The sequence below is a fragment of the Ranitomeya imitator genome, chromosome 6 (assembly GCF_032444005.1).
Source record: "Ranitomeya imitator isolate aRanImi1 chromosome 6, aRanImi1.pri, whole genome shotgun sequence".
NCBI classification, from domain to species: Eukaryota; Metazoa; Chordata; class Amphibia; order Anura; family Dendrobatidae; genus Ranitomeya; species Ranitomeya imitator.
Genome location: NC_091287.1, coordinates 22,621,680 through 22,765,858, shown reverse-complemented (window position 1 = coordinate 22,765,858; position 144,179 = coordinate 22,621,680). Strand labels below are relative to the sequence as shown.

The 144,179-nt window shown below is 43.5% G+C and overlaps 1 protein-coding gene across 2 annotated transcripts; it reads right to left on the bottom strand.

Moving 5' to 3' along the window:
• Window positions 1-68,899: 68,899 nt before the first annotated feature.
• LOC138641708 (ETS translocation variant 1) lies at window positions 68,900-131,564 on the bottom strand. 2 transcript variants are annotated; one of them, XM_069729315.1, is made up of 13 exons: window positions 131,432-131,564; window positions 130,807-130,938; window positions 129,233-129,320; window positions 128,749-128,796; window positions 118,821-118,874; window positions 94,173-94,302; window positions 88,915-89,103; window positions 85,027-85,274; window positions 73,534-73,602; window positions 73,352-73,420; window positions 71,196-71,365; window positions 70,567-70,668; window positions 68,900-69,251 (listed from the first exon to the last, which is right to left on the bottom strand). In XM_069729315.1, exons 2-13 carry the CDS (start codon window positions 130,849-130,851, stop codon window positions 69,030-69,032), a joined length of 1,434 nt encoding a protein of 477 aa, XP_069585416.1. In that variant the 5' UTR covers window positions 130,852-130,938; window positions 131,432-131,564; the 3' UTR covers window positions 68,900-69,029. The 2 variants fall into 2 exon arrangements, with proteins under 2 accessions (XP_069585416.1, XP_069585417.1); XM_069729316.1 differs by lacking the exons at window positions 128,749-128,796; window positions 129,233-129,320; window positions 130,807-130,938; window positions 131,432-131,564 and adding an exon at window positions 128,160-128,544.
• Window positions 131,565-144,179: the final 12,615 nt, after the last annotated feature.

Genomic DNA, 144,179 nt, shown 5'->3' with positions numbered 1-144,179 from the left:
ATGAAATAGACAGAACTGGAACATCACCATGTACCCCCTGACAACCCCAGCTGGACACAGACATAGATTTCCAATCCAATACTGGGTTATGGACTTGTAGCCATGGCAACCCCAACACGACCACATCATGCAGATTATGCAACACCAAAAAGCGAATATCCTCCTGATGCGCAGGAGCCATGCACATGGTCAGTTGGGTCCAGTACTGAGGCTTATTCTTGGCCAAAGGCGTAGCATCAATTCCTCTCAATGGAATAGGATACTGCAAGGGCTCCAAGAAAAACCCACAGCGCTTAGCAAAGTCCAAGTCCATCAAATTCAGGGCAGCGCCTGAATCCACAAATGCCATGACAGAATAGGATGACAAAGAGCAGATCAAAGTAACGGACAAAAGAAATTTCGACTGTACCGTACCAATGGTGGCAGACCTAGCGAACCGCTTAGTGCGCTTAGGACAATCGGAGATAGCATGAGTGGAATCACCACAATAAAAACACAGCCCATTCCGACGTCTGTGTTCTTGCCGTTCAGCTCTGGTCAAAGTCCTATCACATTGCATAGGCTCAGGTTTATGCTCAGATAATACCGCCAAATGGTGCACATTTTTACGCTCACGTAAGCGTCGATCGATCTGAATGGCCAAAGACATAACTCATTCAGACCAGCAGGCATAGGAAATCCCACCATGACATCCTTAAGGGCTTCAGAGAGACCCTTTCTGAAAATTGCTGCCAGCGCACATTCATTCCATTGAGTGAGCACAGACCACTTCCTATACTTCTGACAATATATCTCTACCTCATCCTGACCCTGACACAGAGCCAGCAAATTTTTCTCTACCTGATCCACTGAATTAGGTTCATCATACAGCAATCCGAGCGCCAGAAAAAACGCATCAATATCGCATAATGCAGGATCTCCTGGCGCAAGGGAAAATGCCCAGTCTTGAGGGTCGCCACGTAATAAAGAAATAATGATCTTAACTTGTTGAACTGGGTCACCAGAGGAGCGGGGTTTCAAAGCCAGAAACAGTTTACAATTATTTTTGAAATTCAGAACTTAGCTCTATCTCCAGAAAATAAGTCAGGAATAGGAATTCTAGGTTCTAACATAGATTTCTGAACCACAATGTCTTGAATATTTTGTACTCTTGCAGCGAGATGATCCACACAAGAAAACAGACCTTTAATGTCCATCACTACACCTGTGTCCTGAACCACCCAAATGTCTAGGGGAAAAGAAAGACAAAACACAGTGCAGAGAAAAAAAAATAGTCTCAGAACTTCTCTTTTCCCTCTATTGAGAAGCATTAGTACTTTGGGCCTCCAGTACTGTTATGAACTGGTGGTTCAGAAACACATTGGACCTGGTGGTTAAGAGCACACAAAGTGACCTGATAGTTACTAATAACATAGGACGAGCTCTGAGACGTGGGAACTCTGCTGACCGCAATCCCTAACCCTATCACACCACACTAGAGGTAGCCGTGGAGTGCTCCTGACCAGACCTAGGCGCCTCGGGCACAGCCTGAGAAACTAGCTAGCCCTGAAGATAGAAAAATAAGCCTACCTTGCCTCAGAGAAATTCCCCAAAGGAAAAGGCAGCCCCCCACATATAATGACTGTGAGTAAAGATGAAAATACAAACACAGAGATTAAATAGATTTTAGCAAAGTGAGGCCCGACTTACTGAATAGACCGAGGATAGGAAAGATAGCTTTGCGGTCAGAACAAAAACCTACAAACAACCACGCAGAGGGCGCAAAAAGACCCTCAGCACCGACTAACGGTACGGAGGTGCTCCCTCTGCGTCCCAGAGCTTCCAGCAAGCAAGACAAACCAATATAGCAAGCTGGACAGAAAAATTAGCAAACAAAAAGAAACACAAGCAGAACTTAGCTTATGCAGGGCAGACAGGCCACAAGACGATCCAGGAGAGAGAGCAAGACCAATACTGGAACATTGACTGGAGGCAAGGAACAAAGAACTAGGTGGAGTTAAATAGAGCAGCACCTAACGAGTTAACCCCGCACCTGAGGAAGGAAACTCAGAAGCCGCAGCCCCACTCACATCCACCAGAGGAAGCTCATTGAAAGAACCAGCCGAAGTACCACTCATGACCACAGGAGGGAGCTCGACCACAGAATTCACAACAGCATTGCAGACATACAACTGCTGCTGGACACAGCAAGAGCTGTGGCTGAGGATGCAGTGCTTGTTGTGGTTGCATCACTCCATGTCTGTGTGGCAAGCCTTAACGTAACCTCCTTTGCCTTCCTCCTCTTCCACCTCCTCTGCTGAGCTACTCATCTGCGTGCCTCTGGGTTCACATCAAGTTGGATCTACAACCGTATCGTCATCCTCTCTGTTTTACCACTCCTTGCCCTGAGAGTGACCCTCCTTCTCTTCCTGCCCTGACAGCACAGAACAATCCACATGTGCCTCAGTTATCTTAGTCTCATCAAGATCACCTCCACCACCAGGGCTAAATGTCTGGTGAAGAGGGTCTGGATACTGGCTGGACCCAACTTCGTCCAGCCCTAGATCCAACAGGAAAAATGTTGGGGCATCAGTGCAGATGCTTTCCTCCTCTGGATTCTGTGAATCTTTGGAGCAGACCTCTAATGCCCATGGAATAGAATGTGAGAACAGCTCTGCAGAATGGCCCATCTGTGGTTCCCTACAGTCATTGGCTGGTTGGAGAGTTGTGAAGTGGGGGAAAAAAAGAGTAATTGGGGGTGCCACCTCTAAAGTTTGTACTGTGTGTGATATTAAGGCCGACGGAGAGGAGGAGAGACGACTAGATGCCATTCACTGGAGCACATGCTCCTTCTCGCCCTCATCTACATGCCGTACCGCTGTGTGGCTGCCCAAGAAAGGGAGTCAAGTAGCCCATCCAGTAACACAATTTGTCAGTTGTCTTTTGATAGGACGAGACTATGTTTGTTCATTTGAACTTACAGTGACATTACCATCTACTCCACGTACACGTTAAACACCACGCCTATTCCCCCTTCCACCACGACCTCACTTTTTCCCACTCATGTTGAATGTGCCCTTCCCCTCTTGTAACCTGCTGTTTCACAACCCTAGGCCCTGGCCTGTCAGTCACCTGTCACTAAATTAACAATCAGCATTTATTTTCTGAGATAGTGTGCCTGCACACCAATATTAGCCCAAACGATTTTGATTAGGAAATGTAACCTACTGAGTCCTGACTGCAACAAACGATTTGGATAAGGAAATGTGGACTTCTGCCTGCACACCACTGCTAGCACAAACTAGTTAGATGCTGGAAGGTTAATTTCACACAGAACAGGATCCTGTCTAACTATATGACAACTTGGAGAAGCAGCAGTATCTCTGCACTGTTACACTGGCAAAATGGCGCCAGCAAAATAACATGTCTGCTTTTTATATGGAGAGGGACATGTGACTTTGGCAGTCAATGACAAAAGCCCTTGTGTCTGGATTTGGTGGATGGTTTCTGCGCCCTGATTGGCTGACGGAATCTACACATATTAAGTTATTTTTATTTTTTTAATTAACAGGGCACCGCCGCTCTAACCTCTCCCCTTCCCCTCCCCTCATAAAATGGTCTTCTATTGCATTTAATGGACACGGAATACTTGAGCTGGATCTGTCTAGCCATGATGGTAGTCATCCAGTGGTGATATACAATATATACAATAACACATGGGTGAGACATCCCCCTTACGTGTACATGGTATCAACTGGATGACACTGCTTTGTCATCCAGTTAAACCCTCACATCTATGGCCTGCTGTTAAAAAACCAAACATAACATGGTCAAAAATCACTTCTTTCCGACAACCTGCAGGTGTTTTGCATGAACAGAGTTGCTATCTCGGTCACTAGGCCCTTACATATCACTGCTGCCCCCTGCAGGTTCATGACTATACTGCTGTGATGCACTGCGGACTGCACTGTGGCCAATCGACTATTGACAATTACATGTTGTTAGGGCTAGCGGAACGCACCAAATAATAAGACTGATAGTGTACGGTGCGTTCGTAGCCCGGGGTCCACCGTGCAGAGATGGAACCTGCTGCTGAGTAATGACGGACTATATGGCGGTACTCATAAGTATACTCGCGTGGGTTAAACTTCACCCAACGTGAAGGAAGCGATCCTGTTGCGTCACAGGATCACGGTACCGCACATAGAAGGCGAGCAAGCAGTCAGCGAACTTAACCCCAACTAGGATCGAAGTCCGATTAGACCACTTGCTGACACAACACCGCAACAGGGTGTGTTAGGCAACTCTTATAATTAGAGCACCGAAGTGCGAACTGTGCCGTGCTGGCAGGCACCACTAAGCACCCAGACATGGGTCAGGAAGCGCACTACTGGCGCGTGGCGCCGCACTGGCGGTCACAGCAATAGACGCTGATACGTGTGTGACACATTGAGTGATTTGTCGGGCGCTAGATAGCAGCCATACTCCATACGCGAACAGTCATACAATAGGGTAGGGGTATTTAATGAACGACTTGCACTCACAACAAACACACGTATTCAATTGTACACTAGCGCATGGCCGTGCGGTCATGCGCAGTTTATATAGTTGCAGCACAGGAAGTGGCCACAGAAACTTTGCCCTTCCAAGACCTGCCAAGAGGTCCAATGGAATGTGCAGCAGAGCCTGAGCACATGACCCTCGATCTCCAACAGGAGATCTTGCCCTGGGCATGCTCAGTGTGCGCAAACAAGGACTTAGTCCCAGGGAAGTCCGCTCGCCGCTGACCAGCACTGACTTTAATGGCAGGAGCTGAAGAAGCAGCAGTAACTCTCTGTACAGAGTGAGAGCGAGCAAGACACTGGGAGCGACGTCCCTGCTGAGCAGACTCCACTGCGGCCGGAGGAGAATGGGAGACCGCAGCGGAGACGGATCGAGATTCCCCCTGTGCAGCAGAGGAGACTCGACCCCTAACATTACCCCTCTTCCTAGGACCCCCCCCCCTTGGGCCTCGCTACGCTCGAAGGCAGCAATGAGCTGTGGGGCCCGAATGTTTTTTCAGCAGGCTCCCAAGACCTGTCCTCTGGACCATAACCCTTCCAATCCACCAAATAAAACTTTTTGCCGCGTACCACCTTGCACCCCAAAATAGCGTTCACCTCGTAATCGTCCGTAGACGAACCCGATGTCCCGGCAGATGACTCGGAAAACCGGGACATGTATACGGGTTTCAAGAGGGACACATGAAAGGTGTCGTGATACCCAAGCGTGGAGGAAGAGCCAGGCGGTAGACCACAGGATTAACCTGTTCGAGAACCTTGAAGGGACCCAAGTAGCGAGGAGCAAACTTAGTGGACTCAACTCGCAGCCTGATGTTACGGGCGGAGAGCCACATCAAGTCGCCAGGGGTAAAAGTCGGAGCGGGGCGCCGATGAACATCGGCGGAGGACGTCATTCTCTCCTTGGAGGCCCGAATGGCATCCTGCGTGCGATCCCAAATGTCCCGTGCCTCCACAGCCCAGTCTGCCACCCTGGGATCAGCGGAAGACACAGGCATGGGCACAGGAACACGCGGATGCTGGCCGTAATTTAAGAGGAATGGAGTCTGACCGGTGGAGTCGGCTACGGCATTATTAAGTGCAAACTCTGCCCACGGTAGCAAGGATGCCCAGTCATCCTGTCTGGCAGAAACAAAATGTCGCAGATATGTGACCAAGGTCTGGTTGGCCCTTTCTACCAACCCATTCGTCTCGGGATGATATGCCGAAGAGAGATTTAACTCAATACTGAGTAGACGACATAGCTCCCTCCAGAATCGAGACGCAAACTGGGGACCCTGGTCACTAACAATTTTGTCTGGCATACCGTGTAAGCGAAAGATATGCTTGATAAACAAGACAGCCAACGCCCGTGCAGATGGTAGCCGTGGAAGAGGCACCAAATGCACCATTTTGGAAAAATGATCGGTGATCACCCAGATAATGGTGCAATTACGAGACTTGGGTAAGCCAACCACAAAGTCCATCCCAACCATCTCCCAGGGCCTGTCAGCCACGGGCAGAGGATAAAGCAAACCAGCTGGCCGTTGCCGAGGAGTCTTGTTCCTGGCGCAAGAGACACACGCCCGAACGTACTCCGCGACATCACGAGCCATATGCGGCCACCAGTATGTCCTCGCCAGTAACTTTGATGTCCCTTTAGTACCAAAATGTCCACCCACCCTGGACGAGTGCGCCCAAGAGAGAACCTCCGGTCGCAAACTAGATGGAACAAAAGTCTTGCCCGGGGGCACAGACTCCAGCGAAACCGGGGCCACGGTTCTCAAACTCTCGGTGGGGACAATAAGCCGAGGCTCCTCCTCCTCCTCCGCAGATGACACAACGGAGCGAGAGAGAGCGTCGGCCCGAATGTTCTTCTCCCCAGAAAGGAAATGGAGGGTGAAATGAAACCGGGAGAAGAACAAGGACCATCTGGCCTGGCGAGAATTCAACCGCTGAGCTGTCTGCAGATACACCACATTTTTGTGATCTGTAAAGACTTGGAAGGGAAAACGTGCTCCCTCCAAGAGATGTCTCCACTCTGAGAAAGCCAACTTCATGGCTAGCAACTCCCTGTTCCCGATGGAATAATTCCTCTCTGCTGGTGCGAAGGTCTTGGAGAAAAAGAAGCAAGGATGCTTCCGACCTTGAGCATCCTTTTGGAAGAGGACTGCTCCAGCACCAACAGAAGAGGCATCCACCTCCATGATAAATGGCTTATCAACATCGGGGCGATGAAGAATGGGAGCGCTAGCGAAGTGTGACTTTATAGAGATAAAGGCCTTGGAGACCTCCTCAGACCACAATTTGGGATTCGCCCCCTTCTTGGTGAGGGCAACCAAGGGAGAGACCAAAGTTGAGAAATGCGGGATGAACTGGCGATAATAATTGATGAACCCCATAAAGCGCTGCACCGCTTTAAGAGAATGGGGTTCCTGCCAGTCCATCACAGCCTGTAGTTTGGCAGGATCCATAGCCAATCCCTGGGCTGAGATGATGTAGCCTAGGAAAGGTAAGGACTCCTGCTCAAACATACACTTCTCCAACTTGGCATAGAGGGAGTTTGCCCGTAGGAGGTCGAAGACTTTGCAAACATCTCTCCGGTGGGAGTCAATATCTGGAGAGTAGATGAGAATATCATCCAGATAGACTACGACCGAGGTGGAAAGCATATCCCGGAAGATATCGTTCACAAAGTCTTGGAAAACGGCTGGGGCATTAAAGAGCCCAAAGGGCATCACCAGATATTCATAGTGCCCATCCCTGGTGTTAAAAGCCGTCTTCCATTCGTCCCCCTCACGGATGCGAATCAGGTTGTAAGCACCCCGCAGATCTAATTTAGTAAATACCCTTGCTCCCCGATCTGCGGGTACCTCTGTAGTAGCAACCTGAACGCACTCCCTCTGACACCTACCCCCACAAGATTCGCCCCATCCCAGAATTCTGCCTGAGGACCACTTGATATGAGGAGAGTGGTACCGTAGCCAAGGTATTCCCAACAGGACCTCATCAATTCCCTCAGGAATGACGAGCAGAGATATAATCTCCTGATGAGATGGCGACATGGACAGAGTAAAAGGGATGGTCTGGTGTGTTATCTGTGAGGGCAGTGTCGACCCATTCACCACTCGTATCGTTACTGGTTGAGCTAGCATAACCAGAGGTATTGCGTGGCGTTGGGCGAAGGCAGAAGACATAAAATTGCCCTCCGCCCCAGAATCCACGCAGAGCTCTACCGAGTGGGAGAATGAGCCTATAGTAATTGTCCCCTTAAAGGACAATTTAGAGGCAAACGTCGCCGTGTCTAGTGTACCTCCACCTACGACCACTAGACGCTGACGTTTCCTCGACCGCTGAGGACATCTGGTGGCTAAATGTCCAGACTGCTGGCAAACATGACAGACCCTGAGTGCACAAGCGGTCCGGGACATAGGTCCCGCTTGTGACACTTCCCTGGCCTCATGTGACTCAGGAACCAGGACCGGAGATTCCAGAGGTTTGGCGAAAGTAGGAGCCAGCCGAAACCTCTGCCTACACTGGGCTCGCTCTAACCTCCGCTCGTTAAAATGGAGGTCAATTCGAGTGGAGACTGTTATTAACTCCTCCAGTGTGGCAGGAATCTCCCTAGTGGCCAGAGCGTCCTTTACATGGTCAGCCAAGCCCCTCCAAAATATGGGGATAAGAACTTTATCCGACCATTCTAGCTCAGATGCTAAAGTGCGGAATTGGACGGCAAAATGACTGACCAAGGACTCACCCTGAGTTAATGCCAGCAGTTGGAGCGCAGTGTCATGGGTGACTTGAGGTCCTAAAAAGACCTGTTTTAAAGTGCTCAAAAACAGAGGAGCACTCTGCACCACATGATCGCCACGCTCCCACAGCGGCGTAGCCCATTCCAACGCCCTGTCCGACAATAGAGACACAATAAATCCCACCTTAGCCCGCTCTGTGGGGAAACGTGCAGCCAGAAGCTCGAGATGAATAGAGCACTGACTCACGAATCCCCTACAAAATTTGCTATTACCAGAAAATTTTTCTGGCAGCGGGAGGCGAGAAAATGTCGGAACAGGGGTGGCAATGGACAAAGATGCTGCAGCCACGCTGGCAGCCTGTACAGCAACTGCGGTAACATCCACAGCTAAGGTTGCGTTCTCGAGAGCCGCCAACCTACCCTCCAGCTGCTGTATATACCGCAGGGATTGCTGTTTGTCCGTCATCACTAGCCAGACCCTGGCGCTAGTGTAATGTTAGGGCTAGCGGAACGCACCAAATAATAAGACTGATAGTGTACGGTGCGTTCGTAGCCCGGGGTCCACCGTGCAGAGATGGAACCTGCTGCTGAGTAATGACGGACTATATGGCGGTACTCATAAGTATACTCGCGTGGGTTAAACTTCACCCAACGTGAAGGAAGCGCTCCTGTTGCGTCACAGGATCGCGGTACCGCACATAGAAGGCGAGCAAGCAGTCAGCGAACTTAACCCCAACTAGGATTGAAGTCCGATTAGACCCTTGCTGGCACAACACCGCAACAGGGTGTGTTAGGCAACTCTTATAATTAGAGCACCGAAGTGCGAACTGTGCCGTGCTGGCAGGCACCACTAAGCACCCAGACGTGGGTCAGGAAGCGCACTACTGGCGCGTGGCGCCGCACTGGCGGTCACAGCAATAGACGCTGATACGTGTGTGACACGTTGAGTGATTTGTCGGGCGCTAGATAGCAGCCATACTCCATACGCGAACAGTCATACAATAGGGTAGGGGTATTTAGTGAACGACTTGCACTCACAACAAACACACGTATTCAATTGTACACTAGCGCATGGCCGTGCGGTCATGCGCAGTTTATATAGTTGCAGCACAGGAAGTGGCTACAGCACTTTTGCCCTTCCAAGACCTGCCAAGAGGTCCAATGGAATGTGCAGCAGAGCCTGAGCACATGACCCTCGATCTCCAACGGGAGATCTTGCCCTGGGCATGCTCAGTGTGCGCAAACAAGGACTTCGTCCCAGGGAAGTCCGCTCGCCGCTGACCAGCACTGACTTTAATGGCAGAAGCTGAAGAAGCAGCAGTAACTCTCAGAGCAGAGTGAGACTGAGCAAGACGCTGGGACCGACGTCCCCGCTGAGCAGACTCCACTGCGGCCGGAGGAGAATGGGAGACCGCAGCGGAGACGGATCGAGATTCCCCCTGTGCAGCAGAGGAAACTCGACTCCTAACACATGTCTTTTCCAGTTTTGGAAACCTCCTGTCCCCTGGCTGCAATTTGTTTAAAAAAAATCAGACCATGGTCAAAAATCACTTCTTTCCTAAAACCTGCAGATATTTTGCATAAACATCTTTGCTATCTCGGCCTCTAGGCCCTTTCATCTCCCTGCTGCCCCCTGCAGGTTCATGACTATTCTGCTGTGATGCACTGCCGACTGCACTGTGGCCAATCGGCTAATGATAATGGTTTTTCAGTTTCGCAAACCCCCTGTCCCCTGGCTGCAGTTTGGTAAAAAAAAAAAATAAATAACTGCGCTTTACTAATCCTTCCCAGGTCCAGCGCTGAGTCTCCGCCACTGCTTCCGGTGTCTGTTATAGACGGCAGCACTGATATCGCGGCATCAAAGCTGCAGCCAATCAGTGAGCTCAATGGCTCAGAGCTGCTCATGCCATCAACTCAGGCAACTGGCACAGCAGCAGACACTAGGTGCTGGACCTGGGGAAGGTGAATAAGGCACTTATTATATTATCACACTCGAATTCAGTGCATGACTAAGTCCAACGTGCACCTTGTAGCAGTTATATCTGTTACAATTCAACTTAAAAAGAAAATAATATTTCGAGCATATAAATGTAATGGGGGTCCCAGTCCTTTATTGAACACCCACTATATGCCAGACCTAGGAGAAAAGTGGCTGTTGCTTTAGAAGACTTGGTCAGATCTTATTTTACTCATTAGTCATGGGAATAATTGCTATATATAATGTAATACCACATTTCTCCTGCAGTGGCAGCTGTAGAAGTATTGATTGCATTACAATCAGTCAGGGCCCCCATTTCCATATACCTTATAAGGGCATAAGGAGTTCATTCTGGGGGAACCCCACTTAAGACCCCCTTTATGACCAGAACAGACAAGCACGTACTGATTGTATATTACATGGCCACATGGAATATTACATTTTTCCTATAGTGTCCGCTGCAGAGAAAATGAGAAGTCATCTATCTTTCAAAATCCATCTCATGGACTCTGAGATTTGGAATCGATGAGCAGTGGGAACTCCTGGACCTGGCATTCTCCATTCCCCCTGTATTATCTCCATCCAACCTTGAAAACAGGAACATAGCTATACCATTTAAATGGTTATTACCAAAGCAAGTTAGGATAGTATGGTGATAACTTGCTGATTGCTGGGGGTCCCAACACTGGGACCTAAAGTGATCCAGAGAATGGGGCTCTGCAACTCTGAGAATGGGGTTCTGCAATCCTGAGAACGGTGCTCGAGAACCATGAGAATGGGGCTCTGGAACCCTGAAAATGGGGCTCTGGAACCTTGAGAACAGGTCACTGAAACTCTGAGGAAGGGGCTCTGGAATCCTAAGGACAGGACTTTGGAACCCTGAGGATGGGACACTGGAACTCTGAGAATGGATCTCTGCAACCCTGAGAACGGGCTTCTGGAACCCTGAAAATGGGGCTCTGGAACCTTGGGAGCCGGGCTCTTAAACTTTGAGGAAGGGGCTCTGGAACCCTGAGGAAGGGGCTCTGGAACCCTGAGGATGGGACTCTGGAATCCCTAAGAACAGGGCTTTGGGACCCTAAGGACTGGACACCGGAACTCTGAGGATGGGGCTATGGAACTCTGAGGACGGGGCTCTGGAACCCTAAGGAAGGGGCTCTGGAACCCTGAGGATGGGACACTGGAACTCTGAGAATTGAGCTCTGCAACCCTGAGAACGGGCTTCTAGGACCCTGAAAATGGAGCTCTGGAACCTTGAGAGCTGGGCTCTTAAACTCTGAGGAAGGGGCTCTGGAACCCTGAGAAAGGGGCTCTGGAACCCTGAGGATGGGACTCTGGAATCCCTAAGAACAGGGCTTTGGAACCCTAAGGACGGGACACCGGAACTCTGAGGACGGGGCTATGGAACTCTGAGGACGGGGCTCTGGGACCCTGAGGACGGGGCTATGGAACCCTGAGGATGGGGCTCTGGAACTCTGAGGATGGGGCTCTGCGACCATGAGGATGGAGCACTGGGACCCTGAGGATGGGTCTCTGGAACCCTGAGGTTGGGGCACTGAAACTCTGATGACAGGGCTCTGGAACCCTGAGGATGGGGCTCTGGGACCCTGAGGATGGGGCTCTGGAACTCTGAGGAAGGAGCTCTAGAACTGGGACCATGAGGATAGATCACTGGGACCCTGATGATGGGGCTCTGGAACTCTGAGGATGGGTCTCTGGGACCGTGAGGATGGAGCACTGGGACCCTGAGGATGAGGCTCTGGAACTCTGAGGATGGGTCTCTGGAACTCTGATGATGGGACGCTGGAACCCTTAGGACGGGGCTCTGAAACTCTGATGACAGGGCTCTTGAACCCTGAGGACGGCGCTCTGGAATTCTGAGGAAGGAGCTCTTGGACCCACACCCCCATACTTAGGAGAGTATCTATGATTGGTTCATGGGTTGCTCTCACACCTGGGTCCTGGAGCTTAGTGGGCTCAAAAGATCTCTTTGTCCCATATGAATAGACTAATATTATAAAATTGGGGGCCCTGTAGGAGATTTTGCATCGGAGCCCACAAGCTTCAAATTACACCACTGTCCACAGTGAATGGAGCACAGATTCTTATACTCAACGCCATTTCATTCATTGTCCGTAGAACTGCTGGAAATAGCCGAGCATGGTCCCATAGATAGTTAATGTAGCGGAGGCCGAGTAGGGCTGTTTTCAGTGTTTCAGGACTCCAACAGTGGGACCCCAGCGATCGGCAAGTTCTAACTTGCCTCTTTTTTTTTTTTAATCTAACCCATTTATTCCCTAAAAAGTAGCAAATCCTTCTGCAGAAATAATACTAGGAATCTACAACAATTAAATCATAATATTTGCTTCGAAGAAAAAAAAAAGAAAACCGTGGCTCGGGGCGTAGAAAATCGTTATTACGCGTGACGCAAATCTCGTAAAAAAAAAAAAGAAAGAATCTGAATTAAATCCTTGGCCCTGAAAGGTTGTAAAGTGTTTTCTCAAATGTAATTATAATATAAGGAAAATTGTTGCATTGGGAGCGCTTATCGCTGGAGGTCAATGGAGCTAATAACTCAGCCAGGTGATTTTCATTTCATCGTCGCGCCATTTATTGCGATGCTTTGGAGATGCTCCGTACAAATAATTCAGCTTAAGTAAACACCATTTGCTGCTAATGACGGAGTAAAGCAAACGTGCCGCGCGCTCGTGAGCAGCAACTCCCTTCTTGCTGGAGACACATTTGCCATTCTCTTAACAATTGCGCAGCGGTCTCTGTTGTTTGCAAATGAATCAACGGCGGCTTCGGGAATAATCAGCAGCCATCTGTTCAGGGCAACAAAAAAAAATAAAGATGGAAACCTAAGTGTTTAAAGACACCGGTCCTATAGAAGAAGAGGAGAAAGAACGCCGGGGATATTGTTAAACATGTAACAACTGGACGTCTGGGGGTCGAGCGTGCTTCAAACGCCACGTAAATCCGTGGAGATGCAGACACAGCGGTATCATCTTTTATGGGGCTTGTGGGGGTCGACACCGAATCCTGCGGTTCACTTATGATGAAAACTGTCAGCTAAGATTCCGTTTAAAAATCTTAAAGGAGACTCACCCCTTTTTCATGCTTTTGTAAAAATTCCATTTTTTCAGGATAGTTTTTTTTTTTTCATGTGATAATTCCATTTCTGAATTCTGCCCAGACAAAGCTCACGCTTTTCCCCAGGTTTATAGCCACGTCTGTTCTCCAACCTAAAACTCTTATCAGCTATCAGGGCATGCTGGGAATTGTAGTTCTGCATCAGTCGTAACTTAGGGGAACACTACCGAAAACATTGATACAAGATTATAACTATATTTTGCCATCACTCCGTCTGTACTGAATAGGAGGATACTAGAGAAGAAGCTGCATATGTGCAACCCTTTGAGATTACAACTGTCGTTTGTCATTATTCTGTCTGTACTGTACAGGAGGATACTAGAGAAGAAGCTGCTTGTTTGCAAATTTTGACATTTTTCTGTATGCAGAAGGAGGGTAGTAGAGAAGAAGCTATAAAAGTACAACTTTTGAGATTATGAGTATCGTTTAGTCATATTCTGTATGTACTGTACAGGGGGATACTAGAGAAGAAGCTGCTTGTTAGCAAATTTTGACATTTTCCTGTTTTGAGATGGAGGGTAGTAGAGAAGGAGCAATAAATGTACAAGTTTTGAGATTACGACTATCAATTATCATTCTTCTGTCTCTACTGTACAGGAGGATAGTAGAGAAGAAGCTGCATATGTGCAACCCTTTGAGATTACAACTATCGTTTGTCATTATTCTGTCTGTACTGTACAGGAGGATACTAGAGAAGAATCTGCCTGTTTGCAAATTTTGACATTTGTCTGTACTCAGAAGGAGGGTAGTAGAGAAGAAGCTATAAATGTACAAATTTTGAGATTATGAGTATCGTTTAGCATTATTCTGTCTGTTCTGTACAGGGGGATACTGGAGAAGAAGCTGCTTGTTAGCAAATTTTGACATTTTCCTATTTTGAGAAGGAGGGTAGTAGAGGAGGAGCTATAAATGTACAAATGTTGAGATTACGACTATCAATTATCATTCTTCTGTCTGTACTGTACAGGAGGATACTAGAGAAGAAGCAGCTGTTTTGCAAATTTGGGCATTTTTCTGTACTGAGAAGGAGGGTAGTAGAGAAGAAGCTATAAATGTACAAATTTTGAGATTATGAGTATCGTTTAGCATTATTCTGTATGTACTGTACAGGGGGATACTAGAGAAGAAGCTGCTTGTTAGCAAATTTTGACATTTTCCTGTTTTGAGAAGGAGGGTACTAGAGAAGAAGCTATAAATGTACAAATTTTGAGATTATGAGTATCGTTTAGCATTATTCTGTATGTACTGTACAGGGGGATACTAGAGAAGAAGCTGCTTTTTTGCAAATTTGAGCATTTTTCTGTACTGAGAAGGATGATCGTAAAGAAGAAGCTATAAATGTCCACATTTGTTAGATTACGCCTATCATTTGTCATTATTTTCTCTGCGCTGAACAACCAGCGAGTCAGCAGGATACCGAAGCAAGGACGGAAACCTGAGCCTGATAACCCGAATGTGCAGTTCACCTCATCGCTTCCCATCATACTTCCGTTCTGCTCATTCCAGGACAGTATGAAGTTACCACCGTGACATGTCGGTCATAGCGCAGACGTAAGATCAGGCTCTCCATGTATTGCTGTGATGCCTCGCTCGCCCCTAGAATAGTATCCGCACCTGTCCCATGTATTAACATTCCATGTATCCCTCTATGAAGCTGTAAACACGGAAGAACATGTGTACACAGCCCCGAGATCGGCACGGAGGGAGGTGCGGCGCTCACCATTGATAAAAACAAGATATAAATAGGCGCCACTCTCACCTCCAAACCGGGCTGAGATGGCGGCGAGTCAAGGTCGTCTTTCTTCACACTCATCAGTTCTCCTGGTCCATTTACACGCAGGGAAGGTCCGGTCATGAGCTGCCCCCTCCAATCATGCAGTTCTCCAATTTACTAACTCAACTGTATCAGTTATTCCAGGAGCTCTGCTTGTAAATTTGTGCATTTTGGGTGCAATTGTGTTTTGTTCCTCACCAGTGGCAGAACGAATGAATAAATTAACTAGGAATCCATCGGTGAGTTCCTCCATCCGGTCAAGGAGCTTGTAACTATCTTTTTCTGAACACTGTGCAGATTTTGGACCGCATTAAGGTTTAGTTAAATTTTTTATGTGGTCAAATATCAACATAGAGTTCAGAAAAAGAACTTACCCCCCCCCCCCCCCCGACACAAAGAATGAGACGAGCTCACTGACAGATTTACAGTAAAAGAGACCCTGTCGGCAGAGCTCTGCTAAGTAAAGTCCACACATGGCCATATTGGCACCGTGATACTCATTAGAATGATACCTGTGGTGAAGAAATCCAATGTGGGGATTTTATGTAACCAGGGTTTGAAGTTTTCTTATAATCATAGCTTCATGTGTCGGAGCGGGATCGTGGGACGGGACTGTGAGGCGGGACTGTGCGGTGGGACTGTGAGGCGGGACTGTGCGGTGGGACTGTGAGGCGGGGCTGTGGGGTGAAATTATTGGTTCAAGACTGTGGGGCAGGATTGTGGGATGAGACTGTGGAGCGAGATTGTGAGGAAAGATTGTGGGGTGGGTTTGTGGGGCTGGACTGTGAGGAGGGGCTGTGGGGTGGGACTGTGGGGTGAAATTGTTGGTTCAAGACTGTGGGGCAGGATTGTGGGATGAGACTGTGGAGCGGGATTGTGAGGCAAGATTGTGGGCTGGGTTTGTAGGGCAGGACTGTGGGGTGGGACTGTGAGGCGGGACTGTGGGGTGAAGTTGTTGGTTCAAGACTGTGGGGCAGGATTGTGGGATGAGACTGTGGAGCGGGATTGTGAGGCAAGATTGTGGGGTTGGTTTGTGGAGCAGGACTGTGGGGCAGGATTGTGAGGTGGGACTGTGAGGCGGGACTGTTGGGGCGGGACTGTTGGGGTGGGATTGTGGGGCGGGACTGTTGGGTGGGACTGTAGGGCAGAACTGTGGGTAGGGTATTTGGCTCTGCCACGGCCCCCCCCCCCCAATGCTCCCGTTGTCTTTATCGTCCCCCTGGCTTATACTTTGCACCGGGGTCAATCTAGCCCCAGGCGGCATTTGCACACATTGATCTCCTGGCAGTCTTCAGGAAAATGGCACTGTGGCGGCACATGCACAAATTGACTTCCCAGCAGTCTTTACTAAAATAGCGCCAATAGCGGTGCATGCAGCTTGTCATTGGGCGTGAGCACCACCCTTGGCTAGGACAGCACCAGCACAAAGTTTATTCCAGGAGGACAATAAAGACAACAACAGGAGCAGCAGAGGGGCCATGGCAGAGTTGAAGACGCTACACAGAGTCCCGCTCCCCAGTCCTGCCCTGATGCAAAACGTCAAACCCTGATTACACAAAATTCATCCACAAAAATGGATTTCTTCTTCTTACAAGAAAGAGCACTGCTGTTGTGAATTCTGTGGTCAAGCTCCCTCCTGTGGTCATGAGTGGTACTTCGGCTGGTTCTGTCTATGAGCTTCCTCTGGTGGATGTGAGTGGGGCTGCGGCTTCTGAGTTTCCTTCCTCAGGTGACGAGGTTAAGTGCTGCTCTATTTAACTCCACCTAGTTCTTTGTTCCTGGCCTCCAGTCAATGTTCTAGTATTGGTCTTGCTTTCTCCTGGATCGTTCCTGTGGCCTGTCTTCCTTGCATAAGCTAAGTTTTGCTTATGTTACTTTTGTTTGCTATATTTTCTGTCCAGCTTGCTATATTGGTTTTTCTTGCTTGCTGGAAGCTCTGAGACGCAGAGGGAGCACCTCCGTACCGTTAGTCGGTGCGGAGGGTCTTTTTGTCCCCTCTGTGTGGTTGTTTGTAGTTTTTTGTGCTGACCGCAAAGCTATCTTTCCTATCCTCGGTCTATTCAGTAAGTCGGGCCTCACTTTGCTAAAATCTATTTAATCTCTGTGTTTGTATTTTCATCTTACTCACAGTCATTATATGTGGGGGGCTGCCTTTTCCTTTGGGGAATTTCTCTGAGGCAAGGTAGGCTTATTTTTCTATCTTCAGGGCTAGCTAGTTTCTCAGGCTGTGCCGAGGCGCCTAGGTTTTGTCAGGAGCGCTCCACGGCTACCTCTAGTGTGGTATGATAGGATTAGGGATTGCGGTCAGCAGAGTTCCCACGTCTCAGAGCTCATCCTATGTTAGTAACTAAACAGGTCACTTGTGTGCTCTTAACCACTAGGTCCATTGTGGTTCTGAATCACCTGTTCATAACACACTGCTAACTACAGGAGATATTTGAGAAGATAACACTGGTCAATGCAATTTTTCTGTCAAAAGGTTTTAAAACAGATTTTAAGTCAATTTTGGCTGCTGATTACGAATATGAACTCCGTTTTTGGCTTTCACATCAGGATTTCAAGATATTTTTGATGAAAATTACTCCTAATGTTTTATGATAAAAACATATGATTTTCGGTACTACATTTTGTATATTTTTCTTTCAAATAATTTTTACTGGGAATTATAACTTTTTAACCGGGCAGGAAAGGCCAGGAAGGGACGGAGGGGAAGGGTGGGATATGGATGTAGGGGAAAAAAAGCTTAATATGATGAATGTAGTAAGCTATAAAATAGCATAAGTAGTGCATTGTGAAAATTCGCTAAATCAGTAAGTAGTAATGCTTTGTACCGATTCGCTAAATAAACATTTAAAGTACCGTATGTACTCGAGTATAAGCCGACCCGAGTATAAGCCGACCCCCCTAATTTTGCCACAAAAAACTGGGAAAACTTATTGACTCGAGTATAAGCCTAGGGTGGAAATGCAGCATTTACCGGTGAATTTCAAAAATAAAAATAGATCATTATTTCCCCATAGCTGTGCCATATAGTGCTCTACACCGTTCATTATTTCCCCATAGCTGTGCCCCATATAGTGCTCTGCACCGTTCATTGTGCCCCATTGCTGTGCCATATACAGTGCTCTGCACCGTTCATTGTGCCCCATAGCTGTGCCCCATATAGTGCTCTGCCCCATACAGTGCTCTGCACCGTTCATTGTGCCCCATAGCTGTGCCATATATGGTGCTCTGCACCGTTCATTGTGCCCCATTGCTGTGCCCCATATAGTGCTCTACACCGTTCATTGTGCCCCATAGCTGTGCCCCATATAGTGCTCTGCCCCATACAGTGCTCTGCACCGTTCATTGTGCCCCATAGCTGTGCCATATATGGTGCTCTGCACCGTTCATTGTGCCCCATTGCTGTGCCATATACAGTGCTCTGCACCGTTCATTGTGCCCCATTGCTGTGCCATATACAGTGCTCTGCACCGTTCATTGTGCCCCATTGCTGTGCCATATACGGTGCTCTGCACCGTTCATTGTGCCCCATTGCTGTGCCATATACGGTGCTCTGCACCGTTCATTGTGCCCCATTGCTGTGCCATATACGGTGCTCTGCACCGTTCATTGTGCCCCATTGCTGTGCCATATACAGTGCTCTGCACCGTTCATTGTGCCCCATTGCTGTGCCATATACAGTGCTCTGCACCGTTCATTGTGCCCCATTGCTGTGCCATATACGGTGCTCTGCACCGTTCATTGTGCCCCATATCTGTGCCCATATACGGTGCTCTGCACCGTTCATTGTGCCCCATTGCTGTGCCATATACGGTGCTCTGCACCGTTCATTGTGCCCCATTGCTGTGCCATATACGGTGCTCTGCACCGTTCATTGTGCCCCATTGCTGTGCCATATACAGTGCTCTGCACCGTTCATTGTGCCCCATTGCTGTGCCATATACAGTGCTTTGCACCGTTCATTGTGCCCCATTGCTGTGCCATATACAGTGCTCTGCACCGTTCATTGTGCCCCATTGCTGTGCCATATACAGTGCTCTGCACCGTTCATTGTGCCCCATTGCTGTGCCATATACGGTGCTTTGCACCGTTCATTGTGCCCCATTGCTGTGCCATATACAGTGCTCTGCACCGTTCATTGTGCCCCATTGCTGTGCCATATACGGTGCTCTGCACCGTTCATTGTGCCCCATTGCTGTGCCATATACGGTGCTCTGCACCGTTCATTGTGCCCCATTGCTGTGCCATATACAGTGCTCTGCACCGTTCATTGTGCCCCATTGCTGTGCCATATACGGTGCTCTGCACCGTTCATTGTGCCCCATTGCTGTGCCATATACGGTGCTCTGCACCGTTCATTGTGCCCCATTGCTGTGCCATATACAGTGCTCTGCACCGTTCATTGTGCCCCATATCTGTGCCCATATACGGTGCTCTGCTCCGTTCATTGTGCCCCATTGCTGTGCCATATACGGTGCTCTGCACCGTTCATTGTGCCCCATATCTGTGCCCATATACGGTGCTCTGCACCGTTCATTGTGCCCCATTGCTGTGCCATATACGGTGCTCTGCTCCGTTCATTGTGCCCCATTGCTGTGCCATATACGGTGCTCTGCACCGTTCATTGTGCCCCATTGCTGTGCCATATACGGTGCTCTGCACCGTTCATTGTGCCCCATTGCTGTGCCATATACGGTGCTCTGCACCGTTCATTGTGCCCCATTGCTGTGCCATATACAGTGCTCTGCACCGTTCATTGTGCCCCATTGCTGTGCCATATACGGTGCTCTGCACCGTTCATTGTGCCCCATTGCTGTGCCATATACGGTGCTCTGCACCGTTCATTGTGCCCCATTGCTGTGCCATATACAGTGCTCTGCACCGTTCATTGTGCCCCATTGCTGTGCCATATACAGTGCTCTGCACCGTTCATTGTGCCCCATTGCTGTGCCATATACGGTGCTTTGCACCGTTCATTGTGCCCCATTGCTGTGCCATATACAGTGCTCTGCACCGTTCATTGTGCCCCATTGCTGTGCCATATACAGTGCTCTGCACCGTTCATTGTGCCCCATTGCTGTGCCATATACGGTGCTTTGCACCGTTCATTGTGCCCCATTGCTGTGCCATATACAGTGCTCTGCACCGTTCATTGTGCCCCATAGCTGTGCCATATACGGTGCTCTGCTCCGTTCATTGTGCCCCATTGCTGTGCCATATACGGTGCTCTGCACCGTTCATTGTGCCCCATATCTGTGCCCATATACGGTGCTCTGCACCGTTCATTGTGCCCCATTGCTGTGCCATATACGGTGCTCTGCACCGTTCATTGTGCCCCATATCTGTGCCCATATACGGTGCTCTGCACCGTTCATTGTGCCCCATTGCTGTGCCATATACGGTGCTCTGCACCGTTCATTGTGCCCCATTGCTGTGCCATATGCAGTGCTCTGCACCGTTCATTGTGCCCCATTGCTGTGCCATATACGGTGCTCTGCACCGTTCATTGTGCCCCATTGCTGTGCCATATACGGTGCTCTGCACCGTTCATTGTGCCCCATTGCTGTGCCATATACAGTGCTCTGCACCGTTCATTGTGCCCCATTGCTGTGCCATATACGGTGCTCTGCACCGTTCATTGTGCCCCATTGCTGTGCCATATACGGTGCTCTGCACCGTTCATTGTGCCCCATTGCTGTGCCATATACAGTGCTCTGCACCGTTCATTGTGCCCCATATCTGTGCCCATATACGGTGCTCTGCTCCGTTCATTGTGCCCCATTGCTGTGCCATATACGGTGCTCTGCACCGTTCATTGTGCCCCATATCTGTGCCCATATACGGTGCTCTGCACCGTTCATTGTGCCCCATTGCTGTGCCATATACGGTGCTCTGCTCTGTTCATTGTGCCCCATTGCTGTGCCATATACGGTGCTCTGCACCGTTCATTGTGCCCCATTGCTGTGCCATATACGGTGCTCTGCTCCGTTCATTGTGCCCCATTGCTGTGCCATATACGGTGCTCTGCACCGTTCATTGTGCCCCATTGCTGTGCCATATACGGTGCTCTGCACCGTTCATTGTGCCCCATTGCTGTGCCATATACAGTGCTCTGCACCGTTCATTGTGCCCCATATCTGTGCCCATATACGGTGCTCTGCACCGTTCATTGTGCCCCATTGCTGTGCCATATACGGTGCTCTGCACCGTTCATTGTGCCCCATATCTGTGCCATATACAGTGCTCTGCACCGTTCATTGTGCCCCATTGCTGTGCCATATACGGTGCTTTGCACCGTTCATTGTGCCCCATTGCTGTGCCATATACGGTGCTCTGCACCGTTCACTGTGCCCCATAGATGTGCCATATACAGTGCTCTGCACCGTTCATTGTGCCCCATATCTGTGCCATATACGGTGGTCTGCACCGTTCATTGTGCCCCATTGCTGTGCCATATACGGTGCTCTGCTCCGTTCATTGTGCCCCATTGCTGTGCCATATACGGTGCTCTGCACCGTTCATTGTGCCCCATTGCTGTGCCATATACGGTGCTCTGCACCGTTCATTGTGCCCCATATCTGTGCCCATATACGGTGCTCTGCACCGTTCACTGTGCCCCATAGCTGTGCCATATACGGTGCTCTGCACCGTTCATTGTGCCCCATTGCTGTGCCATATACGGTGCTCTGCACCGTTCATTGTGCCCCATTGCTGTGCCATATACAGTGCTCTGCACCGTTCATTGTGCCCCATATCTGTGCCCATATACGGTGCTCTGCACCGTTCATTGTGCCCCATTGCTGTGCCATATACGGTGCTCTGCACCGTTCATTGTGCCCCATATCTGTGCCCATATACGGTGCTCTGCACCGTTCATTGTGCCCCATATCTGTGCCATATACAGTGCTCTGCACCGTTCATTGTGCCCCATTGCTGTGCCATATACAGTGCTCTGCACCGTTCATTGTGCCCCATTGCTGTGCCATATACGGTGCCCTGCACCGTTCACTGTGCCCCATAGATGTGCCATATACGGTGCTCTGCACCGTTCACTGTGCCCCATTGCTGTGCCATATACGGTGCTTTGCACCGTTCATTGTGCCCCATTGCTGTGCCATATACGGTGCTCTGCACCGTTCATTGTGCCCCATAGAAATCTCTGCCGCCGCTGCTGCAATAAAAAAAAAACACATACTCACCTCCCTTGATTGCAGCTCCCGGCGTCTCGTTCCGGCGCCTCCATCTTCCCGGCGTCTCTGCTCTGACTGATCAGGCAGAGGGCGCCGCGCACACTATATGCGTCATCGCGCCCTCTGCCTGAACAGTCAGAGCGCAGACGCCGGGAAGATGGAGGCGCCGGCGCCCGGCGGCTGGAACGAGGACAGGTGAATATGCTATACTTACCTAGTCCTGGCGATCCTCGCGCTATCCCTCTGCCTGGTCTTCGGTGCCGCAGCTCTTCCTGTCAGCGGTCACCGGCACCGCTGATTAGAGGAATGAATATTCATATCTCTAATGAGCGGTCCCACGTGACCGCTGAAGAGGGGAAGAAGCTGCAGCACAGAAGCCCGTGGGACGGCAGGGACAGCGCGAGGATCGCTGGGACTAGGTAAGTATACCTCAGCGCCCTCACCCCCTCACCCGCCGACCCTGCCACCCACATTGACTCGAGTATAAGCCGAGAGGGGCACTTTCAGCCCAAAAATTTGGGCTGAAAATCTCGGCTTATACTCGAGTATATACGGTAGGTTATAAAAATGGCATAAGTAATGCTTTGTGTATATTCATTACGTAAACATCTAGTAACCAGTAAACATAAGAATATGAATGCCCGTCATGAACTTTAAGCTTGATGTATGATAAATAGTAGTTTGTCGTGCACGGGAACACCCTTGGGTGATCCTGCGACTATGTGGGCAGCAAAAAAGTCTGGCTCAATATCAAGGCTAATTATTGGGATAAGATATAATTGTCACTTATGAGCGAAATGAGGATTTGTGTTTTTATGTATAGGACAGGACTACAAGTCAAGTAAAGCCATTGGCAGTTCTAGGAGGATTCAGACCATGTCGCCGCAGAAAGGTCATACCCTCCTCCGGTGTTGCAATGTGTACGACCCCAGGCGAGAGCTTCACCAAAAGAGTGGAGGAAGGCGACCATGAATAAGCAAAATGGGACCTCCGGAGCTCCCGTGTGACGGATGAAAAATCTCGTCGCTTTTTCAAAGTGTCCTTAGACAAGTCCCTGAAGAATGTCAGGTGGCCATATGAGGAGCGCAGAAAGCTTTTTTCGGAGGAGAGTTCAAATAGTTTACCCCTAACCCAGACTGGGAAAAAGGAGACAATAATGTCTCTTGGCACATCAGATGGGAGAGACACAGGCCTTTTAATACGGTAGACTCTTTTCAGAGAAATTATAAGATCAGATTTGAATTCAGCACCCTCAAATTGAAAAAAATAGCTTGCCCCTTTCAGGGAGCTACCTTTTTGTGACACACAAGCCTTGGATTCAGGATTTTTGTTTAGCTTCAACGTTAGGACACAGGGTATTAAACGGCCTTCCTTGTTTGCAGTGTTTAAAGAATTTTAAAAATGCTGTTATTAAAGTCCTGTTACCGCGGTATGTCACAGATCACTGACTATGCAGGCCCAGCACCTTCCTTAATAGTCTCTCCAGACCTCTCCGTCAACAGTCTGACCATCGGCGCATCTTCTGATCCCCGCTGCCTGTGCCGAAGTCCCCGGGCCTCTCATGCTAACCTAGAACTTCCAGCTTTGATGAGACCAAGGAAGGTTCTGCTCAAGCATGCGAAAAGTCACAGTATCATGGTCGAGAATTTCAGTGCGAGCGGTGGGGATCAAAAGACGCAAGGAGGACTGGATGGGTAATGATGATGAACAGCGGAGGGGCTGGAGAGGTGACCGATAAGTTGAGTATAATGATTTTTTAAAAACTTTTGATGGAACTTTACAATTCGAAAATATTGCGTCCAGAAAATTTGCAGATTTGATATTGCAGCGCCCCAGAGTTCTGGTCGTTGCAGTAATGTCACTCTGCAACCAAGGGGAGCGATGTTATGTCTGATTGCACTAAAGGAGTTCCTCTGACCAGGTATCACAAACACACATTACACTTCACACTCCGGCCACCAGGGCGAGTGGTTCTATCTACTAGACCACTCCTCACACTCTGGTAAAACTGGGGGTTGGACGGGAAGTTAGGAGAAAGAGCCCAGGAGAGTTCGGGAGAGGACCTGTCAGGGGTGGGATCCTGACAGCGGCCTAGAAAGAGGACAGATCGTTACGGAGCCGCGCCTGCACTACCTTGCGGCGGCATCTTAAGAAAGGACACAAAGTGAAGTATAGTGTGGGGAAGTGAGGAGCGTGATCACAGCACAAAGGAGATAGAACCAGAAGGAGTCGTGCCCCTGAAATCGAGGCAACATCCTTCTGAGGCGCGTAGCCGGTGGCCGGAGCACCGAGAAAGTAAGAGACTCTACGCATTACTTTGAACCACAGCAGGACAGTTAACTCTAGGTTGGCTGTCTCACCTAAATCCCCTAAGCAGACAAAGGAGGCAAGTGTGGGAGAGGGGTGACTCTAGGGTCCCGGAAGAACTCCAGGCCTACCCCGTCATACGGGTGCGTCCTAGCCATATCATGTGGGGGACGGAGAGAGGAAAGGACATCAGAAACAGACATGACAGTTGTGAGGACTATCCCGTGGTGCTCAGCAGGGAAGGACTACAACACACAGGCGCTAGTTGGTAGGCACTGATTTCCACCTGCAAAGGGAACTCTGGATGTGCCTTCGGACCGGCCGGTCTCAGCCAGCCTTGTTAGCAGTGCTCTGGATTGCAGATCCCTAAGTCTCCAGTAAAAAGGTAAAGAGACTGCAACCCTGTGTCCTCGTTATTTATTGCACCTTGCACCACGCAGCAAACCACCACCTTTCATTGGACGCCCCTTAGCAGGGTCACGGACCGGGTCTAGCCACCGTGACATCCTCAGAACAGAAGAAGAAGAGGCCCGGTACCAAGTACCCCGTGGCCCTGTGTCTGGGGGCGCTCCAATATAAAATGCAGATTTTTGCCAAATTTGCTTGGAATTTAATCCTACTTGACATTATTCGCTCATCTCTACTAAAGGGCATTATGGGGAAGCTCAAGCCACAATCCCTGACATTTTTATTCCCCTCTCGGAGTCTTTTTTTTTCATGATCCTCACAAATTGAGGTTCAAATTCACGGAGACCTGCAAATTTGAGAAAAGTCAACTTGAATTTCTACCTGCTAGTAATTTGTGATCAGGCAGACTGCTCTGTGCAGAACACAAACTGTGCCAGTGTCGCTGTCAGAGGTAACATACCGTAACTCTGCCTGACTGAGATGATAGATGTGCCGTATGTTCCATACTGCCATACTGTTTATAGCAAGTTTATTCCATACATGCTAAAACCACTGAACAAAGGTCAGCATTTTTTTATTTTGCACTTCCCCGTCCATTGCCACTCTGACTTTTTTTTTACCTTACATTTTATACAACACTATAATTGACATTTCACAATCTTTTCAACCTGAATTATTCAATTCTTGCCAACAAGGACATTAAAAAAATGCTAGATAGGCAGGCACATATACAAAAAGCAAAATGTGACGGCATCCTGCAGTATAGGTGCGACATGTCCGAATGTTAAATTGGACTAGTGAACCTGGGCTACAAAAACAGACTAGTAAAACAGATGTGCAAAACAAGTGGTTGGCACATGCACACTTTGTGAGTTGGACAGTTACAGTTAAATGTCTGGATTTTTGAAAGTTCTCCTTTGTATGTTAAAAAAACAATCATTCCTCTCTTAACGAGAAGGATTGCACAAGAAAAGTGAAAACTCAGTACAGTTGCTTGTAACAAGGAGGCACACTGTCTCTGGCTGACACGGATATCAGATTTTTATTATTTTAACTTGCTTCTGCTTTCTAATGCATTAAGGGCTCATACTCACCTGCGAGATGAGCCGCACATGTTAATACCCGGTGCTGCTGCCGGCACTCGGAGTGGAGTGTGCGGCCACGTAGCAATACATGCAGCTGCACGCTCCGCTCTTGAGTGCCAGGTGCAGTGTCGGGCATTGACGTGCGAGACTCATCCGAGTTTCCCGCAGGTGAGTATGAGCCCTAAGAAGGAAGAAATAATACGTAATTGTAATTCAAATGTAGCAGGACAGATAAAGCTCCACCACATCACTGATCAATCACACTGATTCTGGCACTGCTGCTGACATCTCTCCTGTCTCTCTTTCCCCCAATCAATTGAATCTCTGTATTAAGCCGGAGTCACACTTGTGAGTGCAATGCGAGAAACTCTCGCGAGTCTCTCGCACCAATACCCGGTACTGCCGCCAGCACTCGAGACCGGAGCGTTCAGCTGCATAGAAATACATGCAGCCGCACATTCCGGTCCTGAATGCTGGCGGCAGTACCGGGTATTAGTGCGAGAGACATGCCAGAGTTTCTTGCATTGCACTCGCAAGTGTGACCCCGGCCTTACCTGCAGGCTACTACATTCAATTTCTTCACTGCTGCTGTTGTACAACACATTGCTGCGTGGAATATTTGTTCAATGCTTTACAGTTTTCACGTGCTATCTTTCTTGCTAAGCTGTGAGCTTTAACATTCTCTCACAAGTCTAAAACTACCATCGACTGGCTGCTGCCTCACCTACTTCGGCTTTTAAACAAATTACAATAGTCCCATATGATTGGTTACATTATACCATGTGATGTAATGGCTCCATAGCATTAGAAGGAAACTCATGTTGTTCTGCCTGAGGACTTGTCCGTCGTATGAGGCTGATGCAATCTTCGACAACGTTTAAAACGCGGCAGGTCGTGGTTTTCTTGGTACTTCACAACAACTTCCAAATTGTTTGGATTCACCAGGAACTTCAAATTTAATGAAATTCAACACAGTCTAATCAATTTGTCATCTTCAGTTAAAAGGGTTGTCCAACCAGTATGCAGAGGTGAGCTGTGAAATCACCTATCATGAATGGTGGATCCTGTGTTATCCACGGTATACAGAGGTGTTATCAGTCATTGTACAGGAGGAGGAGGAGGTGAGCTGTGACATCACCTATTGTGAATGGTGGATCCTGTGTTATCTACTGTAAATAGAGGTGTTATCAGTCATTGTACAGGAGGAGGTGAGCTGTGAAATCACCTATCATGAATGGTGGATCCTGTGTTATCCACGGTATACAGAGGTGTTAACAGTCATTGTACAGGAGGAGGAGGAGGTGAGCTGTGACATCACCTATTGTGAATGGTGGATCCTGTGTTATCTACTGTAAATAGAGGTGTTATCAGTCATTGTACAGGAGGAGGAGGTGAGCTGTGATATCACCTATTCTGAATGGTGGATTCTGTGTTATCTACTGTATATAGAGATGTTATCAGTCATTGTACAGGAGGAGGTGAGCTGTGACATCACCTATTGTGAATGGTGGATCCTGTGTTATCCACGGTATACAGAGGTGTTAACAGTCATTGTACAGGAGGAGGAGGAGGAGAGCTGTGACATCACCTATTGTGAATGGTGGATCCTGTGTTATCTACTGTATATAGAGGTGTTATCAGTCATTGTACAGGAGGAGGAGGTGAGCTGTGATATCACTTATTGTGAATGGTGGATTCTGTGTTATCTACTGTATATAGAGATGTTATCAGTCATTGTACAGGAGGAGGTGAGCTGTGACATCACCTATTGTGAATGGTGGAACCTGTGTTATCTACTGTATATAGAGGTGTCATCAGTCATTGTACAGGAGGAGGAGGTGAGCTGTGACATCACCTATTGTGAATGGTGGATCCTGTGTTATCTACTGTATATAGAGGTGTTATGAGTCATTGTACAGAAGGAGGAGATGAGCTGTGACATCACCTATTGTGAATGGTGGATCCTGTGTTATCTGCTGTATATAGAGGTGTTATCAGTCATTGTACAGGAGGAGGAGGAGGTGAGCTGTGACATCACCTATTGTGAATGGTGGAACCTGTGTTATCTACTGTATATAGAGGTGTCATCAGTCATTGTACAGGAGGAGGAGGTGAGCTGTGACATCACCTATTGTGAATGGTGGATCATGTGTTATCTACTGTATATAGAGGTGTTATGAGTCATTGTACAGAAGGAGGAGATGAGCTGTGACATCACCTATTGGGAATGGTGGATCCTGTGTTATCTGCTGTATATAGAGGTGTTATCAGTCATTGTACAGGAGGAGGAGGAGGTGAGCTGTGACATCGCCTATTGTGAATGGTGGAACCTGTGTTATCTACTGTATATAGAGGTGTTATCAGTCATTGTACAGGAGGAGGTGGTGAGCTGTAACATCACCTATTGGGAATGGTGGATTATGTGTTATCTACTGTATATATAGGTGTTATCAGTCATTGTACAGGAGGAGGTGAGCTGTGACATCACCTATTGTGAATGGTGGATCCTGTGTTATCTGCTGTATATAGAGTTGTTATCAGTTATTGTACATGAGGAGGAGGTGAGCTGTGACATCACCTATTGTGAATGGTGGATCCTGTGTTATCTACTGTATATATAGGTGTTATCAGTCATTGTACAGGAGGAGGTGAGCTGTGACATCACCTATTGTGAATGGTGGATCCTGTGTTATCTGCTGTATATAGAGGTGTTATCAGTTATTGTACAGGAGGAGGAGGTGAGCTGTGACATCATCTATTGTGAATGGTGGATCCTGTGTTATCTACTGTATATAGAGTTGTTATCAGTCATTGTACAGGAGGAGGCGGTGAGCTGTGACATTACCTATTGTGAATGGTGAATACTGTGTTATCTACTGTATATAGAGGTGTTATCAGTCATTGTACAGGAGGAGATGAGCTGTGACATCACCTATTGTGAATGGTGTATCCTGTGTTATCTACTGTATATAGAGGTGTTATCAGTCATTGTACAGGAGGAGGAGGTGAGCTGTGACATCTCCTACTGTGAATGGTGGATCCTGTATTATCTACTGTATATAGAGGTGTTATCAGTCATTGTACAGGAGGAGGAGGTGAGCTGTGACATCACCTATGGTGAATGGTGAATACTGTGTTATCTACTGTATATAGAGGTGTTATCAGTCATTGTACAGGAGGAGGAGGTGAGCTGGGACAGCGCCTATTGTGAATGGTGGATCCTGTGTTATCTACTGTGTATAGAGGTGTTATCAGTCATTGTACAGGAGGAGGAGGTGAGCTGTGACATCACCTATTGGGAATGGTGGATCCTGGGTTATGTACTGTATATAGTGGTGTTATCAGTCATAGAACAGGAGGAGGAGGTGAGCTGGGACATCGCCTATTGTGAATGGTGGATCCTGTGTTATCTGCTATATATAGAGGTGTTATCAGTCATTGTACAGGAGGAGGAGGTGAGCTATGATATCACCTATTGTGAATGGTGGATTCTGGGTTATCTACTGTATATAGAGGTGTTATCAGTCATTGTACAGGAGGAGGAGGTGAGCTGTGACATCACCTATTGTGAATGGTGGATCCTGTGTTATCTACTGTATATAGAGGTGTTATCAGTCATTGTACAGGAGGAGGAGGTGAGCTGTGACATCACCTATTGTGAATGGTGGATCCTGTGTTATCTACTGTATATAGAGGTGTTATCAGTCATTGTACAGGAGGAGGAGGTGAGCTGTGACATCACCTATTGTGAATGGTGGATCCTGCATTATCTACTGTATATAGAGGTGTTATCAGTCATTGAACAGGAGGAGGAGGTGAGCTGTGATATCACCTATTGTGAATGGTGGATCCTGGGTTATCAGTAGGGTTGAGCGACTTTAAGTTTTTTAGGGTCGAGTCGGGTTTCGCGAAACGAGACTATCTCAAAAGTCGAGTTGAGTGGAATCGGCCGATTATCGCGAAAAGTCGGGGATCGACCGAAACACGAAACCCAATGCAAGTCAATGGGGAAGCATAGTCAGCAGTGAGTGGAGGCCAGGAAAACACCTACAGTGCCAATTTTAATGGCAAAAACATCCATTCTTGTTACTGAAGCTTGTCAATCTTAATTTACCTTATAATAATAGTTAGGCATTGGAAATTGGGGGTCATTTGGCTAAAGTTGTGGGGGGTAACATAGTAACATAGTAACATAGTTAGTAAGGCCAAAAAAAGACATTTGTCCATCCAGTTCAGCCTATATTCCATCATAATAAATCCCCAGATCTACGTCCTTCTACAGAACCTAATAATTGTATGATACAATATTGTTCTGCTCCAGGAAGACATCCAGGCCTCTCTTGAACCCCTCGACTGAGTTCGCCATCACCACCTCCTCAGGCAAGCAATTCCAGATTCTCACTGCCCTAACAGTAAAGAATCCTCTTCTATGTTGGTGGAAAAACCTTCTCTCCTCCAGACGCAAAGAATGCCCCCTTGTGCCCGTCACCTTCCTTGGTATAAACAGATCCTCAGCGAGATATTTGTATTGTCCCCTTATATACTTATACATGGTTATTAGATCGCCCCTCAGTCGTCTTTTTTCTAGACTAAATAATCCTAATTTCGCTAATCTATCTGGGTATTGTAGTTCTCCCATCCCCTTTATTAATTTTGTTGCCCTCCTTTGTACTCTCTCTAGTTCCATTATATCCTTCCTGAGCACCGGTGCCCAAAACTGGACACAGTACTCCATGTGCGGTCTAACTAGGGATTTGTACAGAGGCAGTATAATGCTCTCATCATGTGTATCCAGACCTCTTTTAATGCACCCCATGATCCTGTTTGCCTTGGCAGCTGCTGCCTGGGTAGGGCTGGTTCAAATATTTAGTGGGCCCAGGTAATCTGGACCACCTCAGGGCAGTGGAGCAGGGAGAGGTAAGTATTTTTTGCAAGTGCTGTGATCCTGAGCAAGCAGGGGGGGCCCACTCGTTGGCATTGGCACTGGCACAGGGCCCCTCAAAGTACAGCGGTGTGTTAGCACGGTGGGGGCGCCTCCCACCGGCAGCAACACTTTTTGCGTACTATGAGGGGCCCTGTGCCAGTGACGTCGCCAACGAGTATTCCCCCCCCACCTGATGAAGGAACCTGCACTTTCATCTGCACATTCCTCTTTGTCCCCGTGTAAGGTGGTATGGTATGCGGGAAGGGGAACCTGACTTTCAGCAGGGTCACATTCTGGCTGTGTAGCGTGCACGGGGAATGTAGCGTTCTGGGTCAATGTACCAGCAGACTCATCTATCACTGGCTGGGCAATGGGCAGGATGAGGAGGAAACAAACATATAGGCCCAAAGAATAAAGTGGGTTAAATGCAGTTCAAAATAGGTAACAGGACTAACCAGGGGGCATTGCTTTGTTCAGTGGAGTACAACTGTAATGAGAAGCTGACACAGTGAGTAGGCCCAAATCAGTAAGTAGGCTAAATGCAGTTCAAAATTGGTAACAGTAGTTAACAGTTGGCACTGGTTTGTTCAGTGTAGGAGAACATCAAGAAGCGGCAGACACCGTTGGTAGGGCCAACAAAACAAGTAGGCCAAATGCAGTGTTATATTAAAAACAATTTAACGAGAGCCTGAAGATAGAAGCTAGGGAGAGGCAACCTGGAGAACACCTTGGAGCGGAAGACACCATTTGTAGAACCCTGACCCAACTTGTAGGCCTAATGCAGTGTTGTTTCAACAACTATTTAACAAGAGCCTTAAGATTGAAGCTCAGGAAAGGCAACCAGGAGAACACCTTGGAGCGGCAGACACTGGTAGTAGGCCCCAACCCAACTAGTAGGCCAAATGCAGTTGTTCCATTTAAGAACTAGTTAACAAGAGCCTGAAGATTGAAGCTCAGGAAAGGCAACCAGGAGAACACCTTGGAGCGGAAGAATCAGTTTGTAGACAACAACGAAACTTGTGGCCCCAATGCAGTTTTATAATTCTGACAGGCTGAAAACCAGCCTTTTTTTTTTTTTTTTTTTTTTTTTAGAGGAGAACAGTTGTATTAAGTGGCGCAGACAGACACTGCTAGTAGGCCTTACACCACAAAGTTGGCTCACTGCAGGCTGAAAAAAAGGTACATGGGTACACGGTCGGTATTGGTGTGCTCAGCGGAGGACAAATGGAAGGATGGACCGCAGACAGACTTAGTAGGCCTACAATAAATAAAGTAGGCTCTATGCACTTTTAAATAGGTTCCAGGGGTACACAGGCAGCATTGGTGTGGTCAGCGGAGGACTATTGGAAGGAGGGACCGCAGACAGACTTAGTAGTCCTAAAATAAAAAAAATTAGGCTCAATGCAGTTCGAATTATCTTGCAGGGGTACACAGGCAGCATTGGTGTGGTCAGCGGAGGACGATTGGAAGGAGTGTCTGACACAGTTAGTAGTCCCCAAAAATAAATAGATGTTAATGTCTCTCAAAACAACTAAACCAAAAAAAAAAGGGTGGCATACTTAGGTACAGGGGTGGGCTCCTCTGCTGAGTTTCAGACATAGTAATTTGGCGCTAAGTATTTACTGGTGTCAATATAGGACACTGACCCTGACTATTTTAACTAGCATCATACATGTCAGCACATTGGTATTGTCAGTGCCAGGCATTGAAGGATGTCAGCGCCTAGACTAAACATTGGTGGAGCTGTGAGAGATAATTTTGCAAGTGGTAGAGCAGTGTTTGAGCTGGGGGGGGACTCTCTTGTGGCCGGCGATTCAGGCCCAGGGCCCCTCATGTTACAATGGTGTGTCTGACGTTGGTTGCGCGCCACCACCGCCAGAGACACTTTATTGTACTATGAGGGACCCAGTGGCAGTGCCGTCGGCCAAAAGCGGGCACACCCACCTCTTCAGACAAACGGCACTCTCACGGTTGCTTGCGCCAAGTGGCGAGACCACGGCCCCGTGGGGGGAGTTAGCCCATTTAGGGAGGTGTAAACATGTCGTATGCTGGACAAACAGCTGCTGCAGATTAAGAGATTGGAACAGTCAGTAAGACCAGTCCACAAGCAAGACCTTTTTATAGGGAAATGTGGGGCAAAATAATTCGAAATCCATGAGTGGTTCATTTTAATGAAGGTTAGATCATCAACATTTTGGGTAGCCAGACGAGTCCTTTTTTCGGTCAATATTGAACCAGCAGCACTGAATACTCTTTCTGATAGGACACTAGCTGCCGGGCAAGCAAGCTCCTGCAATGCATATTCTGCCAATTCTGGCCAGGTGTCTAATTTTGATGCCCAGTAATCAAATGGGAATGACGGTTGAGGGAGAACATCGATAAGGGATGAAAAATAGTTAGTAACCATACTGGACAAATGTTGTCTCCTGTCACTTTGAATTGATGCTGCAGTACCTGTCCTGTCTGCGGTCATAGCAAAATCACTCCACAACCTGGTCAGAAAACCCCTCTGTCCAACGCCACTTCTGATTTGTGCACCTCTAACACCTCTGCCCTGTTGCCCCCTGCAGCTCCTGTGAGAACCATCACCGGCGCTGTGTGCTGGGAATGCCTGAATCAAACGGTCTACAAGACTTGCTTGTTTGGTTGCTAATATTTGTTCGAGGTTCTCATGTGGCATGATATTTTGCAATTTGCCTTTATAGCGAGGATCAAGGAGGCAGGCCAACCAGTAATCGTCATCGGTCATCATTTTAATAATGCGTGGGTCCCTTTTGAGGATACGTAAGGCATAATCCGCCATGTGGGCCAAACTTCCAGTTGTCAAATCTGCGGTTGTGCTGGGTTGAGGGGCAGTTTCAGGAAAATCTACGTCACTTGTCTCCCTCAAAAAATCTGAACCCGGCCTTGCAACGCCACCAGTTTCTATTGGTCCCCGGAGAAGCTTCCTCATTCAAAAAATACTCATCCCCATCATCCCCCTCGTCCTCCTCCTCTTCGCCCGCTACCTCGTCCTGTAGATTGCCCTGACCAGACAATGGCTGACTGTCATCAAGGCTTTCCTCTTCCTCGGCTGCAGACGCCTGCTCCTTTATGTGCGTCAAACTTTGCATCAGCAGACGCATTAGGGGGATGCTCATGCTTATTATGGCGTTGTCTGCACTAACCAGCCGTGTGCATTCCTCAAAACACTGAAGGACTTGACACAGGTCTTGTACCTTCGACCACTGCACACCTGACAACTCCATGTCTGCCATCCAACTGCTTGCCCGTGTATGTGTATCCTCCCACAAATACATAACAGCACACCTCTGTTCGCACAGTCTCTGAAGCATGTGCAGTGTTGAGTTCCACCTTGTTGCAACGTCGATGATTAGGCGATGCTGGGGAAGGTTCAAAGACCGCTGATGGTTCTGCATACGGCTGGAGTGTACGGGCAAACGGCGGATATGCGTGCAAAGTCTGCGCACTTTGAGGAACAGGTCGGGTAACCCCGGATAACTTTTCAAGAAGCACTGCACCACCAGGTTTAAGGTGTGAGCCAGGCAAGGAATGTGTTTCAGTTGGGAAAGGGCTATGGCAGCCATAAAATTCCTTCCGTTATTACTCACTACCTTGCCTGCCTCAAGATGTACACTGCCCAGCCATGACTGAGTTTCTTGCTGCAAGAACTCGGACAGAACTGCCGCGGTGTGTCTGTTGTCGCCCAAACACTTCATTGCCAATACAGCCTGCTGACGCTTGCCAGTAGCTGTCCCATAATGGGAGACCTGGTGTGCAACAGTGGCAGCTGCGGATGGAGTGCTCGTGCGACTGCGGTCTGTGGACGAGCTCTCGCTTCTGGAGGAGGACGAGGAGGAGGAGGAGGGGGGACGAACGCCTACAGCCAACTGTTTCCTAGACCGTGGGCTAGGCAGAACTGTCCCAATATTGCTGTCCCCTGTGGACCCTGCATCCACCACATTAACCCAGTGTGCCGTGATGGACACGTAACGTCCCTGGCCATGCCTACTGGTCCATGCATCTGTTGTCAGGTGCACCTTTGTACTCACAGATTGCTTGAGTGCATGGTCGATGCGGTGTTTTTCATGCTGGTGGAGGGCTGGGATGGCTTTTCTCGAAAAGAAGTGTCGACTGGGTAGCTCGTAGCGTGGTTCAGCATAGTCCATCAGGGCTTTGAAAGCTTCGCTTTCAACTAACCGGTAGGGCATCATCTCTAATGAGATTAGTCTAGCAATGTGGGCGTTCAAACCCTGTGTACGCGGATGCGAGGATGAGTACTTCCTTTTCCTAACGAGAGTCTCATGTAGTGTGAGCTGGACTGGAGAGCTGCAGATGGTAGAACTAGCGGGGGTGCCGGTGGACATGGCAGACTGAGAGAGGGTTAGAGATGGTATTCTTGCTGGTGCCCTACATGCAGTGTTTCCTAATACGAAACTGGTGATTCCCTGACTGCTTTGGCCTGGCGACGAAATCTGCACATTTACTGCAGGTGGTGCGGGAAATGGTGGGCTTACAGTGAGGGAAGGGATGTAGCGTTGCTGACTAGCTTCATTGGCCGAGGGTGCTACAACCTTAAGGGACGTTTGGTAGTGAGTCCAGGCTTGCAAATGCCTGGTAGTTAAATGTCTACGCATGCAACTTGTATATAGACTTTTAAGATTCTGACCTCTGCTTAAGGTAGTTGAACATTTTTGACAGATGACTTTGCGCTGATCATTTGGATGTTGTTTAAAAAAATGCCAGACTGCACTCTTTCTACTATCGGATACCTTTTCAGGCATTGCAGACTGAGCTTCTTTAACCGGATGTCCAAGCTGTCCTAAAACTGGTTTTGGTTTTGCCACGCGTTTTTGGACAGATACGGGCCTGGCAGATGGAACCTGTTGCGATGTTGATGCCTTCTGTGGCTCCTCCTCCTCCGCTTCAGAGCTACTGCCGCCTGCACCCTGTTCCCCCAATGGCTGCCAATCGGGGTCAACAACTGGGTCATCTATGACCTCCTTTTCTATCTCGTGTGCAACTTCGTCTGTGTCACCGTGTAAGCCAGTGGTATAGCGTTTGTGACGGGGCACCATAGTCTCATCAGGGTCTGATTCTGGATCAGTACACTGCGAGGGCAATGTTCTGGTCTGAGTCAAAGGAACAGCATAGTAATCTGGCTGTGGCTGTGCATCTGTGCACTCCATGTCCGATTCAACTTGTAATGGGCATGGCCTGTTAACTGTTTCACTTTCTAACCCAGGAACGGTATGTGTAAAGAGCTCCATGGAGTAACCCGTTGTGTCGCCTGCTGCATCCTTCTCTGTTGTTCTTGGTGAAGAAGACAAGGAAGTGACTTGTCCCTGACCGTGAACATCCACTAACGATGCGCTGCTTTTACATTTAGCAGTTTCAGAAGAGGAGGCGAAAGAGCTAGAGGCTGAGTCAGCAAGGAAAGCCAAAACTTGTTCTTGCTGCTCCGGCTTTAAAAGCGGTTCTCCTACTCCCAGAAAAGGGAGCGTTCGGGGCCTTGTGTAGCCAGAAGACGAAGCTGGCTCAACAACTCGAGACTTAGGTGCTATATTGCTTTTCCCACGACCACCTGATGCTCCATCACCACTACCATCATTACCAGTTGGCAATGACCGCCCACGGCCACGACCTCTTCCACCAGACTTCCTCATTGTTTGAAAAACGTAACCAAACTAACGGTATTTGTTACTGTAAAACCAGTTACAAGGTGAACTCAAACTTCTGTTGGATTTATATATCCCTTTATAGGTGGGTGAGACTGCAGGGAAAATCAGGCCCAATGTATAACAGTACACAGCTTCAGTGGCAGACAGATATGCCACTAACAGGACTGACGCTGATGCAGACACTACCAATAAAAATCTCCCCCTTTTTATTTTTTCTGGGAGAATATTGAAGAAATGTGGCCCACTCTTATACAGTATATGTTCTGTGGCACAAAATTAGAGACAGATGCCACACACAGCACTGGCACTGAGGCAGAATTGCCAATCTTAATCTCCCACTATTTATTTTTTTTCCGGGAGAATTTAAAAGAAATCTGGCACAGTGTTACACACTAGGTTTAATGTGGCGCACAATTTGAGACAGGTGGCACACACAGCACTGGCACTGAAGCAGAAATGCCAATCTTAATCTCCCACTATTTTGTTTTTATTTATGGGAGAATTGGCAAGAAATCAGGCCCACTGTTAGGCCGGCTTCACACTCAGCGTATGAAAATACGGTCCGTATATTACGGCCGTAATACGCTGAAAAGTCCCGAAAATAGTGGTCCGTAGCTCCTCCGTAGGCAGGGTGTTTCAGCGTTTTTTGCGCATGGCATCCTCCGTATGTAATCCGTATGTCATCCGTACTGCGTGTTATTATCGCAGGCTTGCAAAACCGACATACGGCTATACAAGGGATCCATGTGTCAAAAAAAAAAAAAAACATATATAATGTCTATATATATATATATGTCAGTAGACACATACAGTGGGGCAAAAGAGTATTTAGTCAGTCAGCAATAGTGCAAGTTCCACCACTTAAAAAGATGAGAGGCGTCTGTAATTTACATCATAGGTAGACCTCAACTATGGGAGACAAACTGAGAAAAAAAAATCCAGAAAATCACATTGTCTGTTTTTTTATCATTTTTTTTGCATATTATGGTGGAAAATAAGTATTTGGTCAGAAACAAACAATCAAGATTTCTGGCTCTCACAGACCTGTAACTTCTTCTTTAAGAGTCTCCTCTTTCCTCCACTCATTACCTGTAGTAATGGCACCTGTTTAAACTTGTTATCAGTATAAAAAGACACCTGTGCACACCCTCAAACAGTCTGACTCCAAACTCCACTATGGTGAAGACCAAAGAGCTGTCAAAGGACACCAGAAACAAAATTGTAGCCCTGCACCAGGCTGGGAAGACTGAATCTGCAATAGCCAACCAGCTTGGAGTGAAGAAATCAACAGTGGGAGCAATAATTAGAAAATGGAAGACATACAAGACCACTGATAATCTCCCTCGATCTGGGGCTCCACGCAAAATCCCACCCCGTGGGGTCAGAATGATCACAAGAACGGTGAGCAAAAATCCCAGAACCACGCAGGGGAACCTAGTGAATGAACTGCAGAGAGCTGGGACCAATGTAACAAGGCCTACCATAAGTAACACACTACACCACCATGGACGCAGATCCTGCAGTGCCAGACGTGTCCCACTGCTTAAGCCAGTACATGTCCGGGCCCGTCTGAAGTTTGCTAGAGAGCATTTGGATGATCCAGAGGAGTTTTGGGAGAATGTCCTATGGTCTGATGAAACCAAACTGGAACTGTTTGGTAGAAACACAACTTGTCGTGTTTGGAGGAAAAAGAATACTGAGTTGCATCCATCAAACACCATACCTACTGTAAAGCATGGTGGTGGAAACATCATGCTTTGGGGCTGTTTCTCTGCAAAGGGGCCAGGACGACTGATCCGGGTACATGAAAGAATGAATGGGGCCATGTATCGTGAGATTTTGAGTGCAAACCTCCTTCCATCAGCAAGAGCATTGAAGATGAAACGTGGCTGGGTCTTTCAACCTGACAATGATCCAAAGCACACCGCCAGGGCAACGAAGGAGTGGCTTCATAAGAAGCATTTCAAGGTCCTGGAATGGCCTAGCCAGTCTCCAGATCTCAACCCTATAGAAAACCTTTGGAGGGAGTTGAAAGTCCGTGTTGCCAAGCGAAAAGCCAAAAACATCACTGCTCTAGAGGAGATCTGCATGGAGGAATGGGCCAACATACCAACAACAGTGTGTGGCAACCTTGTGAAGACTTACAGAAAACGTTTGACCTCTGTCATTGCCAACAAAGGATATATTACAAAGTATTGAGATGAAATTTTGTTTCTGACCAAATACTTATTTTCCACCATAATATGCAAATAAAATGTTAAAAAAAACAGACAATGTGATTTTCTGGATTTTTTTTTCTCAGTTTGTCCCCCATAGTTGAGGTCTACCTATGATGTAAATTACAGACGCCTCTCATCTTTTTAAGTGGTGGAACTTGCACTATTGCTGACTGACTAAATACTTTTTTGCCCCACTGTATATGTATATATATTAATATTTCATCTAGCGCGATATAGCAGAAAGCCGGTAATTCAATTATCGGCTTTTGCTTTCTCCTTCCTAAACCCGACATGATATGAGACCTGGTTTACATACAGTAAACCATCTCATATCACCATTTTTTTTGCATATTCCACACTACTAATGTTAGTAGTGTGTCTATGTAAAATTTGGCCATTCTAGCTAGTAAATTAAAGGGTTAAATGGCGGAAAAAATTGGCGTGGGCTCCCGCACAATTTTCTCCGCCAGAGTAGTAAAGCCAGTGACTGAGGGCAGATATTAATAGCGTGTAGAGGGTCCACGGTTATTGGCCCCCCCTGGCTAAAAACACCTGCCCCCAGCCACCCCAGAAAAGGCACATCTGGAAGATGCGCCTATTCTGGCACTTGGCCACTCTCTTCCCATTCCCGTGTAGCGGTGGGATATGGGGTAATGAAGGGTTAATGTCACCTTGCTATTGTAAGGTGACATTAAGCCAAATTAATAATCGAGAGGCGTCAATTATGACACCTATCCATTATTAATCCAATTGTAGTAAAGGGTTAAAAAACAAACAAACACATTATTAAAAATTATTTTAATGAAATAAAAACAATGGTTGCTGGAGTATTTTATTCTACGCCCAATCCAGTCACTGAAGACCCTCGTTCTGTAACAAAAAAAACATAATAAACCAACAATATCCTTACCCTCCGCAGATCTGTAACGTCCAACGATGTAAATCCATCTGAAGGGGCTAAAATAATTTGCAGCCACGAGCTTTGCTAATGCAATGATGCTCATGGCTGCAAAAACCCCGGAAAATGAAGGTAAAGTAGGTCAATGACCTATATTTACCTTCATTTGCGGTGAGGCTCCCTCTGCTGGATGTTTCTAGATCGTGGGAACTTTCCTAGAAAGCTCCCAGGCTCGAGTTCATAAGAGGCGCCCTCTGCTGGTTGTCCAGGGATCGGGTCGGGTTTCATGAAACCCGACTTTGCCAAAAGTCGGCGACTTATGAAAATGAACGATCCGTTTCGCTCAACCCTAGGTATCAGTCTTTGTAGTCCTCTCTGTGATGATAAAGTAACTGCTGGAAAGTCTTCAATACCAAAGGAAGTGCGATTGTAGTTGCAGGCCTGGATACAAGTGTGAGAATTGGAAGATTTATGAATTGTTTATTGACGATAATGATATTGAAAATTAAATAAATAAAATTGAATTTAAAATAAAAATACTTAAACATAAAAACAGTTTTAACCCCTTAATCCCATATGACGTACTATCCCGTCCAGGTGACCTGGGACTTAATTCCCATGGACGGGATAGTACGTCATATGCGATCGGCCGCGCTCACGGGGGGAGCGCGGCCGATCGCGGCCGGGTGTCAGCTGCCTATCGCAGCTGACATCCGGCACTATGTGCCAGGAGCGGTCACGGACCGCTCCCGGCACATTAACCCCCGGCACACCGCGATCAAAGATGATCGCGGTGTGCCGGCGGTGCAGGGAAGCATCGCGCAGGGAGGGGGCTCCCTGCGGGCTTCCCTGAGACGATCGGTACACGGTGATGTGCTCACCGTGTACCGAGCGTCTTCTCCCTGCAGTCCCCGGATCCAAAATGGCCGCCGGGCTGCATCCGGGTCCTGCAGGGAGCACTTCCGGGTCAGGATCAGGCTGCAGCTGCAGCTCTAATCCTGCCCGGCTGTATGTCAGATCACCGATCTGATAGAGTGCTGTGCACACTGTCAGATCGGTGATCTGTGATGTCCCCCCCTGGGACAAAGTGAAAAAGTAAAAAAAAAAATTTCCACACTTGTAAAAAAAAAAATAAAAAAAAAATTCCTAAATAAAGCAGAAAAAAAAAAATATTATTCCCATAAATACATTTCTTTACATAAAAAAAAAACAAAAAAACAATAAAAGTACACATATTTAGTATCGCCGCGTCCGTAACGACCCGACCTATAAAACTGGCCCACTAGTTAACCCCTTCAGTGAACACCGTAAGAAAAAAAAAAAAAAAACGAGCCAAAAAACAACGCTTTATTATCATAACGCTGAACAAAGAGTGGAATAACACGCGATCAAAAAGACGGATATAAATAACCATGTTACCTCTGAAAACGTCATCTTGTCCCGCAAAAAATGAGCCGCCATATAGCATCATAACCAAAAAAATAAAAAAGTTATAGTCCTCTGAATAAAGCGATGCCAAAATAATTATTTTTTCTATAAAATAGCTTTTATCGTATAAAAGCGCCAAAACATAAAAAAAATGATATAAATGAGGTGTCGCTGTAATCGTACTGACCCGAAGAATAAAACTGCTTCATCAATTTTACCAAACGCGGAACGGTATAAACGCCTCCCCCAAAAGAAATTCATGAATAGCTGGTTTTTGGTCATTCTGCCTCACAAAAAAATCGGAATAAAAAGCGATCAAAAACTGTCACGTGTCCGAAAATGTAACCGATAAAAACGTCAACTCGTCCCGCAAAAATCAAGACCTCACATGACTCTGTGGACCAAAATATGGAAAAATTATAGGTCTCAAAATGTGGAGACGCAAATCTTTTTTGCTATAAAAAGCGTCTTTTAGTGTGTGACGGCTGCCAATCATAAAAATCCGCTAAAAAACTCGCTATAAAAGTAAATCAAACCCCCCTTCATCACCCCCTTAGTTAGGCTAGGTTCACATTGCGTTAATGGGTTAACGCTAACGGACAGCGTTGCACGGCGAAAATGTCACAATTAACGCCGTGCAACGGGTCCGTTAGCACAACCATTGACAGCAATGTGATTTTCAGGTGTAGCGCATCGCTAGAGCGTGCCATTTTCGGCTCGCGCTAGCAAGGTGCCATTCTTTTGTGGCGCCCCTCAGACGCTGCTTGCAGCGTCCGCGGCGCGCCCGAGGTCCGATCCCCGATCTTCCAGAGCGGGGACGTTAACGCGACCACTAAACACGACACCTAAAAAGACATTGTGTTAGCGCAATCCGCTAGTGCTAAACGGATTTCCCTAACGCAATGTGAACCTAGCCTTAGGGAAAAATAATAAAATTAAAAAAAATGTATTTATTTCCATTTTCCGGTTAGGGTTAGGGTTAGGGCTAGGGTTGGGGCTAGGGTTAGGGTTTGGATTACATTTACGGTTGGGATTAGGGTTGGGATTAGAATTAGGGGTGTGTCTGGGTTAGGTGTGTGGTTAGGGTTACAGTTGGGATTAGGGTTAGTGGTGCGTTTGGATTAGGGTTTCATTTATAATTGGGGGGTTTCCACTGTTTAGACACATCAGGGGCTCTCCAAACGCGACATGGCGTCCGATCTCAATTCCAGCCAATTCTGCATTGAAAAAGTAAAACAGTGCTCCTTCACTTCCGAGCTCTCCCGTGCGCCCAAACAGGGGTTTACCCCAACATATGGGGTATCAGCGTACTCGAGACAAATTGGACAACAACTTTTTGGGTCCAAGTTCTCTTGTTATCCTTGGGAAAATAAAAATTTGGGGGGCTAAAAATCATTTTTGTGGGAAAAAAAAGGATTTTTATTTTCACGGCTCTGCGTTGTAAACTGTAGTGAAACACTTGGGGGTTCAAAGTTTTCACAACACATCTAGATAAGTTCCATGGGAGGTCTAGTTTCCAATATGGGGTCACTTGTGGGTGGTTTCTACTGTTTGGGTACATCAGGGGCTCTGCAAATGCAACGTGACGCCTGCAGACCAATCCATCTAAGTCTGCATTCCAAATGGCGCTCCTTCCCTTCCGAGCTCTGCCATGAGCCCAAACAGTGGTTCCCCCCCACATATGGGGTATCAGCGTACTCAGGACAAATTGAACAACAACTTTTGGGGTCCAATTTATTCTGTTACCCTTGTAAAAATACAAAGCTGGGGGCTAAAAAATCATTTTTGTGAAAAAAAAAAGAATTTTTATTTTCACGGGTCTGCGTTATAAACTGTAGTGAAACACTTAGGGGTTCAAAGTTCTCACAACACATCTAGATAAGTTCCATGGGAGGTCTAGTTTCTAATATGGGGTCACTTGTGGGGGGTTTGTACTGTTTGGGTACATCAGGGGCTCTGCAAATGCAACGTGACTCCTGCAGACCAATCCATCTAAGTCTGCATTCCAAATGGCGCTCCTTCCCTTCCGAGCTCTGCCATGCGCCCAAACAGTGGTTCCCCCCCACATATGGGGTATCAGCGTACTCAGGACAAATTGGACAACAACTTTTGGGGTCCAATTTATTATGTTACCCTTGTGAAAATACAAAACTGGGGGCTAAAAAATTTTTGCGAAAAAAAAAAAAATGTATTTTAACGGCTCTGCGTTATAAACTGTAGTGAAACACTTGGGGGTTCAAAGCTCTCAAAACACATCTAGATAAGTTCCTTAGAGGGTCTAGTTTCCAAAATGGTGTCACTTGTGGGGGTTTTTAATGTTTAGGCACATCAGGGGCTCTCCAAACCAACATGGCGTCCCATCTTAATTCCAGTCAATTTTGCATTGAAAAGTCAAATGGCGCTCCTTCCCTTCCGAGCTCTGCTATGCACCCAAAAAGTGGTTTACCCCCACATATGGGGTATCGTCGCACTCAGGACAAATTGCACAACAACTTTTGTGGTCTAATTTCTTCTCTTACCCTTGGGAAAATAAAAAATTGGGGGCGAAAAGATCATTTTTGTGAAAAAATAAGATTTTTTATTTTTACGGCTCTGCATTATAAACTTCTGTAAAGCACTTGTTGGGTCAAAGTGCTCACCACACATCTAGATAAGTTCCTTAAGGGGTCTACTTTTCAAAATGGTGTCACTTGTGAGGGGTTCCAATGTTTAGGCACATCAGGGGCTCTCCAAACGCAACATGGCGTCCCATCTCAATTCCAGTCAATTTTGCATTGAAAAGTCAAATGGCGCTCCTTTCCTTCCGAGCTCTGCCATGCGCCCAAACAGTGGTTTACCCCCACATATGGGGTATCGTCGCACTCAGGACAAATTGCACAACAACTTTTGTGGTCTAATTTCTTCTCTTACCCTTGGGAAAATAAAAAATTGGTGGCGAAAAGATTATTTTTGTGAAAAAATATGATTTTTTATTTTTACGGCTCTGCATTATAAACTTCTGTGAAGCACTTGTTGGGTCAAAGTGCTCACCACACCTCTAGATAAGTTCCTTAAGGGGTCTACTTTCCAAAATGGTGTCACTTGTGGGGATTTCAATGTTTAGGCACATCAGGGGCTCTCCAAACGCAACATGGCATCCCATCTCAATTCCAGTCAATTTTGCATTGAAAAGTAAAATGGCGCTCCTTCCCTTCCGAGCTCTGCCATACGCCCAAACAATGGTTTACACCCATATACGGGGTATCAGCGTACTCAGGACAAATTGGCCAACAATTTTTGAGGTTCAATTTCTTCTCTTACTCTTGGGAAAATAAAAAATTGGGGGCGAAAAGATCATTTTTGTGAAAAAATATGATTTTTTATTTTTACGGCTCTGCATTATAAACTTCTGTGAAGCAATTGGTGGGTCAAAGTGGTCACCACACATCTAGATAAGTTCCTTAGGGTGTCTACTTTCCAAAATGGTGTCACTTGTGGGGGGTTTCAATGTTTAGGCACATCAGTGGCTCTCCAAACGCAACATGGTGTCCCATCTCAATTCCTGTCAATTTTGCATTTAAAAGTCAAATGGCGCTCCTTCCCTTCCGAGCTCTGCCATGCGCCCAAACAGTGGTTTACCCCCACATATGGGGTATCAGCGTACTCAGTACAGATGGTACAACAATGTTTGGCATCCATTTTATCCTGTTACCCTTGGTAAAATAAAACAAATTGGAGCTGAAATAAATTTTGTGTGAAAAAAAGTTAAATATTCATTTTTATTTAAACATTCCAAAAATTCCTGTGAAACCCCTGAAGGGTTAATAAACTTCTTGAATGTGGTTTTGAGCACCTTGAGGGGTGCAGTTTTTAGAATGGTGTCACACTTGGGTATTTTCTATCATATAGACCCCTCAAAATGACATCAAATGAGATGTGGTCCCTAAAAAAAAATGGTGTTGTAAAAATGAGAAATTGCTGGTCAACTTTGAACCCTTATAACTCCCTAACAAAAAAAAATTTTGGTTCCAAAATTGTGCTGATGTAAAGGAGACATGTGGGAAATGTTACTTATTAAGTATTTTGCGTGACATATCTCTGTGATTTAAGGGCATAAAAATTTAAAGTTGGAAAATTGCGAAATTTTCAAAATTTTCGCCAAATTTCCGTTTTTTTCACAAATAAACGCAAGTTATATCGAATAAATGTTACTACTAAAATGAAGTACAATATGTCACGAGAAAACAATGTCAGAATCGCCAAGATCCGTTGAAGCGTTCCAGAGTTATAACCTCATAAAGGGACAGTGGTCAGAATTGTAAAAATTGGCCCGGTCATTAACGTGCAAACCACCCTCGGGGTTAAGGGGTTAAACAAATGGTAATCTAATGACAATACAAAGTGTCACATAGCCTTGAGTATGGTGGCTCAGTGGTTAGCTCTGCTGCTTTGCAGTGTTGGGGTCCATGGAAAGCATCTAGAAGGAGTGTGTATACTTTGTATAGGGCATCTATGGGTTTCTATACAACCCTATGGTACCAGAATAGGCTTTACACTTGCATACTTCATCAGACGTTGTATTTAGGAGGATTTCTCGTGTACCATTTTTTGCACCATGTGGCGGCACACAGAGCATCAATGGTGCAATAAACCAGCAGACAGCAGTGTCACGTATAGAAGGCCGTGTGTGCACGAGACCGTACAGTCCTGTCTGCTCCAAAGTCTCCGATTCTCTATTATGATCTGATTCTTGTTTTTAAGAGCGACCTAATAAATAGTGGTGGAGCCGGAGACAGAGACAGAGATGTTCACAGCCTCTCAGACACGAGTGATTAGCTACAAACAAGTCGCGTTAGGTTGTCGTTAAGCGTGTCAATTAAGTGGAGGGCTAATTGACGTATCGGTGGAGGGAATTTATCAAATTGCTCAATTACTAATGCAAGGTGAGATCTAGGTGAGGACAGCAGGTGATAGATGTATAGAGAGCAGCGATCAGCTAGTGAGAGAGCGCTAAAGAACAGTGTGGAAGATTAAAGAAGTTATCAGACTTAAAGGGGTTGTCCACTGCTTAGGATTGGCCATTAATGTTGGATCAGTGGCGGTCCAACACCCGGCACCACCACCGATCACCTGTCTTCCGCTCAGATATGCAGCACAGCGCCATCCACTGTGTAGTGGTTGTACTGGGTACTGCAGCTGGGATCACATTCACCTCAATAGGAGCTGAGCTGCAGTCCCGAGACCGACCAGGTCTGTGCACTGTACACCTTCCGCCTCTGCAGGGGCTACAAACAGCTGATCAGTGCCGGAGGCAGGCGTTGGACCCCCACAAATCTGATATTGACTAAGGATAGGTCAGTATATAAGTCTTGGCTAAGGAGGAGAAAATTGATTTTAAACTAATTAAAAATTCCCCAAAATGTGGAGATTCTAATTCAAATTTTTGGGGAACTGAAATTTGGGCAAATCCAGCAAAATCATTGGCAACCGACTGCCTATTTGGGCCAGGAAGGGTCTAAAAAATGCTAAAATATCAAGTTCTCCTCCCATCTCGCTGGTCCAACTGCTCACCAGTCCTCTGCTCGCTTTCGAAGGCACCAACTCCGACTTCCTTTTTCGGCGGCCATTCCAACGCTAGCCAGGACCTGGTGCATGTCATGGCGCCATAACTAGTCAGCGAGGAGTGAAGAAGAGACTGGAGTCGGAGCCTGAGCTTTGCGAAGCCGGCGGAGGATCGGTGGGGAGCTCCTGCGGCAGGGACAGGAAAGGGGCAAAGCGAGTAGGATATTTTATTGGTTTTTATTCTTTCCCCTTCCATCCATTTATTATTATACATTGCGTTCTAGAATCCACACAAATTACTTTTTTACTTGCAGTTGAGAGACATTCGTTTAGTATTCGTTTAGAATTCCAAATAGTATTGGATTCTGTCAAGGTTTAATGTTCGGCAGATTTTCTCACCTCTAGTCCTGGGCAACCTCTTAAAAAAAATGTGACCTATTTTATTTTGTTCTCTTGAAATGATGCCACCCTTGCTCAGTGGTCACGTAAGGTATTGCAGCTTGTCCTCTTCAATTGACCAACAAGACTTAATAATACAATTCCTTTCATCTGGTCTCTCATATTCCTGGAAAGCTGATTCCGAAAACTGTAAGAATGTAAAAAGCTGAAGACTGGGAAGAAAGTGAAGATTAATTTCTGAATAGTTTTCAAATTTTTGAGAACTTAGGTCACTTTTTAAAATTTTAGGAATTCTGCCGCAAACATCAGGATTATTATAAAATGTCTATGGAAGAGTGTTGTAGAATTGGGCACAAAATTTACAGCCTGATGCCGAAAGTTGTAGAGGAGCCAGCAGAGGGTAGCAAAGACTGGTCTAGCTAAAAGTTAGGAGATTCTCGCGTAAAAGCTGCGAAACTTTTAGGAAAACACGATGGCCTTTTAAAGAGGAATTTTCCAGTTTTCCCAAACTTTCACTTTTAAAATGTCATATTAATTTCTTCTAAAAACTGGGAGAAGATTTCTCGAAATCATTTTTTTTAATCTCATCGTCCATAGCTCATCCAATAAAAGCAAAGATTTAGAATTCTTTTGACTTTGGAAGAACATTTTTCATTTGCTTCCTTTCGACTTTTCACAGGTAGAGGTGAGAAAATCGTTTCAATGCAAAATGGAATTGTGTCAAATTTTCTGACGTTCGCAGATCTTGGCCAAGGTCAAATAATTTGCTGTTCGATTTGCACGAATCTCCGTCCAGAAAATGCCCACCACCTTTTTACACATTGTAGAAGATTGCATAAAGTACAAAAGGCTGACATGATCTCAGACGCTTACCTATATGCATTGTAGCTATCACATCACATGGTATAGTCAGGAGGAGCTATCGCAGCCTGTATAAAAGCCGAGGCAGGAAATGCAGCAGACATTTTAGGGTTATTTAGACTAGTGACTGAGAGAACGTCGGATCTCTCAGCTCAATAATATATATAGGAATAGGAAGCCCTAAAGCATTGGAGAAATACTCCAGACAGTTAGGGGCACGCATAGAAATCATGGAACCTCATAACAGAAGTGCTATATACCCTAAAATATTCAGCCAATTATGTGGGGTCATGGCACATAGGCAAAGTCGCAGAAGGGGCGTATCTACTAATTATTAAAGAACATTTATGGTGGCACTTATAAAGTAATATTGCCCCTACTGAAGTCCTTAAGTGTTCTCACCCACTATGATAACCCTATCATGGCCCCTTTAAAGTATGATACCAACAAAAATGCCCCTCCGGATGTACAGTATGAGGCCTCTACAATGCCCCCATCAAAGTATGATGCTCTCATAGTGCTGCCAACACAGTAATGACCCCATAGCACACATTATGATGCCCTCAGTGACTCCAACACAAAATAATGGTCCCTGCAGCCCTCCACATAGTATAATTGCCCCTCAGTCCTTCACACAGTATAATGGCCTCCGTACAGCCCCACACACAGTTTGATCACTCCCACATGCAAATATTGGCCTTCAAAACTCCTGGCATCCCCTAAACACAAAATGACAGCCCCATAATTAATAATTGAAAAACTACTCATCTCTCCCCTTTCCCCACTGCTCCGGTCTCTGTAGCGTGTGGTCTGGAGACCCTCAGAGCGAACGTGATGTATTGTTGCTATTGCGTCCGCTGCTCTGAGACTCAGACGCACACAGTGTAAGATGGAAGTGGGAGCTGACGGTGCATTGATCCATCACTGGGGGTCCGTGGCTGACATTGGTCTCCCCCCTACTCACAGGCCCCACAGCGGATGCGAGGTCTGTCGCTAATAGCAATATGTAATTTAGGCAATAATGTGTTATACAACCGCAGCAGTGAAGAAGATGAGAGTAGTAGTCTGTGAATAATAAAAGCAACTCCTTTTATTCCTGGAGAAGACAAGTATCTAGCAGCTTTTGGCAATTAGAAAACTCTACAAAACGCCAAAGTTCCCTTTCCTTACCCAACATCACTCCCATGGGATTCAGCGAATTACGGTTTCTATCTCTGAGTTTGTTATATATTTTGTGGACATTTTTGTGAATATAACTATTTTATTACCTTGGCATTAGGCCTAAACCAAACCCCAACTGTCTGTAAGCCAATCTCTAATTATATCCCAAGCTTAGTCCTAACTCCAACGCAAATCCAAACCCTAACTTTAGTCCTAATCGTAATCCTAGTCCTAACCCTATAAAGCAGTAAAAAAAAGTTTGCAAAAACTTAAAGTTTATAATAACATCAGTGTTTTGTTGTTTTTTTTGCAACAGCTCCCCCCCACAAGGGAGTGAGAGGAAGAGAGTTGGGAGAGAGCAACGTGCAGACTTTGTCATCTCTAGTTACGCGGTTATGCCTATGCAGAGAGCAGCAGTTGACAAATTAATCTTGATTGCTGCACTCTGCGTAGGAACCTGAGACGTCAAAGCAGCTTTATTCCTCTAGATTGCTTGTTGGCTGAGTGGTCAATCACGGCACAAAGAAGAAGTGGCGAAAAGGAGTGAACTTTTGCTCCATCATAGGATATGGCGCCAGAGGTAACCTCCCCTGTGGCCCTCCCCATGCTGCGCCACTAAACTTTTTAGTACTTTGCAGAGCATGAAGCTTTAAAGATGAGATTAACTCTTCAGGGTGGACCACTCTCTATCAATTGAAGTTGTTTCCCGTTGCATTTGCCGCAAGAAAAAACATCTACAACTAACTACCGTGTGTTGAATTTAGGCTATCGATTCCAGGAGACATTAATGGACTTGAACAATAGTGCCACCTATTGGAAGTGGAAATCCTAAAAGTCAATATCGACCCTTTAACGAGCCTTGCCACATGACTTAGGATAAAAGCCAAAGCAGAATCTCAATTTTCAGATACGTGTTTCAAGAAGTTGCCCCTCATCAGTGAGGGCAAAGCATTCAATTTGATTCGGCTGTATGAGAGGGCACTGACTGGGGTTTAAGGGGTAACATTTTTCCCTGTGGAGCGTGACATGCCTGACATGCCAGGATAAGGAGACTTAAAGGCCATGCAATGATCCTCTGGGAAATTAAATATGCAAATTGCCTCTTAAGAGAGGAACAGGACTTGAACTCTAGTGTCCTCTCATACACACAAATCAGATCTCATGTTTTGCACTGATGAGGGGCAACACCCCGAAACATGTGTCTGAAAATTGAGATTCTGGTTGGGCTTGTATCCTAAGTCAAGACATGTGAAAAGGTCGATATCGACTTTTAGGATTGCTACTTCCAATAGGTGACACTAGAGTCTAGGTCCTCTTCTTCTCTGAAAAGGCAATTTACATATTTCACTTCTCAGAGAAGTATTGCTTGGCTTATAAGTCTCCTCATCCTGGATTATCAGTCTCCACAAGAAGAAACGTTAACCCTTAGACCACACTTGCATTAATGATGAACCCACCATGGGGTCAAGGCCAAGCCAAAGTTATACGGAACTAGTAGAAAGGGCTTCTACTAAAGAAAGAAAAGTTTCCTGGAAGACTATGAGGCATGATAAGACGTTCTAATTTACAAAATGTCTAAAGTTTACCGTAACTTGTAAATGAGACCTTGATGATTATGTAAAGTGCCATTTCGGAGCATGATTGCTTTTAAAGTTGTGTTTTTGTAACAATGTATACCATTAGGAATGCAGAAGAGGTAAATTAAAATAATAACAATTTCGCGTTAAGAAGTCGCAAATTTCTTTAAAAGCAAGTTGTAATATTATATTTACAGTATAATCTAGGCAGATGAAGTGAATCAGGCAGTAAGTGAGTGCAGAGGAGGAGAGGGCACAGCCTGCCGTCTCCTCCGATCACCCCGGAGCGGTGAATCCCTCTCCTCGCTGTCTCTCAGTTATTAATTATCAAGCCATTACCTTTACACCCTTTTAGTAATTAATTCCGAAGAATGAGTCAAGTCATTTGTCAGATGAAATCACTTATAACTCCTAGTCATTTTAGTGGATTTTCTATATGGGGTCACAAATAGGATCATTATCGTGCTAGATCTTGCAACCTAAGACTAATGACCTTGGGGTTTGCCCTTGAACAAATTCCCTTAACCTGTACTAATAATGTAGTTACTGTACTGGTTTTTGCCACCCAATAACATAAAGGGATGGAACCAACCAGAGTTGGGCCACTCTCTACAGTGGCCCCATAGCAGCCGCATGGTCGGCCTTTATGATAGGTATGACCTTGGAGCAGGTTGTCCAGTTTTGGTGGATTCATATAATGTAAGTTTGTCCCCCACCTCCCTACAAGAAGCTCATAAGCTCATTGATGCTCGGAGCTTCTTCATAAATGGAACAACAATGTCTAACCATGATAGAGGACATATTGGTCCATTAAGAACCCGCAGTCCATTTTACCTTCTCATTTCCATTTTTCTTAGGACCAACCAAGTTATAAAGGAACATTGTATCTGTATGAAGTTATGACATAGTTCTAGTAAGTGCAACACCTTTATCATTACGGAGGGTCTAGATATTGGGTAATGCTTGTTGCCCCTTCTGCCAAAAAGCCTTCTCTACTTTATTAGTTCTTCGGCCACTTTCCTTGGAGGATGTCCTCCAACAATTACAAAGTTAAAGAACATCCTAATCATTTTCTATAACTTCCAATAGCTGGTAAGCGCTGTTAAAGGGTTTGTCTTACAAAAGGCTTTTCTAGGACCTTCACTTATCTCTAGACTGAGGAATCCCGATTCTGGAAATAGGTGCAGGTAACTGATTGGAAAATCACTTCTATCAAACATTTATTGCATATCCTATGGATATAGTAAATATAATCGCTGAAAATTAATTATTCTCTTTATATTGAGTTAACTTTGGATTCCGGAACCTTAGTCGGGTTTTGACCATATGAATATTTAGTGTGTATTTTAATAAGTCTATTAAGATATACAAGCAAAATTCCTGTAGTCTCAGGAGGAATAAAAGTACAGAATGAGCACAAGAACCTGTCTTTCCCACCTTAAGGGGTTATTCTCTTCTGCAGGAGAGCACTTGTCCCCTGCCTCCCAGGGAACGGTGCACTCCTGATGATTTTCAGTTTAGAACAGCAGCGCAGCTGTCAGGACTTGAACCCAGCAGCTCTTATGCCCCAGGCGGTGGCTCTTTCCTCTGAGCTATTTAGCTTTCTAGACAGTTCCATCTAACCCACATACTTGCACCTGTGTAGTTTCTGATTGTCTCCACCCTGAGTTCCTGATTGTCTCCACCCTGATTGAACACCCTATTTAAACCTGGCATAGCACTCCTTCCTTGCGATATTATTGAGCTACCAGCCTCTAGTCTAGGAGTTCAGGGGCGCTAACATTGGCCAGATTGAGTAATCTGGAGCAGAGATTGTAATCTGTATTGAAAAGAGTTATCAAGCGTGCGCTCTTTGCCTACAAATCTGGCCACATCTCATAGACTGCAGAGGAGGCTGGTAACCTAAGCAACGAGCAACATACAATTAAAAATCTCTTCATTCTTCCGGACGGAATAGATTTTTTATGAGAGGTAAATTGCAAAGTTACTTGTTTTTATAAACACTTTGTAATTTTACTCATTAAAGAAGTTAACAAAACTCCTTCAAGGACCTAGGAAGCCAAGCAGACTCTGACCATGGTACCTTCTGAATACAGATGCTTCTCAAAAAATTAGCATATCATCAAAAAGTTAATTTATTTCATTTCTTCAATATAAAAAGTGAAACTCACATATTATAAAGAGTCATTACACAGAGTGTTTATTTCTGTTAATGTTGATGATTATGGCTTACAGCCAATGAAAACCCAAAAGTCATCATCTCTCTCTTGTAGAGTGTAAGATCCTATGGTCAGCGGGGTCCTCTCTGTCCGGTAGCGTGTAAGCTGTTATGGTTAGTGGGGTCCTCTCTCTCCTGTAGAGTGTAAGCTCTTATGGTCAGCGGCGTCCTCTCTCCTGTAGAGTGTAAACTCTTATGGTCAGCGGCGTCCTCTCTCCTGTAGAGTGTAAGCTCTTGTGGTCAGTGATGTCCTCTCTCTCCTGTAGAGTGTAAGCTCTTAGGGTCAGCGGGGTCCTCTCTCTCCTGTAGAGTGTAAGCTCTTATGGTCAGCGGGGTCCTCTCTCTCTCTCTCTCTCTCCTGTAGAGTGTAAGCTCTTATGGTCAGTGGGGTCCTCTCTCTCCTGTAGAGTGTAAGCTCTTATGGTCAGTGGGGTCCTCTCTCTCCTGTAGAGTGTAAGCTCTTATGGTCAGTGGGGTCCTCTCTCTCCTGTAGAGTGTAAGCTCTTAGGGTCAGCGGGGTCCTCTCTCTCCTGTAGAGTGTAAGCTCTTATGGTCAGCGGGGTCCTCTCTCTCTCTCTCTCTCTCTCCTGTAGAGTGTAAGCTCTTATGGTCAGTGGGGTCCTCTCTCTCCTGTAGAGTGTAAGCTCTTATGGTCAGTGAGGTCCTCTCTCTCCTGTAGAGTGTAAGCTCTTATGGTCAGTGGGATCCTCTCTCTCCTGTAGAGTGTAAGCTCTTATAGTCAGTCGGATCCTCTCTCTCCTGTAGAGTGTAAGCTCTTATCGTCAGTAGGGTCCTCTCTCTCTCCTGTAGAGTTTAAGCTCTTATGGTCAGTGGGATCCTCTCTCTCTCCTGTAGAGTGTAAGCTCTTATAGTAAGTGGGGTCCTCTCTCCTGTAGAGTGTAAGCTCTTATGCTCAGTAGGGTCCTCTCTCTCTCTCCTGTAGAGTGTAAGCTCTTATGGTCAGTGGGATCCTCTCTCTCTCCTGTAGAGTGTAAGCTCTTATGGTCAGTGGAGTCCTCTCTCTCTCTCCTGTAGAGTGTAAGCTCTTATGGTCAGTGGGATCCTCTCTCTCTCCTGTAGAGTGTAAGCTCTTATGGTCAGTGGGGTCCTCTCTCTCTCCTGTAGAGTGTAAGCTCTTATGGTCAGTGGGGTCATCTCTCTCTCCTGTAGAGTGTAAGATCTTATGGTCAGTGGGGTCCTCTCTCTCCTGTAGAGAGTAAGCTCTTATGGTCAGTGGGATCCTCTCTCTCTCCTGTAGAGTGTAAGATCTTATGGTCAGTGGGGTCCTCTCTCTCCTGTAGAGTGTAAGCTCTTATGGTCAGTGGGATCCTCTCTCTCCTGCAGAGTGTAAGCTCTTATGGTCAGTGGGGTCCTCTCTCTCCTGTAGAGTGTAAGCTCTTATGGTCAGTGGGGTCCTCTCTCTCTCCTGTAGAGTGTAAGCTCTTATGGTCAGTGGGGTCCTCTCTCTCCTGTAGAGTGTAAGCTCTTATGGTCAGTGGGGTCCTCTCTCTCTCCTGTAGAGTGTAAGCTCTTATGGTCAGTGAGGTCCTCTCTCTCCTGTAGAGTGTAAGCTCTTATGGTCAGTGGGGTCCTCTCTCTCCTGTAGAGTGTAAGATCTTATGGTCAGTGGGGTCCTCTCTCTCTCCTGTAGAGTGTAAGATCTTATGGTCAGTGGGGTCCTCTCTCTCATGTAGAGTGTAAGCTCTTATAGTCAGTCGGATCCTCTCTCTCCTGTAGAGTGTTAGCTCTTATGGTCAGTGGGGTCCTCTCTCTCCTGTAGAGTGTAAGCTGTTATGGTCAGCGGGGTCCTCTCTCTCCTGTAGAGTGTAAGATCTTATGGTCAGTGGGGTCCTCTCTCTCTCCTGTAGAGTGTAAGATCTTATGGTCAGTGGGGTCCTCTCTCTCATGTAGAGTGTAAGCTCTTATAGTCAGTCGGATCCTCTCTCTCCTGTAGAGTGTAAGCTCTTATGGTCAGTGGGGTCCTCTCTCCTGTAGAGTGTAAGCTCTTATGGTCAGTAGGGTCCTCTCTCTCCTGTAGAGTGTAAGCTCTTATGGTCAGTAGGGTCCTCTCTCTCCTGTAGAGTGTAAGCTCTTATAGTCGGTGGGGTCCTTTCTCTACTGTAGAGTCTAAGCTCTTATGGTCAGCCGGGTCCTCTGTCTCCGGTAGAGTGTAAGCTCTTATGGTCAGTGGGGTCCTCTCTCTCTCCTGTAGAGTGTAAGCTCTTATGGTCAGTGGGGTCCTCTCTCTCTCCTGTAGAGTGTAAGCTCTTATGATCAGCGGGGTCCTCTCTCTCCTGTAGAGTGTAAGCTCTTATGGTCAGTGGGGTCCTCTCTCTCTCCTGTAGAGTGCAAGCTCTTAGTCAGTGGGGTTCTCTCTCCTGTAGAGTGTAAGCTCTTATGGTCAGCGGGGTCCTCTCTCTCCTGTACAGTGTAAGCTCTTATGGTCAGCGGGGTCCTCTCTCTCCTGTACAGTGTAAGCTCTTATGGTCAGTTAGGACCTCTCTCTCCTGTAGAGTGTAAGCTCTTATGGTCAGCGGGGTCCTCTCTCTCCTGTACAGTGTAAGCTGTTATGGTCAGCGGGGTCCTCTCTCTCCTGTAGAGTGTAATATCTTATGGTCAGTGGGGTCCTCTCTCTCTCCTGTAGAGTGTAAGCTCTTATGATCAGCGGGGTCCTCTCTCTCCTGTAGAGTGTAATCTCTTATGGTCAGCGGGGTCCTCTCTCTCTCCTGTAGAGTGTAAGCTCTTATGGTCAGTGGGGTCCTCTCTCTCCTGTAGAGTGTAAGCTCTTATTTTCAGTGGGGTCCTCTCTCTTTGTAGAGTGTAAGCTCTTATGGTCAGCGGGGTCCTCTCTCCTGTAGAGTGTAAGCTCTTATGGTCAGCGGGGTCCTCTCTCTCCTGTACAGTGTAAGCTCTTATGGTCAGTGGGGTCCTCTCTCTCCTGTAAAGTGTAAGCTCTTATGGTCAGTGGGGTACTCGGTCTCTCCTGTAGAGTGTAAGCTCTTATGGTCAGTGGGGTCCTCTCTCTCTCCTGTAGAGTGTAAGCTCTTATGGTCAGCCGGGTCCTCTGTCTCCTGTAGAGTGCAAGCTCTTAGTCAGTGGGGTTCTCTCTCGTCAACCCCATGTGCATTTTATGAGCAATTACAAGCTTTCCAGTATTGAAATTCGTGCAAATTTATTCACTACAAATCACATTTTGGGGGAAAATTCAAAGAAGACGGCAAATTCAAATTTCAAATGATCCACTTCTCTCTAATACTCACCTCTCCTCAGTTCATCCTTCACTTATTCGGCTGCTATATCTCCCCACCTGGTCCTTTCCCTGCTCCTCTTGATAGTTTTTTCAGTTTTTCAGTCTTTGCATTGCCACTGATCTGCCCCGAAATCAATGATCTGCGTCTTGCTCCATGTGACCGCTGGATGAAGAAGGCTGAGGACGAGAAAGCTAAGGATTAAACAGAGAACTGTGGTGGAGGGACTGGTGAGGTTAAGGCCGAGGAGGGTTGAATGCAAATTTGATAGGTTGATTTTTAACTCTCCCAGTAGATTCTATTTGCATTACATTTTTTTTATGCAAAAAGAATCTGCCAAAACGAAGATTTGTTTAACTCTAGTCGTGTGTGGGAATAACCATTCAATCCAGCTCTGGTTAGTCCAAAAAGCATAATTTAAGGGTGCAAAATAAATTGGAGCAGGAAAACAACCTAAAACTTGATTGTATTACGTGCGTAAAACACAAGACTTGACTTCTATATCCAGGGTGGTCTATGACAGTCAGTAAGTCCGACGATACCAAAAAAGTAAAGATATGGATATGCCATCAATGACTTTGGAGTTAAAACTTGTCTAATGATAATGAAGACTGTCCCAAATTCAGAAGTTGGAGTGGTGATCAGCTATCTTCCCATTGATAGCAGAATTCTTGGATATACCAGTGTCAGACTGGCCAGCGTCTTCTGTAACTATCGGCTTTCTTCTGAGGCTGCAACATCTGCCGATTATTGGCAAAGTCTAAGCATGTGGCAACTTGAAAACTGCAAATGAACTTAGTGATCCTTCCGATTAATGGGGTTTACATAGATCGGATATCAATGACGAATCCTATTAATAAGTCATCATCAACGTCTCTTCTGTGATTGTGTCCTCAACCAAACAATGGCAACATTGGGAACACCTTGAGTAGCGCCATGAAAGGACTTGCACGTCTTACAGAATTCACATTAGCAGAGCAAAGGAAAACATAACGGAAGAATTTCAGACTAAGAGGTCACTAAAAGATTTGTGATGTCCCCGGAGACCTCATTCATATTCACAAAATTAGTTTTCAGCCAATTGGTATTCAAGAGCTATATCGAGATCAAGGTGCGAGACTGAACTTCATCGTAAGTTACTGACAAAGATCTCACCTCATCCAGACTCGTGAATTCATGGATTTTCCACAGCGAACTGGCAGGGGAGGTTTTTTTTTTTTCTTGCTTTCTGCATTGTTCTGGAAGTCAAAGTTCTTAAAACTCAAGTTAATAGCATTACAAGGTGAAGTTCCTTGGCAGCGGATGCCTTGGCTATGGGATATCCTTGGTTATGGACAGTGGATGTCTTATAAAAGGTGCAAAATTACTTCCATGATACATTTGGTGTCTTTTTGTAATTGAAAAAAAATGTAGCAACCTTGAAATTAGTCATTAGTTCTATTGTTTTGTGTATGCGGATTTGCGTGTGTCCATGGTTACTGACTCGTTACATTGTTTAGCATACTCCTACAAGTATTATTCTTGCCATTTTGCTTCAAGCTTTTGATGTCTCTCGGAGAGTACAAGCAAAGTCAAAAAGAGGAAAGTTACTCACAAGCGCAAAATCAGAAAGTTTGTTTGCATACTTACAAACTTTTGGCAACCTGCCTCTGGGAGATTCTTGAGGACTGAATAATGTTTAATTTGACCCCTGAACAGTTATCACCCACTCCATGCCCTTCCACACCCCATTTCCAACCCCCTAAACTTGCATTTGAGCAGAGTCTGCACAATAAATGCTGAGGAACAGCGGATTTCAAGAGAATCTGGAGAGTTTTAGCAGGTGCAACGGTTGATTTGTCAACTTTTCAGGATGTTTATCTTTTCAGGAGAGATGGAAAGAAAGTTTTATTTGTCTGCAACCATGATCACATATAGGGCAGTAGTAGAGTTTAATTCTTTAAGATTTAGATTATTGTGCACATGACAGTTTCTTCAGGCAGATACTGCTCCAAAAAAACCCTGAAAAAGTGTGAAACATTCAAAAGAATGAATGTAAAAACTACTTGCTGTTCATATGTTAAGTCTTCGGAGCTTCTTTTCAGCTTTCCAAAGATACAAAATGGTTAAAAGAAGTGACCTTACCATTCTTCATGTGTTTTCTGCTTTAAAGATGCTCTATCCTTTCCATTACAAGTCAATGGTAAGGCTGAAAAGCCTCCCAATATTTCCATGAGGGTTCTGCCAGCTTCGAAAACTGATAGCGTTGTTTCACTGTTGAAAGGTGTGGGGGAAAAAAGCTAAAAAGATTTGCACAAAAAAACGAAGGAAAAACATGAAAAGAAACCCAAATGGTGCTCAAAAATATTGAAAGTGCTCATGAAACAGTCAAAAAATGTTAAAAGACAAAAGGGAAAAAAAGCCTCAGTTGGCTGAAGCGTCTACTTTTTGAAAAATTTTGAGTGTTCATGTGGCGCCCCAGGGTCCTGGTCGTCACAGTGGTATTGCTTTCCTCTCGGGGAGAGTGATGCTACATTTGGAGGCAAAGAAGGATAACTGCATCCAGGTATCACCAACATGCAACACATTTCACACTCCAGACCACTAGGGGGAGCTTCTGCTCCTATTTATTAGGTCGCTATCTATATTATATATATATATAGATTCAAGATTCAAAGAAGCTTTATTGGCAGGACCAAATACACATCAGTTTTGCCAAAGCAAGTGTATAGAGGCAATAGGGATAGGGACTGAGGGGATGTTGGGTAGGAGCTGTGGGGGGAGGTGGATGGGGCAGATCCAGGTTGGGGGCTATAGTCCATGGCATAGGGGAGGTGGATGGGGCAGATCCAGGTTGGGGGCTATAGTCCATGGCATAGGGGAGGTGGATGGGGCAGGTTCAGGTTGGGGGCTATAGTCCATGGCATAGGGGAGGTGGATGGGGCAGGTCCATTGTGGGGGCTATAGTCCATGGCATAGGGGAGGTGGATGGGGCAGGTCCAGGTTGGGGGCTATAGTCCATGGCATCATAGTTCTCTTTCTCGCAGTCTATGACATTCGCTCACATACCGCGCTGCTATCTCCACTGCTTTCTCTTCTTCTCCCAGCAAGATATATGTTTTTTCTTCCTCCTTCATGGTGATGAAGTCTGGGAAGAGATGTGAGAGTCTCCTGAAGTGAGTGTCCCTCACTGCTGAGTATTTGGAGCAGTGTAGCAGGAAGTGGGTTTCGTCCTCTATGGCCTCCTGATCACATATATACACACTGTGTATATATACGCTCTCTCTGTCTCTCTCTCTCTCTCTCTCTCTCTCTATATATATATATACACACTGTATATATATATAACTTGGAGTCTGTAGGGAGAGATAGAAAGTTCCAGACAGTAGTCTGAGGTGGACAGAGGGTCCAAGGGGCTGCGCATGCCCTCATAGCTGCAGCTCCCAAAAAGACATTCAGATGGCAGAATTGTATTGCAGCGAGTGTGAAGGAAGTCGTAGTAAAGGAGAGGATACCAGAAGGGGACCAGCCTCCTTCTGAGGCGCAGAAGCCCGGTAGCCGGAACACCGAGGGAGAAAGGACCTTTATGCTTTACTCCAGAGACCGGCAGGACAGCTAATGCCAGGTTACCTGTCCGCCCTACACCCAGGAGGCATGGTGACACCTACAGAGCTGGGTTATCTAAGAGACCCTATAAAAAGGCTCAAGTCACCAGTCATACGGGTATTGTCCTATCCTATATGAGGGACAGAGAGAGCGAAACATCGCATCTGTGAGACCCTTATGTGAAACCATAGGCAATAAGGGACTACACCACCGCAGCGAGAAGGAAGGCTACTGATATCCACCTGGATAAAGGAACTTTGGACTTGTCTCCAAACCGGCCGGACTCTGCCTGCCCTGTGATCTGGTGCCCTGGACTGTGGATGCTGAAGTCTTCAGTAAAGGTAAAGAGACTGCAACCTTGTGTCCTTGTTCTTCTCTACACCTCTCACGATATCACTATCTACACACCGGGAGCACTGGCGACATACTTCACCTGTGGGAAGGTACACCATCTAGCTGTCTTAACATCACCCCAGCGGACCCCTAAGCAGTGTCGGTCACCCTGACCGAATACCACAGGTGGCGTCATGAACATTCCCCTTAAAGACCTTTCCCTTTTACACGGACGTCCCAGGGCCACGGACCGGGTCAGCCACCATGACATCCCCCTGTGAAATGCAGGACCCGGCACCGAGTACCCCACATCCCCATGGGGGCGATCCATTCACCTTCTTGAAAATGAAATTGTGTGCACATACCCTTAGGGTCAGCTCAAGATATTCACAAGGTTTACTTTGAGAGTGGAGAACAACCTGAAGAAAGGACTTCTACACAGATGAATGAGGAGACAACGCTCTGCAAGCCCTAATTCTCATCTAGCCATAAAACCAATTAATTAAAACTTTTTTTTATCCTAGATGTGTTTCAACCTACGTAATTGTCAATTTAGTTGATACAATTTTCTATTTTTTTTTAATCTGTGACATGACATGGGCCCTTCTCGCCGTACTGAACATAATGGGCCAGGACAGTTGTCGTCAAGAAGCTGCATGTTCTGCTTTTATTGTGTAGACACCTTTGATTTGATTTCTTCCAGAAAGTAAAATCTTGATAGACCAAGGTAGAAGGATCTTCACCAGACCAGACCAAAATGCAGGAGTCAATCAATGGATGCAGCTTGAGAGATACCAATGGAGAAGTTCTGATGCGCTAAAGTGGCCTCCAAAAAAAAATTAGCCTCTTCATTTTTAGTATTGGTGGGGTCACAGAAGATGGACCTCACCAACCATAAAGTGATGTCATATCCTAGTGTTATGCCATCACTTTACTAGCTAGAAAAACCCCATTAGGCCATGCACCCATGTAGCACAAACGCTGTTAAGCTGTGTTTTTTTGAGCATGTTTTTACTCTACACGCTTCTATGGGGAGCTTGAAAACAATGCTTAAAATTTGCCAAAAAATGCATTAAGAAAAGTCGAAAATGAAGCCAAAAAGCAGCAAGAACGTAATAATTAGAGCGGATTACTCTAGTGTATTTTGGTGCGGAAATCGGCAGAAAAATATATTTTTTTTGCTTGTGGGAACATGGTCTTAATGTATCATCAACTTTGGGCATCAGCAGGAGTTTAGACTAATGAGGGAACTTTTTCTATTTGTGTTACAGAATCAAATCCTGGCTCTACAGCCTGACTCAAAATGTCGTGATCAGACTGTTACGCTTGTGTGATTTTGGCCTACACCTTTAAAGTGGTGCTGTGTTTATCGATATAAAAGGTAATTTTTGGGACCCAAAGTGAAAAGAGGCCAAATTAATCTCAAGAACTTGTTTCCATTCTTCTCACCTCCAGACAGGTCTCAATTTGTGGTGGGTAAAAGTATGATGGCCAAATACCTTAACCATGGATGCCACTGTAACGGTGGCTACCGGCCCCTCAGCTGCTACCCAGGCAGATAGTGCCTTGATTTGGGAAGCTCAATGGTAGAGTCTATAAAGCAGTGGTCTATAATTAAGGGGGAAAAAAGTTTGTTAGGGGGGGTAATCTAATTAGAAACATGTGCTGGGTTTCCACTGTGTAGGTGATAAATGCTAAATATGTAAGTTGACCGACCGCCGCTCTTCGTGGAGATTGGAGGTTGGATCTCACCATTCTAGAATGAATCGCTTATTCAGTGCATAGATGACCTTGCTTTTGGATGATACACCCCAATAAATTAATGGGGCTGCAAAATTAGCCACAATAATGGCTGTGGAGCGGATTCTAAGGAGTCAAAATACTTTTTTTGTAATGCTGGACAACACCGCCACGCATTTCGGTGCATGAACATCAAATGCTTTTTGGTCTAGAATTATGTATGCCGTGCTCTTTTTTTTGGCCAGTTAACACACTCAAATTTGTCAAGTTTATGGTTTCCAAAAATTTGGACAGTTCTGGAAATTTATGACTGCTGGCAACTACGCTCACCTGGTTCCATCAAGGACACGATGATATGACATGTGACAGCTGAAGGCAGCGATTGGCAGCAGCGGTCACACGTGACATCAATGTCATCCTCTCGGCTGGATGAACACAGACTGTGGGAAAGTTAACACTGAGAAAATATCTAATACTTTTAGTGTTTGTCCCAGGAGCTCAGCCATGTTCTCCGCTCTACCGCCTTACCGTCCTGTGTGCAGCTCTAAGACAACTGGCTGCAGCAGAGCAAAAATTTTGCAAAGTTCTGTACATTTAGTCAAGAAGTCAACCAGGTAAGTATGGAATTAATCAGCATAAAGATTACACGCCCATGTTCTCTACAAAACTGGATCAGTATCAGGCACAAAATGCTTCAGATTTACAACTGTGAAGAATCATGCCACCGATTCATTACGAATGACACCTCTTAATGAATTTCGCCATTTATTCAACTGATATGACCCATCCCAGAAATATTACTCCAGGCGATGGCTGGGAACACATTCTTATAATTCAGTGCAAATTATGAATTTATAATTTGACCTTTCTAAACTGATGGAAGAAAAAAAATAAACTGCAAAATTTTTGTGCAATTTTGAGTTGCACAAAAAAAAATTTGCAACATTTCATGCAGTTTTACATCAGAATTCCAGCGAAAAACTGTTTTATGAATTAGCCCCTATATTCAATGACAGATTTAAACACTAGCTTCTAGGTTTAGTGTTCCTATATCAGAATAAGGTTCATCAGTGTTTTTTATCAAACTTTCAGAGCTTGATCAGTTTTGCTCCGTTGAGAAAAAAAAAAAAAAAAAAAAATTATATATATATATATATATATATATATATGTGTATATATAGCGCGTCTTCACCTTTTCCTATCAGTCCATGAAAATCGGATAGAACTGGGATGACATCAGAGTGCTGTCCGATTTTTTTTTTTTTTTTCACGGATCCATAGAATTTCATTAAAAGGAGTTTGATCAGATATTCGGGTCAATATTGGACATGTCGCTGCCATTTTGCACAGACCGCTCAGTTCGCAAAAATCATGGACATGTAGATTATTCTAGACAAAAAGACACAAATCGCACTCGTTCGTCAAAAACTGACGTGTGATTAAAGGGACTCTGTCACCTGAATTTGGCGGGACCAGTTTTGGGTCATATGGGCGGAGTTTTCAGGTGTTTGATTCACCCTTTCCTTACCCGCTGGCTGCATGCTGGACGAAATATTAGATTGAAGTTCATTCTCTGTCCTCCGTAGTACACGCCTGCGCAAGGCAAGATTACCTTGCGCAGGCATGTACTACGGAGGACAGAGAATGAACTTCAATCCAATATTGCGGCCAGCATGCAGCCAGCGGGTAAGGAAAGGGTGAATCAAACACCTGAAAACTCCGCCCATATGACCCAAAACTGGTCCCGCCAAATTCAGGTGACAGGTTCCCTTTAAGCCCCAACATGGATCCAAACTATTGGGGGTTAAGGAATGAAGCGACGAAAAGGCTCGACCATCCTCCATAAATAAAACCAAGTATGAATGAATGCTCAGAAAGTCTTCCGCCAGCACCATATTTGAGAAATCATCTAGAAATGCACGGAAAATGTTGTATACATTATTTTTAATTGAATGACAAAGTGTTTAGTAAATTTTTGCACACATCCTGCATAGGATTGGTCAACGTGCAGGTTAAAAATTCTGTTAGCGCAAATACATTCATCAGAATTCGCCTTTGCGCGGTCTGCAGTTCTGCATTCCACAGTGACAATGGAGATATTTTTGAAAAAAAAAAAAAAACAAGAAAACAAACAAAAGAAAAACAAAAATCAGAGTGTTAGCTTTTCCACAAATTTAGATTAGAAAGAAAAACAAAAAAAAGGAAAAGAAAAATAACAAGAAACACGCACACAAAATCCATAAATTTTCAATACATATTCTTTTCTGTACAGGTCTTAAAAATTAAAACAAAAAATGTCAGAAATGTAACCTTAGAAATTTCTCCCAATCTGATTTCTGTTCATTTACATACAGCCTCCAGGTAAGTAGCCGTAGAACCAGTCGATCCATCAGTTTCCTCCTCAAGTCCCGGAAGTCCGTTAAGAAGCAAAGTCTCCGATCCCATTTTACAAAAAGTTCGTGCTGAGCCTCCAGACAGCAAGCGGACGCTTACCGGTCAGTTTTTGATGCGCAAAAGCTGATTGCATGGCGGCAAAGCTATGCACTAAGCAATAAATGATCGGCACCATCTATTTTGTCCTGAAATGCTACCTGTAGTTACAGCGATGCGTATAATGACCAGAGAGTAAAATTTATCATCAAAGAGAATAGTACAGAAAATATACAGCAGCAGAAGCAATTTTTTTTTCTAGTATTTATACATGTTATGAACAGAACACAGCAGTAAAAGGCATAAATGCATATTAATGGGTACCATGTCTAAAAATTACTAAAGTACCTATTTAGTGTATTGGTTATTTTTGCTATTTTTTTGTTGTTGTTTTTGATTATTTTTTTTTTTGTCCAAAGAGTGCTTTTTGCAGCCAAACAGCATAATAAATGTATTACATAGAGTACAGTTACATTTCAACAAATTAAAAAGCTTATTAATGGGATAGAATTTTTTTTTTCATTCCATTATTGTTCTTTTAGGGACTCTGTCACCTGAATTTGGCGGGACTGGTTTTGGGTCATATGGGCGGAGTTTTCGGGTGTTTGATTCACCCTTTCCTTACCCGCTGGCTGCAATATTGGATTGAAGTTCATTCTCTGTCCTCCATAGTTACACGCCTGCGCAAAGCAATCTTGCCTTGTGCAGGCATGTACTACGGAGGACAGAGAATGAACTTCAATCCAATATTGCAGCCAGCATGCAGCCAGCGGGTAAGGAAAGGGTGAATCAAAAACCCGAAAACTCCGCCCATATGACCCAAAACCTGTCCCGCCAAATTCAGGTGACAGGTTCCCTTTAAATGGACTCAAATTTTTAATAAAAAAACCAAAAAACAAATTCAAGTGCTGCTGACGCCAAACAAGAATTTCGGTAAAAAAAAAAAAATTGTAGGCAGACTTCATTTTCTAATTTTGTGCACTATAACTTAAGCAGGGGTGTAACCATAGGAGGTTCAGACGTAGAGCCTCAAGAAGCCCAAAAGGCCCCATTGCCACTGGTATTATTTATATATTAGGGTTCCTCCTACCATTTTTTAAATCTTGGCCTCCAGTTACATTTCTAAAGAAAGTAGGTATTACCAACATCATCAACTTGTGAGCTAAGGTCTTCAGTCCTTGACCTCAAGACCTATCACGAAATTCTGAGCCAAATGGTTGCAGGTGAAATACCCAGGTCTTATAAATTACCAACTGCATTGATGACCACTTTAGTTTTCTATTCTGCCCTTAGAAATCCAAAGTTATCACTTTGGAAACTTTGCTGTCAAAAACATGAATTTGGGATGGCGTCCTGTTAGACCCAACCATAATTAAGCCTCTTATAACTAATCGAGGAGTTAAATGTTGGACAATGGTGGAATGTGGACACCTGTGAAGTTTTAAGAGCAGGTCTTTTGATGTCTCCTCCATTAAGATCTCTCATTACAGAAGAAGCCCCTTTGCCGCTGGTATTATAGATATACAGTGGGGCAAAAAAGTATTTAGTCAGTCAGCAATAGTGCAAGTTCCACCACTTAAAAAGATGAGAGGCGTCTGTAATTTACATCATAGGTAGACCTCAACTATGGGAGACAAACTGAGAAAAAAAAATCCAGAAAATCACATTGTCTGTTTTTTTAACAATTTATTTGCATATTATGGTGGAAAATAAGTATTTGGTCAGAAACAAAATTTCATCTCAATACTTTGTAATATATCCTTTGTTGGCAATGACAGAGGTCAAACGTTTTCTGTAAGTCTTCACAAGGTTGCCACACACTGTTGTTGGTATGTAGGCCCATTCCTCCATGCAGATCTCCTCTAGAGCAGTGATGTTTTTGGCTTTTCGCTTGGCAACACGGACTTTCAACTCCCTCCAAAGGTTTTCTATAGGGTTGAGATCTGGAGACTGGCTAGGCCACTCCAGGACCTTGAAATGCTTCTTACGAAGCCACTCCTTCGTTGCCCTGGCGGTGTGCTTTGGATCATTGTCATGTTGAAAGACCCAGCAACGTTTCATCTTCAATGCCCTTGCTGATGGAAGGAGGTTTGCACTCAAAATCTCACGATACATGGCCCCATTCATTCTTTCATGTACCCGGATCAGTCGTCCTGGCCCCTTTGCAGAGAAACAGCCCCAAAGCATGATGTTTCCACCACCATGCTTTACAGTAGGTATGGTGTTTGATGGATGCAACTCAGTATTCTTTTTCCTCCAAACATGACAAGTTGTGTTTCTACCAAACAGTTCCAGTTTGGTTTCATCAGACCATAGGACATTCTCCCAAAACTCCTCTGGATCATCCAAATGCTCTCTAGCAAACTTCAGACGGGCCCGGACATGTACTGGCTTAAGCAGTGGGACACGTCTGGCACTGCAGGATCTGAGTCCATGGTGGCGTAGTGTGTTACTTATGGTAGGCCTTGTTACATTGGTCCCAGCTCTCTGCAGTTCATTCACTAGGTCCCCCCGCGTGGTTCTCGGATTTTTGCTCACCGTTCTTGTGATCATTCTGACCCCACGGGGTGGGATTTTGCGTGGAGCCCCAGATCGAGGGAGATTATCAGTGGTCTTGTATGTCTTCCATTTTCTACTTATTGCTCCCACTGTTGATTTCTTCACTCCAAGCTGGTTGGCTATTGCAGATTCAGTCTTCCCAGCCTGGTGCAGGGCTACAATTTTGTTTCTGGTGTCCTTTGACAGCTCTTTGGTCTTCACCATAGTGGAGTTTGGAGTCAGACTGTTTGAGGGTGTGCACAGGTGTCTTTTTATACTGATAACAAGTTTAAACAGGTGCCATTACTACAGGTAATGAGTGGAGGAAAGAGGAGACTCTTAAAGAAGAAGTTACAGGTCTGTGAGAGCCAGAAATCTTGATTGTTTGTTTCTGACCAAATACTTATTTTCCACCATAATATGCAAATAAATTGTTAAAAAAACAGACAATGTGATTTTCTGGATTTTTTTTTCTCAGTTTGTCTCCCATAGTTGAGGTCTACCTATGATGTAAATTACAGACGCCTCTCATCTTTTTAAGTGGTGGAACTTGCACTATTGCTGACTGACTAAATACTTTTTTGCCCCACTGTATAAGGGTTCTAGGTATATTTATTAAATCTTGATTTGGCCTCGAGATACTTTTCTAAAAAAGTACAGACTTTATTCATTGAGCAAAGATCTGCCAACATTGTCAACTTGAAAGCCATGTCCTTCAACATTGACCTCAAAACAGATCAAGAACTTCTGAGCCAAATGTCCACCGAGGTTTGGTAGATTTCCAACTGCATTGCCCACCATTTTAGTTCTCCATCCTGCTCCTAGACCCCAAAGATATCACTTTATTGCAAGAAGTTTTGCCACCAATGGTAGGAATTTAGGATGGAGTCCAACTAAACTCCATCATTATTCAGACTCTTCTAAGCAATGGAGGAACTTAAACTGGATGGAGTATCAGAAAATGGATATCTGTAAATGTTTTGAGCAGGTCTGTTGATGTCTCATCCATTATGATCTCTGACAAAAGTCGAAAAGCCTGGTATTCTAGCTATATCAATGTCCCTCCTACCATTTGTTCGGTCTTCATTTGGCCTCTAGTTATTTTTCTAAAGAAAGTAAAAGGACTGTATCCATTAAGCAAAGATCTACCAAAATTGTCAACTTGTGAGCTATGGTCTTCAGCCTTTGACCTAAAGAACTTTGGAGACAAGTTACTTCTTTGGAGACAAGTTACTTCAAGTGAAATATCCACATCTTGTAGATTACCACCTGCATTGACCAATACTTTAGTTCTCTATCCTGTCCCAAGATGCCAAAGATAATCACTTCATTGCAAGAAACTTTGCCACCAGAGGCAGGAATTTCGGATGGAGTGCAACTATACTCCATTACTATTCAATCTCTTCAAACCAAGCAAGGAGCTTAAACTTCACGGAGTGTCAGAGAATGGTGGGAGGTGGACATCTGTGAAGTTTTAAGAGCAGGTTTTTTGGTATCTCAAGCACTGAGATCTGTCATGAGTACGGAATTCGCAAGTGTCTACTCTAGAACCTAGTGAAGCCTGATAATATGGAGAGCCCTTTTAACTCCTCAAATGAGGAGCCAAGGCATGTACCAATGTAAAAAATATATATAATATAAAAAAAAATTAATTTCAACGGAGGAAAATCTTATAAAGAGTCATTCATACCATGAAAATTAACTGTACTCTGTGTATCCAGAAATAATGTACAATATATCATGAGATCTTAAAACTGAAGGAAAGAAACACCGTCATGACTTATTAATGAAGTACCGTGAGCTTTAAGTTCCCTTCCCGAGCATAAATGAATATTAGATATCCATCTGTTATCGTCCTGTTACATACATAGTATCAGCTTTATCCTCCGCCCCTCAAGTAAAGTGCTTTGTCCATGGCAGACCATAGGAGATATGCAACAGGAAAAGCCCATTTATGATCTACTAAATATATATATTTATATATTTATAAAAAAAAATGTATATTTTTTTCTTTTCTCGGGTCTTGCGAAGAAAAGTGAAATGATCGTCGTCATAGAAATGTCTTTTTTTTCCCCCCCTCTGTTAGTAAACGTATCCTTCATTGTATGGGTGACTGTTACAGTAGCCTCCGTCTGCCATGTAGGGAATATTTTCTTCAAAATGTGACAATGGCACTGTGTCTTCTTCATTAATGTGTCGCTCCATGTCCGTTTTCAACAGCGGCCGTTGATTGTCTGGGAAGGCCATAGAGAAGAGGGCTTCAGGATCGCACACGAATTTGTACACGTATCTCTCTCCGGCGACCTTAGATGGAGAAAGAAGAATTTTATTATCACCATCCGCATTAATGTCTACATGTTCAATACATTTAGAAGATGATAGCTCCAGGTAGTAATGTGGATGGGTTGTTATATTTTGTAGCCACACAGTGTCCCCAAAAGTTGGTTAGAGTTCTCTTCAGAATGGAAGTTCTGCTTTAGCCTGACTGGTTGACAATTTTCAGAAAGAGAGGGCTTAAAAATATGATATTTTTCAACACAAGACTAGAGAGGGGCAAATTTAAGTGGACTTAAATTCTGCTAACATTTTGGAAAAAAAATCTGTATTCTCCAAAATGCAGACATTTTTTGCAAATCATTCTGGGTGAATACAGCAAAATGGCAGCTGGCTGCTCGCTATCCCCTTTATGGTCCTTGGCGCCTCTTCACAACGCCTCCATTCACTGAATGAAATCTAGTCTCGACCTAGAGTGCACAGTATAGGGTTAAGGCGCGTGTCATGGTGTCACAGTAAGTACGGTGACATTAGGACGTGCACTTTAAGTTGGGATTTGCAACCGCAACTAGTCCCGGGAAGTCTCTGCATACGCACGTTGGAAGGTTGAGGCAACGTCATGAGGTGAGCTTCAACTTTACTATGAGCACTCTGGGCCACAACTAGACCTGCCACATCCCTGCGTGAAGATGCCCAGGGTTTCAGCACTACGATGGTAAGAATATGTGGGGAGGATTTTACGGGGGATGGTGAGCAGCAGAGGTTAGCGGTGAAGTGAGTATTCCAGACCCCGGGGCGTAATAAGGGACATTCAATTTGCTGAGAATAAATTCTCTGCAAATCAAATTTTCGGGAAAATTTGCAAAAATTTGGCAAATTTGAATCTTGTCAGATCTGCTCATCTTTAACAGGAATTTTACTTGACCAGCTCTTTGGATGCCTTTGAACTAAAAATGGAGTGTTTGTTGGGAATATAAACCAGTAGATTGCCAAAATACTGGGTGACCGCAAATGAAGCTTATCCTAGATCAACTGCATTTTCTAACTCTAAAGCCAGAAGTGGGTAACAACTTCATCGATATGGGGCAAGGATTGTGCAATTACAACAATAAAATGGTGCGAGCTCCAGTTTCATATCTCCAATTAATTTTGGCCTAGATGGAGCCATTATACATGGTCAACTCTCAATCAAGAGTATGGACTTTGAACCCTTTATTCTTGGCCTTGGTGTCTGTTTCAATAGTTTGGATGACTTCTAATCTAAACCAGGTTTTTTTTTGTAGTTTAGAAAGCACAATTTCTAAATCATGACCAACCCTTATAGGACATGAAATTGACATCTCACCTTCTGCATAATTCCCTTCTCATAGTAGTAGCGCAGTGAACGACTAAGCTTATCATAGTTCATGGCGGGTCGGTTTTTCTGTAAACCCCATCGTCGTGCCACCTATGACAAAAAAAAAGGAACATAAACCATACAATTAAACTCATCAAGTTCAAGTTTGTAATGTAACACTTGTTAATAATTAGTTTAAAAAAAAGTTTCGTTCTATCCAACTTTCAGCAGACCCTTCATGTACTTCTTAGGAACGTCTTTTACCTACTGACTGTAGAGGAGGTACCAAGTCAGGTGGATGGAAGAGAAAAAAAGCAGGTGTACGGTATTTTATTGAATACTTGGCCTGTTTGGATAGGTTTTATAGGTAACAGAACACTTTTACAACATTATGATCTTCCTTTGCTCCTCCCTCCACAAGCAGGAAGTTGCATGTGAGTAACCAATAGGAGGGTGCTCGCATGTAACTTCCTCTTCCTGTGCTACCTGGTAGATGCCAAGTCAGAGCAATGAAAGAGCTGACACTAAGGACACAATACAGTGCCGGCAATCTGCTTGGAGGGGCCATAATATTGGTAAAACCATGTAAAAAGGCAACCTCCCCCTAAAGATGCCCTCAACCAGAAGAATGCGCCTACCTCCTCGGGCTCAATAAGCTTGAACTCCATGCCTCGGCCTGTCCAGGCAATAAAATGGGAATTTCCAGGGTCGTCAAGTAATGCAACTAAAAACTGCCATAACTGGAGCGAGCCTCGTCTCTGATAGGTTGGCCCTTCACGGTACAGTCCGGGCTCTTGTTTAATGTCACCTGCAAAATTACAAAAAAGATTATTACAGCTCATAGATTCAGTTGACACAGATCACTAAAATGTAAATAAATGATCATATGTTATTTGTTGTTTTTTTTTTTTTTTACAGGGGGGGGGGGTTGGACTTCTTAAAGGGACAGTACCCAAAATGGCATTGGTTATATATTGATGAATTTAGGTTAGTGGTCCTTTAAGTTGCCTCTATTGCACAGTTGTTTCATTACAAACTCCTGAATTCTGCCAACGTTATGCAATCCATACAGGCTTTTCAGAAAATGGATAGTCCGCCTGGAATTCTGTTGCAGATTTGCTGCCATTGCAGGAGCGGCAGCGTCGTTTTGCAGATGGACAATAATATTATACATGATATACGCTCAGAACACAAAAGCCCAGAATGTTTTCTGTGCTTATCCATAAGTGCATAATTTGTATGATAAATATGCAAAACAACGTGCGTCAGTCATGAACAACGCACAAAGTTACGTATTTGGCCTCTTCTGTCCAGTTAATTACATGAACGGTTTTAAGCAAAAAACAAAACAAAAACGTATTTGCAACCATGGTTGTCTTCTAGCTTGACATCAATATTGAAACAGGAGATACATCACTCTCTAATCTCGGAGCTTTTCCCATCTTAGCAGGTTATCAATATTCTACAGGATAGGTAATAAGGTTCTGATCATTGGGAAAGTATTATTCCCGCCAATCTCAAGATCGAGATTCTGAAATAGTCGCCTTTTGAATGAAATGATGAATGCGTATGCACAACATGGCTCCAATCATGGTCTACGGCACTGTTGGTTATAGCCAAGCACTGCACTCCGCCATTTCCAGCAATCCTGCAGTCAATGAATGGAGCCATGTCTTTAGGGTCCGTTGGGTCCTAGTGATGGGATAAGTATCGTTCAGAATCCTGTTACCTATCCAGGATAACTGGCTTAGATTGAAATAATTTTCCCCTCTTCATGGGAAAGGTAAAAAAACTTAACGATCACTGGGGATCCAACCCCCGAGATTCCCAGAGATCCAAAAAGCACCCCCAGCAATCTAAAGATTACCCCTTGACCCGTGCATAGGGAATAACTTCATGTTTTAGGAATAACCCTTTAAGATGAGGGATGTTGTTCTTTAAGCAAAAAAAAATGGTTATGAGAAGGGGGGAGAGATAACTCTCCAATAACAAGAAGGAATCGCTATCGTCAACACAAGACTTTTCTGAGCATTTTAAAACCTTTGTAGCCTAAAATGAATTTTCTTCTTTCTCAAAGAAGAGAGGTATTGACTGCTGCCGCCCAGACCCTGACAAGCTTTCACTAGTGCATCAAGCCTAACAAGGTTTCATGCCGAGTATATGTATTAGCACCCATCATTAGGACAAATGATTACACTCAAAGGCATGAAGAAGGCATGTAAAGCATGGAGATCTAGTGATTACTACAAACACTGCTCCTCATGGGCGGGCCTAAGAAATTACCAATGCTGCATAAGATAAGCAAGAAGCCTACTACAAACACTGTTCCTCATGGGCGGGCCTAAGAAATTACCAATGCTGCATAAGATAAGCAAGAAGCCTACTACAAACACTGCTCCTCATGGGCGGGCCTAAGAAATTACCAATGCTGCATAAGATAAGCAAGAAGACTACTACAAACACTGCTCCTCATGGGCGGGCCTAAGAAATCACCAATGCTGCATAAGATAAGCAAGAAGACATGAAGCTGCCACCATTTTCAAGGCCAGGAGCTTCTAGAAGCTTATCTTATGCAGCATTGGTAATTTCTTAGGCCCGCCCACGAGGAGCAGTGTTTGTAGTAATCACTAGATCTCCATGCTTTACAATTACCAGATTTCCTACATTTCAATTTACTTTATTTTGGCACAAACCACACAAGGTAACAAAGTTGTGCTATGATTTTTTTTTTTGTAAAGATGCAGTATTTGGCACCCCCAAAAAAAAAAAAAAAAAAAAAAAATCGAACGCATACCTTCAAATTTCTCCGGGACCACACATGTGTCATCAAAGAACTGTCGAGGACCCTTCTCAAACATACAACCTAAAATAAGTTAGGAAAAAAAAAAAAGTCAATCGTGAGTTGAAAGCGATACATTGGTTGCGGTGGCATAGCGCGACGTATAAATAAATAAAAACAGCGGTAGAATGAAATACCTTCTGCTCCATTGGGATGTGCCAGGAAAGCTTCTTGCCTCATGTAAATGGAATGGCAGCTAGGCACTTCTGCAAGGAAAAAACAAGACAATGCTAATCAAAGAAGTGTCTGGAATTGAAAGCGTGCAGGTTATCAATGAGACAGCCTGCAGACAGAAGAGTAACAGAAAGGGACACGCGCCGCAGCGAAAGGAAACCTGTCAACACATGGTTAGCCGTATCCCAGACACACGCACGTGGCAAGGCAAAATGAAACGAGAACATGAAGAACGTTGATTTTATCTAACACAGTCACTTGAACTCAAACTTTCAGCATAATCAACCTTGCTAAAGGTCAGCTCCTTTGGCAATCACACTTTACTTTAAATAGCACTTAGTATTTCCCCCCCCTTCCTTCAAACTAGCACGATTCACAGTTGCCTGATCTGTTCTGATTAATTACATTAGGTTGTACAATGTTTTCATAATCGCCACAATCTACAAGTAAAAAAAAAAAAAAAAAGTGCTGTAAGAAAATTGCATTTTCTTTTTTTTTGTTATTTATAGGATGGAAATTTATGCCACGAAAGAAGCCTTAAATGTTGGGTCAATTATAAATATTTAAAAAAAAAAAATTTATATTATTATTATTATTATTATTTTATATATATATATATATATATATATATATATATATATATATATATATATATATATATATATATAATCTTTTATATATTTTGTATATATACACACACACACACACACGTTATACCACAAAAAAAATTCAAATAATGTGTATAGAATAGTTTAATAAAATGAATGTAAAAATATATTATTTTTATTTTCAAAACACACTCAAGTTTTGAAAAATAATAATAAAACAATATGCATATATTTTAATTATTTGTTTAACATATGATTTGAAAGTGTTTGAAGTTAGCTTTCTCATTAGTTATGCATTTTTTTATTTTATTTTTAATATATTTTTTGCATTATATCTTTGAACTATAATGGGGTTTGATTTAGTGTGCCAGTTATACTGCATATAAAAATATATAAAAACTTGTGTGTGTATATATTATATCTACAGGGTATATACTGTATATGGAATATTTATTTATATAGCGACAGTGTATGTATGTATGTGTGTATATACCGTATATATACACACACACACACACACACACTGTCGCTATATATACATACACATATATACACACACATACATATACACACACACACAGACACACTATAGTATATGTATATATGGAAGATTTCACAGCTTGGTGTCAGTGTGAAGAAAGCATTTATGGTAATTAGAGAACTGGTTGCTTAGTAAGGTTTTAAACCATAGAATTCTTGAAGATTTTTACGGAAGACTGATAGATAGTACTCATTGAGCTAAAAAAGAAAAAACTCCCGTCAGAACCTTGAATCTTGCAAAAGTTATATATTACAATGATTCTAAAACAGCACAAAAAAAATCCAAATCAAAAAGTAATACTCCCCTTGACTTTCAACCACTGCTACCGTTACGATGCTGCCATGTCCTCTATCGGTCTCTACTTTCTGCTAAAGACAGGAGGATGTCTCAACAAAGGGACATGTGACCATCTGCAGCCAATCATTGGTAGAGCAGTCATTTCCTGTGTGTCAAGGAGGAGTAGAAAGTAGAGACCAGCTGGGAACCAGACAAGTGTCAAAATGAGACCTGCGAGGATTTCAGTGGATATGACTTATCATGAAGTTTTGTACTTTTCCATATAGAGCAATAAAATAAAAAAGTAAAAAAAGAAATGCTTTTAGAATGGGAAATCGCTAAAAGTATGACCTCTATGTCCATAGAGTATACATGTAACTATCGCTCAGCTCAATGTGTTTTTATGGACGAGAGCCAATGTGCATCAATAGGGGCAACACCAGATAAAGGAAATCAAAAAGTTCACAGTTACGATGAAACTTCATCCTGATCACACTGACATGTCTGCTCCCCAGTAAGTTCATTCTGGATCGCTCTAAGGTTTCAATTGTCTGTACGAATAAAGTAACAATGACCATCACGGGAGTAATGACGGCGTACGCTCTTCCTTTAGGAATCGGCACAAACAAGCTTTTGTTCTTCCACAACCATCTCCAAACTTTAGTACAGTAAAATTGGACTTGGGCAGCGGATATGATGTTCTTACAGAAGATTACCATGTTTGCTCTAGGTAAATATTGAGTCCGCGATTTTAACAATAATGGTCTTATAAAGACAGTAAGTAAAAGACTTCTAAACTCTGCTGACAGTTGTAGTAAACGTAAAGGGGTCATCCACTTTGGATAATCACTAGTGATTTTAGTCCCCCAGAAAATTGCTGAAGCAGAGTAGCTTTGTTCCTAGTCTCGGCAATCATTGCAATCGGTGGAGGAAGTTGCAAGCAGGTGTACCATTTCTCTGCAATGGCAACACAGGGTAAGTATTACTAGTAACGAGCGAGCCTGCTTGGATAAAGCGTTACCCGAGCATGCTCGTGTGCTGATAGTGTGGTCGGCGTGCTCGACTAATATGTTGAAGTCACCGCGGCTGCATATTTTGCTGCTGTTCGACGGATGCAACACATGCAGGGATTGCCTAACAGACAGGCTATCCTTGCATGTGTTGTGGCTGTCGAACAGCCGCGAGACATGCAGCAGTGAACGATGGGGGAGAGTTGACACAAGGGAAGGCTTGAACTGGCCCACCGGAGAGAAGGAGAATTCCCAGGTGGGCCGCTGCGAAGAAGTGCCAATAAGCAATGACAATACACTTGTAATATTTGCAGAGAAATTAATCATCGACAGTGGGTCCTTAGATTCTGTGTTACTGTAGACCCTTGGCAGCAAAGTCCGACACTGACCTAGGGAATGTGCACTGGCGACGGGAAAGGTCAGAGAGGCCAAACGCCTGCGCAATGCAGTACTTTGCTCTGCCCTCAACAGGACAGACAAAGTTCGCCTGTGCCGGAACCGTGGCAGGAAGACAAGAAGAAGACGTCATTGTATGAAGATGGGAGGCCCCGGACCGCAACGCCCATCGGACCCAAAACGAACCGGGACCGCCCCTGGTTGAATATAATATAACCTGCTTTTCTTACCTTTCAGGTTACATGGGGGCTTATCTACAGCATCACAGAATGCATTACAGAATGCTGTAGATAAGGCCCTGCTGCCAGTGGCCGCAGCTCATATATGATTTTGGGGTGACAGGTTCCCTTTAAGTATTTGCATCAGACATTTCTGCACCAAAAATAGCATTTTTTCCTATTTATTTGAATGGGTAAAAAAAAATGCTGTAAAAATGCTGAAAGATTTGACATGCTGTAGATTTGAAACCGCTTGAAATCTGCAAGCAAAAAATCTCATTCACTATGCTGTTACAGTAAAACGCTGCTTTTTTCACAGCAAAAAAAAAAAGCAAAAATGCAATGTGTGAACAAGCACTTGAGTGCAAACTTATACTAAAAGGATTCCCTGGACATTGGCTGCTATTCATTTTTTCTATTGCTCAGACTGATCGGCGTGATCTATGGGGAACGTTGACAATAACTGTTCAGTTTTCCTGCAGTGCCCCCGCAGGAGAAATAAAGTATTACATATTATTTTTATAAAATCAATGGACTGTCCATGTAATACATGAGCAAATCTCTTTTTTCATCCCATAAAAATTAACTTATAAAAAGTTTTCCTGTTTCACCTCTCAGCAATCAGTGTAATCCATGGGGGGGGGATTAACTAATAAGAGCACAATTTTCCCACAGCGGCACCACAGGCAAAATGTGGTATTACACCATTTTTATTTAAATCAATGGGTTAGTTGTAAAAAAAACATGGGCAAGTCTTTGATTTAAAAAAAAAAAAAAAATGAGGGTCCCATTTAATAGAATATTTTGGACTTATGGGGTCTTATAATACCAAGGCAATATCATGTTTTTAGGCTGGTTTCACACTTGCGTTTCAAAACGCATGCGTTTAAAAAAAAAAAAAGCATGGTGAAAAAATGTGTGTAAACGCGTGCAAACGCGGCGTTTTTTTGACGCATGCGTTTTTGCATGTGGTGAAAAAAACGCGGCGTTTTGACGCGTTTACATGCGTTTTTTCATGCGTTTGCGTTTTTTAAACGCATGCTGAGAAATGTGTGACAGCTGCCAATCATCAAAATAAAGTAAAAAACCCACTATAAACAGAAATAGTTAGGGTTAGGGGTAGGGCTAGGGATCATAACCCTAACCCTAAAGGGATCCTAACCCTAACCCTACCCCTAAGCCTAAGGGGATCCTAACCCTAACCCTAAAGGGATTAGGGTTAGGGGTAGGGTTAGGATCCCTTTAGGGTTATGGTTAGGGTTAGGGGTAGGGTTAGGATCCCTTTAGGGTTAGGGATAAGGTTAGGATCCCTTTAGGGTTAGGATCCCTTTAGGGTTAGGATCCCTTTATCACCTTTATGGTGGGGGGTGGCATATCAGTGTGTTTTGTTTTTTTTATAAAAACGCATGCGTTTTTAACGCAAACGCATGTGCTTAAAAACGCATGCGTTTACATAGACATCAATAGGTGTTTTTGCCGTGAAAAAACGCATGCGTTTTTTTTGCGGCAAAAAAACACCGCAAAAATTACTACATGTTGCATTTCTGCAACACCACGCATGCAGAGAAAAAACGCATGCGTTGCAAAAACGCGTCAAAACGCATGCAAAAAAACGCATGCGTTTTTAATGTTAAATATAGGGAAAAAACGCATGTTTTTTTGCATTTTTCACCGCAAAAAAAAAAAATGCAAATGTGAAACCAGCCTTAAAAAAAAATAAATCCCAGAATCCTCCAGAGTCTCGAAAGGTCTAACTGTTAATTTGTGACTCTAAGAGCGGGTCAGGGCATAATCAAATTGCAGAAACATTTCTAAAGTGATTATTCAATCAAATGACTAACATGGTTAATTAGGAGCCATAAACATTGCTCTGAGGTTCATCAAAGTAATGACTTGCTCAGAAAAATAGTAGCTAATTAAATTGCCGGCTGCTTCCATTTCTACCTTATCTAATAACCAGTCACATCAATGAAATTTAGCATTTACAGTTTCAAACTGTACGAAATGTTGATACAAAACACAGAACTATTTGCACTGGTTAAACAGGGTGAGTTCAAAGCAAACAATTAGAAAACGCTGAAGACTAATTGTATCTCGCTCCCTGATTAAGACATGACTAAAGCTAAATAAATGTAATTCCATGAGACCATCTCGGCTCCAACTCTTCATCGGATGGAAAAAAGAAAAAAAACAGATTAGCGTGAATAGACTTCATCACATATTTTATAGTCAGCAGATAATGTGATTATCTAGGACTGTGCATAAGCAAAGCAGAGCCTGGCTTAAAGGGAAGCCATCGTCACAATGACCTATTGCCTAAATCAGGATTTTATTCTATCCATCGAGGAAAAATGGAACAGTACCATGGGAAAAGCAGTGGGTGCAAGGCCTCCCAAACAATTGTCCCGTTAGAATGTAAATAATTGTCCAAAAGCGTTGGCACCCTTGAAGTTGTTACAGAAAATGAAGTATTTCTCCCAGAAAGTTATTGAGGATACACGTTTTGTAATACACATGTTTAATTCCTTTAATTCCACAAAAAACACACAGAAAAGAAAGTGGACATAATTTTACACAAAACCCCCAAAATGGTCCTTGGCACCTTTCAAAAATTGTGGGTAAATAAATTTGTTTCAAGCATGTGATGCTCGTTCACACTCCCCTGTGGCAAGTAACAGGTGTGGTGTGTAATATGAAAATCACACCTGAAACCAGAAAAAAAGGAGAGACGTTGACTTAATCTGTGAATTGTGTGTCTGTGTGTGCCACACTAAGCATGGAGAACAGAAAGAGGAGAAGAGAATGGTCTGAGGACTTGAGAACCAAAATTGTTTAAAAATATCAACAATCTCAAGATTACAAGTCCGTCTCTATAGAGCTTGATGTTCCTTTGTCCACGGTGTGTAACATAATCGAGAAGTTTAAAACTCATGCCACTGTAGCTAATCTCCCTGGACGACAGAGAAAAATTGATGACAGGTTGCAACGTAGGACAGTCCGGATGGTGGATAAGTCCCAATCAAGTCCCCAAGAAAGTCAAGCTGTCCTTCAGGCTCAGGGTGCATCAATGTCAGTGTGAATTATCCAGCAACATTTGAATGAAATGAAACGCTATGGTAGGAGACCCAGAAGGACCCCCGCTGCTGACACAAACTTAAAAAAGCTACAATGCAGTTTGCCAAAATGTATGCGACTAAGCCAAAATCCTTCTGGGAAAGCATCTTCTGGACAGATGAAAGCAAAATAGAGTTTTTTGGTAAAGAACATCATTCTACTGTTTACCAAAACGGAATGAGGTCTACAAAGAAAATATATATACCCCGAAACAGCTGTCTGTGGATGGATACCATGTTTTGGCATAGGTGGTTTTCCTTTTTGGATGCTGCCCTTCCCATGGTTGTTCCTTCCCGGTGAAAGACCTGGCTATTTATTGCTTGCGTTGAGAAACACGTGATGGTGTCTCCGCGGCTTTTCTACATACAAAGAAAAGAACACTGTACCTACAGTCAAATATGGTGGAAGTTCAAAGATGTTTTGAGGGTTGTTTCACTGCCTCTGACCCTAAGAGCCTTGACTATGAGCAAGGCATCATAAAAGCTGAAGATTACCAAAGGGTGGTAATGTAGCGCCCAGTGTCAGAAAGCTGGGTTTGTGTCCTAGGCCATGGGTCTTCCAGCAGGACACTGACCACAAACATAGTTCAAGAAGACCCCAGAAATGAATGGAAACAAATCGCTGGAGAGTTGTGAAGTGGCAGCAATGAGTCCGGATCTAAATCCCATTGAACATCTGTGGAGAGATCTTAGAATTGCTGTTGGGAGAAGACGCCTTCAAATAGAGCAAAAGAAGAGTCGCCCAAAATTTCGGTTGAGAGGTATAAGAAGCTTGTTGGTAGTTATAGGAACAGACTGATTGCAGTTATTTATTCCAAAGGGTGTGTAACCAAATATTAAATAGAGTGTGCCAACAATTTTGTCCGGCCCATTATTGGGGTTTTGTGTGAAATTATGTCCAATTTGCCATTTTTTCTCTGGTTTTGTGTTGTTCCAATATACACAAAGAAAATAAACCTGTGTATAACAAAACGTGTGTAACTGCAATAATTTTCTGGGAGAAATACTTCACTTTCTGAAACAATTTCAATGATGCCAACACTTTCCGTCATGGCTATATTTATAAATATTTTAAAATATGTTAAAAAATGAAATCTTGCAAATTTTCACACTGGAAAATTAGTCCAGGTCCTACGCTCAATGCATCCTTAGGAACGGAGGCCGCCGCTTGCACCGCTGAGAGCCGGGGGCCGTCGGAGGGGTGAGTATATCCATATTTTTTATTTTTATATTTTTTTACATTAATATGGATCCCAGGGCCTGAAGGAGCGTCTCCTTTCCTCCAGACCCTGGAAACCATCCAGGATCGCTCCCTGCACACGCCGTACCCGGCGTATAAGATGACCCCCGACTTTTGAGAAAATTTTCAGGGGTTAATAAGTCGTCTTATATGCCGGAAAATACGGTAATTGTATTGAAGCATCTAATGAGCGTGTGCAAAAGTCATTATGAAGGGAGAGTAGCAGGAGAAGCTGCAACATGGCCTATAGTGATTGGTGGATTCTGTGTTATCAGCTTTGTATGGCGGTGTCACCTGTCCTTGTAATCCTGCCTCTGATGACAATGAGCCTGCTGAAAAGGTTTATGAGCATGTGAAAGTCTATAGCAGCCCCAGTTTAAAAAATAAATAACATCATCGTATTTATTTTTAATACATTAAAATGATCATGATGATGATGATGATGTTGATATCTTATATAAAGTTCTAAAGAAAAGAAATGCATAAAATAAGCAAACAATTAAAAAAAAAAACACAAAGCAGAAAAATAAGTAAAAATTAAACACAAAATGCTAGAATACAATACAATTAAACTTCGCTGGCGTTGTGTTTGCATCTTTTCAAAGATATTGAATAAAAACAATTATTATGAGATACTTGAAAATGAAAAGAGCGTTGCTGGAGGAGACTTGCCAAGAAACTAATTAAGGCAAAATGAAAGCAAGTACATGAAGTTACGAAAATAAAAACAAGCCTACGCTTCATAACGGTAAGGTCAAATTATGCGCACTTTTGCCGAAGAGCGCTTCCCTGCAAAAAGTATTTACACATGGAAGCGATCCACCGCGGCTGACAAATGCGGAAAACAGCAACCAATGCAGAAGAGGGGAAAAAAAAACATCTAGATGATGAGGAGGATGGGTTCTTTGCCTAAAGTCATTTACCAGGGTCATAAAAAGTAAGCCATTTTCTTTTAGAAAGAGCACCACACCTGAGCAAAAAGCACAGGGGATTCCTCAGTTTTGCAAAAAAGTTAAAATATAAAACATTACCTGCCTGCAATGCCCACTAGGGGGAGCTAAGTGCAGACAGTTATTAAACCAGATGATAAATCCACCCAGACCCTAAAACTTCACCTATTCACCTATCAGTGGCCAAAACTACTATACAACTGGGTGAATTGGGGGATCGGGAGCCCAGAATAAAAAAAAAGAAAAGCACTTGTACCCTGTACATACTATAATATCTATCTAATAAATATAATATATATATATCCATCCATTATATATAGATATATAGATAGAGATAAATACAATACAGATGTATATATGTATATATATATATATATATTTTTTTTAATAGGGCGTAGAACATGGTCATCAGAAGTAAACCCTCAATCTTTGCCCATCTAGATTTGCCCATTAAAATGATTATCTGAAACCATAGTTATGCTTCCATTGCCAGTCCCTGCCAAGCCCATTCCAATGCTTCCTAAATTCTTTGCTGAACTCTGTACTTCCTTGCTCAGGAACGAGTGACCTCTGCAGCCAATCACTGGCTATAGCGGTGATGAGTTGGTCACCAATGCAGCGATCCCATGTGCGTCTGTGACAGTGCAGGCAGTACGGAGACCAGCCTCGGAAGTGGGAGCAGCGGAGATCAGAAACGGTTCGGTGGGGGTTTGGTATGGTCACTATGACTTATTTTTTCCCTTTCTGTAGAATTAATAAAAAGTTGTTAGTTTCCAGAAAATCCTTTTAATTAATGTTGATATACTTGTGTCCATATCTACCTCCCCCGCCCAATTAAAAGGGGATTTTCGTAGATTTCCAACATAGATATCTGCAAGCATCATTTAGATGAATGGCCCAGTCACAGAGATTTCTGCATGTGTGCTAGGTTTCCCACAATACCGGCAAGGCAGAGAGAAAAAAAAAAAAGTAAGAAAAAGTTGAATGGAATTCACAACAGAGTATTTCTTTCTTAATCTTTCACAGTTGAGAATACAGCTCTCTACATCTGTGTATATCCGGGACACACGGAGCCCATAAAGTAGAGTCATATAACATATTGGCACAGTCAGCGAGCATTAATCATGGCTGGAAGTTATCTGGCAAGCAGAACAGCTGATGGAACTTTAAACCTTCCAGCTCAAGATTATTGAACGGACTCCCGAGATTTTTTTTTTTTTCTTTTTTAGCCCACGACCTCTCGTCGTCGACTTTATGAATGAAGCTCTGAGCGATACAAAGACCATTCATGTAAGACAGCGCTTACAAAAGGCAGCCCCCCTGGAGATCAATCAGTCATGGCTAAAACCTATTGGATTGGTTTAAGACCATCTCCAGAACTTCCATTACGGATTTAAAAGGCAGCCTGCGTTCCCGTGACCCCTCCTAATGCATAGAGAGGAAATCCAGACTGCGCAATTCTCAAATCAAATAACCAGACAGTAGCACTTACTGTAACTCTTGATCTCAATGATACGTGTTTATTAAGCAAAGCTTGAGCAACTGAGTCAGTATTTTTTTTTATTTTATTTTTTTATTTATATTTTTTTCATTGTGGCCTTTGTACATGCTGAGTAAATTTTGCTCATAAGCTTATTTTTCCTACAAATTAATCAAATTTGCCTCGGCTTTGCAAAAGTATTCGGATTCACCAAAATCCAATTTTGTTGCTATTTGCTTTCGACTAAATAAATTCAGGGAAATGTCAGTTGGAATCATTTTCTTCTGGATTATAGGTTGCCAGGAAGAGGAGTTTAGAAAAACAAAAATTCTGACGATATTCACCGCTCCTTGGCCCTTCTTTTTCCTGTCCCACCGCCTTTGCTCCTACAATTGGTTCTTCCATCATCTGTCCTTACTCTCGGCCTTCGGTAATTTTCGACTAGGTCTTTAATTCAATAGGGCCTACACCATCATACGGGACGTGATGCAAGTCAATAATGTGTTGCCACAGCATGTGGCAAGGTGTAGCGCTCCTCAAAAATGACCGGTTGAAGTATAACACACATTAATGACGACATGAGGCTTAGTGAATGGAAGATGGGACAAAAGTGGCCAGAGGCCCATAACAAGGACAGTACATAGAAGACAGAAAACATGGCTTCTTTTTCCCCAGAAGGCGCGCCAGTCCAAAGATCGAGTCTGGTATTACAACTCAACTAAATTAAGGCAAACAAGGCTCAGCATCAATATTACACACCACCTGAAAATAGGACTCACACTGATTTTTTGAAGAAATCAGACATGTTTTGCTAACCCAGGTGGAAAATAATTTAGCCTTGAGATAAAGCCTTTCGGGAAATGACTGGTTCCCAAGCCTCAATGTCAATCCAGCTTTAAAATTAGCATACATTTGGCCAAATACTATTTTTTTTTTCCGAAAAAGTTTAGATAGCGAACTTTCTTAAACTGTTACTTAGACGAACGGTCATGTCTCCACCAGAGAAGTCAACTCGATGGTGGGAGATGCATCAGGAAGACCAATAGTCAGATCATCTAATCAACTGCTTGACCCCTGAACTAAATCCTTCAAGTGAGAGTTGTAGGAGAGGCTTTGTGCATGGTTGGGTTACGTGTAAATGTAGACATCCAGCTATTATGCTCACTTTTAAACTTCTGGTGGGAAATGTGGTTGCACTTGTTACTGGAGGCAATTTTTTTGTCCAGATAGATATGAAAAATCTACACCTTCACATTTCCTATGAACACTCATCTTAGTATTCTACAGACTTTGCCACGATGGCCTGATAAGTGTTTTGAAGAAGATTTTAAGGTTATGATACTTGAGTTTTGGTTAGGTCCATATTTATTATATACAACTCCTCCACCCCCAGATACAACGAATCACGTCATTTTATCTTGGAGATGTTCCCGCCTTGGGACAGGCTGGTCCATCACTCTAATACCCATCTAATATTAATTTTACCAAAATGTAAATCAGAAAATGCATAACAGGATGGACTGGCCAACCAGAGGATAACTCAATATCTTAAGCATTGTCAAAACTAAGAACTTCAACAAAAAGTGGACAGTAAGCAAAAAAAAAATACAACATGGATATTTACCTGAGTCGTAAGCAAAATCTCTAGGTTCCTGCTTAATCATAAGAGGTGGAGGGAAGTTCTGGTTGGGGGCATTGCCCACCATAGTGCTGTGTTCATACACCGGATCATGATATTCTTGCTTAAATCCTTGAGGAGGGAACTGGATGCTTGGCTCAGACATTTGTCGTTGGTAGACAGGTCGGCCTTCCCTTGGCAACGTAGGAAGCGGTGGAAACGAATTGCACGGTTCTGAGAGCTGCCGACGAAACCTGGTTTGGAAAAAAATAAGAGAATAGAAACTAATTATTACAAAAATTACAAAAATTAAAACTAACTTAGAAACAGGTCTACAAATTATCGTTTAGCCGGCATTCAATTCATGTACTGTTTTTTTTTCAGCCTCTTCAGAGCACAGTATCTAAGAGTTTGGTCACCTTTATTGGGGAAGGTCTATCAAGCTTGAATATACAGTATATGGTTTCAGGATATTGACCACAAAGAGCTAATACAAGGTTTTGTGGGTTTTCTTGTGGCCAAAAGGGCAGGGCTCAAAACGTCATGCAGAAGACCACCTAATTATTGGATGAAATGCTTTGGGCACAAAAGGAAGGAGAAGGCTTCCAAATCATTGCATAAGTTTATGATCCTTAAAGATCTCCATTAGACTAAAGTCAGCCCAGCGCACCCATAGTCTTTCTGATATTGGGACCTCCCGAGCTTCCTCCAACCCAACCAGGAATCTCTCTCGCTCTCTCTCTCTCTCTCGAGAGAGAGAGAGAAAATACAAGTTTTTTAAAGGAGTTTCGACAACAACTATTCGATGTGTATGACAGCCTTTATTCTGTATTCTGCCACAAGCTGGATTAAAGAGTCTGTAGGGGCCTCCCAAATGTCACTCAATGGAAGAAATCCAAGTACCGAGGATTGGACAGGGTTGGTTTTAACATATTCAATCCCATCGTTCTGTTAAGAGATGAAGCCTCACCACGAATTGGCTGGTCTTCTTGACCTGTAAATTGGGGGAGGGGATTGGAGAAAATAGTCGTTGGCGCATCTTAAGAGCTTGGTTTGGGCCACTAGCCTTCCAAAAAAACAAACTATGATTCTATATTTCAGTCTTTGGATCCTTGTTGCCTAGAATAAGTTTGGGATTAGCTATATGGGTCCGAAAGGGCAATAGGATCAAACAATAGGATCTGGAGATTTTGGTTTTAGGTTTGGCTCTCCCAGCATACGTTTTCTCCTGCATGATGCTTGGATGCCATACCCGGCTTTTGTTTATATGTGTGCGCCGTTCTACCCTACCCAGTGTTAGACAAAAACAAAGCAAAGTCATGAAACATGAAGGCACATAAAATTTGTTTAAAAAGTTCCACCTGTAAAATGATTTATAAAAAAAAAAAACACACACATAAAAGCAATTAGCACATATTTTTGGCTCCGCTATTGCCAGCTCCGGAGACACTCCTTAAATTCTAAATCCAATTTTTTATTAGTTATTATAAAACAAATCCATTTTTTTTCTTTTATGTAAAAGGAAGGAATGAAACTATAGAGGAACGGCAGCCAAAGGTTAATTGTGTGATTGTATTTTAAAGGTGCAATGTGAGATAATCAAAGTGATTCCTCAGCGCTATTCATTGAAGGTCACAAGAGGAAGGTGGATTTATGGACGGGGATAAGAGGCTGCAACAAATCAAGAGATCGGGAGCGATGTTATGTTTTTTTGTTTTTTTTTCTACGGGCTTGACATCGGCGTGAGCCGCATCCAGCCAAGGTGATTCAAAACCATTAGTGAACGGCATAGTTGCATTTTACTCCACGATAGGAACATTTGCAATGCAAAACCAATATACAAAATAGATGTGGAATTTCCATGCTTGTGTAAGACTATAGGGATAAGGAATCACCAATGAGAGCCCGGGTTTGTATACAGAGAGCTCACTTTACTTTACTGGGTTATGATTGCTAAAACAACTCCGTTCATGAGTATACACCAAAAAGTGTCTTTGCTCGATCCCACCAACATGTATCTGATGGAGTAAAGTCCTCCATTAAGGATCAGAACAAATGACACAGTAGAGAGCGTCTACAAAGAGCGTCTACTCTCTCTGGAGGACCCAGCAATGCTCGAAAACATTAATTTTAGTGGACACCATGTAATGCCTCATTTCACCAGCGGTGGTGCTGCAGAGGAATTACACGATTGCTACGAGGTTCTTGAGCAGATTGCAGCACATCGCTTGGGGACACAATGTAATGAGCTTATTTTTTAGGCCCATTAAGAAATGCAGCAAACTTCCATTTACTTCCTTAGTCTTTCATTTCAATATGTTATTGAGTGACTCATTGGTGCTCACCTTGACCTCCTCCAACTTATAACTAACTCTTAGAAGACAACCCCTTTAAGTCACTGTCTTCATACAAGTCGCTTAAAATTCTTTTCAGCTGAGATCACCGGGCAGTAACCTATACTGAAGGGGCTGTCTCATGAACGCCACCTTTTTCATATACCCTATTAATTTATTAGATTATGTGTCTGTGGCACCCCAGGAGTTCGGGTACCACAGTAGTGCTGCCTTCCTCTCGGGGAAGGTAGTGCTATGCCTGGAGACAAGTGTGATTCCCTTAGCAGCTTAGCACACACACAACACCTTCCAAATCCAGGCCAGGAGGGGGAGCTCAAAACCCTGTTTTAGGACAGCTTCCCTGGATAAAGATCCTGGTTTGGAGGAGGAGCGAGTCAGTTGGTCCCAGGAGACCAGTGAGGTTAGTCTGGCAGAGACACTGAAGTAGAAGGAAGTCTGGAACTGATTGCAGACAGAAAGGCCTGGCAGCCAAGAGGGACCTGCAGCCTCTGGAAGGAGGAAGACCTGAGGGGTTGAATGTGGAGGAGCCGGAAGGGAAGGAACAAAGGAGTGAAACAGGGCTCAGAGGGGAACTGTGACCGGGCACCCTCAGAACCGAAGCGCAGTACCGAGTACCGGGAGTCTGAGGCCTTAGTGGAACTGTACGACACTTGGCAGAACCGGAGGGCTCAGAGCTTTATGTATTGGCCCACACAACGCCTGAGACGCAGCAGCACCTAGGAGCCCGGGGCATGATAGAGTCCCTGTAAAAAGGCTCAAGCTGCCCAGGTACCTGTCTCAGAACAGGGAGAATAGAGGATTCTGCAGGAAGCTTCAGGCAGCAGGGACTTCACTTTAGCAAGCGCTAGTTGGAAAGGCTCACGGGCCTGGTACCCAGGACTGTGGCCTGCCAGCTACAATAAACCAGGTAAAGACTTATAACTTGTGTCCTTTACTTATTTACCAGCAACTGTCATCACCACCATATACCTTAGGATCCCTGGGGACCCCACTTCACCTGTGGGAAGTGTACCATCAGTGCAGCAATAACATCCCCCACAGGACCCCTTTAACGCAGTGTCGGTCCCACTAATGACCGAACACCACAGGTGGCGTCACGACAGACTTATAAACATTGTTTTCCCTTAAAAGACCATCCCCCTTTAATTGAGTCCAAAGGCCACGGACCGAGTCGCAGACACCATGACATCCCCTTTAAGATCGGACCCGGTACCGAGTACCCTGCTACCCTGGTGGGCAGCTCATATCATAGAGCCAGAACAATATTGTTCTATGAGAAGTTTCTGTTCTAGTGGACTCAAAGCATCTCTGCACTCTTTATGTATGGCTGCCTTATAATACTATCTATCTCATGTCATTGCCGCGGGAAGGGAAATGAGAGGCAGGCCAAGGCTTCTATGTCAAAAGCAGCTGCCAGTAGAGGGACCCAAAGGCATCAGCCCTTAGCAGCATCGGAAATAGCCCCTTTAAGAACCTTAGAGACTCTCACAATTCTTGAATGGTAAAGTCGGTGCTCTCTGCGAGCCAAACAGTGACTTACCTATGGTCCATTGTGTAGGTGCTGTCTGGGATCGGCTGGGATGGTGGAAGATGTGTAGGAAAAAGACGTTCTGCTTTAGGATTCTGTGCTGTGTTCGGTGATGCATGATGTAGTGGGGACACTGGAGTGCTTGATGGGGTTGGGGGGTTAGAGGGCCTCATTCCAACTTGTGGTTTCTGATCATAGGCACTAGAAAGGAAATATAGATCCACTATTATTTACTTTCAATAAATATCAGTTCTTTCTACAAACATGTAACACAGGAAACTGAAAGCATGTAGTGATGGGCGAGCATGCTCGGCACTGCTCCATACCTCGATTGAGAGAGAAGAGAGATCGAGAGAGAGAGAAGAGAGATCAGAGAGGGAGAATAGAGAGATCGAGAGGGAGAAAAGAGAGATCAGAGAGAGAGAGAAGAGAGATCAGAGAGGGAGAGAAGAGAGATCAGAGAGAGAGAGAAGAGAGATCTAGAGAGAGAGAGAAGAGAGATCAGAGAGGGAGAATAGAGAGATCGAGAGGGAGAAAAGAGAGATCAGAGAGAGAGAGAAGAGAGATCAAGAGAGAAGAGAAAAGAGATCGAGAGGGAGAGAAGAGAGAGAGATCGAGAGGGAGAGAAGAGAGAGAGATCGAGAGGGAGAGAAGAGAGATCAGAGAGGGAGAATAGAGAGATCGAGAGGGAGAAAAGAGAGATCAGAGAGAGAGAGAAGAGAGATCAGAGAGGGAGAGAAGAGAGATCAGAGAGAGAGAGAAGAGAGATCTAGAGAGAGAGAGAAGAGAGATCAGAGAGGGAGAATAGAGAGATCGAGAGGGAGAAAAGAGACATCAGAGAGAGAGAAGAGAGATCGAGAGGGAGAGAAGAGAGAGATCGAGAGGGAGAATAGAGAGATCGAGAGGGAGAAAAGAGAGATCAGAGAGAGAGAGAAGAGAGATCAAGAGAGAAGAGAAAAGAGATCGAGAGGGAAGAGACATCAGAGAGAGAGAAGAGAGATCGAGAGGGAGAGGAGAGAGAGAGATCGAGAGGGAGAGAAGAGAGAGATCGAGAGGGAGAGAAGAGAGAGATCGAGAGGGAGAGAAGAGAGATCGAGAGGGAGAGAAGAGAGAGAGAGATCGAGAGGGAGAGAAGAGAGAGAGAGATCGAGAGGGAGAGAAGAGAGAGAGATCGAGAGGGAGAGAAGAGAGAGACAGATCGAGAGGGAGAGAAGAGAGAGACAGATCGAGAGGGAGAGAAGAGAGAGAGAGAGAGATCGAGAGGGAGAGAAGAGAGATCAGAGAGAGAGAGAAGAGAGATCAAGAGAGAAGAGAAAAGAGATCGAGAGGGAAGAGACATCAGAGAGAGAGAAGAGAGATCGAGAGGGAGAGAAGAGAGAGATCGAGAGGGAGAATAGAGAGATCAAGAGGGAGAAAAGAGAGATCAGAGAGAGAGAGAAGAGAGATCAAGAGAGAAGAGAAAAGAGATCGAGAGGGAAGAGACATCAGAGAGAGAGAAGAGAGATCGAGAGGGAGAGGAGAGAGAGAGATCGAGAGGGAGAGAAGAGAGAGAGATCGAGAGGGAGAGAAGAGAGATCGAGAGGGAGAGAAGAAAGAGAGAGATCGAGAGGGAGAGAAGAGAGAGAGAGAGATCGAGAGGGAGAGAAGAGAGAGAGAGATCGAGAGGGAGAGAAGAGAGAGAGAGATCGAGAGGGAGAGAAGAGAGAGAGATCGAGAGGGAGAGAATAGAGATCGAGAGGGAGAGAATAGAGATCGAGAGGGAGAGAAGAGAGATCGAGAGAGAAGAGAGATCAAGAGAGAAGAGAAGAGAGATCGAGAGGGAGGAGAGATCAAGAGAGAAGAGAAGAGAGATCAAGAGGGAGGAGAGATCGAGAGGGAGAGAAGAGAGATCGAGAGAGAAGAGAGAGATCAAGAGAGAAGAGAAGAGAGATCGAGAGGGAAGAGAGATCAGAGAGAAGATACATCAGAGAGAGAAGAGACATCAGAGAGAGATCAGAGGGAGAAAAGAGATCGAGAGGGAAGAGAGATCGAGAGATTTTTTCCACTAAAATGAAACTGTCCTCTGGAAAAATGCTCGAGTTTCACACTCACTTCCATTATGCTCGCTAGTCGCTACTCGAGGAGAGCCAAAATACCAAAATGTGCAGGTAATAAAAGGACTCCTCAGTAATAACTGCTATTTGTACAACTTTTGGATATTTTTAGGTTTTCTAAAGCAGAAGATAAACGCAGCCACGGTTGCAGCTTCTACAGGAGTTAGAGCTCAGCTTTCTCTATCTTCAGATGGAATCCACACATTGCTAATCTGAATTCTAGCTAATATGGAGGTAAGAACTCGACTAAGAGGAGGCTTCACTCAGAAAATCTGCCATCCGATGCATTGATTTGGGAGATGGAGAGATTTGCCTTTATATAACTAGGCTTGCCATTAAAAGGATTGTATTTAAAAAAAAAAAATGTCCAGAATTAGAAAAACATGGCTGCTTTCTTCCAAAAACCAGTGCCACCCTTGTTTAGAGCTTGTGCGTGCTATTGCAGCTCACTTTAATCAAGTAGAGTGGCAATACCATACTCAACCTGTAGAAGCCTGGCTTTTTTTTTTATCCTGGACAACTCCTTTAAGAGAACATATATCAAATCCTAAAGCTCTGGTTGAATAGATGAAGAAGACCTTTTTTTATTTAGAGTGGTAATGTTGCAAAAAACCTGTCTCTAGCACTGAAGAACCCAGCAAGTCCTTACATTTTCATATGAGATCAATGCAATACCTCATTTCACCTGTAGAGGCACTGCAAGAAAACGGAACTTGCACACAGATTACAGAAGATTGATAGTTGACCCGATGATAAGACACCTTGGGGATCAGCATCAGCAAAAAAAAAAAAAGTTCTGGGACAGTTGGTTGACAAGAGGATGGGTCCAACTCAAAGACTAAAACTTTTCCAGGGATTTTTAATTTTTGGAAGAAGGGAGAATGAAGCGACCTTTCCAGGCTACAATGTAACAGATGTCCTTGCTACATTAGACATATTTACATAGAAGCTGAAGGAGAATCATGTGATCGCCTATGTCGCCTACCTACGAGTCACAATACACTCACCGCCGGACGAGCGCAGCAATGTAAATCACTTTAAAAGCCTGTCTCGTCTATGCTAAACAAAAATGCATTACAGTAAGGGAAAAAAAAAGCAAAGGTTAAAAATCTGCGTGTAAACACTTCTGCTGAAAAGCATTATTTTTCATCTACAGGGATCGTAGAGCCAAGAGGCCCCAAAACAGCCCCATAAATTACATAAGTGCCATCTACACAGACCCGTAAATTACAAAGGTGTCTTAATATTTTTAGACGCTGATTGTAAATTCATCTGCTCTAGTAGACTCAATAAACAGAAGTCTGCGCCTTCATTAAAGATTATTAAAAATATTTTACTTTTTTATTTTTATTTTTTTTTTTCAAACTTTTTTTTTTTAAAGTTTGCAGAAGTCAAAAAGTCTTGCACATTTGTCAATAATTTTATATAATATGACCAGATTTTTAGCTCTGTCCCATATTGGCACATGTATAAAGTGAATCCCACTGCATTGTCTATCCGAGTCAAGGGAAGCCTGAAATCCACCATCAGTCTCATCCTACATTTTAAGCAAACTGACAGTGTCCGGGGGGTTGCACATTTATCATTTATTTACTAAAATGTTGGGCGATTTTGAGATCTGCCACATTAGTCCTGTTTATCATTGACTTGGACTTGGCTGCATGGTCTAATGGAGTCAAAAGGTAGTCAAAAAATTGATCATCGATCTCATTATGGACTGAGAAGGAATCTCCTATATTTTATACTGCAAACCGGCTTCTTCTGAAAAGTCAATGGTAGAAATGAGCAAATAGATTCAAAGCGGATCAAAATTGATACAAATTTGCCCTCCAAAATTTGGATTCAATAGAATCCAATTTTTTTTCCGATCCAATGGTCTTTAAAGGGAACCTGTCACCTGATTTTGGCGGGACAGGTTTGCGGTTATATGGGCGGGGTTTTCGGGTGTTTGATTCACCCTTTCCTTACCTGCTGGCTGCATGCTGGCTGCAATATTGGGTTGAAGTTCATGCTGTGTCCTCCGAAGTACACGCCTGCGCAAGGCAATCTTGCCTTGCGCACGCGCAATATGCTTTGCCCAAGTGCAGGCAAAGCCGAAAATCCTTAGAGCGCATGCGCCGGCGAACTATGTCCCGGAAGTATTTCGCTGTGTTCCAGGACATAGTGCGCCGGCGCATGCGCACAAATGCTTTTCGGCTTTGCCCGCAGTTGGGCAAAGCATACTGCGCGTGCGCAAGTCAAGATTGCCTTGTGCAGGCGTGTACTACAGAGGACACAGCATGAACTTCAACACAATATTGCAGCCAGCATGCAGCCAGCGGGTAAGGAAAGGGTGAATCAAACACCCGAAAACCCCGCCCATATGACCGCAAACCTGTCCCGCCAAATTCAGGTGACAGGTTCCCTTTAAAATTGAGAAAAATGGCAGCCAGATTTTTTTATGGAGCCATGATGTTGCATAAGGTCTGGTCAGTGCCGAAGGCAGAGAAGAGGTAAGAGAGTGAGGAGAAGATCGCAAATGGAGAGAGAGGGAGCCAGCGGAGGACAGTCCAGGGAGATACCGTGGTGGTACAGGTGGTCGGAAAGGTGACTAATATATTTTTATTGCTTTGGTAAACGACTTTTGCCAGCAATCGGTGAAAATTTGTATTTATCTACTAAAATTTGAGTAAATTTGCAAATTAGATTTTCGGCAGATTCGATCAATTCAAGCAACTTAGCAGAAACACAAACCCAATAGAAGTCTGTGAACAAGGACACGACAAGAAACAAAGCCACCCGTAAAATGAAAATTAGAACAATATCCATGGGAATAGACTGTGACTTCTAAGAATCTTACAAAAAAAAGCAAATATTTAATATAGAATATTAAAATTGCTAGTTTTATAGGGATGGGCACCACAGTTGGTTCCCAGAGTTTTTAGGAGATTTCAACTACAATTGGTTCTTATAGCAGCACCCAGCACTGCAACGTGTACAAAATATTTAATAATAAGATGCTAAATATTATATAGGGGTGGAGTCTGCATATATTAAAATTTGAGGAAGGTCGATGGTGGAAAAACGATCAGAGAACGTCGAAAGGTCCTTCAAAAGTTTCCCGCTTTCGTCGAACATCCCAGACACGTCAAACTAACCAGATTTCTCGGCCATCTGTCTCCAGTATCGAGCGCTTACCTGACATTGTACAGGCACTTTTCTCCATAGCTGAACTTAAATGGCTGTTCTTGACCACACGCGGTGTTCAGGTCAGAGCAGGGGCTGTGCGGTTCTTTCTTAATTTTTAAAGGGACACCGTGAAAAGCCACTAGGAGAGAAGAATCGTTAACAATTAGAACATTGTACTGACCGGTAGCTAGAAGTTATATGTGCTGGAATATTATCAGACGAATATATACACACATACAAAAAGAAGAGGTGGACATAGAAATACACACTTAAATGTACACATACATATATTATATATACACATACATGTGCCACACCTATCCTAGGATATTCACTGTTTCACAACAGATTTCCTTTTCAACTTTGCTGTATAGACTGGGACAGAATTGGCACAGTCATCTCATTATCAGTAGAAAGCAAGCAGTTTAACAATCTGGATGCCTAAATAAATACTAGGGGATAAGGTTCTGTGTGCAGATCTCCTGTCACTCCCTGATCTCTAGGGAAGAGTAGTACTTATGTTTTCAAAGAAATTGTGTCTAAGTAGACACAGCCAAATGCACGGATCGATACAGACAATATAAGGATACGAGTGTATCCAATATGGCAGAGTCTGCACGGGGGGCACAAAAGCCTACACAGGGAACACGCAGCAGAAACAATGGAGCATGAGTTGGGGAAGAACCGGCTGAGCCAGTGCGGGGGAAGAACCGGTCGAGCCAGTGCAGGGGAAGAACCGGCCGAGCCAGTGCGGGGGAAGAACCGGCCGAGCCAGTGCGGGGGAAGAACCGGCAGAGCCAGTGCAGGGGAAGAACCGGCAGAGCCAGTGCAGGGGAAGAACCGGCAGAGCCAGTGCAGGGGAAGAACCAGCTGTGCCAGTGCAGGGGAAGAACCAGCTGAGCCAGTGCAGGGGAAGAACCAGCTGAGCCAGTGCAGGGGAAGAACCAGCCGAGCCAGTGCGGGGGAAGAACCAGCAGAGCCAGTGCAGGGGAAGAACCAGCTGAGCCAGTGCAGGGGAAGAACCGGCTGAGCCAGTGCAGGGGAAGAAGCGGCAGAGACAGTGCAGGGGAAGAAGCGGCTGAGCCAGTGCAGGGGAAGAACCGGCTGAGCCAGTGCAGGGGAAGAACCGGCTGAGCCAGTGCAGGGGAAGAAGCGGCAGAGACAGTGCAGGGGAAGAAGCGGCTGAGCCAGTGCAGGGGAAGAACCGGCTGAGCCAGTGCAGGGGAAGAACCGGCTGAGCCAGTGCAGGGGAAGAAGCGGCAGAGACAGTGCAGGGGAAGAAGCGGCAGAGACAGTGCAGGGGAAGAACCGGCTGAGCCAGTGCAGGGGAAGAACCGGCTGAGCCAGTGCAGGGGAAGAACCGGCTGAGCCAGTGCAGGGGAAGAACCGGCTGAGCCAGTGCAGGGGAAGAACCGGCAGACCCAATGCGGGGGAAGAACCGGCTGAGCCAGTGCAGGGGAAGAACCGGCAGACCCAATGCGGGGGAAGAACCGGCTGAGCCAGTGCAGGGGAAGAAGCGGCTGAGCCAGTGCAGGGGAAGAACCGGCAGACCCAATGCGGGGGAAGAACCGGCTGAGCCAGTGCGGGGGAGGAACCGGCCGAGCCAGTGCGAGGGGGCATGTGGCAGAGCCTGCGCGGAGGAGACTCTGCCAAATGCACGGATCGATACAGACAATATAAGGATGAGTTTATTTAATATGGCATTGGAGGCACAAAAGCCTGCACAGGGAACATGCAGCATAAACAATGGAGCATGAGTTGGTGAAGAACCGGCCGAGCCAGTGCGTGGGGAAAGAACTGGCTGAGCCGGTGCGTGGGGCAAGAACCGGCAGAGCCGGTGCGGGGGAAAAAGCGGCAGAGCCGGTGCGGGGGAAGAACCGGCACAAAAAAAAAAAAGAGAAGAGTAAATATTAAAAAAATAATGAGATATAAAATATAAAGAGGAAGTAAATACGTATAAAAACAGGGTATATACGTTATTGTTCTTAGAAAACAATTCCAAGAAGGCGGACTGGTTCCTTTATAGGATACGATGCCTGAACAGAGCAGTACATGACTTTCTTTCACCATGTGCTCAATTCAATATCAATTAAGATTATCCACCATTCATATGCATTTAGTCAATTCTGCCAGTGTGGTCAGTGAAGAGCAAAGAGGACGATTAGATTATTTCATTTCCTGTGGCAAGAATTCCCATATGGATTATACAGCGCTAATTGTTCAATATGAAAACTCAATCTGGGTTTTGTTGTCTTTTTTTTTTTTTTTTGCAATACTATGCAGCTTTTATACTTGTTTTTTTTAGTGAAAAGAGATATTCATGTGATTTAACATTGATGAAAGATCGCCTACATTAAAAGTTATAATATATGACAAATGCAACGGATTCATCGGATAAGCAAAAAAAACAATTGGACAATTATTTCAGTGTAGTTTTGAAAAAAAAATGATGTCATAAAAATGTAATAAAAATACCATAAAATTATATAAAAACTTATGAATTGCAAGAGTTTTTTATATAATTTTTACTGGAGGGTTTTGTTTGTTACATTTTGGCCATTTTTATTCTGCGTTTTTCAGGCCAAAATCGGACAAAAAAAAAAAAGCGAGAGAATAGCTCTCTGGGAAGGACACAAAAGACCCTGCCAAGACCCTACAAACTGGAAAACTTTTGTATGAAATCAATTTATAATGTCCATAAAATGTTATGAAAAAAAAAAAACAAAAAAAAAACCCAGCATTAAAGAGTCGTTCCTTCACATGCAATTATTATGTTTGTAATAATACTAATACGACTGATATATAAAATATTTCAAATAATAAAATTAAATCATAAAATAATATATATATATTATGATTTAATTTTATTTTTTATTGAAATATTTTATGTATTAGTATCATTACAAACATAATAATTACATTTTCTTATATTATAAAGGACGAGCTGCTAATGAATGTTAATTTCTCATGTCCCTGCCAGCTCTAAATGTTGACATGGAAGAAAAAAGGCAAAATATGTAGGCGGTTTATTTGATTTGATTTTCTAGCCAAAAAAAAAATTGGAAATAAAAAAAATAATAATAATAAAAAGGATGTTTTGTATAAAACTCTATATATTAAAAAAGTCTCTGCATCTGCTATTCGGCTTTCTTCCAGCTTACTGGCCTTTTCACAAATAAAAAAAAAAGCTACGTTCTTATTTTGTGCTTCTTGCTTTACCTTCCCACATGGAGTTGGTGCATGTAAAAGCCTGTTAAGTACTAAATTATTCCTTATCAAATCACCATCATCTGGAGTCATGATCAACACTAATTAAATTAGACTCGCTGAACACGGCTCCAGCCTGCTGCCTGCTATATACATTTTGCTTCTATGCCATAAGGAGTATTTAAAAAAAAAAAAAAAATCACTTTAATGTTTATGGACTATGCTGTATCGTCTAAAGTTTGGAGATTGTGAAGCACTCAGCCCGGGATACTACAGTAACATGCTGAGTCAGGATGAAGTGATGCTGAAATGACTTCTATTATGTCAATCCTGCAGATTCAACATCGACACAGTCCAGATATCAAGGAGACAAAAAAAATACAAATTGCTTCTTGGGATTTCACCATTAAAAAGGGACAGTTTTGGGCAATATTTTGGGAAAGTATCAACAGAGAATCTCTGTAATGTTCCAGTCTCGCCTCAAGAGTGAATGATTTGGACAAGTTTGGGTTAAGGATTAATGATATCCCTGAAGGAAAGCTCCAGGTAAAACGGATGCAGTGTTATATGCCTAGTGCTGAACCTCAGGGGTGGGGCAAGACAGCACGGAAGCTCAGGGCTTAGAACTTAGAACTTTGCAGCTCTGGGGTTGAACTCCTGCCAAGGACGACATCTGCGAGGAGTCTGTATGTTCTCCTTCTGATGGCAAGGATTTTCCTTTGGGTTCTCTGGGTTTTTCCTGAACAAGAGCAACATCTGCAAGGAGTTTGTACTGTATGTATTTCTCCGGATTCTCCAATATCATCCCAAACTTTAAAGACAGTGACAAGGAATTTAGATTGTGAGCCCCAATGGGGACAGTAATGATGATACTTGTGGCATTACTGGAGCTACATAAACAAGAATAAATAACGAGAACCCGCCCCCGAGGATCTGACCTAGGCAGAACTCCGAACCTGAGTCATGAGTAAATCTTAATATTAATTCTCTATTTGACAAAAAACATTACATTTTTCAAATGCCTAAAGAGTTTGCGGTTTTCAAATGAAATTTTTTTTGCAGCCTACTGATTGGCCAGTGCCTAGTTAGCTACTGATTGGCCAGTGCCTAGTTAGCTACTGATTGGCCAGTGCCTAGTTAGCTACTGATTGGCTAGTGCCTAGTTAGCTACTGATTGGCCAGTGCCTACTGATTGGCCAAGGCCTAGTTAGGTGCAGATTCCGTCAGGAGATGCCTCAAAGCGCTTTTTCTTTCCCCATTTTTAAGCAATTTTTCAGATAATTTTTAAAGCAGACTCACGCCCAAAAACGGTCCTTGTTCACATACCCAAATACTCACATTTTCCACCACCGCTTCCTTCATCTACTTGATCTATTTCGGCACGAAGGCTAAATTGGAGGCCAATGATTGGCCTCATGTGGTCACATGGGGGAAAGGGGCGGCGCAAGTCATCATGAGCGGTGTACCCATCCCAGGTGACCACATCGGACCAATCAGACCTCAGAAGGAAGAATGGAAGCCTGGAGAGCTGTAGCGGTGACATAAGAGCAGGATTCCTTCCCACTCATCAAAAGAATAAATCGATGTGAATATTTTTCTGCCCAATGATGACAGAAGTATTCTAGGAGTGATACCTTTATTGGCTAACCAGAAAATAATATGTTTGCAGCTTTCAGAGCACAGAGGCTCCTTCTTCAGGCAAGATTTATCTTACCTGAAGAAGGAGCCTCTGTGCTCTGAAAGCTGCAAACATTTTCTGGTTAGCCAATAAAGGTACCACTCCTAGAATACTTCTGTCATCATTGGGCAGAAAAATATTCACATCGATTTTTCTGGCTAACACGGTACCACAATACAATTTGTTATTGTACATCATCAAAAGAATAAAAAATTTGTGCAAATTAAATCCCCTCCAAAAAAAAAAAACAAACACAAAAAAACAACATATGGATTCCAGCAAATTTGAATTTTTAAGGAGAAACTTAGATGCAAATTTGATCAGTTACGAAAAATAAAATGTTCTTTTCTTCTTTATTTTGCATTTCTTTGTTTCCCCGTTTTTAAACAATAGCATTTTTTAGGTCGGAAGGCCAGAAGGTGTAAAACATAAAATAACTATGATTTTACTTTATGGTACCATAAAACTTTGCAGCACGACACTTTACGGCGAAGCCCGCTTATCTAGTAATTGGCTTAGCGATAACCGACGTGCATATAACGTAGCACTTGGTCAAATTCCAGATTAAAGGGGACGACCCGCGTATAGAAAAAGCACAATGGTGTCGCAAGCTTCTTTTTTTCTCTTCAATCTGTCTTCCTGTACAAGAAAACAAGACTGAAAGCACTTGACATATATCAGAGGCTTTCTCAGATTGTCTTCCAGTACATTTACCTCTGCCAAACCGGTGCCCTTCCCCCACGCCAAAATCCATTACTGAAAGGCCTAATCTCAGCTATCAGCATAGAGTGCCTTTTATGGAGCCATTAAACCATTTTTCTTGTTTACCCCGTGCCCGAAGATAGATGGGAATTATGTCTGTGACAAATCTAGCGATAACATGTCTAAACTGCTATTAAAAAACATACACTAAAAAAAAAAAATATATACAAAATAAAAAAAAAAAATACAAGATTAAACCTCCCTTAACAAGTCTGATATACGAATAAGTGTTGAGAAGAAAACAATAAAAATGGACAATTTTAAATAATTGCTCGATTGGGTGAAGATTCCGATTCAAGTTTGTTCTGTTTCCGATTGTTCCGGTAAGAACAATTTATTATCTACTATATAATTGTCTAAGGGTCACTTCCGTCTGTCTGTCACGGATATTCATTGGTCGCGGCCTCTGTGTCATGGAAATCCAAGTCGCTGATTTGCCGCGACCAATCAGAGACGGGCACAGTCCGGAAGAAAATGGCCGCTCCTTCCTCCCCGCAGTCACTGCCCGGCGCCTGCATACTCCCCTCCGGTCACCGCTCACACAGGGTTAATGTCGGCGGTAACGGACCGCATTATGCCGCGAGTAACGCATATCGCCGGAGCTTCGGTGGATCCCAGGGGTGAGTATACAACTATTTTTTATCTTAATTATTTATTTTTTATTTTTTAACAGGGATATGGTGCCCACACTGCTGTATACTACATGGGCTGTGTTAGATACCGCGTGGCTCTGTGCTGTATACTACGTCGCTGTGCAATATACTACGTGACTGGGCAATGTACTACGTGACTGGGCAATATACTACGTGACTGGGCAATATACTACGTGACTGGGCAATATACTACGTGACTCTGTGCTGTATACTACGTGGCTGGGCAATATACTACGTGGCTGGGCAATATACTACGTGGCTGGGCAATATACTACGTGGCTGGGCAATATACTACGTGGCTGGGCAATATACTACGTGACTGGGTAATATACTAAGTGGCTGGGCAATATACTACGTGACTGGGCAATATACTACATGACTGGGCAATATACTACGTGGCTGGGCAATATACTACGTAACTGGGCAATATACTACGTGACTGGGCAATATACTATGTGACTGGGCAATATACTACGTGACTGGGCAATATACTACGTCGCTGTGCAATATACTACGTGGCTGGGCAATATACTACGTGGCTGGGCAATATACTACGTGGCTGGGCAATATACTACGTCGCTGTGCAATATACTACGTGACTGGGCAATATACTACGTGACTGGGCAATATACTACGTGGCTGGCCAATATACTACGTGGCTGGGCAATATACTACGTGACTGGGCAATATACTACGTGACTGTGCTGTATACTACGTGGCTGGGCAATATACTACGTGGCTGGGCAATATACTACGTGGCTGGGCAATATACTACATAGCTGGGCAATATACTACATAGCTGGGCAATATACTACGTGACTGGGTAATATACTAAGTGGCTGGGCAATATACTACGTGACTGGGCAATATACTACATGACTGGGCAATATACTACGTGGCTGGGCAATATACTACGTGACTGGGCAATATACTACGTAACTGGGCAATATACTACGTAGCTGGGCAATATACTATGTGACTGGGCAATATACTATGTGACTGGGCAATATACTACGTGGCTGGGCAATATACTACGTGGCTGGGCAATATACTACGTGACAGGGCAATATACTAAGTGGCTGGGCAATATACTATGTGACTGGGCAATATACTATGTGACTGGGCAATATACTACGTGACTGGGCAATATACTAAGTGGCTGGGCAATATACTACGTGGCTGGGCAATATACTAAGTGGCTGGGCAATATACTACGTGACTGGGCAATATACTACGTGGACATGCATATTCTAGAATACCCGATGCGTTAGAATCGGGCCACCATCTTGTATTATTATATAGAGGGTTTGGCGGCTTTAACGACCTCCACTTAGGGCTCTATCACACTTCAGAATTTTGCTGTACGTGGTTTTCATGGATAGCACGCCTACCTGGGATAGTCTGCGGGGCTGGGCACATGTCCAACTTTGATCTCAGACCAAGTGGTCCGCGAAATATATGGGAGACGTCCAATTTTGATCAAAATTGCCAGTGCAAGTCTGTGCGTCCATGAAAAAAATAAAATAAAATTGGATCACATCCAAGTTGGGTCCAATTTTCACGGACTGTCAAAATTAGGAAAAAAGTGGAGAAACTTATTTTTTTCTCTCCATGTACGAGAAAAGCTGACAACACTTGGACCAAACTTTGATCCAAAGAATTGATCCATTTTTCTCAAAAATACCGACATCTGGATAAACCTTTAGGTAAAGCACACACAGAGTTTTGGGCAAAGTAAAGCGTAAAAAAATTCTGCAAAAAAAGAACCTTGAAGTATGTCTTCTATTATAAAAACTATTTGCTATTCATAGGTTAAAGCGTTTTGAGCAATTTTTTTCCCACTTTGGGTTTTAAAATCCTTTAAAAAGGAAGCGCATGTAACGTCTTTGTCGCGGTTCCTGATGGAATCTGTTCCAGTCTAGGCACTGGCCCAAGGCAAAGAAAAATGTAAAAAAAAAAAAATAAGAATCTTCAAAAATACATCAAAAATGCTACAGGAAACGAAAAACTTCTAAAATTCAGAAAAAAAGGAGCTTTTCCTGGAGTCGTTTTCACATCAAAAACTCATTTTTGAAAGCCTCACAAAAAAAAAAAAAAACACACCACGACCTTATATTGATTTTTTAAGTATAGGAGGTGGCCTGCCGCTGGAAAAAAACAGTAAGGAGTCTAGTCCTCAGTTATTTTTTCATCATACCATGCTGAAAACTGTTTCTCGGGACCAGGCTCTTGACTGTTTTTTGGGACCAGGCTCTTGGACTGTTTCTTGGGACCCGGCTCTTGACTGTTTTTTGGGACCAGGCTCTTGACTGTTTCTTGGGACCCGGCTCTTGACTGTTTCTTGGGACCAGGCTCTTGACATCCCATGTAGGGGACAGGGCGTATCGGCTAAAACATCTCACTGGAAATTTTAATGTTTTAAGATCCCTCCAACCCCCCCAAAAAACCCAACATGTACTATATGGTTAAGCCAAAGGGGTAATCTCTCTCTGTGCCAACTAGTAGGTGGGGTTGTGAGGTAAGTCTGAAGCAGAGGATTCCCTCAATGCTATCCATACGTCCTAAATGGTGTCCACTGGAGAATACTGGTTTATCAATGTCTTTGGCAGCAGGAAACACCAATTTTTATCACTGAGATTAAAGATCAAGGTCACACGATGGCTCGGGGTTAGACACGACTTAGAAAAATTTTGTAAGAATCATCCAATTTTTTAATGCATTTCTTAAGTATGAAGCAATGTAAAATGAACACGCTCGTCAGTCCCTGTTTTATGTGCAGGAAGACAGTTAATCTCTCCGTGGGTTTTCCAAGTAAAGGACGAAACAGCAATTGTGAACGGGAAGTTATTATCCAGAGGGAAGAAACTTCCACCTCCAATTCCTCCCAGGGAATAAACTTCAACATGGATGGTATGGTAGGGGATAGCACTGTACGGCAGCTCAGTGGTTAGCACTGCACGGCATCTCGGAAGTTAGCACTGCACGGCAGCTCAGTGGTTAGCACTGTATCAGGGGATAGCACTGTACGGCAGCTCAGTGGTTAGCACTGTATCAGGGGATAGCACTGTACGGCAGCTCAGTGGTTAGTACAGTACAGCAGTTCAGTGGATAGCACTGCATGGCAGCTCAGGGGTTAGCAATGCTGCTTTCCAATACTGGGGTCAAGTCCCACCAAGAGCAACATCTGCCGGGAGGAGTTTGTATCTTCTCCCCATGTTCCCGTGGGTTTCCTATAACAACAACATGCAAAACCCGTCTCGTCCAAACTTTTCTTACAGACCTCTGATTTCCAGAGCATTTACTTAAAAGTATCGGACTGCAGTTCTTAATCACGAGCTGAAGACCACACGGTGTAATAATGCAGCCTTGTTTTGTATTCTGTCTCCTGGGCTGCAGTGGGAGTGAAGGAAGGTACGGGACACTCCTATTCATTTTCATACAAAGTAACCTTGGACAAAACAGGGTCTGAAAATGCCCAGAAAAAAAAACAAAAACACCTTAAGGCCGTGTTCCCATGAGGAGCCATTGATGCTGCATATTTTTGTAAAAACACAAGTAACCTCAATGGGTTACAGAAACGCTGCAGAAAATCTACAACATCAAGAACTCACTAGAAGCGCATTGTAGGACCGTAGCCTAAAACACGGATGACTCTTTGGAAAATTAATTCATTTTTTTTTTTCATTTTTCATAATTTTTGTGATCAGTAGAAGCCATATGCAAGTCAGGAAGAAGTGCACAGGAGGCGTGTCAATGCACTTTGAAGAAGACCCTCCCCAGTGCACTTCCGATCACCTCTCCTATACGGTTTATATATGAACAGTATCACTAATATTATGGGAAGTAACAAACATGTTATTTTTTTTATTTCAGAATTTAAATGTTAAAAATGAGAAACTTGAATGAAATTTTTATTTCCTTATATAAAAAGCATAGGACATATGAGAAATAGCAGATCCTTTCTGATACACCACTGCATGAAATCTGCAGAAAACGTCATTACAGCGAGGCAGTGGACCCTCCGAGGAATGGCCGCCCCCAGGGTGCAGGCAACAAGTGCACTTTACATATTACCTTTGTCACTTCCCATATGCAGCAAGTGTGGAGCCACAGATTACAAGAGACAGAAAAAGACAGATGGTCGCTGTTTGGCTCCACTGTGCAGCTGTAACGCTGGTTAAGGGCAAAGGTGATCGGCTAATGATAGGAGGAGGATATGGTGCTAAAGCCTAGACTACCTCATCGATTTTCTGTAAGTGAGCAGGATTTTTTGTCTAAGGTAAAAGTAGTTAGTAACCTGGGGCAACCCGAAGCCCCCGAGTCCTTGTTACAGTTCACCCTCAAATATCTGTAATGGAAGAGATCGCTCACACCATGTGTGTATCTGTAGGACAGAGAGAGGAGAGAAAGAGAGGAGGGAGAGAGAGAAAAGGAAAAGGGAGACAAAGAAAGAGGAGAGAGAGGGATAAAAAGGAGAAAGAGAGGGATAAAAAGGAGAGAAAGAGAAAGAGGAGAGAAAGAGGAGAGAAAGAGGAGAGAAAGAGGAGAGAAAGAGGAGAGAAAAAGAGAAAGAAGAAAGAGGAAAGAAAAGGAAAGGAGAGAAAGGGGAAGAGGAGAGTATGAAAATGGAGAGAGAAAGGAGAGAGGGAAAAAAGAGGAAAAAAGAGGAGAGAAAGAGGAAAGAAGAGAAAGGAGAGAAAGAGAAGAGAAAGGAAAAAAAGAGGAGAGAAAGTAAAGAGGGAAAAAGAGGAAAAAAAAGAGGAAAGAGGAGAGAAAGAAGAGAGAAAAAAAGAGAAAGAGGAAAAAAGAGGAAAGAAAGGAAAAAGTGGAGAGAAAGGAAAAAAGTGGAGAGAAAAAGGAAAAAAGGAGAGAAAGAGGGAAAAAGAGGATAGAAAGGAAAAAGAGGAGAGAAAGAAAAAGAGAGAAAGAGGAAAAGGAGGAGAGAAAAAGAAAAAAAGAGGAGAGAAAGGGTAAAAGGGGAGAGAAAGGGAAAGAGGAAAGAAAAAAGAGCAGAGAAAAGGAAAAGGGAGAAAGGGAAATAAGAGAGAAAGAGGGGAGAAAGAGGAGAGAAAGGAGAGAAAGAAAGGAGAGAGGGAAAAAGAGAACGGGAAAAAGAGGAGAGAATGAGGAAAAAAAGAGGAGAGAAAGGGAAAGAAGAGAGAAAGGGAAAGAAGAGAGAAAGGGAAAAAAGAGAGAAAGGGAAAAAAGAGAGAAAGGGAAAGAAGAGAGAAAGGGAAAGAAGAGAGAAAAGGAAAGAGGAGTGAAAGGGAAAGAGGAGAGAAAAGGAAAGAGGAGAAAAAGGGAAAGAGGAGAAAAAGGGAAAGAGGAGAAAAAGGGAAAGAGGAGAGAAAGGGAAAGAGGAGAAAAAGGGAAAGAGGAGAAAAAGGGAAAGAGGAGAAAAAGGGAAAGAGGAGAAAAAGGGAAAGAGGAGAGAAAAGGGAAAGAGGAGAGAAAGGGAAAGAGGAGAGAAAGGGAAAGAGGAGAGAAAGGGAAAGAGGAGAGAAAGGGAAAGAGGAGAGAAAGGGAAAAAGGAAAGAAAAGGAAAAGGAAAAAAAGGAAGAAAACTTAACACTCAAACTTAAAGAGGACCTGTGACCAGGGCAGACGTGATCAGTCTTTGCTGTTATTTTATTCCCACTGGTTCTTTGAGTATTCCATTAGTGTTTCTTTGCTTTTATAAACTTGCCATAAGTTTTTTTGTAGGGTTTATCAAGGGGGTGGAGCTGACAAGAGAGTCTCTGGGCCGTTTTAGGCTGTGATCACTGCCCCCCCAGGTAAAGACCATGACTCTGCAACCACAAGGCGCGTTAAGAAAAAAAAAATTAAAATAGAACGGCGGAGCAGCGGGAATGAATTAAGTGCAAAAATTGGCCACTTTTGATCTGGTGACAGGTTTTCTTTAAAGCCATTGTACTCTATGCTAAGCGCATCAATCACACATATACTTCCCACTATAAGCACCGCAGATCATAAATTATTTCCCCCCTGACACAGTAAAGGCTGTAAAAGTCTTAGTCCAAGCCAATTCGGACAATGACCATAAATTACAGCAGTGTAAATGGTCTCCCATCCTCAGTGGCATTCTGCAGGATAGTATATGGGCAGTGTTAATGGGCTCTGACAAATGATAACACGCGGATAATTTACACATATTCCCATGTTCTATGTATAAACTGCCAAGAAGCGACAGCTCCGAGCGATGCCAAGGCCTGGGCGCGCGCTACATTCTGAAATATTATACGCTACAGTCTGTGGAAACCAAATTCGTCGTCAGAAATGGAAAATTTTAGCAGAATAACTGTGCAATGAACACAACAATTATTTTATAGGATGGCGGTATTAGTCACAAATGATACTCTGACTCCTTTTTGTAACACATAGAGAATCCTTTATAATAAAAAGTGGTTCCAGATGATTCTTTATATAAAATACAAGAGAGATAATAAAAGAAAGAAGAAAAAGAAAAAAGAAGATCACTCATCCACTCCCAAGATATTATGTTATAACGTCCAATTTCAGCCCACTCATCAACGTGATGATCCACACACAACACATCACTATCATCAGAGGCTGAGCTAGAACCATACAAGAACAGTAATAATACAGCAACCATGAGGAAACCCAAAGCCACATATATCTTACTGAGCTGTATTATAGCACCTATATTACTGTACATAGGGGCAGTATTATAGTAGTTATATTCTTGTACATAGGAGCAGTATTATAGTAGTTATATTCTTGTACATAGGGGCAGTATTATAGTAGTTATATTCTTGCACATAGGGGCAGTATTATAGTAGTTATATTCTTGTACATAGGGGCAGTATTATAGTAGTTATATTCTTATACATAGGGGCAGTATTATAGTAGTTATATTCTTGAACATAGGGGCAGTATTATAGTAGTTATATTCTTATACATAGGGGCAGTATTATAGTAGTTATATTCTTGTACATAGGGGCAGTATTATAGTAGTTATATTCTTGTACATAGGGACAGTATTATAGTAGTTATATTCTTGAACATAGGGGCAGTATTATAGTAGTTATATTCTTGTACATAGGGGCAGTATTATAGTAGTTATATTCTTATACATAGGGGCAGTATTATAGTAGTTATATTCTTGTACATAGGGGCAGTATTATAGTAGTTATATTCTTGTACATAGGGACAGTATTATAGTAGTTATATTCTTGAACATAGGGGCAGTATTATAGTAGTTATATTCTTGTACATAGGGGCAGTATTATAGTAGTTATATTCTTGTACATAGGGGCAGTATTATAGTAGTTATATTCTTGTACATAGGAGCAGTATTATAGTAGTTATATTCTTGTACATAGGGGCAGTATTATAGTAGTTATATTCTTGCACATAGGGGCAGTATTATAGTAGTTATATTCTTGTACATAGGGGCAGTATTATAGTAGTTATATTCTTATACATAGGGACAGTATTATAGTAGTTATATTCTTGAACATAGGGGCAGTATTATAGTAGTTATATTCTTGTACATAGGGGCAGTATTATAGTAGTTATATTCTTATACATAGGGACAGTATTATAGTAGTTATATTCTTGTACATAGGAGTATTATTATAGCAGTTATATTCTTGTACATAGGGGGCAGTATTATAGCAGTTATATTCTTGCACATAGGGGCAGTATTATAGTAGTTATATTCTTGTATATAGGAGCAGTATTATAGTAGTTATATTGTACATAGGAGCAGTATTATAGTAGTTATATTCTTGTACATAGGAGCAGTATTATAGTAGTTATATTCTTGTACATAGGGGCAGTATTATAGTAGTTATATTCTTGCACATAGGAGCAGTATTATAGTAGTTATATTCTTGTACATAGGGGGCAGTATTATAGTAGTTATATTCTTGTACATAGGGGCAGTATTATAGTAGTTATATTCTTGTACATAGGGGCAGTATTATAGTAGTTATATTCTTGTACATAGGAGCAGTATTATAGTAGTTACATTCTTGTATATAGGAGCAGTATTATAGTAGTTATATTGTACATAGGGGGCAGTATTATAGTAGTTATATTCTTGTACATAGGGCAGTATTACAGTAGTTATATTCTTGCACATAGGGGCAGTATTACAGTAGTTATATTCTTGCACATAGGGGCAGTATTACAGTAGTTATATTCTTGTACATAGGAGCAGTATTATAGTAGTTATATTCTTGCACATAGGGGCAGTATTACAGTAGTTATATTCTTGTACATAGGGGCAGTATTACAGTAGTTATATTCTTGTACATAGGAGCAGTATTATAGTAGTTATATTCTTGTACATAGGAGCAGTATTGTATCCAAATGGTGGTACTGGAGAGCAACATCACGTGAGTAAACTCTTTGAAAACACTCACTGTTGCTCACTTGTCGGACTATTAACCGTACCAGTCGTAACTGTATAATACAGCGAGGATGTGGAAACCACAAGAAAAACGACCAACAAGGGTAGCTATAATAAAAGTAAAAACAAACTCTTTATTACATACATATCTATAAAACATATTAGGACATAAATGGAACAAGGATGGGGAAATGGAAGATGTCACAATACAGGTACTCCCCTATAAGGAACAAAACGTGCAGGCCAGGCCCTGTCTCCCTAATTGAAAAGGATCTTTGTAGTGGGAGAAGACACCAAAGGGACGGAATGGCCACAAGTTATGTGAAGCACTCTACCTATCTTTAGATACTGCGCCCTGGAGGTAGTGGATCTAAAATATACCAAAATCTCTATAATGCCCATATATTAACAGTTAATAACTACATAGAATAGGGCCCAGAGAACAAAAAACCACTGAGACGTCCCCAGTTTCCACTAGAACCGGGCATATAGTGTGTAGGTAAAACCAGGTAAATTACCAATAAATGCCATATCCGAACCCGCTTAACCCAACCCCAGGAGCATAACCAGGGAGGTGCCAATGCACCCAAATGGAGCATAAACAGGAAAATAAACCGAACACTAATACCTGGTCCTGGGCGGTGAGTAGGTGTACACAGGGAGCGTAGCCGGCACGTCTACCCGACGCGCGTTTCGGAGCCGAGGCTCCTTCGTCAGGGGTAATAATCTTTATAATAATCTTTATTTTTATATAGCGCTAACATATTCCGCAGCGCTTTACAGTTTTGCACACATTATCATCACTCTCCCCGATGGGGCTCACAATCTAGATTCCCTATCAGTATGTCTTTGGAATGTGGGAGGAAACCGGAGTGCCCGGAGGAAACCCACGCAAACACAGAGAGAACATACAAACTCTTTGCAGATGTTGTCCTGAGTGGGATTCGAACCCAGGACCCCAGCGCTGCAAGGCTGCAGTGCTATCCACTGAGCCACCGTGCTGCCATGGAGCAGTATTATAGTGGTTATATCCTTGTACATAGGAGCAGTATTATAGTAGTTATATTCTTGTACATGGGGCAGTATTATAGTAGTTATATTCTTGTACATAGGAGCAGTATTATAGTAGTTATATTCTTGTACATGGGGCAGTATTATAGTAGTTATATTACTCTACATAGGAGCAGTATTATAGTAGTTATATTCTTGTACATGGGGCAGTATTATAGTAGTTATATTACTCTACATAGGAGCAGTATTATAGTAGTTATATTCTTGTACATGGGGCAGTATTATAGTAGTTATATTACTCTACATGGGGCAGTATTATGGTAGTTATATTACTCTACATAGGAGCAGTATTATAGTAGTTATATTCTTGTACATAAGAGCAGTATTATAGTAGTTATATTCTTGTACATAGGAGCAGTATTATAGTAGTTACATTCTTGTACATATGAGCAGTATTATAGTAGTTATATTACTCTACATAGGAGCAGTATTATAGTAGTTATATTCTTGTACATGGGGCAGTATTATAGTAGTTATATTACTCTACATAGGAGCAGTATTATAGTAGTTATATTCTTGTACACAGGGGCAGTATTATAGTAGTTATATTCTTGTACATAGGGGCAGTATTATAGTAGTTATATTCTTGTACATAGGGGCAGTATTATAGTAGTTATATTCTTGTACATAGGAGCAGTATTATAGTAGTTATATTCTTGTATATAGGGGCAGTATTATAGTAGTTATATTCTTGTATATAGGGGCAGTATTTTAGTAGTTATATTCTTGTATATAGTGGCAGTATTATAGTAGTTATATTCTTGTACATAGGAGCAGTATTATAGTAGTTATATTCTTGTACATAGGAGCAGTATTATAGTAGTTATAGTAGTTATATTCTTGTGCATACGAGCAGTATTATAGTAGTTATATTCTTGTACATAGGGGCAGTATTATAGTAGTTATATTCTTGTACATAGAGGCAGTATTATAGTAGTTATATTCTTGTACATAGGAGCAGTATTATAGTAGTTATATTCTTGTACATAGGAGCAATATTATAGTAGTTATATTATTGTACATAGGAGCAGTATTATATTAGTTATATTCTTGTACATAGGGAGCAGTATTATAGTAGTTATATTCTTGTACATAGGAGCAATATTATAGTAGTTATATTATTGTATATACGAGCAGTATTATAGTAGTTATATTCTTGTACATAGGGGCAGTATTATAGTAGTTATATTCTTGTATATAGGGGCAGTATTTTAGTAGTTATATTCTTGTATATAGGGGCAGTATTATAGTAGTTATATTCTTGCACATAGGAGCAGTATTATAGTAGTTATATTCTTGTACATAGGAGCAGTATTATAGTAGTTATATTCTTGTACATAGGGGCAGTATTATAGTAGTTATATTCTTGTACATAGAGGCAGTATTATAGTAGTTATATTCTTGTACATAGGACCAGTATTATACTAGTTATATTCTTGTACATAGGAGCAGTATTATATTAGTTATATTCTTGTACATAGGAGCAGTATTATATTAGTTATATTCTTGTACATAGGGAGCAGTATTATAGTAGTTATATTCTTGTACATAGGAGCAGTATTATAGTAGTTATATTATTGTATATACGAGCAGTATTATAGTAGTTATATTCTTGTGCGTAAGAACCTGAAGAAATCTCATGGGGTGGAGACAAAGTAAAAATGAGCACAATCATTACAACTTGACAGCTTCTTTGATAAATTTATATTTATTCACACCAAGAAGCTAAAATGAATGCACTCTTTTCTACCTCCCTGCACTTTTACCGTAAGGTATACAGTATCATGAATATATCTGCATAATCACGTAGTAGATGATCAGTAACACTCTCACTATGTCGCCGATAAGAGTTACAACTTTTTTCTGTTATTTCAGGGTGTGATAATGCTTCCACTTTATACAACTTGTGATTTGCTCATTTCGTTCTTCCGCTAAATCTATCTTGCATTTATCAGATTCTCATCAATTTTCTCAGGTCTTACGCTTGGAAATCTTTTTTTTTTTTTTTTTTCCCCCCAAACACAACATGGCGTTCACTAAGGACCCTGCATAGAATGGATGGGAAGTTGACACATTCTTTCATTCTATTATTCATTTTTTTATGTTACTTTGTTATATTTTTTCTTTATAAAATTTACCCTTTATTTTTAGTTTACGTTTCTATCCTATCCAATTTGCATAGTATACAGCCTTATTTCCTACCACAAGAAGTCTCCAGCAGGTGGATGTTTTTTAATAAAAAAAAATCCCAAAAATGTGGATTTTAGCCAAGAGAGTGGACCAGTTCCATTTTATTTCTTGAAGATTAGCGACGTATCCTTCATTTTTCACCACTTCTCCCTTCCATGCGTCCATGTTGACTGGAGAAAAATTACTTGGGCGGGAAGTTATTTATTGTCCCCTTCCAATTTTTGGATTGTTGGAAATCAATAAATCTGAAGACAACGCGCCATTTTCTGAATGCACTTATTTTTTTTCTCCAATGCAGACCAAAATACACAGGTTTTGTTTTCTTCCAGCTGCTTGTTCCGGGGCGAAATCTGCCCCTTTAAGAAAATTTTTCCTTAATTGATTGATTTTTTTTTAAATCTTAAAGCTACAGCAGGAATGTGTGCGAGTTTACTTGTCATTTAAAGGCGTACTGTCCCTTTAAAACGACGCAGAGCAGCAAGTTTCTAAGGCAAACTCTATAAAGCGTATCCCTGTACGCCCGCAGGTAATGGATGTCAGCTTTAATGGTGGATCCAGACCTCAGAGTGTACACAAAGCAGCACATGCAAACCTTAACTGTCTCCACAAATATTAACACTGCGCCGTGTAAAGACAACGCCGAGCTGTGTTTGACATGAATAAAAGCAAACTATGTCCAAACTGCGGTTAATTAGCACTTACAGGGGTAGCAACACCCTCAAGATGTCATTTATGGACAAGAAGAAATAATGTAGCTCCTAGATCAGAGATATACTCAAAGCCGTCATTTCAGAATAAGAATAAGGAATATCACTATCGCTGGCCAATTATTTGACTTGTAAGCCTGCACTTTCTAAATTGTCAGTTGTCTCTGAGCTGGTGCGCTGCAGACTAGCTACTATGAGGTTTCCCATAGACATGAGGGATTCCTGCTCATAAACAGGACATCACACAGCAGTACTGAGCAGTGTAGCTGGGAATCCAGCTCTAGTGTGAGAAACACTTACTAGAAAGCAGCAGCACAGTCTCTCTAACTCTCAGTCTGCCTTGTAATCTGGTAATGAAGTGAACAGACAGTCCTCTATAGGATACCAAAAGGAGTTTTGAGAGTGAATGATGATATCAGAAGGCAGGAAGAAGAGAACGGAGTGGCTCATAAGAGGAGAAAGAAGCATATTTTTTTCTGATAGGATATATTACAAGATTTCTATAATTTGCTCATACGAGATTCCATAATTTGCAACAACAAATGCTGCAGATATTGGAAAAAATTGAATAAATTTTATGTATTAAATATGTATTTTTATAAAGCCATAAACTGCAGTACTTGTATGTGTACATGAGGAATAATACTATTTCTGTCCATTATTTGACTTGTATGTTGCATTTTTCACTAGTTTCCCACTCTTCGGGTTCTATCTTTAATTTTCAGTTGTCTCTAAGCTGGTGAGTGGAGACTAGCCGCTATGATGTCTCCCGTACACGGCACACACAGACATGAGAGATTCCTACTCTCCAGTCTGTATGTAGAGCATGTTCACAAGCAGCAGCAGCGTGGAAGTAATTATACAGCAGTACTGAGCAGTGTAGTTGTGAATCCAGCACTGGGATAAACTACCTAGAATCTGCATAATCAGTTTCTCTGCATCTCACTCTTCCGGAATCCTGATACCTTAGTGACAGATTTATTTTAGCAGTTTTTCAGAGTGGATTAAGAGTTGATGTGGCTCATAAGTGGAGAACAAAAGCATATACCTCATATTAGATGGCCAATGGTCTCTACTTTATGTCAAACATGAAGAAAAAGAAAAAAGCAGCAAAACAAGCTGAAAAAAATGCAGTAAAACAAGCTGAACAAAACAAGCTGAAAACCGCAACAAAACAAGCTGGAAAAATAGCAAAACAAGCTGAAAAAAAAAAACACAGCAAAACAAGCTGAAGACACACAGCAAAACAGGCTGAAAAAAGCAGCAAAACAAGCTGAAAAAAAAAACACAGCAAAACAAGCTGAAGACACACAGCAAAACAGGCTGAAAAAAACGCAGCAAAACAAGCTGAAAAAAAGCAGCAAACAAGCTGAAAAAAAGCAGCAAACAAGCTGAAAAAAACACAGCAAAGAAGCTGAAAAAAACCAGCAAAACAAGCTGAAAAAAAAGCAGCAAAACAAGCTGAAAAAAAAGCAGCAAAACTTGAGTTTTGAATGCTGCATTTTTACTGCAAAGTGAACAGGTTTTGGCTGTAACAGAAGACCCTGCATGTGAACATGGCCTTAAGGAGCCCATTAGGTTTCTCAGAGCAGATACAAAGGTTGCGATACTATTCTGAAATCTAAAACTAAATGTATCGATCTAACACAGTGTGTGATCTGCTGAGTGTCCAGATGTAGCAGAGTCGGATGAGTCATTAAACATTTGGAGATGCAATGCTTGTGTAGTTCTAATATGAAAAGTTATCGTTTAGAATAGGACCTTGAAAAGGGACAAACTCAACACTGCTGCATCTCTATAATACAGTGTTATCTGCGTGTAAATCAGCAGACATTTTCCAAGACAAATTACATCTGAATCATGAGACTGAAAACCTCAGCTCTGCTGTATTTACATAGTTATTAGTGTCAGATGACAACCTCAGCTCTGCTACATGACAAACTCCACTCCGCTACATCTCCATCACAAGTTGCGCCAAATGATGCAGATGTAGCAGAGCCACATCAGTTATAAGGTGTACAAGTGACAGACTCGGCTCTGCTACACCTGACGAGCTCGGCTCTGCGACACACGCTCCAACCACAAGGACTTTGCACAGATTTAAAGACCATTGAAGTTATTAGTGTAAATCGCAGCGGCGCACTGAAGATTAATGAGAATTTAAGGCACAACCACAAACCTCGGCAATAAAATCACCATTGAGCTGCAGAGACAAAATATTCTCTCCGTCTTCCTTACGGTCAGTGACTATATTGGAAATACAATATGGAATGCAGGAGAGACCCCCAACTCTGGCTGCTCAGTGCCCCTTCTGCAAAGGCGACGTGAACCCCTCCATCTTCATTCGAACAGTAGCAACCTAATTTGTCACAAGGAAACCATCAGCAAGCAGTTTCCAATGATTTTTTCCCTTAGACCCCACCTGCTGTACAGGAACTAAGTATGGTACTAAGGGTCCGCTCCAATACTGCTGGGAGGCGTCCAGTGCTGGCTCCAAAAGAGAAATGACTCCTCGTTCATGATGTGAGAGGCCAAGATCAGAGGCGGATTACAATGAGAGAAATCAGGGGTCTCCAGGCAGGACCACGGCCCGAACAGTAATGGCCCCTTTAATGGATATTAGTCACCTCCACCCCCCACCCCATGTATCATGTCCAAGTGAGCGACACAAAAATCACTACAAAGGCCCAAATAAACTTGACGTGTGACATCCTTTTGTGTATCCAGGAGAAAGATTGAAAGAGAGAACGAGAGAAAGAGATAAAGAGAGCGAGAAAGAGCAAGAGCGAAAGAGAGAAAGAGAAAGATTGAAAAAGAGAACAAGAGAGAGCGCAAAAGAAAAAGAAAGAGCGAAAGAGAAGGAACGAAAGAGAGCGAAAGAGAAAGAGGGGAAGAGAACGAGCGAAATAGAAAGAGCAAAAGAGAAAGAAAGAGCGAAAGAGAAAGTGCGAAATAAAGAGTGAAAGAGAAAGAAAGAGCGAAAGAGAATGAAAGAGCGAAAGAGAAAGAGCAAAAGAGAAGAGTGCTAAAGAGAGTGTGAAACAGAAAGAAAGAGGGAAAGAGAAAAAAAAAGCAAGAGAGCGAAAGAGCGAGAGAAAGAGCGAGAGAGAGCGAGAGAGAAAGAGCGAATGCAAGAGAGACAGAAAGAGCGACAGAAAGAACGACAGAGAAAGAGCAAAAGAGAGAAATAGAAAGTGAGAGGGCAAAAGAGTGAAAAAGAGCAAGGGAGAGTGAAAGAGAAAGAAAAAGAGCAAAGAGAAAGAAAGGAGAGAACAAGAAAGAAAGAAAGAAAGAAAGAAAGAAACAAAGAAAGAAAGGAGTACATGATAAAAAGAAAAACGAGAGAAAGAATGAAACAGAAAGAAGGAAGAAGAGAAAAAGAGAAACAGAAAAAGAGAGAAAGAACGAGAATGAGAGAAGGATAGAAAGAAAGAATGAGAGAAAAAAAAAAAGAACGAGATAACAAAAATTTACACCTGTCATTGGTAGTGATGAGCGAGTGTACTCGTTGCTCGGGTGGTCTCCGAGTATTTGTGACTGCTCGGAGATTTAGTATTCATCATCTCAGCTGAATGATTTACAGCTACTAGACAGCTTGATTACATGTGGGGATTTCCTAGCAACCAGGCAACCCCCACACGTACTCAGCCTGTCTAGTAGCTGTAAATCATGCAGCTGCCTAGATACAGGTCCTTCTCAAAAAATTAGCATATAGTGTTAAATTTCATTATTTACCATAATGTAATGATTACAATTAAACTTTCATATATTATAGATTCATTATCCACCAACTGAAATTTGTCAGGTCTTTTATTGTTTTAATACTGATGATTTTGGCATACAACTCCTGATAACCCAAAAAACCTGTCTCAATAAATTAGCATATTTCACCCATCCAATCAAATAAAAGTGTTTTTTAATAACAAACAAAAAAACCAACAAATAATAATGTTCAGTTATGCACTCAATACTTGGTCGGGAATCCTTTGGCAGAAATGACTGCTTCAATGCGGCGTGGCATGGAGGCAATCAGCCTGTGACACTGCTGAGATGTTATGGAGGCCCAGGATGCTTCAATAGCGGCCTTAAGCTCATCCAGAGTGTTGGGTCTTGCGTCTCTCAACTTTCTCTTCACAATATCCCACAGATTCTCTATGGGGTTCAGGTCAGGAGAGTTGGCAGGCCAATTGAGCACAGTAATACCATGGTCAGTAAACCATTTACCAGTGGTTTTGGCACTGTGAGCAGGTGCCAGGTCGTGCTGAAAAATGAAATCTTCATCTCCATAAAGCATTTCAGCCGATGGAAGCATGAAGTGCTCCAAAATCTCCTGATAGCTAGCTGCATTGACCCTGCCCTTGATGAAACACAGTGGACCAACACCAGCAGCTGACATGGCACCCCACACCATCACTGACTGTGGGTACTTGACACTGGACTTCAGGCATTTTGGCATTTCCTTCTCCCCAGTCTTCCTCCAGACTCTGGCACCTTGATTTCCGAATGACATGCAAAATTTGCTTTCATCAGAAAAAAGTACTTGGGACCACTTAGCAACAGTCCAGTGCTGCTTCTCTGTAGCCCAGGTCAGGCGCCTCTGCCGCTGTTTATGGTTCAAAAGTGGCTTTACCTGGGGAATGCGGCACCTGTAGCCCATTTCCTGCACACGCCTGTGCACGGTGGCTCTGGATGTTTCCACACCAGACTCAGTCCACTGCTTCCTCAGGTTCCCCAAGGTCTGGAATCGGTCCTTCTCCACAATCTTCCTCAGGGTCCGGTCTCCTCTTCTCGTTGTACAGCGTTTTCTGCCACATTGTTTCCTTCCAACAGACTTACCATTGAGGTGCCTTGATACAGCACTCTGGGAACAGCCTATTTGTTGAGAAATTTCTTTCTGGGTCTTACCCTCTTGCTTGAGGGTGTCAATGATGGCCTTCTTGACATCTGTCAGGTCGCTAGTCTTACCCATGATGGGGGTTTTGAGTAATGAACCAGGCAGGGAGTTTATAAAAGCCTCAGGTATCTTTTGCATGTGTTTAGAGTTAATTAGTTGATTCAGAAGATTAGGGTAATAGGTCGTTTAGAGAACCTTTTCTTGATATGCTAATTTATTGAGACAGGTTTTTTGGGTTATCAGGAGTTGTATGCCAAAATCATCAGTATTAAAACAATAAAAGACCTGACAAATTTCAGTTGGTGGATAATGAATCTATAATATATGAAAGTTTAATTGTAATCATTACATTATGGTAAATAATGAAATTTAACACTATATGCTAATTTTTTGAGAAGGACCTGTAAAAACTAAATCTCTGAGCAGTCAAATACTCGGAGACCACCCGAGCAACGAGTACAGTCGCTCATCACTAGCCATTGGAAATTGGGAGATGTAGTTTCACAATAAGTAGCAGCAATAATACAAACTATGTGAATGAAATTAACAAAAACAAAGATATTTCCAAAAATCGATAATTCCTGAGGCTTAAAAAAAAACTCTGCTCCAGCTGATTTTCTTCATGTGACCACTGATATATGAGCCTGAGCCATCGGTCTCCGTCTGTTCTGATAATGCACAGAACGTAACAAAGAAATATGTAAAAATGACAAAGTAACAAAGAAATATCAATATCAATGAAGCCCAAGGTCAGGACAGAGGGGTCTCTGGTGGGTTTGCCCCCTTGTTCCAAGTGCTATTTCTTCCTATTCACTACAACAAGGGAGAGCAGTGAGGGTCATGATGCCATTTACCCAAAGTGTCAACAATGGGAGGAACAGGGTAAAACTAGCACAGGATGCCATTCCTATGAAGAGGGGATGGCAGGAGCCGGATACCACCACAAATGCTGGGTTCAGTTGGTAGTCCTTCTGCTACACCTGTCCATATAAGAACAGTGATCTGCAGAACGCCGGACTCCATTACTGTCAGGTTTCCTTCATTACTCAGAATTCAAACAAGAGAAAGTACAAGCTACAGGTTACAGCAGAGTAATGGCGGCACAGCGGAGGACTCACAGTTATCAGCCTGGTAGTCTGGAACAAACTGCTCATCGTTGTCCGGCACCTGAGCTGTAACAATGGGAAAGACAAAAGAAAAATTATGTTAAAAGGCAAAATAAATAAATAAAATGACACGTAAATAAATAATCAGGCAGCAACAAAGCAAAAAGACACAGATCTGGGAATATTATCTCACTTCTCATCATAAAACTGTTCACATGTTGTAATGTTATCGGACACAGCAGCGACTGGCAGCCCTGTGTTATCTGCGGTTTTACATAGGAGAAAGTTCCCAGGAATTAGAGCCTTTCTAGGAAACGTTTCGCTGAAACGCTTTATCCAGTGCACTGATCGGACGATGAAATCTCGGTTTCTAGCCTTTGAGTTCTCAAGATGCAGCTTCAGAACATGCTGGGGGTTGTAGTCACAGATACATATGAAAAATAGATATGGGAGAGAAATGCAATGACCTGCTGGGAGTTGTAGTTTTACAAGATAGATAGACGGACTGATAGATGGACCAATAAAAGGACAAATAGAAGGAGCGATAGAAGGATCGATAGAAGGACAGAAAGAAGAACCGATAGACGGACAGATAGACGGACAGATAGAAGGACCGAGAGAAGGACCGAGAGAAGGACACTATATTGACACTAGATATTATACATAGATCATAATCTCATATCTATCGCTTTGTATTTATCTTGTATCCATCTTCCATTTTTCTGTCATCATCACAGACGGATTTAAATAAAAAATTACGGAAAATACATTAAAATTAAAAAAAGTATGTCAATAAAAAGTTTTGCAAAAGAAGAAAAAAAAAGTGCTACATAATCCACGAGGACATTTTAGGAAATGCCACTGAGCATTTGAATGACAGATCCCAGTAATGCAAACAAGTCATTAGTACGTCCATGGCACAAACAGAGTTAATGCTGCCAAATGGTCTCTGCTACATCATCCTCGGATTACACAGCCATCAATCACCATAATGCGAAGAAAAAGCAGAGGAGACCAATATTAACCCAGTATTCTCTGTACTCCTTAAAGGGACAGTAAACCCAAACTCTTCTTCAAGCCAACGTGCAATACTACCATTATACCACCACAGGCTCCCGTTATAGCACCACAGGCTCCCGTAATAGCACAAGCTCCCTTTACAGCACCACCATTAGCTCCCATTATAGCACCACCATAGCCTCCAGTTATACAACCACAGGCTCCTGTTATAGCACCATAGGCTCCCGTTATAGCACCACCATAGCCTGTCGCTATACCACCACCATAAGTTCCCATTATAGCACCACCATAGGCTGCCATTACAGCACCACAAGCTCCCGTTATAGCACCACCACAGGCTCCCGTTATAGCACCACCATAGGCTTCCGTAATAGCACCATCACAGGCTCCCGTTATAGCACCACCATAGGCTTCTGTTACAGCACCACCACAGGCTCCCCTTATAGCACCATAGGCTTCCGTTATAGCACCATAGGTTCCCGTAATAGCACAAGCTCCCTTTATAACACCACCATAAGCTCCCATTATAGCACCACCATAGGCTCCAGTTATACAACCACAGGCTCCTGTTATAGCACCATAGGCTCCCATTATAGCACCACCATAGCCTGTCGCTATACCACCACAAGTTCCCATTATAGCACCACCATAGGCTCCCGTTACAGCACCACAAGCTCCCATTACAGCACTGCCATAGGCTCCCATTATAGCACCACCACAGGCTCCCGTTATAGCACCACCATAAGCTTCTGTTACAGCACCACCACAGGCTCCCATTATAGCACCATAGGCTTCCGTTATAGCACCACCATAAGCTCCCATTATAGCACCACCATAGGCTCCCGTTACAGCACCACAAGCTCCCATTATAGCACCACCGTTATAGCACCACCATAGGCTTCCGTTATAGCACCACCACAGGCTCCAGTTATAGTCCAGTCTATACTGGAAGCCTATGGCGGACAAAGACAATTCATGCGGCCATAATCTGGTCAAATTACTATGAATATTTTTAGCCTGAAGACCCCAATTCTCATGGTTGTACTGATCTAAGCTTAGTTGACAATACGTCTCTTGTGGGATCCAAGTTCGTCTCCACAGAACCGCAGACGGTACCAATCATGTGTCCATAAAACAGATGTCACGTGCCCTTATCCTCCACTGTCATAACCAATCACCCCAGCCAACCAGGCAGGGATTTTCCATAGGACAGAGATAAGCGGCTGCCACATTGTCTCTGGCGCATCTTGTTCGCCCCCCTTCAAAAGAAATAAAAAGCCCAAAAACTTTGGGATTCTCAAGTCATTCTCTAATGTCCAAAGCCACTGTCGTTATTTAGCATCTAGAACATTCAGACCAAACATAGGGAAAATTATACCCAGCACCTGAACCTCAAAAAGCAACTCGCCACCACCAGGGGCACCGACTAAACCTCATCTGCTCCACTGACCGGCGATACATGGGGATACACCTGTGCACAGAGCGGTATACGGATACATGGGGATACACGTGTGCACAGAGCGGTATACGGATACATGGGGATACACGTGTGCACAGAGCGGTATACGGATACATGGGGATACTCGTGTGCACAGAGTGGTATACGGATATATGGGGATACACCTGTGCACAGAGTGGTATACGGATATATGGGGATAGACGTGTGCACAGAGCGGTATACGGATACATGGGGATACACCTGTGCACAGAGCGGTATACGGATATATGGGGATACACGTGTGCACAGAGCGGTATACGGATACATGGGGATACACCTGTGCACAGAGCGGTATACGGATATATGGGGATACACGCGTGCACAGAGCGGTATACGGATACATGGGGATACATGCGTGCACAGAGCGGTATACGGATACATGGGGATACACGCGTGCATAGACCGGTATACGGATGCTTCCATGCTGCACAGACCCCGATATAATCGCTATTTGGAGACAGAAGCGGAAGCCTGTTTTTGCTTTATTATTAGCGGGTGCGGAGGTGGAGATGGGAGCTGCAGTAACATCGACGTGCCAGATCCAACCCACCCCCAAGATGTCACGCTTTTTACTAGAAAAATCAACAGAATCAAGGAAATATAATGGAGCTTTCAGAAAGACTCCTGACATGACGTCTCAGAAGGAAAAAAAAATAAAAATTAAGGAGCATAACCGGCACCGGACTCGGAAGTTAAAAAAACAAACAAACGTAAGCTGGGGACGAAAGGGTTAACGTTTTAATTAAAACGAGCTCTATCCACTGTAACAATGACCCGCAGCCAAAGAAGACAGAAGATGCGTGAGTCACTCTCTCTGCCAGTGAATGAGACAGCTGATCCTGTGCAATTTCTCAAAGACGAGGAGCGAGAAGGACTGGAGTTCTGCCTCCATTCACAAAAACACACACAGAAGTCCAGCACCGGGCGGGTACTCCAGCCTCACGGTCGCACCCCACTGCCGAAAGGGGAGCGAAAAAAAATATAAAAACTAAAGTCAAACTCCTGCAGGACGTCCGGAGGAAATGAGAAGAGGGGCTTAAAGGAGCAGCAACCCCAAAGTCTGGAGATTGTGGCGATTATTAGGGGCGGGGAGATTCCTGTACTTTAGCCCCTTAAGGTTATGTTCACATGTCGCGGGTTTTGAGAAATCTCATGCACGTTTGTTTCGTTCTTTTCTTGACTGAATTGGAAAACCGCTGCTTTTTGGTTTTTTCTAAATCTGCAGCTTGTCAGTTCTTCAAGCGTTTTTGCAGCTTTTCTTTTTTTTTTTTCAGAAATGAGAAAGTGCAAAAACAAACAGCAAAAGTTGCATTTTGGCTGCATAATTTTTACTGACAAGAGATTAAGTTGTGACTGGAGAAATAAAACACAACATGATCATAGCCGAAAACTTACTACAGTCGATCTCTACTTTGGCTGATAACAGAGAACAAAAGCCTTTATTCTCCTGTCCCTCAGGGATGATATAAGGGGCCAACACGACAAAGGGGAAACAAGATCTTAGTTGTTTTTTTTTTGTACTTCGATGATTGTTCTCCAAGAGGTCATAGAGGGGGCGTCCGATCTGGGTAACACGTCGGGTGTTCTCACTGGGTTACAGGGTGATTCTCGTGGAAAAAACATTGTTGGACTGAGCAAAAAAAGTTTCCAATCCTTGACCAGTGATCAAAGGATCAAAGAGGATTCGGTCGATTGAAGATCATGTGCTTACTTGATGTTGATTAGAGGTTTTACAACGACCCGATCATTTCGGCAAATTCGTTACATCGCGCTCGTTTTTTACAAATCTGTCTTCGTGGGTAACGATCAGCCCGAGTAGGACGGATCGATCATCCGCCGGATCGTCATCATGCCTGACCAGACTAGCAGAACACAACAACGCAAAGTGGCAAATGATAGGCAAAATTTGGACAACGCGCCACAAAAAAAACATGATGAAAAAGATTTTTTGGCCAGTAGTCCCCACCGGCCGGCTAACGACTTTCTCAAGATCGTCCACCAAAATGGTTCAAAGCAGCCCGCTTTCCACTTTTCACTTTGACAATAAGGTTGAGGGGAGGTGGGTTACCCGTTATTCTGAAGTAAAGGCATGAGATGGGGGTAAAGCACAATCCCCGTTAAAAAACATGATTTTACATTAATAGCCCCCCGCCCCACCAAAAAAAGAAAAAGAATCAACCTTGGCTTAGAGTGTACATCAGCCTCATGGAAAACTACCTGACTCTTAAAACTTTGGACCATAGAGATAAAACTTGTAGAATGGTGAAAAACTTTTAAAGCGCCTGAAAGGGAGAAGATAAAGATTAGGTATTAGAAAAAAAAAACTTTTCGACAGTAAGGGGAATCAATGAGTGGAGCAGGTGGCCACGAGAGGTGGTGAGTTTTCCATCAATGGAAGTCTTCCAACAGAGGCTGGACAGACATCTGTCTGAGATGGTTTAGTGTGATAAAAGAACCTAGCACTCAACTGGATGCTTTTAGTGCGTAATTTATTGTAGTAGTACCCAAACGTTTCGGTCCTGCATAACGGACCTTCATCAGTAAACGTACTAGTGTATAGAATATGAGACCATACGGTCACGGGGCACTAAAGGAGCAGCGTCTTAGGTTAATGCCGGATATGTATAACAAGTACTAGATAAGCGGAGAGAGATGTGTGAAGTCGCTAGCAGACGCGGTGTCCACCGCTCGTCTCAGACGAGGACCGAAACGTTTGGGTACTACTACAATAAATTACGCACTAAAAGCATCCAGTTGAGTGCTAGGTTCTTTTATCATACTATTAAGGTGTGGGAACCTAACCTTAGCACCATCTCACCAGTAGTGCATACGGTCATTTTTGCTTGAGATGGTTTAGTGAACCCTGCATTGAACAGGGGGTTGACCCTGGAGGTGCCGATGACCCTGAAGATCCCAATGACCCTGGAGGTGCCGATGACCCTGGAGATCCCGATGACCCTGGAGACCCCGATGACCCTGGAGATCCTGATGACCCTGGAGACCCTGATGACCCTGGAGACCCTGATGACCCTGGAGGTCTCGATGACCCTGGAGATCCCGATGACCCTGGAGGTCCCTTCCAACTCTAAAGTTCTAGAATTCTATGATAAAGCCCCCAAAACACATCCCATCGCCCCCTGGACCCCTGGACCGCCACTGAGTGCAGCTCCGGTCACTTCCTATTGGTCAGTTAACCGAGGGTGAGATTAGAAACATCAGTGATAAATAGATACAATGTTACTATTCCGAAAAAGAATCTTCCCAATAGACCAATGTGAGCGAGCTAATAAGGGAGCAAGCGTACCCCCAAGAAACCTAACAATGTCCCCCCGATATAGGACAAAGCTTTCATAAATTTTGGAATATTTTTTTTTGCCCCGAATGAACATCGTTCGGCAGAGACATTTAGTCACAGGCAGATTTTCATCAGTGAGAAGCGACTGTCACCAAAGACCAGTCAACCAGAACCTGCAGGAGAATATTCACATGCGACAGAATTTATTGGCCGTCCTATCATCCGTATGAGACGTGTCGAAGTCTATGGGATTCAAATACTGTACATCCTAACCTTTCAAGTGGTTGAGACTTGTAGTCTCCCAGCAGCTAACGAGCCACAGGTTGCAGTCCACTGACCACATGTTGTTATGGGTCAAAATAGTTTTTATAAGTTTGCGAAGTATAAAGAACCATTACAGAAAAAAAAAACATTTTAAGTGAAGACGTCTTGGGTTGGGTTAGCATGGAACAAAGCATCACGTTCCATCACATGTAATCAGTCGCCAAGACACTAGGCATGGGGGGGGAAAAGCCTCAGGGTATATTCACATGCGGCAGAATTCTTGCGAAAATCTCTGCAAGGGAAAACCTGCGAATGGTGTTGTGTCTGCAGCAGGTGCATGGTGTTCTGCAAGGAGAAGGAAAGTTGTAGAAACTTCAGGAAGTTGCCGTGTTTGAACTCGCCCTTCAACACCCACTCGGGGGATATAACCTGGCGATCGTTATGCATCAGGACGGTTTGACATTTTTATCTTCAGCCTAACATACCTAACTACTAAAAGAAAGCAAAAATGTTCAAAATCCCCTAATTTTTTTCCCTTTTTTTGGACAATCTGAGAGCTATCTGCCACTCCTTATTAAACATCTCTAGTCTCAAGGGTGGTCTCTGCACATTAGGGGGGACAATGAATACTACATAGAATGGTAAATACTCAATGGCACAAATCACCTGCTCCAATTCTTGAAAATACAAACAAAAAAACTTACAAAGAACTTTGCAGCTCTCGGAGTGGATGTAGTTTAGTCCATGTCATATGTGAATGTCGTTCCCCGAGTGGTTGGAGCACAATGTCACATCGCTGCTAGGTATGGTAGTCAAAAACTCACTGGCCATGTAGAAGTCAAGTCGGAGTCATGATAAGTCAACCCTCCTCCCCCATCCATGGCCTGTGGTCACCTAAATATGTCAACAAGAATGGATCTTCCTGATCTGCACAGGTGGAAGAAAAACACGCAGCCTAAAGTATGCCACAAATAGAGAGAGAAAGAAAGAAAGAAAGAAAGAAAGAAAGAAAGAAAGAAAGAAAGAAAGAAACAAAGAAAGAAACAAAGAAAGAAACAATGAAAAATAGAGCAAGAAAAAGAAAGCGATAGAAAGAGGGAGAGAAAAAGCAGGAAAGAAAGAGGGAAAAAGAAAGACAAAGAGAGCGAGAAAAAGAGAAAGAGAAAGAAAAAGCGAGAAAAAGATAGAGAGAGAGAGAAAGAAGGAAAGAGAGAATTAGAGACAGAAAGTGGGAGAGAGAACAAGAGAGAAAAGAAAGAATGAATGAGAGAGAGAAAGAGAACAAGAGAAATAAAGAGTGAGAACAAGAGAAAGAGGGAACGAGAGAGAGAACTAGAGAGAAAGAACGAGAGAAAGAGAGAACACGATAAAGAGAACGAAAGAAAAAGGAAAGGAAGACAAAGAGAAACAAAGAGAGAGAAAAAAAAGAAAGGAAGACTGAAAAAGAGAGAAACAGAAAGAGAGGATAGAGAGAAGAACTGATACATTAATTTGACTCTCAGGGCATTCGATTTTGCGCACAGGGATATTTTTTCTCTTTTTACATTAGGCTTCAAAATCAATTCCAAAATTTGCTATGAAGCCAATTAGTGAAAAGAAAAGTTTAGGATTTCATCGCCCCAAATTGACAAAGGGAAAACAATTCGAAAAGTAAATCCCAACTATGGAAAGCAGAAGATGTCGTTCTGGATCTATCGGGCAGGCGATGGGTTAAGCAGGATATGAAGGGATCAGATTCCGTATTGAATGGTGGAACGCTAATGATATTATCGAGGTTTAACTCTACGAAGGTTCAATAGTCGCACCTGCAGGGGGACAAGACTATGAGCTCGGTCACGGTTGACATGCAAGTCATGAAATCCCAATATACCGTAAGTCTATGTTATGCTCTATAGGGTAACATTTTGGGAACCAAATTCATGGAGAGAACGTCTACGAGACTACAACTTAAAGAACTTTCAGAAGCCATGCGTCCCTACCACGTTCTACAATACTAAGTTTGGACGTACGCCCAATTTTTGCACGGTAGACAATATGATGTAGTAAAAATAACGGAATAGGATCAAAGTCCAGTCCAAAACCTAATAGGAAAGCAGCCCCCCCCCCAAAAAAAAAAAAAAAAAAACACATTAAACTATAAGAATATTTCTAAAGCCAAAAGTTACAATTTTCAGAAAGTTTAGAAACTTAAAGTCAAATATCAACTAATAAGAAGATGATGCATGTAAAGTTGCCGCCTGTGATACAAACACTATATCTAAATCCACTGCTATATAATATCTAGATAAAAGGCAGCGATTATAATAATAACTCAGAGTATTAAATACCAAGAGATAATAATTATATAGAAAATCCAAAGACACAGAAATAGTCTACACAAGGTCTATAATAAAAACTTGCCCCAACAGGTAAAGTCTACACCTGGTGTTCCTGACAAGTCATCCTTCATGGTGGAAACAATTATTAACCATCCAACAATCATCCATATCACAGGATAATACTTCGTATATATACACACACCATCTTTTCTGGTTATTAAATACTTTTCTGACATATCACACTACCTTGCATGTTCAGATGACGGAAAATGTTTGTACATTCCCAATTATTATTATTATTATTTTTTTAAAGAACCTTTCAGTGTCAAAGTATAATCAACCTAGTCAAGACTTAAAATGTATCATTGGAATAGAGCTTCACAATGCTAAACGCTTCTGTCCTTTCTACTAAATTCCAAAATTAAAAAAAAAAAAAAAAATATATATATATATATATATATATATATATATATAAAAAAAAAAAAAAAAAAAAGGAAATTGAAAATCCACCAGGGTTAAAAGTTTAAAAAGGAGGAAGTCTGGAAAATATAGAGAATGAAGCAAAAAAAATAAAAGAAAAAATACTTCAAATACTATAGAGAGATAAATATTATTATTATTATTATTAATATATATAATATAGATATATATATATATATATATATATATATATATATATATATATATATATATATATTTATTTTTTTTTTTTTTTTTTATAAATATATAAATATGGCTGGCTGCTAAAATATACAAAGTGCTAATGGTCACATAGAGCATTACAGAGTAAGATATAGTGTATACGTACAGTGGCAGTATGAAAAAGAAATCATGCAAAATACCGTATATTTATATTAAAAAAAATGGGTAAAAATGAAATCAAGATAATAGTAAAGAAAATGGGAAAAAAAATAAAAATTTCCAAAAAATAATAAAAAAAAATGACGCATACACACCTAGAGTCCTATGCTGTGCGCAAGGGGGAAAGAAGACACTGGCACTCAATTCTTGAAGCATCCCGTCCTCCTAAACTCAGAGATGCCAATTTCTGCCATCAGAAGGCTGCTCTTCCAGAACACCACAGAGTCATGTGTGCGGCTCAGAAGACGGCAGCGAGCCCTGTGCTGGTCGTGTCCGCTCTCTGGAGGTGCACTGATAGAAACCTGATCAATTGCAATTAAAACCTGAACACAGGCTCAGAACTTCCAAGTCTTGCTGCATTAGTTCTTGCCAAAAGCAGATGTGATTGTGAGCTGGAAGCAATTTCTCCTGGTAATTTGTGATGACACTGGGTAGAGCAGCCCCTGAGTCCCCAAAGACAAACTCATCAGTCTCTCTAATGTATGCATGACACATGAGGTGGCTCTTTTAAAGCTCAATTAATTGGGCTGAACATTAAGACAGCAAGTTCAAGACCTCTTCTTTTTTTTTTTTTTTCTCCCTCCTCTCCCTCCTTACATCCATGATCCCCCCCCCCCCCCCCAGATAACATACATTTAGGATTAATTTTATTTATTCTTTCTTTTTTATTTTTTTTTTTCTTACCTTCTGCAAGCCACGTCTCTTGTAACTGACTCAGATCCTGGAAAAGCTCTGCGGATAAAAGTTCAACAGTTACATATTAGTCAATCATGTATCATATATATATATACACATATAGAGAGAGAGATTGCAACGTTTCTCCAGCTCGACAACAGGTGTCAACGTTCTTCTATGGGAAAGTTACAGGTTTTGGATCGACACACTCTAGAACACATTGATCTCGCCATTCCTATATATTGGCCAGAACTTGTATTACATACATATATTATGAAACATGGTCCATTATAGGAAGTCTAGACCATGTGTGACGCATGGGGAAAAAGACCAAGCATCACCGAATAAGAGCTGATACAATGTGCCTACATTATATCATTTCAATATTAAAAGACATACTTAAAGTTGCATTCCAGCTATGAACAGTCCATAAATGATATTATATATATATATATATACATACATATACCCAAAGCCTCGCACATCATCTCACCTTCTGAGTCATGAGCCAGATCTCTGTTTAAGAACTTTCTTTTCCTGCTGTTCGTGGTTCTCTCGTGGCAGATTGTCCCACTTTGATTCTAAAAACAGCAAGAATCAAGAATCTGAGACCAAAGTCGTCTCAACACTGAGAAGAAGGAGCTATAGAGACACTGACAGCCACATTATATACTGAGATTATATAGTGAGAAGCCTGCTGGGGACCTGAGCAACATTGTATCATCTGAAAAACTCAATATTTACCTTTACCAACATTGTAACTACTGATATCAATATTGCTGCATCATATTCACCGTTCGCAACATTGTAACAAGAAAACAAAAATATTTTGATACTGTGTTAACTTCCTATGGGGGGGGGGGGTGTGATTTTGCAGTATGGAAACTCATAAGTCACGTACATTAACCCCTGAGAGGGGCTTTTTTTTTATATAATATTAGTGATCACCTAGAAGAGGTGAACACTTTCTGCAAATATTTAGACTTTTGTAACCCGTTTTTTTTGCAACAGGGAAAACTAAGTGATGGAAGAAGAATATGCTATATGGGGGTTTATCGAGAGGGTCCCAAGTTATATGTAAGACCCTTATTAGTGCAAAACCAACAACGATATGTAACTCCAACCTGAGAAGACTGAGAGGGTCCCAAGTTATATGTAAGACCCTGATTAGTGCAAAATAGGAAAACAATTGCAAAACTAACAACTATATATAGGTCCAACTTGTAAAGACTGAGAGGGTCCCATGTTATTGAAGCCCCTTGTTTGTGCATAATAGGGAACAATTGCAAAACTAACAACTATATATAGGTCTAACTTGTAAAGATTGAGAGGGTCCCATGTTATTGAAGCCCCTTGTTTGTGCATAATAGGGAACAATTGCAAAAAGCAACAACTATATAGAAGTGAATCGTGTAAAGATTGACGGGGGTCCCATTTTATTTAAGCCCTTTAACAAGTAACAATTGCAAAACCCACACACTATATATATATATAGGTCCAACTGGTGTTTATTGAGAGGGTCCCCAGTTATTTAAGCCCCTTTATTCGTGCAAAATAGGAAACGATTGGAAACTATATGCAAGTACAAAATGCAAAGGTTGAGAGGGTAGACCACTTATTAGTGCAAAATAGTTAAAAAAAAAAAAAAGAGGTCCAAAACCAGCAACTATATGTAACTCCAACCTGAGAAGATTGAGAGGGTCCCGTGTAATTTAAGCCCCCAATTAGTGCAAAATAGGAAACAATTGCAAAACCAACAACTATATAGAGGTCCAACTTGTAAAGATTGAGAGGGTCCCATTTTATTTAAGCCCCTAGACAAGTAAAGATTGCAAAACCCCAACACTATATATAGGTCCAACTGTTGTTTATTCAGAGGGTCTCACGTTATTAAAGACCCTTATTAGCGCAAAATAGGAAAGAAATGGCGACATTTTGTAAAGAAAATCACAGAGGAAACGGAAGGTAACGAAGTAAATATTGCATAAAGGAAAGATGAAGGAAAGGGGGGGAAAGTAGAGGAAGTGCAATAAGTTTCTAAAGTTCATGTGCATTGAAGCCACTCACATTGGGAACCACGTAAGGCACTTGCTGATCATAAAATCCATCCATCCTGGGGGAGATTATATTTACACCACTCTTAAAGTCACAAACTGTCCTTTTGCCTGCATTTATCTGGTGATTTCCTCAGGATCTGAGCTGTAAAAGGGAAACAAGATGGCTTTAGGAGATGGAAGAAAAAAAAAAAAAAAAAAAATCATGAATGAGAGGGTTGCATTTGCATAGCTAATTAACCTTCAACAGTCCCATTCATAAAAAAAAAAAAAAAAATCCCTCCTCAGCACTGAGCTGCATTTGCATGAGAGGCTGTGGCTTCAGCTGAAAGGGGGGAGAAGAAGAAGGAGAAGAGGAAGAAGAAGAGGAGAAGAAAAAAAAAAAATCAACAACAGTCAGGGCATATAGAAAAATCATGATCCAACCTTGGTATGGTGGGGCTAGGTGGTGAGGCCACAGGGTCCACCTCCCTCCCTCCAAGGGCTGCAAGTGGAAATCACTGATTTGCAAACGTGTGCACAACTAGTAATGGCGATCAAGATGATTTGCAGGGAGAGTGAGAGGAGGCTACATTGTTATTCCTACAAGGGCTGACGATTGCATGCAGGAAAGGCAAAGTTGTTGCGAAAAGACCCACCTGATGGCGACAGCTTGCACCAAACTCCTTGCAAATTTAATAAAAAAACATTAATTATTTCCCAAGCACTTCCCCCTGTGCAGGCTGCAAGCTCCACTGACAGAGCTGGATTGTGTGGTTTTTCCTCTGCTTCTCCTCCAGGGGCCTCCTATCCAAACTACTGAGAGATCTCTCCCTCCCATTTGCTCTCTGTCTCTTTCACAGGATCAGATTTCTGACTGTCAATCAAGCTTCCCTCTCTCCCTCCCTCCACCTTCCCCCCTGATAAGGAAAACAATGGCTCCTGCCTGATCCCCCCCCACTTCACCTTCTCCTGATCCCCCAGGGGATCTGTAGCTCTGACCTTTCTTCACCCTCACAGTGAAATTCGGAAATGGTTTTTGTTTTTACTCCAGTTCCATTAACTTCCTAAAAACAACTCGGGGGAGGGAAAAAAAAAAAGACAAGACGTGAGCCGATCTTGCTCCAGGACACCAGGGGTTAAGAGGCGCACAGTTTGCCCTGCGGGAAGGTTTTCACATGATTTATTGCATGTTGATATATAAAATGATGCATGTAGGAAGACTGATCATCCCAGTGGACATTTTATAGGGCAGATCGGCTGCAGATTGTAGTCACCGGGCCGGACTATAAAAGTTAGAATAATTCTAGTAGCAGATTGGAGAAGGACATCAGGGTCGGAAAAACAGAAGGAACACGGCGAAGAGGTAAACCAGCAACTATCAAGGCAGAGAAGACCCTGGTGGACCTATCTAGGCTTGCACAAGATCCATCTTCCCACAGAGTGTTCATCCATCAAGTCCTATGATGGAAGTCTTAAAGAGGTAGACCAGCCACCCAATGGCTTGATACTATCAAGGTGGATAAGACCCTGGTGGACCTATCTAGGCTTAGACAAGATCCATCGTCCTATAGAGCGCTCATCCATCAAGTCCCATGATGGAAGTGCCAAGAGGTAGACCAGCAACCCGATGGCTTTATACTATCAAGGTGGATAAGACCCTGGTGGACCTATCTAGGCTTAGACAAGATCTATCTTCCTATAGAGTGTTCATCCATCAAGTCCATGATGGAAGTGCCAAGAGGTAGACCAGCCACCCAATGGCTTGATACTATCAAGGTGGATAAGACCCTGGTGGACCTATCTAGGCTTAGACAAGATCCATCGTCCTATAGAGCGCTCATCCATCAAGTCCCATGATGGAAGTCTCAAGAGGTAGACCAGCAATCCAATGGCTTGATACTATCAAGGTGGAGAAGACCCTGGTGGACCTATCTAGGCTTAGACAAGATCCATCTTCCTATAGAGCGCTCATCTATCAAGTCCCATGATGGAAGTGCCAAGAGGAAGACCAGCAACCTGATGGCTTGATACTATCAAGGTGGAGAAGACCCTGGTGGACCTATCTAGGCTTGCACATGATCCATTTTTCTACAGATCGTTCTTCCATCAAGTCGAGATGGAGGTGGAGGCCGTTATAGGGGCAGATTTGGGGGTAACATTTTATTTTTGGGGTCCTGGATTTCCTGAAGGATTCCTCTGATTGTAAGTGAAGTTTGGCAATCTGGTGCAGTTGATAATAATCCAACACTGGTGAGATACAATTGATGCCAGATTACGGCCTCATTCAGACATCCGTTTTTTTCACCTAACAGAAAAACGTACATTTCATTTTGCTCAGAGTTTGGTCCGAGTCTCATCAGTTTTTCTCGTACTCGGAGAAAAAATAAATAGCGTCTCCCCTTTTTCTATGTGACAATCTATGAAAATTAGACCACGTTTTTTATTTCACTGATCCGTTAGCTTAGTTTGCTAACTCTGTTCCGACAATTAGACCGAAGTCGGGAATTTCTGCTTGGTCCATAGAAAATGGATGGCCTCATACATGATCACCAGCAGAGTTGAGCGAATTTGTTCGGAATCGGTCGCCGAATCTGAATTTGCCATATTCGTGCCATATTGGTTCCCTATTCGTGCCGAATGTATGTTTGTTGATTGGTTCCGACCACATTCTGCAATTTCTACTCCCATTGATTCTAATAACGGTCGACGAATATTGCAAAAACAATATTCGCTGTCGATCGTATTCGGAACCGAATCCGAACAAATTCGCTCAACTCTAATCACCAGTACTATCTGTAAAAAACATGGATAACGCTCATACGTGAAAAATGGATGACTGACGCCTTAGGTTGTGGTTACACGCCGACTTTGTCCACGGGCCAAGATTGCTGCGTGCTACTGCTTTAATTCATGTGAATGAGGTCACAATCCCGCGACCACAAAATATCCAAGTCGTGAGTTTTTGTGACTTGTGATTTTGGCATCTTGCTGTTCTCGGAGACCCCAACTTGTTTACATTACGCTGCAATGTTGCTGCGGCTTACAGCCATTTCTGACTAATGATTCTGTGTCATGGACAAAGTCACCATTTAACCCCTTTTGGGACAGGGGTCGTGTGACAATCAAAGTGTTGCATTGTGACATCACATCTAATGACTTCCTACGGTGTGGACTTACGACCTACAACCTCCTGCGGCAAAGTCATAAATGTTTCCAAAATGCGTTGGATTATGGCTGGGGCTACATGGCGATAGCAATTTTTTTTTAGACAAGTCGTGCGACTGAAAACATTTGTGCGCTTGTCGCGGCGTAGATTTAGCCTATCAGTCGCTGGTCGCAGATCGTACGCGACTCACTTGCCACAGACTTTGCTGCAAGCTGTGATGGCGACTTGGCTGTGGATTTAAAATAGTCACCCGACAGCAAATCATAGACAAGTTGCATAAATGTTTCTGCTGATGCGACTTGTCTGAGAATTGCTGTTGAGCGACACATCTCTTTGTAGCCCCAGCCTTAAAGGAAATGTGTCAGCAGAATTTCACCCACCAAACTCTTTATAGGCCCACGTAGCATGTACCATGTCTTTCAAAGCCAAGTCCAGTAATACCTTTACATATCCGGTCCACTCCTCCATTACTGAGAAATTAACATTTCAATTGATATGCAAATAAGGCTGAAGTGCTATGGTAGATCCGAAGCCTCTATCACTCCAGCTCTTTTCCCTGCCCAGCACCGCCTCCTCCTGCCTGATGGATGGCTCCTTTGCCTGAAGTCACACAGTTTAATGCCTGTCAGTCAAGCAGGAGAAGGCGACCAATCCTTGCTTCCGGTCTTGGCATAGACGCTGCATGACTGCTGCATCTGATCAGTAGCCCACATGTCCCCCCTGCATCTAGTGATTGGTTGCAGTGGTTATGCTTTGTCCCTGCTTGGATTGGAAGCATAGAGATCAGTAAGGACTAAGGCAGGGGATCAAGTGTGACATTGAAATGTGAAGTCCCGTTGGGCAGGAGCCCCAATGATCACTCATGGATAGAGAACACATGTAGAGCCCCTTGGGTGAGGGGGGTATACACAACACCGGCCATATGTAACAGCTCCACTATTGCAGTCCGTGTACACACGCACATTGAGCGAGAGCGGAGGAAGCTGCTGCCGGATACCGCTGTTGGCAACTTACCTCTTTGGGGAATATTGGATTATTCATTGTAAAATCCAACTTGTCCAATCCAACTCTGCCCCATCATTCGGGATATAATCCTGAAATGGTTTTCTGGGGACTTGATATAGCCCATCAGTGTTTGATAGGTGGGATCCAACCTCCGGGATTGCTGCAGCTCAGCAAAGTAAAGGGACTGCGAAGCTCCAACCATCGGCACATAGACTTGTCTGTACTGAACGGCTGGACCTCATGCTTAAAGGACACCTACCATCCTATTTTGTATCTAATCAATTCCTAACGTTCAGCAGATCGGAGGGGATTCTGATCTTGATACCACAACCAAAAATTGTGCTGAGCTTCCGTTTGAGCATACGCACATAGACATTCTATTGAGCCCATACTCTAAAATGTGCTTGCGCAGTGCTTTTTTTTTCGAGCAATGGGGGTTTCAAGAACCCGACCCCTACCAATGTGCTGCACTTGTAAAGATGGGAGTAGAATAATAATAAAATAATAATAATCTTTATAGAGCACGATCTTAGTGGGCGGTGCCATCTTGGTGGAGGACATTTTTTTTTCTTCTCTTGCAAAAGCAGCTATCGGATCTATACAAACCAATAGCTGCTACTGCGCTGCGTGGCAGGCGCCATTTTCATTTTTTGTTTGAAGGATTTTCCTTCATTCTTCTTTGGAGAATTCCTCCAGTTCTGTGAGATTCCTGGATCATCTTGCATCCTCTGCTATTTTGATGTCTCACCACAGATTTTCAATGATGTTCAGATCAGGGGACTGTGAGGGCCATTGCAAAACCTTCAGTTTGCACCTTTTGAAGTTGTCTATTTTGGATTTTGACGTGTGTTTAAGATCATCCATAATGTAAGCGTCATCCTCTTTTGAACTTCAGCTTTTTTACAGATGATGTTATGTTTGCATCAAGAATTTGGTGAATTTTCATTGAATTCATTCTTCCCTCTACCTGTGATATCTTCCCTGTGCAAATGGCTGCAGCACAACCCCAAAGTATGATTGATCCACTCTTATGCTTAATGGTTGGCCAGATGTTCTTTTCCTGAAATTCTGTGCCCTTTTTCTCCACACATACTTTTGATCATTGTAGAACAAGAATTCTATTTTATCTTCATTGGTCCACAGGACTTGTTTCTAAAATGCATCTGGATAGTTTAGATGTTCTTTTGCATACTTCTGATGCATAATTTTATGGTGAGGATGCAGGAGAGGTTTTCTTCTGATGACTCTTCCATGATGGCCTTATTTGTACAGGCCTCTCTGAACAGTAGAACAATGAATCACAACTCCAGAATTTGCTAAAACATTCTGAAGGTATTTTGTAGTCAAGCAGAGGTTATGATTTTCCCCTCTGCAAATCCTATGAACTGCTCTCACTGAAATTTTGCTTGTTCTTCCAGACCTTATTTTGACCTCCTCTGTTCCTGATAGCTGCCATTTCTTAATTACGTTTCTAACTGAGGAACGGGCAACTTGAAAACGCTTTGCTATCTTCAAATAGTCTTCTTCAGAGTGCTAGGCAGCTGCTTAGAAGAACCCATGGCTGCAGTTTTTTGGCACAAGGTTAGAGGAGGCTCGGTTTTTATAAAGCTGGAAATTTGCATAACCTGGCCTTTTGTAATGATGATAGTGAACAAGCCACAACCCTAACAGGCTAATTAAGATCTGAAACCTTGGTCAAAGGTATCTGAGCACACAAATCTCACAGAGAGCACAAATTTTTGCGTCGGACCATTTCTTTTTTTGCAAAACAAAAAATCACAAAATATATATTTTTGGCCTAAAAATACAAAGGAAATGTGTCACCTTTAACTTTAGGCCTTTTAGAGATCATTTCATCTTCAACTTGCTAAACTGGTCACAATAACAGTAATTTTGACCATGGGTGCCCAAACTTTTACATGCCACTATACCTCCCATTGATGGCTACAACATATGACACTGTATCACCATAAAGTGACTATACATCGCCAAAAGGATCCCGATGCAAAAACAGCTACATGGTTCACATTTTACTTTTACCTCTTTAGGAAAGAGCAGTCTGGTGTATCGACAAAAAAGACAATCTTTACCTGTTTGACCAGAAGCGTAGCTAAGGGTTCAACTCAAGGGGAACGGAACTTCTAAGTGGGCTCCTAATCGGTAGCCCTGATTACAACTATAGTGGCACACTGATATTACCGCCATACAGGGACCATATAGTGGTAGATACCGGTCCTGCAGAACATATGTGAACACAGCACAGTTATAGATGGTGACTACCGCTGACATTCTTTCTGATGGAATCGTTCACTTTTCTCATCTTTTCCATCTGGCCCAGACCGACATGACAACTTCTCCGGCCAGGACTCGTCTGCAGAGACTACAACATGCAAATCTGGGTGAAGAGTCAGCCCTAAACACTCACCTGAGACTGCACACTGCTCTCCCTTTCATCCTCAGATAGGTCTAACCCCACGAGCCCTTAGCTAGCCCTGGCTAGTGAGTAGGGCAGTGAGACACTAGTGTTACTACTGCAGTTAGAAGACCCAGGGAGGGCAACAAGCGGAAGCAACTTCTCCAGAGAGGTCAGCATAGAAAACCTATAACCGTAATAGGAGAGAGCTTGGAGTGAGTTTAATTAATGGAAAGGAGCGGCAGCAGCTGAGATTAGAGCCATGTAGAATCCCAGTAGAATCAAAAAGGAACTCTTAACCCCTTCCACATCAAGTGAAAATCAATCTGCACCACTGAAGTAAATTGCCAAGCTGACTCCAAAATGGACCTGCGATCTCCCAATTGCTGCTAACTTTTGATCAAAGATACCTCAAAAGTCTCAGCAGGATGTCCCCACAGCTCACCTATATACAGTATGATGTCCTCACTCTCAACAGCTCACCGATGCAGTATGATGACCCCCCAGAGCTCACCTATATACAGTATGATGTCCCCACAACTCACTGATGCAGTATGATGTCCACCCAGAGCTCACCTATATACAGTATGATGTCCCCACAACTCACCTATATACAGTATGATGTCCCCGCAGCTCTCCTATATACAGTATGATGTCCACTCAGCTCACCTATATACAGTATGATGTCCCCACAGCTCCCTATATACAGTATGATGCCCCCACAGCTCCCGATATACAGTATGATGTCCCCACAGCTCCCTATATACAGTATGATGCCCCCACAGCTCACCTATATACAGTATGATGTCCCGACAGCTCCCTATATACAGTATGATGCCCCCACAGCTCACCTATATACAGTATAATGTCCCCACAGCTCCCTATATACAGTATGATGCCCCCACAGCTCACCTATATACAGTATGATGTCCTCACAGCTCACCTATATACAGTATGATGTCCCCGCAGCTCTCCTATATACAGTATTATGTCTCCACAGCTCACCTATATACAGTATGATGTCCACGCAGCTCACCTATATACAGTATGATGTCCTCACAGCTCACCTATATACAGTATGATGTCCCCGCAGCTCTCCTATATACAGTATTATGCCCCCACAGCTCACCTATATACAGTATGATGTCCTCACAGCTCACCTATATACAGTATGATGTCCCCGCAGCTCTCCTATATACAGTATTATGTCTCCACAGCTCACCTATATAGAGTATGATGTCCATGCAGCTCACCTATATACAGTATGATGCCCCCACAGCTCCCTATATACAGTAAGATGTCCCCACAGCTCCCTATGTACAGTATGATGCCCCCACAGCTCACCTATATACAGTATGATGCCCCCACAGCTCACCTATATACAGTATGATGCCCCCACAGCTCCCTATATACAGTATGATGTTCCCACAGCTCCCTATATACAGTATGATGTCGCCACAGCTCCCTATATACAGTATGATGTCCCCACAGCTCACCTATATACAGTATGATGTCCCCACAGCTCACCTATATACAGTATAATGTCCCCACAGCTCACCTAAAGGAGGGCAACAAAATTAATAAAGGGGATGGGAGAACTACAATACCCAGATAGATTAGCGAAATTAGGATTATTTAGTCTAGAAAAAAGACGACTGAGGGGCGATCTAATAACCATGTATAAGTATATAAGGGGACAATACAAATATCTCGCTGAGGATCTGTTTATACCAAGGAAGGTGACGGGCACAAGGGGGCATTCTTTGCGTCTGGAGGAGAGAAGGTTTTTCCACCAACATAGAAGAGGATTCTTTACTGTTAGGGCAGTGAGAATCTGGAATTGCTTGCCTGAGGAGGTGGTGATGGCGAACTCAGTCGAGGGGTTCAAGAGAGGCCTGGATGTCTTCCTGGAGCAGAACAATATTGTATCATACAATTATTAGGTTCTGTAGAAGGACGTAGATCTGGGGATTTATTATGATGGAATATAGGCTGAACTGGATGGACAAATGTCTTTTTTCGGCCTTACTAACTATGTTACTATGTTACTATGTTACCTATATACAGTATGATGTCGCCACAGCTCACCTATATACAGTATGATGTCCCCACAGCTCTCCTATATACAGTATGATGCCCCCACATCTCACCTATATACAGTATGATGTCCACGCAGCTCACCTATATACAGTATGATGTCCCCACAGCTCACCTATATACAGTATGATGTGCCCACAGCTCCCTATAAACAGTATGATGCCCCCCACAGCTCACCTATATACAGTATGATGCCCCGACAGCTCACCTATATACAGTATGATGCCCCCACAGCTCACCTATATACAGTATGATGTCCCCACAGCTCACCTATATACAGTATGATGCCCCCACAGCTCACCTATATACAGTATGATGTCCCCGCAGCTCTCCTATATACAGTATGATGCCCCCACAGCTCACCTATATACAGAATGATGTCCCCACAGCTCCCTATATACAGTATGATGCCCCAACAGCTCACCTATATACAGTATGATGCCCCCACAGCTCCCTTTATACAGTATGATGCCCCCACAGCTCACCTATGTACAGTATGATGTCCCCACAGCTCACCTGTATACAGTATGATCTCCCCACAGCTCACCTATATTCAGTATGATGTCCCCACAGCTCCCTATATACAGTATGATGTCCCCACAGCTCACCTAAATACAGTATGATCTCCCCACAGCTCACCTATATACAGTATGATGTCCCCACAGCTCACCTATATTCAGTATGATGTCCCCACAGCTCCCTATATACAGTATGATGTCCCCACAGCTCACCTAAATACAGTATGATCTCCCCACAGCTCACCTATATACAGTGTGATGTCCCCACAGCTCCCTATATACAGTATGATGTCCCCACAGCTCACCTATATACAGTATGATGTCCCCACAGCTCACCTATATACAGTATGATGTCCCTACAGCTCACCTATATTCAGTATGATGTCCCCACAGCTCCCTATATACAGTATGATGTCCCCACAGCTCACCTATATACAGTATGATCTACCCACAGCTCACCTATATACAGTATGATTTCCCCACAGCCCACCTATATTCAGTATGATGTCCCCACAGCTCCCCTGTATACAGTATGATCTCCCCACAGCTCACCTATATACAGTATGATCTCCCCACAGCTCACCTATATACAGTATGATCTCCCCACAGCTCTGCTATATACAGTATGATGTCCACACAGCTCCCTATATACAGTATGATGTCCCCACAGCTCACCTATATACAGTATGATCTCCCCACAGCCCACCTATATTCAGTATGATGTCCCCACAGCTCCCTATATACAGTATTATGTCCCCACAGCTCACCTATATACAGTATGATGTCCCCACAGCTCACCTGTATACAGTATGATGTCCCCACAGCTCACCTATGTACAGTGTGATGTCCCCACAGCTCCCTATATACAGTGTGATGTCCCCACAGCTCCATATATACAGTCTGATGTCCCCACAGCTCACCTCTATACAGTATTATGTCCCCACAGCTCACATATATACAGTGTGATGTCCCCACAGCTCACCTATATACAGTCTGATGTCCCCACAGCTCCATATATACAGTCTGATGTCCCCACAGCTCACCTGTATACAGTATGATGTCCCCACAGCTCACCTGTATACAGTATGATGTCCCCACAGCTCACCTATATACAGTGTGATGTCCCCACAGCTCCCTATATACAGTATGATGTCCCCACAGCTCCCTATATACAGTATGATGCCCCACAGCTCCCTATATACAGTATGATGTCCCCACAGCTCACCTATATACAGTATGATGTCCCTACAGAGATCACGTATATACAGTATGATGCCCCACAGCTCACCTATATACAGTATGATGTCCCCACAGCTCACCTATATACAGTATGATGTCCCTACAGAGCTCACGTATATACAGTATGATGTCCCCACAGCTCCCTATATACAGTATGATGTGCCCACAGCTCCCTATATACAGTATGATGTCGCCACAGCTCACCTATATGCAGTATGATGTCCCCACAGCTCACCTATATACAGTATGATGTCCCCACAGCTCCCTATATACAGTATGATGTCCCCACAGCTCACCTATATACAGTATGATGTCGCCACAGCTCACCTATATACAGTATGATGTCCCTACAGAGCTCACGTATATACATTATGATGTCCCCACAGCTCCCTATATACAGTATGATGTGCCCACAGCTCCCTATATACAGTATGATGTCGCCACAGCTCACCTATATACAGTATGATGTCCCCACATCTCAACTATATACAGTATGATGTCCCCACAGCTCCCTATATACAGTATGATGTGCCCACAGCTCCCTATATACAGTATGATGTCCCCACAGCTCACCTATATACAGTATGATGTCCCCACAGCTCACCTATATACAGTATGGTGTCCCCACAGCTCCCTATATACAGTATGATGTCCCCACAGCTCACCTATATACAGTATGATGTGCCCAGAGCTCCCTATATACAGTATGATGTCCCACACAGCTCACCTTTATACAGTATGATGTCCCCACAGCTCACCTATATGCAGTATGATGTCCCCACAGCTCACCTATATACAGTATGATGTCCCCACAGCTCACCTTTATACAGTGTGATGTCCCCTATACAGTATGATGTCGCCACAGCTCATCTATATACAGTATGATGTCCCCACAGCTCCCTATATACAGTATGATGTGCCCAGAGCTCACCTATATACAGTATGATGCCCCCACAGCTCCCTATATACAGTATGATGTGCCCAGAGCTCACCTATATGCAGTATGATGTCCCCACAGCTCACCTATATACAGTATGATGTCGCCACAGCTCATCTATATACAGTATGATGTCCCCACAGCTCCCTATATACAGTATGATGTGCCCAGAGCTCCCTATATACAGTATGATGTCCCACAGCTCCCTATATACAGTATGATGTCCCCACAGCTCCCTATATACAGTATGATGTGCCCAGAGCTCACGTATATGCAGTATGATGTCCCCACAGCTCACCTATATACAGTATGATGTCCCCACAGCTCACCTTTATACAGTATGATGTCCCCTATACAGTATGATGTCGCCACAGCTCATCTATATACAGTATGATGTCCCCACAGCTCACTATATACAGTATGATGTGCCCAGAGCTCTCCTATATACAGTATGATGTCCCCACAGCTCACCTATATTCAGTATGATGCCCCCACAGCTCACCTATATACAGTGTGATGTCCCCACAGCTCCCTATATACAGTATGATGTCCCCACAGCTCCCTATATACAGTATGATGTGCCCACAGCTCCCTATATACAGTATGATGTCCCCACAGCTCACCTATATACAGTATGATGTCCCCACAGCTCACCTATATACAGTATGGTGTCCCCACAGCTCCCTATATACAGTATGATGTCCCCACAGCTCACCTATATACAGTATGATGTGCCCAGAGCTCCCTATATACAGTATGATGTCCCACACAGCTCACCTTTATACAGTATGATGTCCCCACAGCTCACCTATATGCAGTATGATGTCCCCACAGCTCACCTATATACAGTATGATGTCGCCACAGCTCACCTATATACAGTATGATGTCCCTACAGAGCTCACGTATATACAGTATGATGTCCCCACAGCTCCCTATATACAGTATGATGTGCCCACAGCTCCCTATATACAGTATGATGTCGCCACAGCTCACCTATATACAGTATGATGTCCCCACATCTCAACTATATACAGTATGATGTCCCCACAGCTCCCTATATACAGTATGATGTGCCCACAGCTCCCTATATACAGTATGATGTCCCCACAGCTCACCTATATACAGTATGATGTCCCCACAGCTCACCTATGTACAGTATGGTGTCCCCACAGCTCCCTATATACAGTATGATGTCCCCACAGCTCACCTATATACAGTATGATGTGCCCAGAGCTCCCTATATACAGTATGATGTCCCACACAGCTCACCTTTATACAGTATGATGTCCCCACAGCTCACCTATATGCAGTATGATGTCCCCACAGCTCACCTATATACAGTATGATGTCCCCACAGCTCACCTTTATACAGTGTGATGTCCCCTATACAGTATGATGTCGCCACAGCTCATCTATATACAGTATGATGTCCCCACAGCTCCCTATATACAGTATGATGTGCCCAGAGCTCACCTATATACAGTATGATGCCCCCACAGCTCCCTATATACAGTATGATGTGCCCAGAGCTCACCTATATGCAGTATGATGTCCCCACAGCTCACCTATATACAGTATGATGTCGCCACAGCTCATCTATATACAGTATGATGTCCCCACAGCTCCCTATATACAGTATGATGTGCCCAGAGCTCCCTATATACAGTATGATGTCCCACAGCTCCCTATATACAGTATGATGTCCCCACAGCTCCCTATATACAGTATGATGTGCCCAGAGCTCACGTATATGCAGTATGATGTCCCCACAGCTCACCTATATACAGTATGATGTCCCCACAGCTCACCTTTATACAGTATGATGTCCACTATACAGTATGATGTCGCCACAGCTCATCTATATACAGTATGATGTCCCCACAGCTCACTATATACAGTATGATGTGCCCAGAGCTCTCCTATATACAGTATGATGTCCCCACAGCTCACCTATATTCAGTATGATGCCCCCACAGCTCACCTATATACAGTGTGATGTCCCCACAGCTCCCTATATACAGTATGATG

Coding starts and splice junctions, on each gene's coding strand:
- LOC138641708 (XM_069729315.1), bottom strand. CDS start 130,851: ATGGATGGATTTTATGATCAGCAAGTGCCTTACGTGGTTCCCAAT. Junction 73,421..73,533: donor ACATCCCAATGGAGCAGAAG/GTATTTCATTCT, acceptor AACTTATTTTAG/GTTGTATGTTTGAGAAGGGT. Junction 71,366..73,351: donor GGTCCCGGAGAAATTTGAAG/GTATGCGTTCGA, acceptor GTAATTTTGCAG/GTGACATTAAACAAGAGCCC.